We start from the raw sequence: 144179 nt of genomic DNA on the forward strand, positions 1-144179 counted from the left end.
AGAAGGTAGGCTAGCCTTTTAACATCAATGAAGTAGTATACATTGTGTGAGTCCATTGCCTCTCTAAATAATATCTAGGAGGAAAAAAAAGATTCTTAAGATATTCACAAAGTCTTTCTACCACGAATTATCCAATTAGTGCAAGGAAAACTGGTACATAGTACAAAAGATGAGGTAATTATGCCATGGCTTGCTTTGGATCTATGTATAACAAAATAGGTCAATTTAAATTTAATGCTTTTTCAGACAAAATACTCATACATAAAGAAAAAAAGCTAACTATATTATTCCATTATTTATGTACAGGGGCTTTACTTAGAAGCAATAAGACATACAAGATCAACCATGGAATTCCTCAAGGGAAATAGTGTTATATTTAGACAGCTCGCTCATGATATCCAAGGTTAAGTAGTCAACAGGGAGATTGGGGAATGTCTCCACCTAATACCCAAAGGGCATGAGATCTATAAGAAAATACAATTTGGTTTGGTTAGATGACCCGGAAAATCTTACTATAAACCCACTGCTCTCATGTCATAGCCTTACCCTCATGATACTTTATAGGATTTAGAGGACCATGGTAAAAAGTGAAGAGTTAGACAATATTAACCTGAGGTTGCCAATATGACCCATGCATATATAGTTGGTGGTGGAAGTCTTGTACCAACCCATGTACTATGTTCACTAGCGAGTGTGAAAGAAGTCGTTGTAGGGTGGAACACATATCTAGTCCATCAATCGAAAAACATGCTCCCACAAGGGTAGGTTACACTACAAACCTACCTGTTATACCAGGGGGAATGTCAAGAGAAATTCCTCCTGCGCAGAATATCAAAATGTAAGTGAAGGTATATATCTTTTTCTACATGTTTAAGTATCAAGTTCCTTTTGGGCTTAGAGACATTCAATAGTCCTTAGAATGTTTACAACTTTACAAAGATTATCCCCTTACAATCATACAAGAGTATCAGTCGTTAAAATTGAGCCTCGTATCTTATTCAATTTTTGGAAATTTTTCCTTTGCTTGCAAAGGATTGGTTGGCCTAAATTTTTACTTTGCTGGTAGACTGGGAGTGGTTTTCGTAGGCTCAACTATATACTTACTAGGAGGATTTTTATTTACATCAATGACCAAAAGGGGATAATCAAGGCGACTCGATATTTTTATATTGGGGATGAAAGAGTTGTGAGGTCGCATCCGAATGCACTTAGGATTTACAACTTTTGTAAGTGGCGAATATACATATTGATTTTGGTTTATTAGCTACTCATGCACAAAAATAAGGGTTTTCAAGTCTTTGGTTTCAAAGAATCAAAAGACTTTGACCAAGCTAAGCTCATCAAGGATCAGAGCTCTCAATATCTCATTCTCAATGTGCTTGACCTTATCGGCATCCACTAGGTAGTTTTCATTTCATAATTTCCAACTTTCCTCTTAGATTATAGATCAATCTAATGCAAGGATAGCCTTGAACGTAATTGAGGCAGCATTTTGTCTAAACTGGAAATTACTGGATTTATAAGTTGTAGTGTACATTGCTCTCAATACCTCATGGGTGAAAAGTTGGTATCAACCTATGGGATTGTAATGTGACAACTACGATTACTATCAAGAAATTAGCATTGAGCTACAACAATCACAATTCTGCAAATCCATCAGAGACTTAAGATGAGCAAGTACTACATTTGGTTCAATGAGAGAGAAACAACCCCGATAACTATCATGTGATATTTTCTCACGGTTTCATGAAGTTATTTCTATATCTCATGCTCATTTCTTGAAGTAGTGAGTTTGTTGTCCGCAATGCCTGCAACAATATGTTGTATTTCCTCATACATCAAAGTAACCATATTATGTTTTATGCATAGGCAAGGGGATGTAACAATGTAGAAATTCAAGCATGCGCTACATGAAGAAATCGAGGGCTTCAGTGAAGAAGAGGAAAGTTGCTAAAGTTGAATCCAAAGCAAGGGTGCTCAAGACCCTAGTGGCCTTCTCCTTATGAAGGATCAAGAATCGAAGGCAGATTTCTCAACATGCTAGTTCTTCCTGTTTTTCACGAGGAGGATACCAAGTGAGGACAAATTCACCTAATGGTTCCTACAAACATACGAAGCTCATGTACTGCTAGTACAATTCAAGTTTATGGGTATGGGTTTTTATATTGTGTTGGTTAACTCACAAGAGGAAAAGGATTGGATACTAGCATCTTTCATTTGCTTCAAGGGCAACTACGTCTACATGCTACTATAATCACCCAAATTCTCACCAAAGGTCACCCTTCTACACGATTGCTTATTTTGGATCATGTTTCCAAGGCTATTAGATTGGCTAGATGGATAGGTTGAGGTCTTAGATGAAGCCCTTGGCAACATTTTATATGTCCTTGCCCCTACAAATGGTACATTATGACCTAAGAAGAAGGTTTGAATGCTCTAGGATAAAAGGAAAGAAGCCCCAAAGTACCTCAAAGTGTTTGATCCACATGGCATCAAAAGGAAAGAAGCCTCAAAGTCACCAAATAGGATACCATGTGAGGAATTGTCAAGCAAATGCAACATAGAAGGAGAGGTAAGAAAGTAGCTAGAAGACTGCCATGTAGGTTAAGGAAAACAAGCCCATTAAGATTACTCGAGAATGCACAACCAACAAGCCCAAAAAGTAATAATACAAAAGAGACTTAGTAAAATAAGTTCTACTAAAAAATGAGATTAGTATAATCACAAAAGTATTCGTGGTGGTTAAGTAATTAATTAAATTACTTAGAATTGTTTTAAAAAATAAGGAACATGTATAATTTTACACTATAAATTACTTTTAAAATTTTCGAAATGATTAATTTTTTGGGTAGATTTCATTTAACTAAGCCATTAAATAGTTTTAAAAATGAATATTTTTTCATAGTAGCTTAAAAATTATCTCAAGGAAAGCAATATTTTTCGTAAGTGGTGTTTTTACTTTTGAATGCTAGTAAAAATGTGCAATTTATTCCTTTCATACTTCTTTTTTGAAAAGAGTTAATTAGGTCTTTTGTTATTCTATTTAAGTGCATTCACATGCATGGTATGTTAAAGCACGTTCACACGCATGATATTAAGCTCAATTTTATGAGTTGAAGTCTTAATGAATGTGTGAAAATTGTAGAAATTTTTAAATTAGAAGGTATTGAACTCACTAATTTTTTTTTGGAAGTTTAGCTTAATCCTTGCTTAGAAAGGAATGATTTTGAAAATCGGAAAATTGATTGTGATCGCATTAAACTATGGGAATAATATTCTCATAATGTCCATGCTTCCAACAATAGCTTGTCAGGATCGAGGCATGAAGCCATCCCTATGGCTGCCTTGGATACTCTTCACTCGGAGTTGTATATAGACTCCTAGAGTGGCCAACCACTGATACTGCTTAGGTATGTATGGTCCCCTGTATAGGAGAATTCTCACTTATGAGGATGAGAATTGGTATGAGATTGTAATCTTGATCCCGATCTTAAGATAGGGAAGAAAACCTATACGAGCCCGACAAGTTGAGCACTAGAAGGCCTGGAATGTTTCAAAAAGGATTGCTTTAGTGTTTATATTTAATGTCATGCTAAAGAACTAATGCAATATTAATTAAAGAACTTGTTTTTATGTGTTTTCACAATGTGAGTAGCATGCTTACTAAAATAATTAAAAATACGCTGCAAGAAGTGGGAGAATGGCCTTCTTGACCAAACTGTCCTAAGGTTGGGTTAGACCTAGTTAGCTGAGTGGCTTTCCTCAAAATAGAAAAAGAGTCAAGAAACGTGACTGTTCCTGGGGTTGAGTCTTGGAACTGACCAAGCACTATTTTATGGGATTGATGTGAGACTTACAACGACAAATAATAGAGAATATTACTAAAATATGATAGAGAGATAACATAGAAATCATGGCACAAACTCTCAGGATAGATTTGTATTGGCAAAATCCCATACTACAAGAGGGCATGATTAGCAAAATGATAAAAGAAAGTGCATATTTAGGCCACCTCTAATAATTACATGTCATATGATCTTTAAAGTCTACTCTCATAAATGCACTAAAATAGACTAAGGCAAAGACAAAGGGTAATACAAGAAAGATAAGTATAATGCTTAATGCCACGGCGAACACACATATCCACCTCTAAATGTTTAGTAGCAACCAAGTAATCCATATTTACGTTGTCCCCATTATGTGCGTACTTCATGCTTTGAGCGTCATCTTCTCCTTCTCCTACCTCATCTTGGCCTTGCTTGTTCCCTCCCTCAATCTACATGGGAGGTGGTGAAAGTGTCACCTTTCGTGGTGGCTGATGTGGTTGCCTCCCTAATAAAGACAGTTAATGCCCTGTAAGAGCAATAATGGCCACTTGGCAGGGGTTTCATTCCCCTTGCTCCACTTTATGGCTCTTCATCGATGCATACTATTGATCGATCTAGGCTCTCCTTAGTAGCTAAATGATAGTTTCACTTTGCTATTGCTTTGATGTTAGGTCAAGAAAAGCTCTCTTGAATAATTAGAATATGTAATCGGTGCATATATGTGCTAGCACAAGCTTGGCCTTAAGACTACAATACTATATGTTCACATAGGTTGGTTTTACTATATGTTCACATTCAAGGTAGAACCTCAACCTTAGAAATAGCATTGTGGTGGTTAATTACACGGATGATCCTATAATACCAACACCACCATCACCACCACCATGAGAAATGCTCATCTAGTAAAGTTATGTTGTGACACTACAAGTTTATGGTTGGGGGAGGTCTCTTCATGTCTAAAACAAAGTGCTTTGCAATTCACTCCAATGCTGTTTGGGGCACAAAGATTATTCATGACTATTTTCCACTAAAATAATGGATCCGAGAGAAGAATTATTCCTTTCAATTCACTTCAATGCTATCTGGGGGCACAGAGTTTATCGATGACTATACTCCAATAAAATAGTGCATGAGGGAGAATAATTATTCCTTTCAATTCATTTGGATGATCTTTGGGACTCGGACATAGTTTTTTCAGGACTGTTTTCCACTAAAATAATGCATGATGGAAAGGAAAGTTCACATCTGAGATAGAATATAAAAATAGCAACGTGGTGGTTGATGACATGGATTGGACCCAAACAACACCATCACGATCCATCATCGGCATCATGAGACACACACTCCATCAGTGAGTGGAACTGTGCTGAGACAGCGATGAGAGAGTATATGCTTTTAGGGGAGGTCCCTCCACGTGGAAAAACAACCAATTTCCAATTCACGTCGCAGCTTATTATTGGATTCGACCCCTCTCCTCTGTTTGTCTCTCTGGGGTCTACGTCCTCCTTCGTATGTTGTGGTGTATGTGAATTTGGCCTACCATGACATGCATGCTGCTCTTCTTTATCTGCTCGTTAAGCTCCTTTTTCCCGTCTGCATCTCTCCTTTCCTTTCCACCATCTCTCTCTCTCTCTCTCTCTCTCTTCTCTGTGGGACTCGCCTCAGATCTTCACAAATTGCGACCGACCATGCTTCTTAGAACATCAAAATTTCCGGCTTAGGCCAGGTACTTCTTGGACCGCGGGGATCATTTGGTTGAGCTCCATCTCTTTCGATAAATCGGGACGGAAATTAGGAAGGCATGTGTGTTCACAACACCTTTCGATACATTCTTCGTGCCAAATTTTTGAAAAGAAGACGCCGCAGACTCACTGAAAGAGGCATAAATGCTATTTGAGGGAGAATTAGGTCTGAACAAAAGAACCGTGGATGCATGTTCAGAAATTTAGCAGTGTCATACCGCATACGGTTCGAAGACTCAGTAAGGCTCGGCAGTCAGGCGGAACGTTTTGCCGGGAAATTAGCCAGAAAATCGATTTCTTTACAACGGACGTGAACCATCCCTACTTACCAATGCTGGATGCCTGATGCTTCGTACGAAAAGAGATTTGCTTAACAAGGGTATCTGAAAGGGCAACTTGAGTCTCTCTACAAGGTGGCTTGTGATCCCCTACGATAGGACATTCATCCGATCTCTGCTTGCTTTGGTCAAGCATTGTCAAAGCCGACGTACTTTATTACCCCATCAAATTTTGCTTCAACATACGCATACAGGTAACACAGCAGGCCCAAGTTCCAGTCTGTATTGCTAACTACAGGCATGGAAAATGAGGATGGAGACGGAGTTGAAGTCCACCAGGAAAGCTTATCTTCGTCTTCTTCATCATCATTGTCATCCTCCCCTTCTCATCCTGCATCATCTTCTTCGACCCCCTCCACTCCAAAGCAGCATTCTATACAGTCTTCATCAGCTTCATCTCCTTCCTCGTCGGTTCTGTTCTCTGGGGCATCATCTCCTGCGCACAGAATTGCCGACGAGGATGGAGTCGAGGCTGAAGGCACGTTACACCATGACAGCAGGCTTGATGGAGGTGCAAGCTCTTCAGCACAACAAGACTTTTCAACCGAGTTGAATCAGGATTACAACGATTCATCACAGGTGCTTGACGAGACTGGCAGCCAGACTGGAAATATTAATGCAGAGGAACCGTATACCTCTGGTGGAACTGAATTGGCTGGTGCAATGCTCGACACTTCTCCTGTGAATGACAGATCTCAACATTCAACGAGTGGATTGGAATCAAAGACAGATGATATAACTGTTGAGAAGTTTGAACCTAGTGAAGGCGAGCTGCATACCAGTGTTCAATTGGGTGAACCCGCCATCAGTAGTGCAAATCAAGGGACCCAGGAAAATGCAATAGAGGATCATAGCAAGGAAACAAGTGCAATAATACTTGGCCTGAATGGTAGCAGCATTTTGCCTTCACCAGAACGTGGTTCAAACTATGCAGGGGCCACTATGGACGCTGCTTCAATGGATGGTTCATATCAGCACTTGAGATCAAAAGACAACTTTCAGCTTAATGATGTGCCTGGAAACGCCTCCCAAGCTATGTGTGATCATGAAAGTGGAAACTCACAATTAAGACCTGTGCCTCTGGGGCCTCATGGATTGTCGAGGTGCAAAGAAGACTTTTCACAGGAGGACCCTGCAATCTCAGATCAGGTTCCGCTGGATGACTCTGAAAAAGTTCATAAAGGTATGAGTTAGCGATCTTTCATCCCTCAAGTGTAACTTTTTCTGCCTAGGTTGCGTACTCTCTGTGTGTAGTTTGGTCATTGTGTATGTGGACATGATTTTTGCTCAAAACCAATAATTAATCCTGAAATTTTGCTTTTAACTATGAATTTGAAGCAGTAGCTCAATTAGACCTGGTCATATTATAGTACTTGGTACAGTTGTCGATGCTCATGAGCTAGGAAGTGTTAGTGTTTATAGTTTGCAAGTTTACATTAAAATCCTTTTTAGGGTATATAATAAGCAACAAAACCAATGAAACTGGCCTTTAGTAATATCAAAGTGCAGTAGAACAAACTGTTGCACTCCTGCAACAGACATCAACACCAATTGGCACCAAAGGCTGCCATACTGTGCAGTATTTCTTTGAGTTATTCCTGAAAGATATAGATCAGCAACAAAGCTGTCTCAGAACTGAGATGAGTAGAGCGCATTAAACTGGTCAGGAATCCCAAATTTCAGCACAGGAATCTCAAACAGGCCTGCAATCTGTGTCTTCCAAGCGATTTCCAGTCGTGGAACCCAGCCATGAACAGCCCACAAAATCTTCAGGAAAACCTTCTCTGTTACCATTCTCAAACCACCAAATCCTTCTTCTCAGATCAGAATCCAATCTACTGCAGCTATGAGGCAATGAAGAAAGAGAGAGAGAATTAAATAGTTGACAAGCCAGGGAGACCAATCTTAAATCTTCCTCCACATGCAAGCTAGGAAGAGAAAGGATGATGTCTTGTTTCTCTGCTGCCACTGGGAAGTGGCATGCCAACTTCTGGTAGCAGCACACATTTTTAAGGCAGCAGTGTGAATTTTCTTGGCAGTAGCTGAAACCAGCCTTCCTTCTGTGGATGGGTGGTAAATCCCCAATCACAACAATTAATGCAAATCTGAAAATACAAATTTACCTACTGATCTTGGACAATGCACACCCGATTGGCCCCAAAATTGGCACCCCTTTCAGTATTTCTTTCGCTTTACTGAAGAAAAAGTTGATTTACGATGGGATTCTCCCGATCCCCTTTGCTATCCAAACTCCCCTTGCTGTCCAAAGTGACTAGCAAGTCTTCAATTTGATTTGCCTCTTGATTCGGGCACTTATTTGGCCTTCACCTACTTCATAGATGATGGAAATGCCCCAAATTCAATGGCTGGAAAGTCCTCCGCCTGAATTTAGTTGAAATTCACCTTTAGCCCTAAAAAATCCAAGTCTTGGAGCTTCCAATTTTTGGCACGCTTCTTGAGGTTGTTGCTAAACCTAATTTCTATCGTAGTTTAGGGTTTACTGTAGAGAAATTTGCGATTTCTCAGCCTCCAAGGGTTCAAATGCCGAGATCTTCAAAGCAAGGCTATGAAATGGCGGGGAGATGAGAGAGAAAACTGTAGAGAGAGAAAATTCAGAGTTTTGTCGCGAAGAATGACTGAAAATCAGTCAAATGCAGCTGCTTCCCTGCCACAACAGCTTGTAGATGCAAAGAACTGAATTTACTGCTGCTGCCCTGCCTCAACAGCCTGTAGATGCTTTCACCTACTGTTGATCAGTCTTCTCTTGTCCCTGGCTGCCTCAAAAGGTCCTCCAATGGCTGTAAATCAGACCAATAGCATCTCCTCCCTCTCTCTTGGAGATTGAATACACTAAAAATGTCTCTCTAGCCTATAAAGATGTTTTTCAGTCTTGCGTAGGCATTTTTGACAAGTGGCAGGCTTCCCAAATGATTTTTCTAGTATTATGAAAAACAATCTAACTGGCCAACAATTAAATTGGATGGACATCTTCCACACCCGAGTGTTTCTGTGCCATCTTTGACCATCAGATTGGCGTTAGGTACCATTTTGGCCAAATGAACGACCTAGGCCAACAACTAGCACCAGATACCACCAAGTACATGTGTGGCATAACTTATTGCAACTTTTGCCTTTGACATCTCGTGATTTCCTCGTGTCCCAGGCTCATAAATTTACTTTAACCCTAGTTGCACGTCACATGTGCAACATTTACTTAATCATGTGATTAAAAATAAATCCACATGTTATGTGAGGCTTCAAAAATACATGTCCTCATGATAGTAGCTTGATTAGCAAATGATAGCATGTTGATGATACCTTTTTTTTGGTACTTAAGTCCTTACTCCTATTGATTTACTTTAGAAAACTCATGGGTATCCCCTTTGGAGTTGTTGGAACTTGCCACTTTTCCACTTCCTCTTCTTTTTGTTACTCATCTTGGTTCGATGACTGTTTGTAGTTATGGCGATAAATTGGAGGAAGATGAGCTGATGTTGAATCAGCATGCCCCGTTATCTCTAGGTGATGCATGTGGCATATTGATTTGACTTTTGATAACCTTTTTATATAGCTCTGTTATTGAGCTAGATGTAGTAGGATTTTCTTGGGCAATATAGTTTTTATTGTCTTTATCTCTATCTCCCTAGTGACTTGTTTCTGTGTTTGTATGTTCTTTTAGTCTTACAATTCGCTTTACTGACCATTTGCTCTAGCAAGTGTTGTTTCATCTAGTCACTTCCTCTCTCACCCCGCTTACTGTCAGAGTACAGCGATGCGGAAGCGTGGGACCAAGACTGAGAGAGAGAGTGAACACAGAGAGAAGAGAGAGAGAAAGAGACAGTGGGATGAAGATCTGCTGTATAAGGTGTGCTGTATACAAAGATATGCAGATATATACACGGGCGCAGTGTGCAGGACTGCGTGTGAGCAAACAAGCTCCATAGAATGTGCTTGGTGCCTCCGTGACCGCCGCGGACCATCCTGCGGTCCCCACTCCTCAGGGACCCCCTCGATCCCTGAATCAGAGTGTGTCACGGGCCCAACGAGGAGGAGGCCGAACCTCTCCTCGTTGCTCTCCATCAGCTGAAGACTTTGGGATATCCATCGGTGGTAACTTCTCGGGGGTGACCGGTGGAACAGTAGACTCTGTATCGGAAACAGAATCGGAATCAAAAGGCGCTGGCTCCAAAGGAACTGTCTCGGGAGCCCAACTCTCCCCTGGATCTCCAAGAACGGGATGCTCCTCACCCGCTGCTATGGCCGGAACCTCCACGAACCGCACATCTCGACTGGTGTACACATCCCGCTTGACGGGATCATACAAGCTATAGCCTTGGGACTGAGAGCTGTAGCCAACAAACACCTGTCTTCGGGAAGCCGCTTCAAATTTATCACGACGAGTCTTGGAAATGTGAACATAGGCATCGCACCCAAAAATCCTAAAATAAGAAACATCGGGCTTAGTCCCAAAGCAAGCCTCAAAAGGTGTCATCCTATCAACAACCGAAGTGGGGGATTGGTTAAGGATGTGGATTGCAGTAGCCACAGCTCGGCCCATAGAAACTAAGGTGTCTGTCGGTGCTCCATCATGGTGTGCGCCATCTTGATCACACTTCGGTTCTTCCGTTCAAGAATGCCATTTTCTTGAGGAGTGTTGGTGTTAGCAAACTCCTGGTGAATGCCTCTATCTGCACAAAAACGAGCAAACTCATTAGAAACAAATTCACCACCCTTGTCGGATCGCAAGGTCTTCAATCGCCAGCCCGATTGGTTCTCCTCAAAGAGAAGCCAATCCTTGAAGTGGGAGAAAGCCTCCGACTTCAACGCCAAGAAGTAGGCCCAAGTCATCCCGCTGTAGTCATCTACGATCAACATGAAGTACGAGCTCCCTTTCAAGGGCTTGTTCCGCATAGGGCCACAAAGATCCGTAGATACAAGCTCCATCGGGGAAGTAGACCGCCGCGAAGCTTTGTTGGGAATCGCATCCCTATGCTGCTTCTCACGAATGCAGGAGACGCATGGCTGCTAGCTCACCACTATGTCCGGCAACCCTCGAACAAGCTGTCCACGTGACGCCCTCCGAAGATAATCATAGTTGAGGTGACCAAACCGAGCATGCCATAGCTCTGACTGTGTCTGAGAGGTAAGAAGAAGAGTAGGGAGAGCGGTAGAAGACGTCAATTTGTAGATGCCGTTCTCCTCATATCCTGATGAGAGAACCTTCCGGGATCCACGGTCAAGGACTCGTACCGAATCACTGTCAAACTCCACCAAAAGTCCAAGTGAACAAATCTTATGAACCGATAGTAGATGATACCCTAAACCTGGCACATGCAACACCTCTGAGGTATGGATACCACCACGTCCATTTGGAATAAGCTGCATCTCACCCTGTCCTGCAATAGACATCGAAGAGCTATCTCCGATGAGAGTCTGCCCACGCGAAGGTCGCAACTGGGCAACACCAACTGATGAAGGAGTCATGTGCCGGGAGGCACCACTGTCAACGATCCACTCCCGAGCCTGGGGGGCTGTCATCGCAGCATCAGAAGCCTTCGGTGTAGAGTCCTCAATGACTGCTAGATGAAGAAACGCAGCAGATGAGGGTGCAGCCACCGCTCCAGAATCCTTCGAGTCCTTCTTGTTGGTGTCCTTCTTGTCTTTGTCGGGGCAATCCTTCTTCCAATGGCCGGTCTTACCACAAATATGGCATGTGGATTCTTTGTCATTGTCCTTCTTTGACTTGTTGTCCTCCTTCTTCTTCTTTTGGTCCTTCCCCTTCTTCTGAGAGGCTTGACCTGTCAAAGCTTCGGACTTGGAAGCATGCTGTCCCTTCAGTTGTTCCTCTTGGTCCAAGCCCATAGGAACTAGCTCTTCCCACGAAGAGTAGACTCACGCCCCGAAGCAATAAGGGCGGAGTAAAAAGCACCGAATCGTGGCAGCAACTGGGACAAGAGTGTGATCGCCATGTCTTCGGAGGAAATCGGCTTCCCCGCATTCTGAACCTGCATTTGAAGCTGTCTAAGCTTGTTGATGTGCTCCCGCAACGAATAAGACTTGTTCACGGACAAGGTCCGCATCTGCACCTCCAAAGAAACCCTCTTCATAAGGGTCATCCGGTTATACATCTGGTCAAGCTCCAGGCATATCTCCCGAGCCACCGTCAAGTGCTCGATGTGGGCTATCACGGCTGTAGTACAAGACAGAAAAAGAAAAGAACGAATCCGGGCATTCAGTTTGTCCTAGTGAGACTTGGCCTTGGCCAACTCCGCACGAGCATTGGAAGAGAGTTTGGACTCATCTCTTACCGAGGGCCGGTCGATCTCTTGTACAAGCTCCGCCAAATTGTAAGACTCAAGGATGGCCAACATCATCACGCGCCAGATGCGGTAATTGTCGCTATCGAGCTTTTATCTGAGGGAAGAGCCGGTAAGACAGGCACCTTCCGATCCATGATCGTCTAGAACTCCAAGTTAATCTCTGTAGACATCTTCACCTGTAATGCCTGCACAAACGCAAAAGCAACCCCTCTTCAAACAGCAGCAAACGGCAGCAAATCCACCAACTGGACTCCTTTCCCGCGCGCCCACGCTCGCTTCAGCCTTGTTCCGATGCGCAGCCCTTCCGCTCGCCCTCGAACGTTGGAAACGCAGCCTTGTGTCGCGATGGAATCTCCTCTTCAGGTAGGTTCTTCACTCAGTCAGCCCTTCTTCACTGCTCTGATACCATGTCAAAGTGTAGTGATGCGGAAGCGTGGGACCAAGACTGAGAGAGTGAACACAGAGGGGAGAGAGAGAGAGAGAGAGAGAGAGAGAGAGAGAGAGAGAGAGAGAGAGAGAGAGAGAGAGAGAGAGAGGCAAGGTGACTCAGAAAATTGAGAGAGAGAGAGAGAGAGAGAGAGAGAGAGAGAGAGAGAGAGAGAGAGAGAGAGAGAGAGAGGCAAAGGAGAGAGAGAGAGAGAGAGCGATGCTGCTCCCGCTTCGTGCCGCCCTGCCATCGCTAGGTCTGGCGCGCCCTGCGGTTGCGTTTACCTGCGCCGCTGCCGCCTGACGCCCTACCTGTCGGCACCCCCCGTTCGCCTCAGCCTCGTCGTCGTTTCTGTTCGCTGGGCGTTTGCGTGTCGTCACCACAATCGAGGGCTGCATCTCTGCCTACTTCTGCCAGTCGCGTCTGTGCCCTGCGCTGCCAGCGGCATCCCTGGTGTCGTCTTCCGGATGTCTTGCTCCTAGAGCCGTCGGGAGCAGTCGCCCTGCTCCTGGAGCCGCCAACGTGTTCTTTTCCGGCCGCCCTGTCCACGCCCAGACGCCCTGTCACTGACGCCCTATCCATGGTAGCATACCCCTGACGCCCTGTTTCCGGACACTGCTGACGGACCCCTGCCCGGCACCCCAGCCTGTCCCGTCCTGCTGTGGAGACCGCCAGGCCTGTGTTTCGCCTGTCTGCCCCTGCACGGTGCCAAGTAAACCTCAGTTTTCAATAGCTCTCCTTGCAGAGTACACCCCTGGACAGCGCCTCTGTACAGAAAAAAGGGAAAGCGAGAGAGCCGGCAAAAGAGAGGGTCAGTCCTCCTTCGAGATCAAATCATCATATACGATGACTGGTTTGGATCTGGATTTCATAGATCAAACAGTGGCAGCATTGGGCCCGGATTCTGATGCGGAGGAACCTGAGGATATGGTTCCGTGCAACGAAGAGATGCCCCCTGGTCCCGACATCCAGCCTACGGGTAAACGTACCAAGCATGCTTCGGAAGAGATAGGCGTTTCTCAGGATCGGTCCTATGCTCAGGTTGCTTCGGATTCGGTGGACTCTCAGGAAGTGGACTGGGAACATTTGCTGGAATTTGCAAACACTTTGCTTGGCGATTATGTTCAACATAATCAGGAAGTCTTTTCTGACTTTGCACCTGACGATGTGTTGGACGCCACCGTGGACCCAAAAACTGTCCTACGCTCCTTTTCGGTATTTTATGATCGCGCTGTGATACTTTTCTTCACTGGTCGAATCCCGTTGCTTTCCCGTATTCGCCAGTGGTTGCAACATCTGCTACAAGGGGAATGTGTTGAAGAGATTTTTGTTGGCTCGCGGGGTTTTTTTGAGGTCCTGTTGAAATCAGAGACGCACCGTGCTGTTCTCCTGTCTAAACTGCCTTTGTTTTTTGAACGCCGGTTGGTTCATGTGGTTCCATGGCGTCCAATGGCAGATTTTCAGCGTCTGCTGCAATGTGAATGCCCGGTCTGGGTCGAGGTGGAAAACTGTCCGGCTGTTTATTGGCCACTATTGAAGGATGCTATGGCCGCTGTGGGCACTGTTCTGGCCCCTCCCAATCTCCGGGCTGTGAATCGCAACCGCTTGTGTATGCTATGGGACACTGCAAGAAAAAGCCTGCCTGGTTACGCCTCAATTGCTCTGGCATGCACCCATTACACTTTCGTTTGAAATGGGGCAATTTTGCAGGGCATTGCTTTTCCTGTGGACAGTTGGGGCATTTTATGGCCAAATGCCCGGAACAGCAACACACTTCCCATGATGGCCATGCTGTGCCGCCCATGGAAGATATGGTGTGTGATGCCCCATCGCTGGATGCTACCCATCAGCCCCAAGCTTTGGCCAAAGGTAAACAACAGGTTGCGGGTTTGGATTCCAGCGCCACTAATTGGGTGGAAGTACGTGCAAAAAAAGGCAACAGGGTTGTTGCGGCCATGGAGAACAATGTGCCTACTACCTCACAAGATTCCATGCGTACATATATGCGCAGGAAGGAAATGCAGTCTTCTGAGCGCTCGGCTCCGGCTATGGTTTCCTCTGCCCCCCTTCATCAGCCCGCCAGGAAAATGTCTTCGGATCGTTCAAAGGGTCCCTCTGCTAAGCTGGCATTTGATACCAGAGGTAATGTCATTACCCCGTGGGACCGTCGTTATCCCCGTTCCATCCCAAAGCCAGCAGATATGCCGTCTACTTCCAAATCTGGTCCGCTGAACTCTTTTGCAGTGTTGGCGGATTTCTTGGACGAGGGAGTCCTGGACATTCTCGCTGACAAAGTCAAATCGAGGCAAGCAGTGCCTCGTACCTGATTTTGTTTTGAATATACATGAAAATCGCCACGTGGAATGTGCGTGGAATTTGTTCTCGGCACAAGCAACATGCTATGTGGACTGTATTGCATGAAAATCAGTGGGATGTCCTGTGCGCTGTTGAGCACAAGAGTCACGATGAAGCCGGAAAAGTGGTAGATTGCCATGGCTTTAGATTGTTTTATGCAGGGTCACAGGCCATGCATTATTCGGGTGTGCTCATGATTGTCCATGACAAATATCAGCCTGTTCTAATTAAAAATGATGTTCATGGCCGTTTTTTGGTGATTGAAATTATATTCGAAGGGGAAATCTTATGGCTACTTGGCCTCTATGCTCCGAATGATTCCTTATCTCGTCGGGCGCTTTGGCAGACTTTGCAGACCTCCTTGTCACTTGGCAAACGGGGCTTCTTCATGGGGGATTTCAATATGTGTGTGGATTCCTCCCAGTCCACATCGGAGCATTCGGTGATGGATACGCCGGAAAGTCGTATGTGGCAGGCGTTGGCTCTTGCCGTTCTTAAGCAAGACCTCTGGTCCTGGCTACACCCGTCTTCTACAGGGTTTACTTTCCATTCTGCCCAGTATGCAACAACATGGTCGAGATTGGATCGTATATATATCATGCAGAATGATGATTTTCTTCCTGAGCTGCTCGAAATAAAAGTGTTGCAGCAATATGCCTTGTCGGACCATTTCCCTCTGCAGCTTGAGCTGCTTGCACAACCCATTGCCCCGTTCAAGCAATTTCTGGAGAGACTCCCTTTGCATTTTAATTCGTCTTACCTGAAGCATGCAATCTTTCAGGGCTATATGCAACAATTGATTGACAGATTTCTCTTCGACTTCTCTTCTCAAGGCACTGCGTCATTTGAACGATTGCTCTCTAATGTGCAGCGGGTTGCTCGGCAGTATGGGATCTACCATGCCTCTCTTTGTCGGCAGCGTCGCAAGGCAGCCGAGGACATGCTGGCTTTGGTTCGTTCTCTGCTGGTGGACATTCCGGATGATGCATTTCTGCTCGCACTGGCCATGCAAGTGGCGGATCTTATTAAAGAATTCCAATTGAAATCATATTAGCAGGCCAAACTGCAACATCTGACAGAGACATTGCAAGATAATGCATGTCAAACCCATAAGTTCTTTCGAGCTCTCCACGCCTCTCCTGCTAGGGAGAATATGACCAGACTCGAGGATGTAGAAGGTCACCTTATCATGGATCCGCAGACTATTGTGCATATGTGCAGGAATTATTTCCGTGACCTTCTCGGCACCACTTCTCCACCTTCAGATCAAATCACTCAGGCCCGTTCGGGTTTTTATGACCTGGTCTGCAATCAGCTACCGCAGGACATGCAAGCTACTATGGAGTCCGATATTTGTGAGGCAGAGGTTATGGACGTCTTGTTACATTTGCCCAAGGATAAAAGCCCGGGTTGGGATGGTCTCACCAATGAGTTCTTTGAAGCTTTTGCTACCCAACTGGCGAAACCATTGCAGGCTTTGTTTCAGCAGGTGTGGCAAACCGGGATCATGCCTTCCTCATGGAAAGAAGGCCTTATTAAACTACTTCCAAAAGTTCCTTCGCCATCTAGGTTGACACAGTGGCGCCCCATTTCCTTGATGGGTTCAATGTACAAAATCTTTTCCAAAATAATGGCGAATCGGCTTCATAAGCATCTCCCGGCCATTGTGCATCCTCTACAGTATGGTTTCATTAAGGGCCGAAATATTCTGCACAATGTATTGAATGCTCAACTAGCTATTGATTATGCAAGGCATTCTAACCAGGAGGTAGTACTGATTCAACTGGACCTGGAAAAGGCTTTTGACTATCTGGATTGGTCTTTCGTTGCTGAACTTATGTCGGCTATGGGCTTTGGTCCCCGGATGTCTCGTCTAATCTACACCATTAGCGCTGCAGCGTCTTCGCGAGTCATGCTGAACGGAGGTGTTACTGAGCCATTTGTACTTGCCCGCTCTGTCAGACAAGGATGCCCTTTGAGCCCGCTATTCTTTGCCCTCGCGACACATCCAGTTCTTTCCATGTTATCCCATATGGTAACCTCTTCTCAGTTGGCCGGTCTGTCGCTTCCTTCAGGACAGCACTTCATTAGCCAATCCCTGGCGGATGATACTTTTATGATTTTGCGTGCGGACAAGGACAACCTCAAGCGCGCATTGGATGTTTGGGGCATCTTTGGTCAAGCCTCCGGCCTTCGCATCAATGCGCTCAAATCAGCCATTCTCAGCTGCACGGAGTCGGATTTGCAGTCCTTGGACTGGCAAGGTCTGGTTGTTCCTCGTGGCTCCATTGTCAGGCACCTTGGGTACCCTTTGGGTGTCGACGTTCCACCAAAGCAGCTTCTGCAGTGGATTTCTCAGAAAATGGTGGCTAAGTTTATGTATTGGAAATCTCAAGCCTGGCCCTTCCATATTCGTCTCAAAGTGGCCCAGACAATTATGTTGCCAATGCTCACATATTTTTTGCCATTGTTGCCCTGGACTACTACGACTCTCAATGCTCTTACTCAGTCTATTCGCTTCATGCTATGGAAGGACTCATTGCATGCAGGTATTTCCTGGATTTCTTGGTCGCATGCCTGCACCCCCAAACGCATGGGTGGCGGAGCTATTTTAGATGCCCAAACTCACATGCAGGCTCTCCGTTGGTCTCTCTTCCGCGCCATGTGCGCGGATCATCATCCATGGGTCGATATAGCCCGTTATTTCCTTGAGAGCCATGGGCTTCTACATGGCAATACCCAAATCCGGACTTCTTGGTGGCATGTTCTTAATGCTGATTCGAGGTTCTCCAGTTCTTCTTCGTCGCTGCTTAATCATTTGGTATATTCCTGGAAACGGGTCCTTCTAAAGGCTCAGTGGCATCCAGCGGAGGATCGCTTGGCTACTAATTCTTTTCAATTGGAATTATTGGCAGTCTCGCGTTTACTTGCATGGGAAGGCAAAAATGAGCTTAGACCACAATTCAACCGGATGGCTCGCTTGGGCTTGTCTTCGGTCGCGGATGCCATCCTTGCTAGTCGCAATGTGCTTATATCTTTTCGTACAGCCAGGAGGCTTTACAGGATCCCGCGGGGATATAGGCCTTTATGGGAACAGCTTTTGCGGATGCTCTAGAGCAGACAACCCTTTCCTGCCCTTGCTTCAGATCATCCCTGGCAGGATTGGGACCTACAAGGCCGGCTGACTTTAAGCAAAGCTTCTGCTAATCAAGTTTATCATATTCTGATCAAAGATCAACAATGGTTAGTTACCAAAGCCAATGCTTTATGGGGCTTACGTAAATCCCGGTCATGGTGGAGGGCAACTGTGATGGAGGGCTGGTTGAACAAGACCCCCTTCAAATGTAAAGTCTTTCTTTGGAGAGTGATGATTGGTGGTCTTCTGCTTGCGTCGGCTCTTTCCAAGCGACGAATCTCCAATGGCAACTGTTTCTTTTGCACCACTGCTGTGGAATCAGCCCGCCACAGATTTATTTCTTGCCTCGTTGCAAAAAAAGTCTGGTTCTTTTTGTCGGCTATTTGGCAAGGAGTGGTTGGATTCACCCTGCGCCCCTTTGATTGGGTTTTCGGGCAGCCCAAATACCCCACTCCTGCACAGCCACATATGAAACTCATGTATCATTTTTTTCGATATTGGGGCTGTTGGCATAACTGGACCATTAGGAATGCTTTTCTTTTTGACTCCGCCTATAATGTTCAGCGACATATTGCGAGGCTTAAGGGCCTTTTGTATTGGCAGTTGGATCTTCTCCGGCATTCTGATTTGCTCTCTAGGGAGGACTTACGTCCCTGGCTTATGGCAATTTCATCTGCCCCCTTGCCATAACTTTGTAACTTGTAGCACTTAGCCCCTTTTCACATGATGGCCTGGATTGGCGTCATGTATCTTGTAATCAAGTCATCTTGTACTTTTTTTCGTAATTAATACAATTACCTTTTACGAAAAAAAGAGAGAGAGAGAGAGAGAGAGAGAGAGAGAGAGAGAGAGACAGTGGAAGATGAAGATTTGTTGTATAAGGTGTGCTGTATACAAAGATATGCAGATATATACACGGGCGCAGTGCGCGGGACTGCGTGTCTCCACCTCGACGATGCAACTTGCTGTCCACCTCGAAGTACGCTGCAGTCTGCACGAATCTCCAGCCTGTAATCTGCAAACAGAAGTGTGGAAGAATGTGCAGAATGTCGGCTATAAATAGCCAAAAAGAATGCGATCAAAAAGGCAGGTCGGCTGCATTAAATGCAGCCGACTGGTACAGTCCGACCAGACTGCCACGTGGCTGCCTGCGCCCCCAGGAACTGATCGCTAACACTTACTTCTAAATTTTCCCATCTCACATTCTCTGCTCACTTGCACATTTAGTTCTATCCCTTACTCTAGTTGTGATGGTAATGGTACCTTGCTGTAGCAACAACCCACTGCAACAATAATTGCCTCTCTAGCTGTTAGCCTTTGCTCTAGCAAGAGCTAAGAGCTTGCTGTAGTTGTGGCTTGTTTTGTAGCAACCTATCTAGCTGCACTAGCTCTAGTTGCAGATAGCCTTAGCAGCACCCCAACAAGGCTAGAAAAAGAGAGAGCATACCACTCTAACAGGACCTGCAATGAGATTCACTGTACAATATACACCTTTTGAAAGTAGTGTGCCAACAATTTGATCAAGATCTTAGATCCCTCAAAAACAAATAAGAATTGCTTCCAACTAAAAAACATTACTTTTTTAGGTGAACACATCATACTGCTTAAAAAATAGTTACCAAAGTATAAAGAGTCAAACATCATTTCAACACCTGTCTGCTAGTGGCAATGTTCATGCATGTCGCCTGGACAACTCCTTCATCCAATCCAAGAACTTGTTCCACGACATGTTGAAACCCACAACTTGCAATTTAAAATTTCTTTATGAAAGCATTTTGTTCCGATAATCTCAGCCACACTGTCCATGATGCCCAAAAAATACATTGGGCCATAACACTTAACCTTTTTTCTTCAAGTCTTTTGTATAAACACGGTAATTTCTAGTTCTAGCTTCACAATATTGTTTCTTTAGGTCCATTAAAACCAAAATCAAAATTCTGATTGGCAATCTAGGAAAATTGTTTATATTTTAGGATGTTTAGGGAAATTCTCTTAAGATTACTCAGTGTGGTTATATGATGACAAGGTTCAAATCTCTCTCATCTTTGAAAGAGAGCAAATTGGAACATTTGGGAATAGTTATGCAATGTTGGGAGAAGAGACATAATGGTGGAGTCATGACTAGTTGCAATTGTCATCGGTTCCTTAGTTGGAAAATCACTTTTTGCTAATTTAAGATCAAATGATCTAAAAATGTTAGAGTGAGTGTGAAGTGTGGTGACAAAGTTCAAATTTTTATTGCCTTTGAAAGAGAGCGATTTGGAACAATGGGAAATAGTTATGAAAATTTTTGGAGAAGACACAAAATGATGCAATCGCGACTATTTGCACCTGTCATTGGTTCCTTGCTTGGAAAATCACTTTTGGCTAATTTAAGACCGAAATAGAAAAGTGAGCATGAAGTGAGGTGCTTCTATTTGTATCATTGAATCAGATGGAGTATGCTTGTCAAAGCCATAATTTACTTAGGTTCTCTTTCAAGCCTCCAAAATGTACTCTTGTAGAAATTAAAAGTAATTGGTTAAAAGGTACTTACCATTTGCAAAGCTTAAAAAATAATTTTTTAGTTGTTAGTAAGGTTTATGCAGTGTTAGTCAAAAAGTTCAAGCAAGATCCATTCCTAAAAAAAAGAAAAAACCAAAAAACACTTAGACATTGAAACCAGCCTTCCTTCTCGGATAAGGTGGTAAATAACCTAATTAAGTACTAATTATAAGAAGCATAAGATTCACGTAAATTGAAAATGCACACTTTACTACTTTAATCTTGGACATTGGATACTTTGTTGGCCCTAGAATTGGTGTTCCTTGCGGTATTTCTTTATCTTATATTGCAAATGAAAGGAGCACAACTAAGATCCTTCGATCTCCTCTACTAATCCAAGTGCCTCTTGCTATCAAAATTGATGAGTAAGCTTCCAAATCAATTTGCCCCTTGGTTTGCTTGGGTATTGGTCTTCACCTTGCTCCTTGAAAGACAAATTCAGTCCCAAATCTGATATTGGCTGGCTAGCCTCTCGAATCTCCTTGAAATTACTCAATTTCAGTTGTTGGAATTCAAGTTGTAGGCCCTCAATTCTGAGCATGCATCTCGAGGCGGCTTTCAAAATCCTAATTTTTGTTGTAAATTAGGGTTTATAGCAAAGATTGACTAAAATCTCTTTCTCTGATGGCTCAAACTATTGGAAAATGCTGAGATAACTTGAGAGATGGCTGGGAATTATAGAGAATACTATAAAGAGAGAAATTTTCGAGTTTCATTGCAAGAAATGTTGAAAAACTGTCGCTACCTTGCTCAAACAACTATGGAAGTTGTCACCTATAATGTAGAACCACCAAAAAGACTACGGCCTCCTCCTGTATGCTGTCACTTGTACTAGAAGGACCTTGGGTTGTTGTCACCTGCTCTTGGAGGGCTCCAAATTGTTGTCGTTGTAGGACTGGTCCATGGTGGCTAAAAATCACATCAGCAATATCTCCTTGCTTTCTGACAGTCTCCTTCTCCCTCACATTAGCTAGAATAGACTTCCACTAGCCCCTAAAAACGTTTTCTCACTTGCCTGGATAAGTTTTGCCAAGTGACAACCTTCTAATCCAATTTTTCAACATTATGTAGCTTATTAAATTAATTTTTAAAATTAATTATTAAATTAATTTTTAGAATATTAATATGAAAAATTAATTTAATAATTATTCTAGTGCTTAAAAAATTAATTTCATGAGCCAATAATTAAATGGATTAAGGCAATTTGTCTTCCTTGAGTAATTATTGATTCTTAGACTGGCATTAATTAATTTATTAACACCTAGTCTCTAATGTCACCAATGATATTAGTGGCTAATAAATTGGTCTAGGCCCAAATCTGACATTGAGCACCACCTAGTACCTGTCACGCATAACTTATTACAACTTTTTTCTTTGACACCCATTGCATCTTGGGAGTCCTTGGCTTATTACCATGAAATAGCTACCATGTGCATCACGTGTGCTAAACAACCTTGCACATTTGATTAATATCTTAATTAAATGTTATCGGCAAGATTAGAGTATCTCAAAATTTCACTCTAGCCTTCCTTCTTGGAGAGGGTGGTAATTCCCTGATTAAGCACTTAATTACAGTAATCAACAAATAAACATAAATTGAAATGCAGTTTACCTTAATAATCTTGGACATTAGACACCCTGTTGGCCCCAAAACTAGTACCCCTTTTGGTATTTCTTTGCCTTTGATTGATAATGGAATGAGTACAAGCTGAGATTCCACAATCTCTTTTGTTATTCCGAAAGCCCCTTGCTGTAATAACAATAACAATCAGCAAGCAAATCGGGTCATTTGCTCCTTGAGTCTTGACTTTTCACCTAAGGACTCGTATAATTAGAACCACAAATTGGCCAAATGCTACCCGAATTTACAATGAATGGGCTGGCATCTGAATTCCTTGACAGTTACACAAATTTCAGGTGTTGAATTCAATGTACGATGCCTTCCTCTATTGGCTCAAGTCCTAAGGTGGTTGTCAAACCCTAATTTTTGCAGAAATTTAGGGTTTACAGCAGAAATCCTCTTGCTGTCCATCAAATTTGGCTGAGATCTGCTCAAAATGGCTAAGAAATGTTGAGATCTTTTGAGAAATTATTGGAGAAGGTGAGAGAGAGCAAGATGAGAGAGAAATTTGATTTTCTTCGCGAGAAAATCCTAAAATCTGCTTGTTGCCTGCTCCAGCCTGCATTTAATGTAGTCACCTATTGCTAGGCACCTCCAAAATACTGTCATCTGATCAACAATGCTGTTGCCAACCCTTGGAAGGTTTCCTTGTTGTGCCGTGCCTGATGAGGCCCCCAGATGGCAGTCTTCTGTAGCAAATTGCTATTCTCTGATCAGAAAATACACCAACAGCTCCCTCCCTCCCTCTCTCTCTTAGGTTGTAAACTGATTGAATGGTTGAGACCTAGCCCTCAAAAACGTTTTCTTAGTTCATATGGCATTTTTGCCAAGTGGCAGCCTTCTAAACCCATTTTTCAGCATTATCCAGTCATTTAATTAATTTTTAAAATTAAATAATCTTGAAAATTAATTTCAGTCCTTTTGACCCTGCCCAAAATTAAATGTGCCTATCCATGATTAAATTGGCTAGGCCATTTGTATCTTAGAGTGGTCCCTAGACCCTTAGAGTGACATTAATTAATTAATTAATGATAGTCCCTAGTATCACCATTGATATTTATTGGCCAAACAAGTGTCCTGGGGTCAAAATTGACACCCAAAGCCCAGTGGTATAACTGCCATGTGCATCACATGTGCTAAACAACCTTTGCACATTTCATTAATAACTTAATCAAATGTTATTGGCAAGATGAAAGCATTTTTAAATTTCATGTCCCCGTGACAAATATCATCATATGGATGCATTTATTGCAACCCTTTCATGTCTTGTATCATTTGAGTCCTAGGTATATTGTCATGTAAATTAATGTAACATTTGCTTAGTGACAGCTATGTAGAAACACTTCAGAGATTTGTGACCATATGCACATATAATATTCATGTACGAGGTTCATGGGGGACATGATTTTTAGCACACGCGAGGCACGTGTGAACACGGGCCAAGGCCGATTAAATAACAGGTTCAAGCCATTCAATATGTGTGAACAGGGGACAAAACCAAATAAGTTGATGACATGGCATACATTACTGAACTTACTGAGGAATTATCGGTAGACAAATCTGTAGCTCAAATCCCATGTTCACTCTCTTTGACTCTGCTAAACCTAATTCCCAAATCAGACCAGCATCAGTCATAGTCTACATAAAACAACAGCATTGCTGGCCGAAGTCCGCAGATATAGCACTGATAAATGCTGCAAAGTGCATTGTTTTGGTGCCACTTGGGGACTTCAAAATTGCTCATAACTTCTGTACAGGTTAAAATGACTGCATTTATTGACTATTTCAGCAGCCACGGCTGCAGCTCTTAATCTGAAATGTATCGGGTTAACTCAGGATAATCACGTGTACCTGCAATTAATGCCACTACAGCTGACAATAAATCAGCATCTACAACCTGTCTTCTTGCTGTGACAACTTTGATCTTTGGATTAAAGTCTGATATAGGCTGGCATGCTAACAATTGGTCAGCCATGACTGCAATATGTCAGAAGTGGATACAGCAACGGAAGCATATACTGAAATAGACTGCTGAACACAAGACAGAGAAAAAAGAAGAACATTGCAAAAAGAAGAGAACTTTGGAGAAGACTTGGGAAATGGAATCCATATACCAAGACATGAGGCAAATGCGTATGACAGTGAGTCACAGGCTATGTGGGCAATGGGACTGGCTCTTCTCTCCAATCAGGACATCCAAGTGATGAATTCTATGATTGAGGAGGAGGAGCACAATATATATGCAATACATATGCCATAAACAACAGCTGGTCAGCCAACATTAAATGTTGTCCGATTGGCATAAAATGCCAAAAATGCCACAAATAAAGAACAATAAAATGCCTAAAATATCTAACATTGTGCCTAGCCCAATCTTGCATGTACAAACTAACACATGAGCTGACATATAACACCTCTCTCAGATCATGGGTGATTTGATACAATACAATATACAATGATAATGTCCCATCATAGTACATATAACAATGTCCAGCAAAGCAGAACCATGGATACCCAAGTAGTTGGTACACAAGCCACTACCAAGGTGCCACGAAGAGAATCTGATATCGATGTTGATTGTACCACCTCCTGAAAATAGAAAAGAATCAAAGTAGCTCTCAATGTCTCTCAACAGTGTCTTGCAGCAACATACAAGACCATCATGTCAAAAATGCCTCTGAACATATGTGATCATGGATTCCGTATCTTTGGTCAGACTGCCAAAGTGTCCTCTCATGTGAGATTAGACTAGGAGCCAATCTTGCTCTCTGTCAAATACCAGCCCATCATGAACTTGGATGTCAATTCTAGCTCCACGATGTGAACCTGCCAGATGTTAGTTGATGCGTTAGGGACGTTCCTCTTTGGAACCTGTTCACCTGTATATCTACATAGATGAGGTTTGCCTACCCCAACTCACCACCCTCTCACTCTTCCTCTAGCATTGAAGAGTTGTGAGGGATGACAGGATCATCTATGCTAGAAAGCAATAGAGGAAGGGGCAACCAAGCCCTTCCCTTGATTTGAAGACGAGGATCCCTTTTGCTCCTTGGCCTTCGCCTGGGTCAAAGGATCTGAATCGAAGTTTGAGAAAGAGGATGACTCAGTAGAAAAGTGGAGATTCTGAAATTCTTCTTCTTCTCCTCCTTTTTTGAAGCTGCTAACTCTTTACAGTCCTTTCGCAAGTGTCCCTTCTTATCACAGTGATAACACTGGGCCTTCGACTTCTTCTTCCTGTCACCCCTCTCTGAAGCTGCAAGAGCCTCACCAGAACTTGTATGAGGCAAAAACTAGCCTTGTAGATGCAAATATATCCCATGCTCAAGTTGCATGGAGGAAATATGGGTAAAGCTCATAAGTATTAAGGATGTTTGCCCTCTCAAAGCATTGACCACTCCATTAAACTCTGGGGGGAGCTTGTAGAGGATTGTTCTCACAAGATGTGCCTTTGGAAGCGTAGAGTGCATGTGTTGAAGCTGGTCTTGTATCTGTGTAACATGGAGCAGAAATGATTGAATAGTGTTCTTAGGCTGGAACTTCATCTGATGGAGCTTTCCATAAAGTGTTATTGCATGCATGGTGGAAGGTGCCTTATACAACATGTACAGCTTCAACCATACTTCTGGAGATGTCTTGTAGGAGGTAACCACTAGTAGAACTTCTTTAGAAATACATCGAAGAAGAGAAGAATAGGCACGTGCATTATCCGTATCCCATGTAAGCACAGCTTCCTCATGATTGTCCTTGTCTGGTATTGGAAAAGGATGTTGAGGACATGGAATAGCTCCACACACAATGTACCATAACCACTTTTACATGAACGAGACTTTCATAACATGCCTCCAAGTTAGATAGCCAACTACTAATAATGTCAGAAAGCAATAGATGCTATCTTCCAGCCAGAGATATAACCCAAGTGGTACATATAAATGCAAAGGCAAGATACGTGGCATTGGTAAGTGCACATGGTTTAGCCATCCTTAATGGACTGCCACAGTCACGCGCTACTTAGTAACTATCAAACTATCATGATTGGGACACATGCTGGCCAAAATATATGGCTCTATGATGGAAGCAGCATTGAGTGAATGGACCGAGATGCATGGCGTGAGATCAAAAGGCTAGGCTAGCTTCGAGAGGGGATATACAACTCTAGACCATTGTAACCAGCCTTCCTCCTCGGATAGGGTAGTAAATAACATGATCAAGCACTATTTACAGCAATTAACAAATTCACAAAACTGAAATGCACACTTTACCATATAATCTTGGACATTGGACACCTATTGGCCCCAAAACTGGCACCCCTTTCGGTATTTATTTAACTTAATTGAAGAAGAAGTTGATGTACAATGGGATTCTCCTAATCCCTTTCAGTATTCCAACTCCCCTTGCTGTCCAAAATGACGAGCAAGTCTTCAATCTGATTTGCCCCTTGATTCGGGCAATCAATTGGCCTTCAGCCGCTTTGATGGAGATGGAAAATGCCCCAAATTCAACGATTTGTTGGTCCTTGCACTTGAATAGGTTAAAAACAGCTTCAGCCCTGTTGAATCCAAGTCTTGGAGCTTCCAATTTCTAGCACGTTTCTCGAGGGTGCTGTTAAACCCTAATTTCTGCTGCGGATTAGGGTTTACAGTAGAGAAATCTGAAAATTTTCAACCTCTGGTGATCTCAATGCTGTAATCTTCGGAGCAAGGTTGTAGAAAGATTGGGAGATGAGAGAGAATGCTGAGGAGAGAGCAAATTCAGACTTTCTTCACGAAGAACTAAAGAAAATGTCATTTACTGCTGCTACCTTGTCTCATCAGCTTGTAGAGGCAAAGAACTGAAGAAAATCAATCATTTACTGCTGCTGCCTTGTCTCAATAGCCTGTAGATGCTGTCACTTGCTGTTGATTGGTCTTCTCTCGCCCTTGGCTGCCTCAAAAGGTCTTCCAATGCCTGCAAATCAAACCAGCAGTATCTTCTCTCTCTCTCTTGCAAGCTGAATACACTAAAAGTGCCTCTCTCTAGCCTCTAAAGACGTTTTTCAGGCTTGCATGGGTATTTTTGACAAGTGGCAGCTTTTCCAAATGGTTTTTTCAGCATTATCCATAATTAGATATTAATTTTCAGTCTTTAAATACTGAAAATTAGTCTAATAATTATTTCGGTGCCCTAAAAAATAATATGACTGGCCAATAATTAAATTGGCTAGGCAACTTTCATTCCTGAGTGTCTCTGCACCATCTTTGATCATCAGATTGGCGTTAGGTACCATTAAATGCCACTTCCCTAGTGTCACCAAACTGACACTTCTGGCGAAATAAATGACCTAAGCCAACAAGTGGCACCAGATACTACCAAGTACATGTGTGGTGTAACTTATAGCAACTTTTGCCTTTGACATCATGTGATTTCCTTGGGTCCCGGGCTCGTAAATTTACTCTAACCCGAGTTACACCTCACATGTACAACATTTACTTAACCATGTGATTAAAAATTAATCCACATGTTAAGTGAGGTTTCAAAAATACATGTCCTCATGACAACCATATCTTTACATTGAGGGTAATCATTGAAGAAGGCAAGGCATTCAAGAAAAAGATCTATTGCTGTTTTGTGGAGTTTCACAAGGCCTTTGACAGAGGGCCACATGCTAGACTAATGATAAGAATGCAAGACATTGATGTTCCCATAGAGATATAGTGGAGTATCTATGCCTTGTATGAGATAGTCATCACAGGGAGAGTACGGACATCTAAGGGCATCGTAGATATAGTCAATAGCATCATTGGGGTGAAACAAGGCTGCCCACTTTCACCAACACTATTTGGGGTGTACATAGATGAAATTTCAGAATATGTGGATAGAACTTGTGGGGCCAGAGTAGCTGGAGTGTTGGACCATTACTATTTAATGCAGATGATATTGTACTTATATGTGACTCACTTGACAGACTAAATAGATACTTGGATGCATTATTAGCTTTTTGCAGAGGTAGAGACTTTAAGGTGAACGTTGGGAAAACTAAAGTTATGGTATTTAACACTTCAGCTGCTTTGGTGACGAGAGTTGAGCACTAGTTTACTTTCGATTGAGAGCCAATGAAAATGGTCAAGTAGTATGTTTATTTGGCGGTCACATTGAAGGGATCACAATTCTCTTGGAGAGAGATATTAGAGACTCGTTTAGCAAAAGCATAGGCAACATTAGGTGCATTGGAGAGGCAATGTGCTCATATATAGTTTCATGAACTGCACACGCACCAAATTGTGGCTTTTTGACACCTTGGTTACATCCACACTCCTATATGGGGCAGCCATTTGGGGTTCAAGTCTCTTCCACATGAGACAACATTTAGGAGACTAGGATGGACTAGAGAAGGAATACTATGATGGGTGGGAGCATATGGATAGACTAGTGGTCATGATGATCTCACGTATGATACAAGTGAAGAGCTCGACCCCACATGAGATTATCAAAGTTGAGTTGGTAGGAGCATCACCCATGGTGGTTGAGGCCTTGGTCTAGGTAGTGACTTTTATACATAGACTATGGGAGCTCCCCCAAGATAGATACCCACGGCTAGCCCTTGCCTCTTCTAGACAGCTAGCAGTAGATGGTGACAAACATTGTTGGTATACTCAGATGAGTACATGGATGAGTTTACATGGTTGCAGATTGATAGACTATCCCCCTTTAACTATAGCTTGCCCTACACTTGACCTAGGCTGATTAGAGATTGGATGAGCAGATTGATAGACTACCCCCCTTTGACTATAGCTTGGATTGCCTTATACTTGACCTAAGTTGATTAGAGGTGGACCATGTGATTAGAGTAGACATACTGAAGTTAGATATGGAGAAGACTTGGATCCAATCCCCCTTTCCCCATGGCAAGAGGATGGCACACTACTAGACCCACTTCCTTTTGATATTTGAGGATGGTTTCATTACCCGACCTAGCTACATGGATACACAGTTGCCTCATGGATGTCAAGGACATGCCATAATCAAGTGTAGAGATTAATTCTTACTCATGCCATATGAATCCATGCCCCATGCGAAAGCATCCTTAACAGGACATTCTCGAGCCAACCATGTGAACCTACCCTTGCCATGCCATCATAGAACCTTCTAGAAGATATGCAATGTCATTGCTTGCATCATTGATGATGTCATCATGGAACATTCTAGAAGGAGGGGCTTGCCATAGAGCTCCTCAGTCTTGCCAATGCGAGTCTTGGGAGCTTTAGGAGTCGAGACCTCCAAGTAAGTAACTTCGAGTTCCAGTTCTAGTTCTTGTCTACTCATGGTATCTAGTCTTGTCTCGTCTTCCATTATACTCTTGTTGTCTTGTTACCTTGTAATGTCGTAGTACGAGATCTTGTCTAGTACTGTCTTGTATCTTGTTCATCCCCATCGAGAGAGATCTTGTAATTGTGATATCTTGTATCCATACCTACGATCCCGGGATTTTTCGTATCTTGTTAAGTTATCATTGTACCTTGTGCCCCTACGTGGGATTATTTTGTAATGAGAATTCTTGTAACAAATCTTGCATCCAGTATAGTCTCTTGAGCATAATCTAGTGCTCCCATAACAATAGATTATGCACAGTTATTGGTCAGATCTGCACCTCATTCCACCACTTAAGGATTGAGACAGGCAGATGGGAGGGCATAACGATAGAGGAATGCATATGCCCACTATGTGATAGAGAGCTAGAGATAGTGGAACACTACATTTGGTGATACACGGTATATTATGATACATGGGGTAGATACCGTTGTCTGTTTCAAGAGGGTTTTGAACCCTTGAGACAAATCATGCAGTTTGAGGATTAGAGATGCTTGGGTTTCTTCCTCTTAGAGCTTCAAAGGCGCAGAGCAGCTATTCTACGGAGTAGGAGGCCCGCACAGCTCAGCTCACATAGACAGAGAGCAGTCATTGACTTTTTCACTGCTACACGACCGAGCATGGCACATACCACCACTAATGCCACAGGCTACAAGAGTACATCATCATTGGACCTCATATTTTGTAGGTGTCCCTTTGGATATAGTAGTGGCACTAAGCCGGTCTAGGCGCCCACGTCCACCCAGAAGAAGGCCTAGACATCCACACCATAGACAAATTAGAGCTATCATTGAGTGCCACAAGAGACAGATGCCAAGATGCCTCAGCCATGCAGAGATACATCTCCTTAGAGGAGAGACATCTCATTGATGGAGAGTTTCCTTTTTTAACTTTTACTTTTAGATCATCGACAGGTTTTCTTTTTATAGAACACTTTCATTTTTCAGTCTTATAGGCATTTTTTTCATCTTTTCTCATTCCAGATACACCATCATGGTATGTATTGCTTTGGTCTCATAGGCCACATTGGCCCTTTAGAGATGTTAATATACCCTTTCTCTCTCTCTCTCTCTCTCTCTCTCTCTCTTTCCCCCCCGCCCCCCCAAAACAATGCTCCTTTCTTTCTTTCACTGCTGTCATATGCTTCAGCAATCACTGCACTCTGGCAGGCTGGTAAGCTGTAGGCGGCCAAGAGTTTGTAGTAATTGGCCATAAATAAGGCCACCCATAAGTGGAAATGTCCATCCCAGCTGCCATTAAAAGGTACCCTAATAAATGCCCCACACAAGCCCAAATAACCAATGAAATGTGCACAACAAGCAGTTGCTAAGGCATGCTAATAATGGCTCTAATCATTCTTGTGTTTGCAACAAACATTTTACAAAGATGATCCATATTATTTCTCTTATGCAGGCTTGGCCTGAAAATTGTATGGCCCTTCATGCTAATTCCTTTTGCTATTGGTGGTTTTTATCTTTTTTGCTTGAATCACCGCATCTCTAGAAGGATTGAACAACGAAGTCAATAATGGAAACTGTAATGGATGGTGTTTAAATTGACCTGATATAATAGTGACTTGACATTTTAGATACAAGCAAATGATCAAGTGCTTATTCAAGAAGTTTGTGTTTTATTAATACATGCTAAAGGCAGTGGTTTCACTTGGATGATTGAATGAGCCTATTAAAAATTGCTGATTGCACATAAATGTGTTTCTTTCAAACAAGAAAGCTCTCAGAGATAGTCTTAAGCATTTTCTGCTTAAAATAGTTGTACTCTGGTTGCTATATGATGGCTGACATCATAAGCTTTCTGCTGATATTCAAGGCTTGCAACGAGCACAAACAATGCCCAATGGCTCGTTCAAGGATGATGATGTGACTGGAATTGCCAAAAGAAGACCCTCTTTTAGGAGATCAAGCACTGATAAGTCAAAAGGATCAGAGAAGGATAATGCTCGCACCCCTGGCGCCAAGTTGTCAAAACGACAACAGGTATTAGTGCCAATCTTTTCTTGATGATAATTTGTTCTTTTTCATAGTCTTGGTTTGAAGACTGGACCTTAAACATCCTAGTAGTATGGGAAGAATGAACAAAGAAGATATGACCTTCCTTGTAGACTAGGGAGGAAGAACCAAGAAAGAAAAGTTGAATCTTGTAAATGATTCATGGAAACCCATAATGTATCATGTATGACAGTTTGAGAGCGTACAAAGGTGAAAAGATTTTGGAAAATGATGGACATGTGGAAGGAGTTCTGCATGTGTGAAATGGAACTTTTTGTATGACAGATAATTGATTGCTTTGATTTATACTTAATCAGCTAAGAACATGATTGAAAGGAAAAGTTTTAGACCATAGAGAAACACCAGGATACCAGAATTGGGGCATTTTCTCTGTTTTGAGGCAAATTTTGACTCAAATTAGCTATTAGCCGGCTTTTAGGCCATAAGTTGTACATAATTGGTCACTGTATGAGACTGGAGTGATGTTGGACATTTTTGGTATCACTAGTTCAGTTTTCAGAATTCACTCATATTCAGAACCTTAATTTTCAGCCTGCAGTCTCTCTCCTTTCTCTTCTTTCTTCTCTCTTCCCTTTGTGCATATTTGAGGGTGCAAACTGAGAGCAGCAGCTGATGCCTTCACATGTGTGACATGTTGGTAGTGAAGCTTAGGATGAAAGAACTGGATTAAATTGTGTTCAGCATAGCATTTACCTTCTCTGGCTTAAATCTGTCCAAAGCATTTGCTATGGCCGAACCTTGATTTCTATTGTAGAAAGCATAGAAGAAGTCCATGTTTGCCCTACATGACAACATATTGTTGCCAAAAATAGCTGCCCAGACAACCACATGTTGCCACCTTCGGGGCTGCCCATTCCTCTGTGGGATCTCTCCTGTGGCATAGGACTTGAGACTGCTAATGTATTGGGCTACTGTAGAAGTAGGTTTCTATCCTTGTATAAAACGCTAAATGTTGGATGATCATAATATGTTCAGAGCTGCTGTTGTGATGGTTCTTTGTTGAGTAGGCTAGCCATGGCCCATTAGTAGGTTTCTAGCAATGGCTCTATGGTCTTAGCTGGGAACCAAAAAGCAGCTTCAAAGATTCTGCTCAAAGTTTGGGATTCGGCTCTAGAGCATAGTGTCTACTATGTAGACTCTAGTAGTTACTACTTATATGTAGGAAGTTATAACTTTGAAGTTTGAAGCGGGACACTAGTTATTACTTTTGCCACTGTTTTCCATGTTTGATCTATCATGTTTGCTCTTATGATGTTTTGAAGTTGTCTTTTGAGCATGGATTTTGAAGGTGTCTTATGAACATGAATCATGACTGTTTTTGAGACGTGGTTGTAATGTTTGTATTTTTCTATAGTATTGCTTACATTGTGGAAGTTGGTCATTACTTTTGCAGTTAATAATGGATGAACAGCGTTTTCTTTGCATGTTTAACGTGTGTCTAAATCTTAGGTTCATTGATTATTGCTACATCCTCAGTCAACATTTCTCTGATGTAAGTGACTTGAGAGTGCTACTTTGTAGTTTAGTCATGGTAAATGATTGATGTAATGAGGGTACCCCACATGTCTTAAGGGAAAACTTGATTATTATAGACTATGATTGCTGCTTACAGATTTGAAGGTGCAAACTTTAAGATGCCAAGAAGCATGGGACTAATGTGATGGAACTTTTGTTGAAACAGAAGAAGTTGATGAAGCGTTTGTGCACTGTGAAAAGGGATGGCACTGTAGAGTTTGATGTGGATGGAAGCACTCATCTCGCACCCGATATTTTTGGAACTGATACGGGAGAAGAGTTTGCTTTTGAAGGGGAGGAGGATGGTGAGAAGACCATTCAACCATTGCAGATTGCCATGCTCATAGTGGGAACACGGGGAGATGTTCAACCTTTTGTGGCCATCGGAAAGCATTTGCAGGTCTGTCTATGGTATGCAGATCGCAATATTTGAATTTTTGTCTATCATACATTTTAAAGAGTTCTGCCAGTTGATTAAAGGTGGAAATTTGCATTTTTCTTTGGTAACTCACCAGGAGTATGGACACCGTGTGAGGCTGGCAACGCATTCAAACTTTCGTGAATTTGTTTTAAAGGCAGGGCTGGAGTTCTTTCCATTGGGAGGTGACCCCAAAGTTCTTGCAGGATGTACGTGTATCTCCCCTTGATTGGAGTGCCTACTTCTTTTTTCCTCCATGTGTGTGTGTGTGTGGTCTGACCAAAGGGAGGCAAATTTTTGTGGAAACTTTATGAAGATCTGGTAGTCAGTATTCATGGCTAGGCTGTGATCTTTATGTTCAATAAATTACAATCTAGTCTCAAGGAGATTAATATTGGTATAAATGGTTTCTATAAGAATTGCCATGGTGTTTTGGACAGACATGGTAAAGAATAAGGGATTTCTTCCATCTGGGCCTTCAGAAATCAGAACTCAGAGGAAGCAGCTAAAATCCATTATTAACTCTTTGCTGCCTGCGTGTAAGGATCCTGACAAAACTGGGGTGCCCTTCAGAGCCCAAGCAATCATAGCAAATCCACCTGCATATGGTAAGGATCGTTTATGTTCTTTTGAAGCCTTACAGCTAGTGAATTGAACATTTGCTTAGTGAGGGACCAGCTATTTTAGTTTAGCAATCACTCTCTGTAAGATTAGCTATTTCATGTTTGGTAATTGTTATAAAATTTTCATGTTTTGGGTGGGGAATTTCACAATATATATGTATCCATTTGGAAGAAACTGCTTGCAATAAATAACTGTCAGGTAGTGTAAGCACATTTTAATCTTTTGTCGGTTGGCTCAAAAAAGTCTGAGCTAACTGTCTACTATAGATTTTGGCATTGTTGGCTACTAATGTCTCACACATCAGAATGTAAGGGATGTCAAGTCTCATCCTCACAACTTGTGATTTGAGTGAATAGCTTCAAAACCTTTGATTCAAATTGGTTTCTCTCCATTCTGCTTGGTTAAAAATATCTGATGTTGGACCTCGGGGCTAGTGAAGAATTGTATCCCAACTGTTGCATTAAAGAAAGAAGTGGTGATTACAGTCCATCTAGGGATGCATGCCACTGAAAACATGTTCATAACCACAAGCAGGGATTTTTGTCTTGTGAAAAATTTAGTGCTTCTTGAAAAAAGGTTTTTAAACTAGTCCCTAAAGCCTTTGGACTCAAAAAATGAAGGCTTTATGAACAAGCAAATTGCTGTTGTTGAGTCCCTGTGCCATTACTTCAGCATGTCAGTTTCCAGCCTTATCTCCAGTGAACCTTCCATGCATCAAGGTAGATCTTCAATTGTCCTGACTCAGCAGAAAAGAAGTTCCGGATCTTTGTTGCCATGTATTTTTCCCGCTTATGCAGTTTTCCATAAAACTATACTGCCATATAGCGTGTTTAAATTCAATTTGCTGTCATTATGTTTAATTTCACTGATATTGCGACTGACCCAGAAAAGATAAAGGTTATAGTCCCCATGAGCCCGCCACGTACTCCAAAAGAAGTGCACAACTTTTTGTCATTAGTGGGATATTATCTAAGATTTATCAATGCACTAGTAGAAAGAACGTTGCCATTGACAAACTTGTTATATTTTAACTGTTTGTATAATTGGAGCAAAGCTTGTCAAGTATCTTTTGAGGATGTGAAGCAAGAATTAGCGAAAGCGCTAATTCTAGAAGCACCTCAAAGAGTTGAGGTTTTCTATGTATTTTCAACAGCAACAATGTATAGTATTAGTTGCTGCTTAGCCCAAATTTGGGAAGAAAAATTATATCATCCAATAGTCCTTGCTAGTTGGAAGTTGGGGATATCTAAAGTCAACTATACTTACGTAGAGAAATTGTGCCTTGGAATGGTCTTTGCAACAAAGAAATTTAGGCACTATATTCTCTATGAGAAGGTGGTACTCTTTACGAAGGCGGAATGATTTAGACTGTTGATGAATAAATTGCAGCCGCTTAACTGCTTAGCAAAGTGGTTAATCACTTTGCAAGAGTTCAATTATGAGATTAGGAGTAAGCCACTGAAGTTGCAGGGTATTGTGGAATGTCTGGTGGATTTTGGGGAGCCAAGGAAATTCTGGCTAAATGAAGTGACATTGAAGGTCTATTCAAAATCGATACAGCTTCCATCCCTTCTTGGTATGCCAACTATAATGCATTATCTATCTACAAGGGGATTTGGGGCTGCTCTATTGAAGTCTGAGAAGAGAAAGATTAAGCAACAAGCATTACGTTTTTCGATTATAGTGGGTGTCTTGTATCGGAGAGGTGTGGACGAGATCTATGAGAAGAACTGTGTAGTAGAGTTGTCATAGTGAGCCCATAGGGGGTTGAAACGTAATATACTCTCTTACGTGTAGACTCAGTAGGTGCTTGTGGTTGTAACTCAAGACATGGGGGCACATGCCACACAGGAAGGATAAATTGTTTGATTGTCCACAGACATATAAATTGGGGCACATGCCACACAGGAAGGATCAATTATTTGACTGTGGTCTAGATCCACAGATAGATAAATCCAATCTATTGCTACAACTATTGCTAAGAGCTTTTGTAGGCAAGGGACTCATTGCCAACCTATAGCCAACCTATAGTACCATGTAATACTTCATACTTTTGCTAATCTATAACATCTCATATAACTCCATGCTTAAGCCATATACATTCAGATTACCCTCAAATTGAAGCCAATGGACAAAGTTGAAAAAGGTATTGGTGTGGTAAGACTGTTAGAACTCACAAACAAGGCAGTCGATCAGAGTTTATAGCTCACAACTAGGTTTGCCAATGTTGAGTACTGATCCTAGCTGTAAACCTACTTGATAACATGGTAGTTGACAGTCCTAGTTTAGCCAACATGTTTAGTAACAAGCATAGCTATCAATGTATTTAATAACATTGTGGTCGCGAATTGCAGTTTAAACCACTGTACATGTTGCAAGTTTGGCTGCAGGCAATCTAGATGCACCTTCATGGTAGTTGCATAATACGTTTTGTCTCTATACAGAGTCTATTTATTACTAATTCTTCATTACGAGTTTAGCTCTCATTAATTCTTTCATTCTTCCTTTGCTAATGCATAGTCTAGTTATCATATGTTCATTTTTCCTTTGCTAAAACCACCATTTCTAAAATTTTGCAGTGTATGATAAAGAAAAACAAGTTTAGATGGTATTGAAAAATAGACAGCATTTACCACTAGAAATATTTATGAATACACATTAAGAAAAGTGATCCCTTGCAAAACGTTTAGTCTTTGCAGAAAGTCCCCAACATCAAGACCAGCGCAGAGCAGATGGTTCATAGTTTCCTAGGCTGATATTGTACTATCTACCAATGTTTTCCCCACAAAATATCTTTAAAATGAAAATCTTGGTTTGAGAGGCAGTTTATTTGCTTATTGCTTGAGTTTTACTTCCACCATACCAGTAGCTTGTTCATATTTCAAACTTAGTTAGCATGTTCCACCATCCAATTATCAGTTAGCATGCTCCACTACCCATTATTGGAAATAATCAGCTTATGAAAAGTGTCAGCTGATCTACTAAGTGAATGAACTCCAGAAGTAACACTGGGATCATATCTAGAGAACATCCATCCTTCTGTCTAAATAATTTCAAACCATTGGGAAAGGTTTTACATGAACTCAAAGCAAGCATCATACTTGTAATGTGTAACTAGTACAGACCCAGACTTTATTGTCTGCGAGTTGGTCAAAATGCCAAAACACTCCCTGGTTAAATCAATGTTGTGCACTGTTTCCTTGCTGTCATGCACTGTAGAAGTTTCCTTGTCAGATAAGGCTGTAGAGCCAAAGGGAATTCCAAAGCTTGGGTCCAATGCTTGCTCCATTGTCTTGTGAAGTTGCGATATGTTGAGCTCGAGGAAAAGACATAACTTCACTATCATGTGGAAGTACATTGGCTACTTGGATATTCCTTTGCTAGGCAAAAAGTAAGCCTTATGTGGCTCAACAAGAGCTAATGGAGTGTTAAATTCCTCCTCCTAGTGTAGGCTCTCTTGACAAAGCGAATTTTCCATCGCAGCAAGAAGAAAGATCTGCACATACTTGAACAACAAATTGGGATTTGTCATAAAGCTTCAGGCCTCGAAGGTGATTTGAAGCTAGGAGATGATTGAGATAACACAAAAGTAGATGAGTTGCTATGACATACAACACATAGCTAGATGGACATCCTTGTCTCAATGGTTTCCCCAAAGATCATGAATCAGTCAAATCAGCCACAAGAATATAGGAGGCATTACATGTAGAGGCAACACATGTCACATTGCAAATTTTGTCCAAAACCTAATTCGGCCATTATTTAGGCAATGAAGTCCCAACACACAAAGTCAAAAGCTTTGTCAACATCTGTTTGCAGCAATAAGACATCTTGAACTGTGTGTTTGGAATACTAAATAGCAAAACATACAATCACACTATTGTCCAAAATTAGGTCGCATGGAATAAAACCACATATTGTGATTATTTGACACCTTTCACATGTTCAACAATTATTTAGTGATGATTTGCCATTTGTATCAAAGTAATCATGTGGCAATGAAAGTTGGCTGTAATTTCTGATAAGACTGCATAAAAATTAGGGTTTTATCAACAACAAACTTAAGAGTGCACAATTAGGAGAGAAGAGAGAGGTAGTGCAGTTGATCAAATTATAGAGAAGAGTTGAAGCAGAAAAGCATTTTTGCAAAGAGGGGAGAGCTGCTACGGTTCACCACCTAGCCAAATTGACTCTTTTGATTAATCAATGTGTTATATTGCAACTAAGGTTAATGCTTGCCACATCACCCTTAGTTTAGTGGCCTTAAGCCTTCTTCACACATTAACTGGTTTAAAACCGGTAATTAGTGGTCCAAGGCTGTGTCCACATAAGCACATGTGTGTGCATAAATAGTCATGTCCCGTGAACCCTATACATGCATTACGATTATACCCGGATGATCGTCACAACTGTTAATGTTTCTGGTAATGTCACATTAATTAACATGACATTTTCTCCCTCTTAAGGAATGTTTTCATCCTCGAAAACATTATTAGGAAGGTCTAACTGTAAAGTAGGAAACTTTCTTTGTAAGGTGCTCACCTGCTCCCATGTTGAACCCTCTTCTGGATAGTCCTTTAATTTTACATGGCACTCCTTTGAACTATTATTCCTTGTTCATCTATGATGAACATATAGAATTCTCTCTAGCTTATGAGGTATGAATAGTCTTTCTCAAAGAGTTTTGTAATCTCATTTTCTAAGACAAGATTACGAGCGTGTCCCAATTTCTTTGCAAGCTTGCTACATGAAATATTGGATAGTCTTTCTAAGAGTTCTCTAATCTCATTTTCTAAGACAAGATTATTAGTGTCCCCCAGTTTCTTTTTAAGCTTGGTTACATGAACTATTAGATGAACCTTACCACTGGCTGGAAGTTGGAGCTTGTAAGCCATAGTTCCTGTTTTTAAAGTATTGTGAATGGATCACAATACCTTGGTGATAACTTTGGACACGTTCCTTTTTTAAAATGGTTTTAGAATGCCTAGGCACCCTAAAGAGGACTTGTTCTTTTTCTTCAAGAGAAAGAGGCCTTCTATTTGGGTCAGCATAGGCTCTACTCTATCTTGTGCTGTTTTAATGCTGTTTTTAACTAATCTTAACATCTCATTTATGTCTACTGAGAAATTGTTAGCCATCTGAACCCTTTCTTTTTGCAGTCCCAAGTCATAAGGGCTTAAATCCATATGTCAACACGAATGGACTATATTGAGTGGAATACTGCTTGGCACTGTTATATGCAAACTCTACTATTGGTGAGTACTCTCCCAATTAGTTTGTCTTTTACTTACATACGCTTGAAGCAGATCCTCTAGGATTTGGTTAACCTTTTTTGTCTACCCGTTAGTTTGCTGATGATCTACCATGCTCAATTTAGTATCCAACTTCCTAAACACATTTCTTAAAAAATAAATATCAAATTTCCTATCCCGATCAGAAGCAATATTTGACAGCTTAACCATCTTGGTTAATCTATTCACAATTACCCAGCTAGAGTTGTATTGTAGTTGACAAGTATTTGAAAGACTCATGAAAAGATCTGCAGTAGATCTGACCCTTTAGTGGCAAGACTATCATAGAGAGTTTGGTGCAAAGACCTTCTAAAGTTAGGGTAGGCATCCAAAATGCATGGCAAATTGCCCAACTTACAAATAGTCCATAAAGGCCAAGAGTGAACCCAAAAGATAGGTAGCTGGAGCAATCTTTCAAGCTGCAAGCAATGAGCCTGAACAATAACTCAATGCACATCTTTAGAGAAAAGACACTCTTTAAGAGGCAATTTGCTCTTCCATATTTTTGACACTGCACCAAAGAATCCTGTATGATTCCAAAGTCCATTTGCATGCTTGAATATCCAAGGTGGAGGTTGCAATAGTAAATACGTCTGCTTTCATGAATAGGATAATATTTGCCATTGTATGGAATGTGCCAATCTTTTAGCTTGCCTTCAGAATTCAGATTAGGCACTGCTAAATAACACTGAAGCATATTGCGAATAACAGCCCATAAAGGTCAATGAGATGACCCAAATGACACATATGCTAAGCCTGAGGCCAAGTCATGATATTGCCCTTATATGTGAGTACAAGGAAATGGTTCAATAAGAACCAATGGAGGGTGAAATACTTCAGTCCAAACTTCTTGACAAAGGGAATTGACGGCTGCATCAGATGTGACAGTCCATCTAATATGAGAAAGAACTTCTGTTCAGGAAGCAGTCAATGCATTTGCAAATGGACATGCTAGAAGTGAGCCCTGAAAACACCCTAAAATCCAATGCTCAGCCATCATAATCCATTTCCAAATGCATTTGTACAAAGAGAAGTGGACAAAGCAGCTAACATTTTAGTCCATTGTTGTCTTCAGCAAACCTCTATAATAGGGCCAATTTATGAGCCAACACATGAAGATGGACATTCAGAACATTCAAACCACCACAAGACTCAGGAGAGTAGACTATTTACATGGCCAATAATCTAACATCGTTATTTGTGCCTCTTAGTTTTCCTTAAGAATTCAATTGACATCAACATGAAGGAATTAATTTCATATTTCAAACATACCACAACGGGCAAGCGAAATTAAATATAGGCCATAATGATAGACTGCACAATTAGTAAATGAACCTGTAGTGGCCAAGTAGATAACGCCCAAAATCACATTTAATCATCAATTTTTGTGAACCATGAAGCTGATTTGAAGTACACAAAAGTGGATCACTGCCACTGCTACTTCGCCAGCCCGCTGGTACACACATACCTGGAAGCAGACCAGCAGGCTGCTGCCAGCCTGCTGGTACACACATACTTGTAAGCAGAACTTATCCACAATGCACACACATACCTTTTGTTTCTTTTGAGTATGAGTTTGCTGTTTCACATTCTCAATTCCCACCCTTCTTGCCATTTGTTTAATCAATTAGGTTCCTTAAATTCGACCATCATTCAGAGCCACCATTGAGTATAAAGTTTTAGCACACATTATCTATGTACTTTAGGCCATCTTTAGCTTCCAAGGTGTGTAACACTCTGGCCAGAAATGCTACCAGTGATCTACGCACCTCTCATTGACATGCAAGTGAGGCACACTCTGTCCTTTGGTCTGCTGTGTGGGGCATCCCCTTCAACACGTTGTACCACTCTCCTTGGTGGTTCAAAAGCCATGACCCCCCTCTTGTGCTTATGAACTGCTAACCAGATTACATGGAATAGAGAGGTATAGCTTATACATTGTCCCACCCTCACTGGTTGATCCTAAACACAAATTATGCTCCTGAGCTGATGATTTGTCTCCTTTATTGAAGATAAAAGAGAGTGGTAAAGACGAATTGAAACAAAGACTTCTTATCACTTGGCTAAAAACAGTAAATATTGTTTTACCAGAAACCTACACACATAAAAAAACCAAAGATTCAATAGCTAAGGATATTTTGCCCATTCCATACTAAATCCATTACCTAAACCAACCTCACTCCCATTTGGGAGTGGTAGTGCCACTCTATGGTGGTCTTCTCAAGGCGCTAGTGTAGTTTCTCCATCCCATGGTATCTAGGTTCATCAGTGGTTGGCAAGTGGTGCAATGGATTCTGGATCTCCTCCTTTGTTAGTGCCTCATTGCTTATCTGGCTAGTTTGGTCATCATCCACCATTAGGCCAGATTCCTATAGGTTACCCCCAGGAACCTTAGACTGGTTAGACGACAAGCTAATATGGTTCATCTCTTTAGCATAGTCTAACTAGATCATTAGGCTACATCAGCTTCTATTTCTTATTGAGCAAATTGAAATCTAGGCACTTGTGCTTGCAGCAACCCTAGCCAATCTATTTGTCTGACTAAGGCTAAAAGCTTTATATGCACTCATAGGCTATATAGGCTACCTTAGGCCTCTTCGGCTACCATAGTCTAAGTCATAGGCTATATAGGCTACCTTAGGCCTCTTCGGCTACCATAGTCTAAGCCTTACTTTAGCATTTTTTTTCTGTCTTCCATTGCATACTTACTCAATTAGTTTTACTTTACTGCCACCAAAAACATCAGGAATGCAGGTTCTGGTTTCTCTCTCTTTTTTTTTTTGTGATAGGTAATTGTATTAATTATGAAAAAGTACTAGATTGCAAGATTACATTATGTAGGATGGTATGCAGGTTCTGGTGTCTGTCTGTCTGTCTGTCTCTCTCTCTCTCTCTCTCTCTCTCTCTCTCTCTCTCTCTCTCTCTCTTTTTTTCGTAAATCTCTCTCTCTCTCTCTCTCTCTCTCTCTCTCTCTCTCGCGCGCGCGCGCGCGTGCACGTGTGCGGTAGCAGGGAAGGAAGGTTGGGAAGCGTCTTTTTTCCCCCTTTTGAGGACGTGGGGTTTTGGGGGGTGGGGTGGGAGGAGAGAGAGAGGAAGGGAGATGTAACATGCTACTTTGTGGTTTTGTTGGATTGTAGGACATGTTCATGTTGCAGAGTATTTGAAGGTGCCACTGCACATCTTTTTCACCATGCCTTGGACGTGAGTGTATTCTAAACTTCTGAACCTCTTGGCAGCAACAAGACTTCCTTTTTATGTAGTACGCATGCAGTATGTGAAAGAGTGGCTTTAATGCATTTGCTCATGCTGCTCCAACTGTGGGTTGTGTGACTTGACATTGACCAGCCCATGGTTGCATACTCCAACATTAATCAGATAATCGAAGTGTAATACAAGTTTGAAAACTGTACTAGAATCAAATTGGATAAATTTTCTATCCTTAGTGTATTCTGTTGTGAACCCAGGCCAACAAGCGAGTTTCCTCACCCACTTTCTCGGGTCCACCATTTTGCTGCCAACAGAGTAAATTCTATTGCTCAATCTGGTGATGCCTGTGATGTCATTTTAAATCTGTCATTTATGCTACTGAGCAGAATTCGTGTTTCACTGTCTTCATGCTTTGTGTGGTGGCTGCAGCTTTCTTATCAAGTTGTGGATTCCCTTATTTGGTGGGGAATACGGGGGATAATTAATGATTTCAGGAAGAAGAAACTGAAGCTTCGGCCAATCACATATTTAAGTGGTTCCCAACTTTCAGTTTCAAAGCTACCTACGGGGTATATTTGGAGTCCACACCTTGTTCCAAAGCCTAAAGGTGTTTGTCATGCTTTTGAAAAGAACTCGAGCCATTCAGACTGGTGACTGTCATTTTTGGATCTTTGAATAGATAAGAAGTTAAGAAATCTTAGTGGGGCATGCGATTCACTTTGCTTGAAGTGTTCACTCTTTCTTCTATTAGTTATATGTGTTGGTATGTGGTGCCAAGGATTTCTCAAAAAAACCGTATTTGGAATTAGGAGAGGACAATTTGTGGACAATTAGGAGAGGACAATTTGTGGATTTCTGGGTGGCCTTTCTTTTGTTAATAGAGTCATAAAAGAGCCTGCCTCAATAAAATTTGTTAACAATTGAGGAGTTTCTGGTAAAAGGGGAGCTATGCAAAATGTTTGCTTGAAAGTATTTTCACTGTCTTCTTTCTTGGTGTGTGCAGACTGGGGTCCCAAAGTTGATGTTGTAGGATTTTGCTTTTTGAACTTATCCCAAGACTATGAACCCCCAGAGAAACTTGTAAGATGGCTTGCAGCTGGACGTGCTCCTATCTATGTTGGATTTGGCAGCTTGGTAAGTTTCTTCCTTAAGCTTTACATACCTATGCTCATCTAAGCGGTTCCTTCCTCCAACATGTTTTGACAAGATTTTGTGATTACTATAGATATCTAAGGGGTGTCCCACCACATTTTTATGGCAAAAGCTATTTGTCAATACAAGCCCTTGGGCTTAGCAAATCTGTGTAAAGCCTTTGACTATTTTAACCTTCATGTTCACGAAGTAAGAGTCTGGGTTGTTAGAACGATGGAAAAACACCTCAATTCACACAAGCCAGAGCTCAGTATGGATTGCAAAGCACCAGCATGACATGGTTTCAATGTTTGTGGCATTAATCACTTGAGAGTTGAATGCTTAAGTCAATTTTAGTATTTTCTTGGACTAGAATTACAAGCACATAGATTGGACACGAAATTTCCTACAATATTATAATGACGAATCATACATGCATTTCTATAGCAGTGCTGTATTGTGATATTGATCAGGAGCAAGGGGCTTTTAAGCCATTTTGATAATATTGATAAGCAACTATCCCTCTATGAATACCTTATAAAATACACAAGGTGTCCCTGCAGATTGCAGTTAGACTCAACCAGAGTTTAAGTTTATTATTGAATGGGTGAGGCATGTTAAAAAGAATGAATTTCTCTTTCGTCTATTAGGGGGGATTTCAATCAAGGGAATAGCTGCTGCAGTTGGTCTCAATCATGGTTTTTAAATGAAGCTTAGGCATGCCTAGAAGGTATAATAATAATGTCTATAATTGCATTGCAGAATGGGAGCAAAAGGCTTACTGGAGTCTGCATTTCAAGAAATAAATGATAAATCAACTTTTCTCTTTTTTGCTTGCTTGCTCTCTCACATAATGCAGGTACATGCTATTAGGGTCCTTTGATTGGATGTGGCTTATCTGCTGTATGACTAAGTGCGCATCAAGAGACCACATTTAGGACCTGACTTACTTCTCGGCACTATTGGCAAGTGGAACTGCTGGTTAGCTTTTATAAGACTTGCAGAATGTATGAAATGATAAATCTCAAATTGTGTGACCCATACAATCCTCCATAACTTTGTCTCCTGATGCCTAAATGTTCATTTGAGATCTAGGGCTACATTGATATCAGAGTGTCAAATTTATCTGTAGCATTTTGGAATGTCCACCTCAGGCTGCTTAAGGAAGCAATGAAGTTTCATTCAAGGTTTCTTTTAGGCATTGTCTGCAGCACCATGTCAGCAGGTTTCTTGATGCATGATGTGGATGGAAGATCAAAATAGTTTCCATTTGTGAGATTGCCAAATGTTGGTGCACATTTCGAATTATGATGAATCAATCAAAAAACGTGGTGTGTGGGCATAGCTGACAGTGGGCCATGGAAATGAAAACAAACATCTTGAGCCAGAGAAGATCTAATGGAGCAGCATATATGTCCCCTATTGAGGTTTTGTTTTGGGTGCGAATTGATACTCCTGTTCCAAAAAGGTGCCCATTGGGCTACAAATAAAAGGGCCTAGAATGCAATTAGAATTTCCCAATAATTGTAAAGTGATGAGTGTTAAAATCCCATACTCACTGCAGTAAGGCAAGCATTCTCAAAAAAAAAGAGTATCTTTTGTGTGTGTATGTGCTCATGTATTTGCTTGTTTCTTTTTTTTGGGGGGTGCCGGGGGGGGAGGGGGGGCACGGTTTGGGCTTTTGGATGGCCACACTAGTGGCTTGCACATCCACTGAACCCTTGTATTCCACAAAAGTGGTGCACCTTGGAGAGCATTGTCCTGCGTGGCCTACCTCTCATATACCACTCTGCCTTCAAAAAGCCGGAAGCCCACTTTGAGCTAGGGATAAGAGTTTGTGATTCAAAAGAGAGAGATACATATATGAATGCCTCTACTTAGTTACATTTACTCAAGAAGGAATTGACAGAAGATTATATACAAACAGCTCCATGTCTCCTGCAGTTCTTTCAAGTTTGATGCACCAATGCTAAGCTGAGACATTAGAGGCACGTCTTTGTAGAACGTGGCCCTACATGGCCAGATGTGGAGGAGTTTGCACTTCTATTGTTCCAAGCTTGTTGGCTTGTGTATGAGACCATGGGATGATTGTGGCAAGAAGGGTCCTATGGGTACTACTTAACTTGGGAGACTCTTATCTTGGGGTCCTCAACGTCTATGCTTTTATGGAGGTTTGCACACACACTAGCTTCTAGGTGGAGGTTGCTGCAGGTCTCCTTGTGGTTGCATCATCCATGACACATAGATAGGTTTTGTCTAGGATAGGAGCATCCTGGACGTCTTTACCTTCTTTGAGGCCATTGAGTGGGCTCAACACAGCGACCGGAGGATGGCTATGCTTTCGTTGGATTTTGAGAAGGCCTATGATAGGGTCGATTGGGATTTCTTGGAAGGTATTGTCTACACTGTATAGGAGATCTTGTGCAAAAATTTCTTTGGGCTAAGTTCGGATGGGTTTAGGGACTCCCGGGCCAAGGTGGCATGAGCAACTATCATCCGACATCGCTTTGGGGGGGGGGGTCGGGGATTATTGACCCGGAGTATCCAAGGTTGGCCCTCTTGGGCGAGCTAGTGGTTCATGGGTTCATGCAAGGTGGGCAGATATGGAAGGTCCTTCTGTAGGAGGGCCTTTAGGAGTGTAGACCATGGCTGGGCGGGGAGTGGAGGCCATCCTTGAGATGGATCTTCATGTCAGCACAGATCACCCCACCCATATCCTCCTCCTTGCGTAGTCTGCTACAGGTATTGCTGGGCGTATGTAAGGCTCGGATTTAGAGGCCTCTAGTTTTTTAGGGAGAGAGAGACTGCCAGTTGGTAGTTTGGAAGCCCCAGGTTAGAGATTGTGACACGATCTAGATTAGTGAGCAATCTCACATCTAGTGGGCCAGTTGGGAGATTGGCCCTACCTGTACTGTTAGAGTGTGGAGGGAGGTTTACAAGCTGGCTGATTGGGTGATCTTACAGCTAGCATTTGGCTTCCAGTGTGGTGTTGAGATCAAGAGAAGGGAGATTGAGGTAGTGATCCCGTAGGACTGGTTGGACCTACCCGTTCGAGAGTCGGTTTTGCCTGGTGAGGGTGGAGTGGCTAGGTTCTCACTAGTAGGCATCCCCTTGCATGTGGCATGTAGAGTGTGTTGAGCTAAAGCACACTTTAAAGTTGATTAGCATTTTTAAACAGCCCCAAAACACTCTTAATTAATGAAAAACACATATTTGATGCACGATTTGAGAGAGTTTCAGTGGTCCCCCAAAACACTAATTTTTTGGGGCACCCTTCAACATCTATAAATAGATAGGTTGCCCACCATGCCTTATCCTTTAGTGCAGGTTTCTCACTTTGTCATGTAGATTTCAGCCATTAGCCACATACCGTCTGCTGTCCAGCCATCATCAACTGCAGCCCATCACTATCCAGCCCTAGGTGGCCTGTTTTTAGCCATCGCCTTGTTGTTTGGAGGTCTCCATTTGCTGCGTTATCATAGCACCTAATCAGCTTCCGTTTTGTGGTGCCAAGCGACAGGTTGCTGCCATCTCTCCCACGAGGCGATTGCTGCAGTATCTGCGCTTTTGTTGTGCAACAAGCTGTCTACATCAGCAAACACCTCTTCTGTTGTCGCCTCAATTCCTTGAGATTGTGGTGATTAGAGTTTGGTGTTACTCTGACACTTCGACTGGTGGTCACAACACTTGGGATCTGTCTCCGATGGATGTCACTCTCCGACATTGCATTGCTTTGCCCTTGGGCATTCTGTACACTCTTACATTCATTTACAACATTCATTCACTTCAAATTTTCTTCTCTCACTGTGTTTGACTTTTGCATTTTCCATTTTGTGTTAGGGTTTGAGTTTTGCTTGTCTCTGTTTGAGTCTTTGTGTTTTAGTCTTGGTCGTACATTGCCATGTTTTCTTAGTGCAAGCCCTAGCATATCTTTACATGATATCAGAGCCGGTGCTCTTCTAAAGAGTATCTTGCGGTAGTTGTGGAGGCTAGTCTTTGTGCGAGACTTATACGCCACTTGATTTTGACTCATAATGTCTTAGACGCCTTCTTCTTTGCATCCTATGATGCCCTATCAGGCTTCTCCATCATTGGAGGCTTTGAGAAGGCATTTTGGTCTTGAGGAGGAGGTAGATACACCTTTACCTTTACCATCTTTTTCTTCTGGTTTTGGTCATTTCATAGATGAAGAGTTTGAGGATTACTTGCACATCACGTATAGTTCGGTTTACACTCTTCCAATGAGTGCTACTACTCCATCTAGACTGATTGGTGAGATTGACCGTCTCTCTCATCTTGGAGGGACCATGACATTCGATGCGTCTCGCAATCCATTTGCTTTATCTCAGCTAGGCCTTATGTTAGATTTGTATAATCCTTTGGAGTCGTATGAGCAAAACCTTCTTTTGTTTCTTCTTTTGGTGTGCAGGAGCTGGATGGTTTTCAATATGTTAACTTTAATAGAGGAGGTTCTCAAAGTAGATACCCTTCATCAGGTATGTCTCTACCGTCTGTTTCATTCGAGTAAGTAAACTGCACTTCTCAACTCCCTCCCATTCCACCATTATCTTCTCCACATTCTGATCTACTCACATCTTCATTCCAAAATCTTGGATTACATTCCACTTCCACTCAAAGCACACTAGGGGTTGGATCTTCCATCTTCGCTCCTAACACTTTCTCTTCTCCATCCCATCATCTATCTATCCTCCATTCACTCCACCTCTTGGTTCAATGTAGGGGGAATGGCACCCCTTTAACATTGTACCTTCCACCTACCCCCACTTTACCACATCATTACACTTTTGGACGGTTGTGATGGGAATCCCCCTCACTACCCTCAGACACTCACAAACCCCCCCACATGACCTTTCAGATGCAAGGATATCCATCCTATGCTTATGGATTTTCGTCACACATCCCTTGGGTCATTCTTATGTAGGGATTTCCATCCATTGCTCCCCGTGTCCCTATCCGTCCACCTTGGGCTGCTCCACAGGTGGTTACCATGCCCATACCCAATCCGTCCTTATCTACATTTGGATCCTCTATACACACTTCTCGTATATATGGTGGGCACTTTGGGATTACTTCCCAACTGTACTTCACTCCATCTCCTTATCCTCCCTATCCACCCTACCCCCATTACACACCTTCTCCTTCTCCTAGCACTACCACTCCTGTTGCAATGACCAAGAATGCCTTTACGGATCGTTTTAACGGATCGAATTTTACCACTTGGTCGAACTTCATACAACAAGTGCTCGAATCTCAAGGACTTTGGGACCTCATCAATGATACCAAGCCTATGCCGGTCGGATCCTTGATTAGCTCACCCTGATCACATCTGTCAATGGAAAGCCTGCAACGCCACAGCCAATGTTGAGTTAATGCAAGGGTTGCTTCATGAGTTCCACTTTGAATTACAACATTTTTCCCTCATACTTGAGCGTTGGAGTCATCTCAGTGACCGCTATATGGCTCAACTTCACACTCGACGTATCAATCTCGATTTTGAGCTTTAGGATTTTTTCATTAAGGAAGGGGATAATTGAAAGTCAAGTTGGCCGAATATCGGCAGTTGCTTGTCGAGTTTGCTACTACTGGATCCCCAAAGTCAGATGATGATTAGGTCATGTTCTTCTCGAACAAGTTGCCCGATAAATACTTCCATTTTATCCAGTACATTATCTCACTATCTAGATTGTTGACCTTCTACGAGTTTGAGTGTTAGTTTTTGCGTTATGCGAGGCTCCATGATCAAGTCCACAAGAAGTCCTCCTTACACATCCATTTAGAGGGGTGAGGGTTGATTGCCTCTTCTTCAGGAGGTAAAACCAATAGTGGCAAGAACTTGCAAGATGCAAAGGCAAGCCAAAACAAGGGTGACACCACTTTCTTTGATGGAAACAAAGCAACACGACCCCTTTGGTAGCAAATTCCTAAGAAAAATGTTTTTGCACACATTGCTAGAGGTTGGGCCATGTGGATGATGAGTGTCGTACCAAGTGTGAAGAAATGCTTTAAACGCAAGAAGTCTGAAACCAATCGTACGACAAAGCATAGATTGATAAACTCAAAACATAGTTAGGGTTAGGGTTAGGGTAACTCAGAGACTGTTAACTCAATGAATAATAAAGTGAATGAATAATGAATATATAGTGCTCATGCAACAAACATGTAGAGAATACTAAACCTCGAACTCTTGTATCTCTAGGATCAAGGCAGAAGTTATGAGCTGTAGAGTGTGTCGTACTCCGAACAGATTCCGAATCACAGCAAGGATAGCCTCCGAGTGTTGAATGCCAACAAATGCGGCGAAGAAAGACCGATTCATACGGTAGTGCATGAGAAAGACTAAAAACGCAGGTACTTGAGGAGAGAAAATCTCTACAACTATTAGATGCAAATGCAAATGATAGAGGTATGAGCTGTAGAGTGTGTCGTACTCCAAATAGATCTCGAATCACAACAAAGATAGCCTTCGAGTGTTGAATGCCAACAAATGCAGCCAAGGAAGGTTGATTCAGACGGCAGTGCACGAGAGTCTAGAGAGAAAGACTAAAAACGCAGGTACTTGAGGAGAGAAAATCTGCACAACTGTTAGATGCAAATGCAAATGATAGAGGTGAGAGAATGTTAGGCGGTAGCCAGAAATTGTAAACACATCATTCAGAGGATAGAAAATCCTAGCAACAATAGACAAAAGGTGGCAACAACATCCAATAGTGGGCGACAACACCCAATTATAGGCAACAACTCCACAGGCCTGGCGGTAGCAACATACACGTGATGAAGACTAGAATAATACACCAGATGGTAGCAAGTGGCCGGTGGAAGCTATGACTGCGATATTCTTCGCAAACAGGGTGTGGGCAGCAGAGTTATGGGTCTTGAAACTTGCTAAAACGAGATTGAGGGAGAGTGGTGGGTTGCATGCATATTTATAGAAAGTTTGGGGCACCCAAATTAGGGTTTTGTATGTGGGACACAATCACTCTCTAGGATCGTGTTTCTTTTTAAAATAAAAGGTTTAATTCATTAATTAAGTGAGTTTTGGGGCTACTTAAGTCATGCTAATGCATTTTTAGCTCAATACCCCCTCTTAGGCCCAAAACTGAGCGAGGAGAAATAATCCCTTGATTTATATTTTCTTTTAACCCAAGGGATCCCACTCCAAAGTAGCTAGGATATCGGGCAAAGGGCGCACGTTGGTTGCCCAGTGACCTACCAAGACTATAGAGGCGATGGTTATCTTACCAAGGGAGCCCAAGGTGATTACCCGAGAGAGGCCAGGGCATCGGACCAAGGGTGCTCGTTGGCTGCCCAGGGGCCTACTAAGTCCTGCAAAGGCAGATGGAATCAGCAATAGAATTTTGTTTGTTTTTTTGGAGGACTGTTGGTGTAAGTAAGCAAGACAATCAAAGCCAGCATGCAAGTATAGGGAAAGAATGCCTTTGGAAACTCCCATGTGCAATGCCACGATTATGGTGGATCTAGAGTTGACCACTCCAAGGGTAACTGAAAAGGGGTAAATGCGCACAGATGCATGCTTACATGAACAGAATGGTGATGCATGGAGAATGCCAATATTCATGCTCATGCAAAATGTGATGCAAGAGTGCCACTTGGACAGTGCCCTCGCAAGGAAATTGTTCAATCATGTCATCTTGACAGTGCAAATGAAGTTACAAATGTCCATAATATACAATTCATAATATACAATACATAATAAATAAATGTTTAAAAGTAAAAAGTGGTAAACATCATCATTGTCACCATCAAGAGAAGGAAAGTGTCCCCTCTCAAATTGGAAGGAGAAGTAAGAGGGAAGCACCCTCTCCTTGCCAATCTGAAGTAGAGGAGGGTATACCCAAGCTGATCCATGGTAGAAGATATTGTAGAACCGGCCGGTTGACCGCCTTTGTCAAAATATTTGCAAAATTGTTGTTGGACGGCACAAAATCTGGGCGAATGGTGCCTAGCTCAACGTGCTCTCTAGTGAAATAGTAATAAACTGTCACGTGCCATAATGGCACTTTGGTTGTCCAATAGATAACTATAGGCGACTCGCAAGGGAACTGAAGCGCAACCAACAAGTTTCTCAGATAGATGGCCTCCGTAGTGTCATCAAAGAGAGCCGGATACTCTACTTCGCACGTGGAAGCTGCTACTGTCTCCTACTTACGGTTGGCCCAAGAGGTGGGTGGCGTGCCCAAGGTGTAGAGGTAGTTAGGTGTGAGGATCTCCCGTCGAGTCCAGAATCGGTGTACCCTTGCAAGCATAAACCATGTCCATGAGTTAGTCCAAAATTATAGGTATACCTTAAATATCTTAACACCTGAAGTCAAGTAGTCCAATGAGACATTCTAGGTGCATTAAAATACCGACTAAGCAAACTAACTAAGAATGCAAGATCTGGCTGAGTATGAATCAATCAAAGTAATTTCCTTACAATATAACGATAGGTATAAGCATCAAAAGGTGGACCCGAGGTATCCTTGTGTAGATAGACAGTGGGATCTAGAGAATAGTCCACAAAAATCAAGAGATAGCTTGAGAGGTAAGCTTTTCTATCTTGTCATCGGGAGTATGCGTATAGCACTACTATCAAAAACTTTGAAGTGAAAAATAACAGGCTGAGAGCCAAATAATGTCTCGTATGGAGTCCTTTTAAGGATTGCCGCAGTCGGGCATCGGTTGAGGATGTACACTGAAGTGTTAACAACATTGATCAACATGCCTGCCATAATTAGAACGGTCCTATTCCTAAGCTCTATGACTCCATTCTGTATAGGGGAGTTGGTAGAGGCTAGCTGGCATACAATGCCCTGTTCATGTATAAACTCAGAAAACTTATGGGAGAGGTAAACTCACAACCAAAATCAGTCCTTATACTATCCACATGGCGACCGGTCTAATTATGGACTAGCAGCACCTAAGCATTGAAATAAGTAAAGGCATTGGACTTGTGCTTGAGGAAGTACACCCACATGTATCTAGAGAAATCATCCACTATCAAAGAGAAGTAAAGTGCGCCATTTAAGGCGGTAGTGGATGTGGGACCACAAAGATCTACATGAATAAGCCTAAGGGGTTTAACATCTCGAGTGATAGACTGCCAAGGAAGGAGTGTACAATGTTGCTTACCTACCTGATATGCTTTATAGACCTCTAAAGATAATTTTAGGCGTGGAAGGCCCTCAATCATCCCCTAACGTGACAACTCATAAAGAGAGTCATAGCCAAGATGTCTTAAGCGAAAATGCCACAAATGCTTAGAGTCCATGGGTTTCCGTGTAGTGGCCAAAGCTTGGAAGCGATTGAACTTCGAATCATCGGCAGTCAACTCGGTAAGAAAGTGGGTCTTGTAGTAAAGGCCATTAGGTTGAGCCTTGCCATGAGCAATCACGAAACCAGTCTGAGAGTATGGGACCTTGATTGTGGTCACTGTGAAAAAAAGTGCTTGTCCCAACTAGCAAAGCTGCTAAATAGACAAGTTCACCCCAAGTTGGGGGACATGATAGACATCATCCAATGAAGGGAGATCTAGACCCAGGTTAGTGGAAAAATTGACGCGACCTTGGGCTTGAATCTTGAGTGAGGAGTTGTTTCGTACGTAGACACTCCCGGCTGTAGAGGATCGAGAAATAAAAATGTCGGCTCTAGGAGTCATGTTATGGGTAGCTCCACTGTCCACAAGACAAACAGGCTCTAACGTGCTTGCTTGTGATAAGTGGGCCTTTGTAAGCATCATCTCATTAGAAGGCAACTCGTAGATGTGAATGAGACTCGCATCCAATGTCTCTAAGGAGATGATGTGGGCTTGTGCTGACCAGTCAGACAAACCATCTGGAATTGAGTAGTTTATCGATTGTGATGACGGACCGGTGTTAGTGTGGGTCTGGCCTCTCCACTGGCCCTGTTGAGGGTTGCCACCACCTTGCTTTCCTTGTTGGGGGTTACCTGACTAGGGTGCGCGGTCTTGATTCTTGGATTTGGACTGTGTGCCTTTTTCCCTAGATTGACACTCATTGTCATAATGGCCAGCCCTATGACAATGTTGATAATACCGATTCTTTTTAGGTACATTCTGCCATCCTGGTTTTAGTGTGGATTGATTGTTTCCTTGGGATTGAATAGCTCTATTTTGATTTTGATTTGAGGTTTGTGTGCCCTTGCCCTGTTGCCCCCTCTGAGAAGATGCAACTAGAGCCCTCTCTAGCGAGGACATGTTATGAAATTGATTGAACAACCATGTGTAACACAACAGCTGATACTCAAACTCATAAAATGTGGGCGTCTAAGTTTGCGAAATCACTTGCTACTCAAAATGAAAATATTTTCTTGGCAGCTTGTTAAGGAATAGAGTAACCTGATTGTTAGAGGACTTGGGAGCCCTAGTGGTTGAGAACACAGTGAGGAGACGTCGATACTTAGCCAACTTGACTTTCAAGTCATTCTTGTTGGTGATTTTGAAATTTTGGGGCTCATGATCCAAATTGATGTGATGGGTCCTATTCCGAGTGAGCGGCATAGCGGTTAATCAAGTGTGCCCAACGATCAAATGCTAAGTCAAAATGTTGAAGTTGAGAGTGAAATTTAGGCAACAAGCCCTACATAAGGTCGACAATAACAGAGGTGTTACGAGCCTTCCATGAACAGATGACCTCGTATGGAATAAGTATAGCTATCAGGTATGAAAGGTATGATACGGTACGGTACGATAAAATATGGTACTAATTGGTACCTTATGCTTTTATAAGGTACAGTACGATATTAGTACAAAAAAAAATTAAGATGATTTTTTAAATAACAAAAACCATAAATCATTAAATGATAGATCATAGAATACATGTTTAAAGTGGAAATAGCCATTTCATTACAGAATAAGATAAATACATGAGGGTGATCATTGCGGTCGCATGGGCTACGCAAAACATGTGATACAACTACAGTCTAGTATATCTGATACAAAAAAAAGAGAGACCTATGTCATATGAATGATGAATCTATGTTGAGGCATCACTATCATCATCATCATCATCAGAACCATCTGAGTGCTCATCAAGAGAGTCTGAAGATGACTTCTCGGCATCTGATGATGAGTCAGACTCATACTCATCCTCACTGATGAGGTTATACATATGTCTGCTAGCCACTTGAACCACCCCTCCTCGATGATGGAGGGTGTCGAATGACCATGCCCCTGCTACTACCTACTCGAATTCCTCGCCCATGAGTATGCTGACTATGAGTGTCACGAGTATCTGTTGTTATAAGCTCTCTATAGAGCTTTGCAAAAATCATCTCCTCCTCCTCGTCCACCTCCTTATGTACACTCGGAAGAGTGTTGCTCGTCAACTTGAATGTATCAACATTCACCTACACAATGCAGTGATGCACGTAAGATTGATCATTGTAAATGCTAAAGTCTAAATTGTAAAGTCTAAATTGTAAAGTATGAAGTTTAAACTTCAAAGTTCAAAGTTTAAAAGTTAAAACAACAAATTTTAAATGTTATGGTTAAGTGTTTAAACTTTACCTGCTTCGAACTACCCACGCTCATCATAGCCCTCATTATGCGTAAGTTAGTGCGGCAATAGACTAGCTGCTCTAACTGTCGTGTGCTAAGCCTATTGCAAATCTTTGTGTGAATGAGAGAATAGGCACTCTAGTTTCTCTCACATGCACCCGAAGAGCAATCCTGGGCAAGGACTCTCATGGCTAAGGGCCGAAGGGTCTTGAGTGTGTATCCAAAGTTTTACCACCAAAATAAAGGCTTCACAAGTGACTCTCCTTCAACAAGTGGGAGAAGCAAAAGCCACATGCCCTCTTTGATCTGCATAGCATCCTAGCTCCTCTAGCACTGCATTGTGGTCATCAACAGGGACCATACGAGTCAAATAAGCAAGTTGGTCCGAACGGAACTCTCTATCATCCATGACCGCTGGTGACTTGGAGGCTAGATGTACCAATGCGGCAAAACCATGGATGGGCTTATGCATCCATGGCCATCTCCTCTTTGCTATCTCTAAAACATGTGCATGCTGTGTCTCTGTGATCACTGTACAAGCACGTACCTCCGCCAATGTCGCTCTAAAGAAGTGAACGAGAAGGCCTATGGTGGACCCCTTGCAATCACTCATACATAACACCCTATAAAAGGGAGTCACGACAATGACGACGGCACGGACTTTTTGCCAAAACTGCTCATTAAGGCATAAGCGCTGCATGGCTTTGGCCTCCTCTGTCTCATGCTCATCCCACTCATTTCATAGAGTGGGCACCACTGTCTGGTGCAAGGCGGACCGCACCTCATAAAGGCGCTTCAGCAATAACCACATGTAAGCAAAGTGAGTTGAAAAAGGCTTCTTCAACTTTAGTGTGCTATGCTCATGATACATCGCAAGCACCTTTACCTTTACCGTGAAGGATGTGACAATTGATGTAGCTTTGCGTACCACCCTCTTCACCCACTTGAGCTTCCCAATGTCTTCCATGAGCAAGTCCAAACAATGACTTGCACATGGAGTCCACACAGTCGTAGGGAACTCGGCCTCAAGCAAACGGCCCATGCGCTGACAATTTGATGCATTGTCGGTAACAACTTGCACCACATTTGAGGGGCCCACCTACAACCATAATTTACAAATTACAAGTTATGTATAAATCAAATTTCAGTTATGAATCATGATATTATCATAATGAAAGAAAGTGAAACAAATTTAAAACGAAAATTGCAATGTATACCTCAATGATAGTTTGTCGAATGTGGCGGTAGATGAATGCGCCCGTCGTTTTTTTCCCTCTCTTGCCGTTATCTACGGCCCGCAAAAAGTAAGTGCCGAGTGGACATGAGACAAGTATGTTGATGATGTCCCGTTTCTTACGATCACTCCATCCATCGGTGAGAATGGAGCAACCATATTTTATCCATGCGGCTCGAATAGGATCAAGGGCTCTATCAATCCTCTCCTTGTCTTCATCAATCTTTCTTGTCCTCATGTCGTTGTATGTGACATCGGTCCATCCTTCACATGGACCCACATTGGCAATGGCTTTTACCATCTTCTTCCATTGCTCTTGCTTTAGGACATTGAATGCAAGATTGCAGGCAATCACCGTGCGTGCAATTTCAATGTTTGCAAGTCGTTGCCTTTCTCTAGGAAAGGCAACCGATCCACGCACATGACCGGGAGCTTGAGAGAGAGACGATTGTCTCTCCGGCACCGCATGAGCCTCCACTCTTTGTCTTTTACCGGAGCCGGATGCGGATGTGGAGCCCCCACCACCAATGGTTGAGGCCTCTCCCGCATCGGTTGAAGATATGCCCACATTGGATACTTCCTCGTTAGTAGGCATAGGAGTTGGTGCTGATAAGCCACTTCCTCCTCCTCTTGTGGATCCCCCTCTCATCTTGGCAAGAATCTCCTCCGCAATGTTTTGAGGGATCTCCTTGCATGGAGCAACTTGCCTCCCCCGTCTTGGAAAGATGTTGGAGAAGCCAAGTTGCACTACTTGTATAGCGCTTCCCGAAATACTTGCGTGTCCAATGGTGGGAGGACTTCTTTGTGTCCCTCTCCACATGGATCGCATCAAATTAAAGGCCTCGTGCTTCTCACGAGTCATGGTGCTAATGACAAATAAAGAGGCCAGAGAGAGAGAGAGAGAGAGAGAGAGAGAGAGAGAGAGAGAGAGAGAGAGAGAGATGCTTACGAAAAAAAAAAGAGAGAGAGAGATGCTTGAGTCTTGACTCTTGAAACTTGAGTCTTGAAAGTTGAAAGGGAGGGAGACTCCAGAGGCCTGAGGGTCAGGGTAAAGTTGAAAGAGCAAGAGTGAGAGAGAGGGAATGGGAGATGAAAATGGCAAATGCTTTGATAGGGTGCGAGATAGAGGGGATGGGAGATGAGATTTGAGAATGGCAAATGCTTCAATAGGGTGCGGGAAAGAGGAAGATGAGAGTGGTAACTTGTAAGTGCTTGCTGAATTGGTGTGGAAGCATGGAGGAGAGGAGCACCTTTTGTAGATGAGAGAAGGGTCAAAGTTTAAAGTTCAAACAGTCAAAGAGAGAAGGAATCCAAAGAGAGGGTTGCAAGCTAGAAGGAATCCAAAGAGGAGCACCTTTTGCATGGCTGGATTTTGGAAAAGGGGGTGGGGTGAGGTATCCAAGGCTTCCCACCCCCCCAAAATTGATTATTGAAAAAGTGCAAGTGCAAGGAATGTGGGAAACGCGGGATGCGGGGCGTATGAAAATGCAGAACAAGGACGCGCAGGCCAGGTGGCTGAAAAAGGTCTGTTTTAATGTACGAATTTGTACCGTACGGATCGTACTGTATGGACTGTTTCGTATCACGTACGGAGGCAACTATGGAAACAAGAGTGGGATCAAGTTGGGATTCCAACCTTTGCACTAAATCCCATAGGTTCTTAGAGTCTAAGACATGCCTCATCAAATTTGACCAAGTAGTGTAGTTCGATGTGTTGAAAGGAGACTTGCCATTAAATGCGTACTTGGCAGATGAGGAACTAGAACCATAAGGTGTTTGTGAAGATGGATAGATGGAATAAGATGGTGGTAGTGGTGGTAGATAAAAAGCAGGAAGGGTTAAAGGTGGATAGGCAGAAATAGGCTGTTGATATCCAATGAGTGCCGATTGTTGTAGAGGTACTGAAATGAAGATAGGTCCATATGATACCACAGGTGTAGGTGGAGGCACTGGGACATGATAGCCATGTCCAAATGTCGGCTAGGGCACTATAGAATGATTGGATGGTCCACTAGGTAATGCCATAGAGACAAACTGTGATACCAAATGATTCACACTCGAATAATGCTCTGGAGGGGGGAAACTCAAAAGTGTGTGTGTAGGAGGTCGAGCCTCCATCAGAGGTACACCACTCGAAAATGGGTATGTAGAGGTCCTAAAGGTTGGGCCTAAATGTGTAGAACCCCTTGGTGTGGTGTTTAGTGGATATTGTGGCACACTTAATGGAGGCTGAAAGGAATGTGTACCGGAAGATGAGGGAGGGATGGGTGGGAGCCAAAATGGATTTGTGATAAATGTTGTTGTGGGAAACATCCTTGGTTTCTTTTGTCCATTAAATGCACTAGATGAAGATGGACCTACTCCATATTGACCATGAGAAATATAATCATTTGAAGGAAAAGGAAGGGTAGAAATACTTATAAGTTATTTTTTTAGCTTCTTACCTAGTTTTGAGTTCATGAAGAAATACATATCTTCCTCATTACTCACAAACCAAAGCTTGTTTCAAAGAGTCCCTTCTTGATGAGCATCTCTCAATCCAACAGAAAGTACAGAATAAGTTGGCATAGAATCTGAAATAGTAAGGTTCGTACCTTGCATTGGAGAATAGTAGCATTGTGGAAGTGATGTGTAATTCGAGCTAGGTTCCACTTGCGGGTGGCGGGTCCATAGTGGAGGTTTTGAAGGTTTTGCAAGATCATTAGTTTTGTGCACTAAATCTAAAGGAGAAAACTCAGGCTTACCTTCAACCTCTCGTTGAGCCCTATGCTTAAGGATGAGATCATAATCAGCAGCAGAAATTCGATATGGTCTGTGGACTCCATGGTAGTCTGATGGTTCTCCGCCCATGTCAAATCGGGTAGTAGCAAGCTGGGAAGCCCACTTCTAATTGTTTTTGTCCATGTTTGGCTGTGGAGATTGGAGCAGTGTTGTGAATGTGTTCGAAGTCATCTGACCCTTCTGTTGTTCTTGCTTTCACGAATGAGCTTTCTGATCAAAGACCAAGGTTTCTCAGATAGTACCTAGCTTAGATACCATGTGAAGAAATGCTCTGAATGCAAAAATCATGAAACCAATCCTATGACAAAGCACAGATTGATAAACTTAGAACACAGCTAGGGTTAGTGTTAGGGTAATTCAGAGACAATGAACACAATGAATAATAAAGTGAATGAATAATGAATATACAATGCTCATGCAGCAAACACACTATGTAGTGAATATTGAACCTCGAAGTCTCGTATCTTTGGATCAAGGCAAAGGTTATGAGCTGCAGAGTGTGATGTTCTCCGAATGGATCCCAAATCGCAGCAAAGGTAGCCTTTGATTGTCGAACACCAACAAATGCAGCCAAGGAAGACTGGATTTGATTTAGATGGGAGTGGATGAAAGAGAAAGACTAAAAACGTAGGTACTTAAGGAGAGAGAATCTACATACTAGCTGTTAGATGCAAATATAGATGACAGAGGTGAGAGAATGTCAGATGGCAGCTAGAAATTGCAAACATAGCATTTAGAGGAGAGAAAATCCTGGCAACAATAGACAACAGGTGGCAACAACATCCAACAGTGGGCGATAGCCCCCAATTATAGGCGATAGCTCCATAGGCATGGCGCCAATAGCATACACTTGAGGAGGACTGGAATTAGGCGCTACATTGTAGTAGGTGGCTGGTGGAAGCTATGACTGCGATGTCCTCTGTGAATGGGGTGTGGATATCATCTGCTCCATTTGCCCCAGCGGCTACTTGATAGGTGGTACGCCGACAACCTCAATAGTCTATCTCCTTCACTACTATTGAAGGATTGGTTGATTGGTCTGCTAGTGACTCGTCTATTGCACTTAATGCATCCATTCCTAGGATCTCCATTGCACCTTCTAGGTCCACTTCCCCACCTCGCTGTATGCGATGGTGGCTACACACTTAGCCTTTCTCTTTTTAGACTTTCGTTGCATACTTATATACTCACTGCATTGCACCTACCTTTGCTTTCGTTTATTTTATTTTCACTTTTGTTTTCTATAGCATCTCACTACTTACATGTGTGCTCGTAGATTTTGATCTCTTTTGCAAAATTTTGTATTACAGTGTAGGGCTAACATGCAGGCTTGCACGAGTCCTTTTTTGAGTCGGAGATAGGAGATGCGTGTTGTTCCTTTCATGGTTCCATCTACTTGCAGTTTTCCTCTTCTCCCAACATTGAGGCTTCCCCTACCACGGGAGACCATGCAACATCTCTCTTGATGCTATAATGGCGGTGTCTTCTATCCTTGCTCTTCCAATAGGGATGCTTCATCATTTTATCCACATGGTTCTTGGCACCACATGAAGATTGATATTGTCAGGCTCCTCTTTCTTCTTCGGCATCGACATCCAAGTTGAGAGGGGGTTCCTACCCTTCTTGGTATTCTATAGGTTGCGGCTTCTCTTCGACATCGGCCTCCCCCCTTGTTGTACCTTACCCTATGCATTTCATGATTTCATCATCTTTGTACTAGGGCTCTTGGGCAAGTGAAGAATTTCCCCATAAGGGACACTGTCTAAGCGGCACTTGCTGCATGAGCATTCTTTAGCATGTAGCACACTATGCATCCCATCGTGTAGAGCACCATTGGATGGATCCTAAGCTATTTTCATCGGTGGATTACACCCCAATTCTTCTTTAACATGATACTTCATCACCTTTCTCTCGTCATCGACATCCTCGAGTGGTTGGGTAAGCATGTACTTTTTTGTGATGTGTTGGGTGTACCATTCCTACTCTTGTCTTTTGGGTCACTATTACTTAATTAGTCGCTGCCCCTCAAATTCACTTTCCACAAAAAAAACACATTCAATGTGGTTCCATCTGCCTTTGTAGGGCTTGGCAGGCCACTGGGCAGCCGACAAGCACCCTTTGTTTGATGCCCTGTTCTCTTTGGAGTGACTACTTGGACTCCCTTGGTAAAATAACCATTGCCTCTGTAGTCTTGGTAGGCCATTGGGCAGTCGACGTGTGCCCTTTGTCCAATGCCCTAGCTACTTTGGGGTGGGATGTCTTAGGGTAAACATTGCAAGCCTTCCCTTTTAGGCTCAGTTTTGGGCCTGAGAGGGGGTGTTGAGCTAAAACATGCTTTACAACTGATTAGCATTTTGAAACAGCCCCAAAACACGCTTAATTAATGAAAAGTGCAAATTTGGTACATGGTTCTAGAGAGTTTCAGTGATCCCCCAAAACCCTAATTTTTTGGGACACCCTTCAATATCTATAAATATATAGGTTGCCCACCATCTCGCCTTATCCTTTTGTGCAGGTTTCTCACTGTACCGTGTAGATTTCAGCTATAAGCCACCTACTATCTACTGTCCAGCCATCACCGACTGCAGCCAATCACTATCCAGCCCTAGGCGGCCTATTTTCAGCCATTGCCTTGCTGTTTAGAGGTCTCCATTTGCTGTGCCATCATAGCACTTGATCAACCTACGTTTTCAGCATCCGTGCTAGGCGACAAGCTGCTTCCATCTCCCCCACTAGATGACTGCTGCAGTACCCTCGTTTTTGCTGTACAGCAGGCCACCTATGTCAGCAAACACCTCTCCTATTGTGGCATGAGTTCCCTGACACTTAGGTGATCAATGTTTGGTGTTTCCCGCACTTTGATACTCTAATTGGTGGTCATAGCACTCGGGGTCTGTCTCCAGTGAATGTTAGTCTCCGATAGTGCATTGCTCTGCCCTTGGGCATTCTGTACACTCGTTACATTTTTTTGCAGCATTCATTCACTTTTGAGTTTTTGCTCTTTGTGTTTGTCTCTGTGTTTGAGTTTTGAGTTTTGTGTTTTGTGTTTTGCCTTTAGGGTTTGAGTTTTGCTTGTCTCTGTTTTAGTCTTTGTGATTCAGTCTTTGTCGTACATGCTGTGCTTTCTTAGTGCAAACCCTAGTGTATCTTCATAGAGTGGGCGGTACCCCCCACGAGGTTTTGTTCATAGTCCAGGCTAGCAAAAGGCTAGCCCTTGACAAAGTTTGGTAGGAGGAGCTACTCGATATATTCTAGAGGAGGATTCATGTCATCAAACTTCAAGGAAAGATTTGGGTGTTTGACGCCTACATGCCTTGGGGTGAGTTTTGGGAATGGTGCCGCCTGCTGATTTGTGACAGCCGGCCTCTTGATTAGGTGGCGTGGGACCTTGGAGAGTGGCTTTGGCTGCCCACAACGGCTGTCAAGAAGTCCCAGGGCTTGTTGGCCTACACAACATGGATTGGAATTTGGCATGCATGTTTTGATGTAGGAGGACATGGATTGGGCAGCTTCATGCAGTAGTAGGCATTGGGCGGAACATAGCATCACCGAGGCCTTCCAAGGGACCTTTTGGTGACGCTTGTGGGATAGCTGGAGGGCACAAAGGGTGTCATACTTCTAATGGATAGTGACACATGGAGGCTCGGCTGGTTCAGCTGTAGCAGGATGGAGTTTGCAAGTGCTGTCTACTGCAGCATTTGGAAACTCCAAAGCATTTGCCTTTGGTCGTGTGAGGCAGCATAGCCGGTGTGGATAGGAGCATGCCATATTCTCTGTTGAGTGGCACCTAGCCTGGGATATATATCTTGTGGGGACCATCTGCTGGGAGGCAGTTAGCCAGGGTTGCCACTTACTGTATGAGGCTGAGATGCATGATACTATTTTTCTTATTGAGCCAAGTTCTTGTACTATGGTCAATTTGGAGGCACTACCCATCTGTTGGGTATTGGAGCCGACAGCAGAGTGTTCAGAGGTGTTGGAGCTTATTGGAGTCTCACAGTATGGCACATTTGGAAGGCGTGCTGTCAGTTGGTTCTGGATGGTGAGTGCCTGTCACATGTGCGACTTTGGTAGATCTCTGGACCTGGATCTTCCACTCCCTCTGTGGCTGCTGTGGGATCAGGTGCAGGATGACTCTCGAGCTTGTGAGGAGCTCCAACACCACTTCTTACATACCTGGGGTGGTCATGATCTGTTCTTCACAATGCAGGCAGGTGGTTAGAGAGGCTCAGTTTTCTGTTTTGCTTGAAAAGTCATCTGGCCAATAGTTCTCCACTGTTGTAGCACTTGAAAAAGTCATGTGGTAGATCCTTGCATATATATTCTGTATCTTTGTCTACGAAGTCGTATCTTCTGAACAAAAGCTCTGAATTTCACAATATATGAATGGAGTATGGAGCAAAGGGAGGTTAGTGATAGCATATTTTTTCTTCTTTCCTGTAAAAATACCCATATCACCCAGTGGTATAGTACAAATCTGATAGTTGATGACAGCAAATGTGGATCTTATGTGAGGAATGTGGGGACATTGCCGTATCACTTTATGTAAAAGATCCATACATCACTGATTGCAATGCATCAACAACTGTGCTTTCTCCCATACGTGATTTACTGGTAAAAGCTTGAGCCTATTAGCCAAGAAGCTTTTGGGTTCAAGTCTCATCAATTGTAGGAAACTTCCTTAAGAAGGACAGGCTGTTCTCAGAAGGGGTTACTAACTCAACTCATCCCCTGGCTCTTACCTGTGGGCCAAGGGTCTTGTATGTGGAAATATGGTTTGGCAATACAGGTCACTGTGAGATTAAAACACTGTTTGAGAGATTTATTGCTTCTATGTTCTTTAGAGTTTTTTTAATTCTTGCAGTATTGGGTTTATTGATAGATCATATCAGGTATAAATGACTAGGCATTTTTGTGTGCAGCCTGTTGAAGACCCTCAAGGGATGACAAAAATTATTATTGAAGCATTAGCTCAAACTTATCAAAGAGGAATTATTGACAAAGGGTGGGGTGGGATTGGAAACAGTAAGTGTATCATGTGATTTGTCTGGCAGTAATTGTAGGATGTTCTTTGTTGTGATATTCAAATTTAAGGTGTAATTGCAGTTGTTTCTCTGTCAATGCTTACTATTTGTTGCCATATTGTCCTTATCCTTGTGTCAAGGTACAGTGCCAGTCAAGTATTCCCAAGGTTAATTTAGGGCCAAATTTCATGTATGTAATGCCCGTGTACACGAAGAATCATAGTCACAAGGAACTCTGTTCCATGGCTTAAGGAACTTGGGAACGTGTTCCATAAGCATCACTGTTCCCGTTCGAGTTCTAGAAATATGCATAGTGCGATGAAGCTATCTTAAGGTGTATATAGGTGAAATCCTAAACTCAAATCACCTTTTAGGCAATGCCTACATAGAGATAGTTTTATATTTTAGTCCTTGTATGATCTTGCGCTGTATATCATATTGATATGGGGTTCCCAAAGATAATTAGTGCCCTTGTTCCTGTCCCGAAAAGGATTCTTGTTCCATTTATATGTTCCTGTTCCATGTGACTATGCTAAGCATGCATGATGACAATCCCAAAGGCTGCAAAATAGTTGCTGAGAAGTAATTTCCTTTCAGTGTAGTCCTTTGCTGCTGTGGTTTGGAGCTTCAGAAGGAGAGCATTTGTCAGAAATATTTGTGGTGCCATGTGTATGGGTGCATTTATAGTGGGATAGATGACCTTGAATTGGCTGTTACCTTTGTGGGAGCTCGTAGGTACACTCTGTACACCTTGAATGTGGGCAACATGCATGATCTCAAGTGTACAGTCTCCATATATTGTGTGTAACAAATTATGTGCATACTGGTTATGTAATGGAAGGGTCATTGACCATCATCAGAATTCGTTTCTGAGTTCTGTTCTCTTCTGTATGTAAGCAGAATCACATGGTCTGCTTTGATTATGAAGCTGAGAGGCATCCTATTGCATGGTTACAGAATAACCGGCTGATGATGATGTTATAGAACTAAATCATGAACTGTGTATGTTGTCCTCTTGATTTGGTGCATGTCTGTAAAGCAAAATGGTTGTTGAAGACATATCCATAAGTGTTGTGCTAGCTTTCAGCAACAATAAACCAAGGTACTAGTAAGAAAGCATGGGCCTTAATAGTCCAGGTGCAGAGCATGGTCCTTGTTTCATCTGAGGCAAACACATTACTGTAAAAGTGAATGCTCATGAGTCATAGTAGATCTTTTGGCTTGCTATGTTTGAATAGCCTGAAATCTTGTGGCTGACATATGTACATTTTGTAAACAATGTAAAGTTGATATTGCTGAATGCTGCAAGTAGGGGGTTGGCAGTCTTGTTTTGTAACCCACTCTGCCCACACATGCACACATGCACACACGCACACACGCACACATGTGCCCATGCACACGCACACATGAGCATGTACGTGTGTGGACACACCTGCATCCACACGTGCGCACGTACACATGCACGTATGTAAGCGTGTGCTCACACATGAGATCTTGTGGCTAGTATATGTGCATTTTGCAAACAATATAAAGCTGATATCAGTGAATGCTAGAGGGAGGGGATCGGCAGTCTTGTCTTGTAACCAGATCTACCATTTCAACAATTAATGAACCTGAAAAACAGAGGTCTCCTCCCTCTTCCTCACCCTTTGCCCCTCTTTTCCCGCTCAGCTCCGTAGCATACACACATGCATACACCCACACTCCGAAAAAACAACAAAAAAAAAAACCACCAAAATAGATACCTCCTCCACATGCCCCTTTGCATCACTCTCTAGCTTTCCTCCTCCTCCTCCACCTCTTTCTCCTCCCTATCACTCTCCTACCCCTTCACCCCCTGGGCCCCTTAGGTGTTACATTGCTTGCTTCATCTAGACTGCATTGGTGCACATCTTGCCTCAGTTGTCTAGCTAGTAGAACTTCTTCAGCATTTCTAGCCCTTGCCTCGAGAGTTCTTCCATGATGTGCCTTATATATCCCTAAGTCTTGTGGGCAATGCCGAGTTTCCGCTTCGCTTGGAAGTTAGGATCTTTGTAACTTGCATGGTAAGCTTTGTCTCCTAGCCCCCCCTAGTGGTCTAGATTAATCTGTTTTTTTTTGGGGACCAAGCATTGCGAAGCTCGCGACCTTTTATCCTAGGGGAGTACCTTAGAAGATGAAGCTGCGCTACTCCTTGGTGGGGAGGTTAGCAGGGTGTGTTTACCCAACTGGGTGAGCACTCATCTGCACTCGGGAAATGTTGTTCCAGGGCACCACCTTGTAGCATCATTCCTTGGCGAGGTGATACTGAGGTACTTGGGAGCATTGTATGCGTGATCCTTATCATAAAAAAGGATAGGGAAATGACGATATCCTCCCTTTGCGAACTTATGCACAAGCTCCTATTTGTACCAATGATGGCACTGCCTCGCCCAAGCAAGCGAATGCTGTCCGGAAGCAGCGTTTACTTGGGTGCAAGGGGACACCACCTTCAAACCGACGCCCAACCTTGGGGTATGACATCCCTTTAAGGGAATTCGCCGGGATTGGTGGTTTTAGTTGGTGAGAGTCCAATACTACTTGGACCCTTGAACCGTGGTGCTAGGTGCCTACCCACGCTTTGTCATTCGGGTGGTAAGCGGAGTCTTCCAAGGATCTTGTTCTTGAAGGAAGTAGCGAAATCATAAGCTAGTGGCATAGGGTTCCGCCTTTGAGCTTGATTAGGCACCCGGATCAAAAAACAAAAACAAAAAACGAGACACCAAAAGCCAACTAGAAGAACATATGTGCCAATGATTGGGGAAGGATGGGCTCCTCTTCAAGCAGTTTTCGTCTATGTGATGGACATCTAGTGCTATCATGAGGCATAGTACTCCTGCATCAGCATCGTCCTCCATACTACTTGGAAGTGCTGCCTTACCACAAGCACGATCAAGGTGCTGGCTCCTCTTCAAGCAGTTTTCGTCTATGTGATGGACATCTAGTGCTATCATGAGGCATAGTACTCCTGCATCAGCATCGTCCTCCATACTACTTGGAAGTGCTGCCTTACCACAAGCACGATCAAGGGGCTGATGCCACATGCGTCCAAGTTTAGCACGTGTTGAGTTAAAACATGCTTTACAGGTGATTAGCATCTTTAAAACAGCCCCAAAACATGCTTATTAAATGAAAAATGCAAATTTGGGCGGCGGTTCCTCGAGAGAGTTTCAGTGGTCCCCCGAACCCATTAGACAAGTTTAGTGCTCTTAGTGGTCCACAAAGAAAGTTGCCCATGAAGGAACTTATACATAGGGTTAATTTAGAAATTCAAGGTGAAAACCTCCTGAAAACCTTGGTTTTCACCTTGAGTTGACATTTAGTATCTATTTTCATGTGGAAAAACTCCCAAACTACCACCTAATACATTGTAGTACTTTTGTTAATCACCCATACAAGTCTTAAACTTTTCATGCTTGTGAATATTTGAAAAGAGATTCAATCGAATCCCTAGTTTAAATTTACATTAAGGGTTCTTGAACCTCTAGACTTGAGCATGAAGGACTAGAACCCTAAAAATCTAAACAAACCATGCTCAATAATGTACTGGATGCGGCGCCTCTCTGGAGCTCCAGGAGGAAAAGACCTAGGCATCTTTGGTCCTCATGTTTGCTGCCCTCTTGTATCCTGCGTATAAATCCCCATCTCTTTTCATGGATCAGGAGTTGGCATCCAATAGAGATGCCTACCTCTTGAAGGCGTTGGATGAGGACCAACATGCAACATTTCTAAAAGAAATCATGAACTATAGTGACCAAAGAGAAACTAGTTTTGCCAATGCTCTATGCTGGAAGAGGTTCTCTTTGGTCAAGCCTCTATTTTGGTGGGAATCTTTGGATATTAAGTACCCATGGTCTAAAAAATTACCCTTAGAGTGCTTGCTTATGTGAGTTAAACTTTTGAAGTTTGAAGTTTGCAATTTAAACTTGTAAGTTGTTGCCTAGAGGCTAGAACCTTCATAGTTTATAATCTTTGATTGCTATGTGAAATTTGAACATTGAAGGTTATTTTAATCTTTTGCCTAATGTAGGATTACTCAGCTGGTGCATGTGAGGGAAATGGGTCACAAAGCTAAAACATCTATATTAAGCCTAACCCTAAACCTTGTGTTAGGAACTCTCTAAGTCAATGCCTTCTGATAAGGAATGGAAATACATGTAGTCTTCCCAATTGTAGCATTGTATGTCACAACCAAGAAAAAAAAGGATGATGTTCATTGATGATCTTAAATTATATCTAATGTCTATAAGATTAACCCAATTATCAAAACATACTTTCTTCGCTTACTTCCACACCTTGGATGTGAGCTATAATATTAACCCAATCGTCTAAATATGTTCACAATTTTGTACTTACAACCCTAAAAATTTACAAGTGTTGCAAGTATGTTTACACTCATGTGTAAAGTCTGAAAAGTAGCTCCTTTTTTGAAGGGGAATGCATTGCACTGGTGGTCAACACTTTTGATGCAAGGTAGAGCACTATCAACTTGGGTTCAATTTAAGAAATTGTTTACTTCTGCTTTGGGTGACGAGTACCTTTGAAGTTGATACAATGATGGTGTGACATAAGTTGGATGTGTCATAATGCAAGAACTTAGAACAAGATAATAAGAAGCTTTGGGAGGTGTTGCTGCCTGCTACTTCTTATTGTATTGTCGTGCTTTTTGAAGAGATCGAAAAGAATTGTTGCCAGCTGCCCAAAGTGATTTGTGATTTTTGCATTAACACCACTGTCACCAGCATGTTAGAACTCATACAGATAGCATATATTGCTGATGCTCAGCTGTGTGGGAAGTCTCGAGGCTTCAAGGGTGATGAGGATAAGTCACCGAGGCAAACTTCTAAGGTTCATAAAAAGGGAAGATTTGTAGATAGGCGTGAAAACAGCCTAAAACAGCAAGGAAGGAGATGGAAGAGTACTGCCCAATGTAAAGAATTAATGGCTGCAAATAAATGTTTCACTTGTGGAGGAGGGGCATGTGGCAAGGAGTTGTCCTAATAGACAACAAGCTGAAAAGGGTGAAAGCATAGACGATGCAAGTGAAAGACGCAAGACATCAGCTGGATTAGTCTTGAATGTGCTTAATGATTAGCCTAATGTGGATGTTATTGAGTTTTGGAGAGTATGGAAGAAAGTCAGAGATCAGTATGTGAGAAGGGAGATGATAGCTCTCAGCTTTTCGAAAGTACATAGTAGATAGTGTTAAGAAGACTGCTAGGGTTTGCATTGAGGACACAAAGACACAGACACAGACACAGAGGGCAAAACTCAAACCCTAAATGCAAAACTCAAAACTCAAACACAAAAAATCAAACACAAACAGAAGAAGGGAGAGAGAGAACACAACTTTGAAGTGAATGAATGCTGTAAATGAATGTAAGAGTGTATAGTGTGCTCAAGGGTAGAGCAATGTTGGAGTGTGACGTCTATCGAAGACGGATCCCAAGTCTGTGACCACCAGTCGGAGTGTAGGAGTGTTGAATTGTGAATGGCAGTAGGCTGGTCACCAAAACACAGCAGTCTGGAGGCTGGAAACTGGTAAACGCAGCAGTGTACCACCGATCGGGGGCCGGAAGCTGTGCACAGTCGGTTGTAAACAGCAGGCTGAAACAGTGTCTGAGAGTGTCAGGGCGTGCAATGCTGAAAACGCAGGCTGGCTGACCTTGGAGATGATGGACAACAGGCTGAACAACAGTCATAGACAGTTTGGAGGAGTCGCCAGCAGTTGAGAGCTGTCGCCTACAGCAATGGACAGGCTGAAGATGATGTGGCTGCAGTCGATGATGGCTGGACAGGAGATGGAAGCGGGCTGCAGGCTGGAAACTGGGCGCCAACAGCAGTAGAGGGTGTGTGGGCTAGTGTAACCTGCGAACAAGGATGATGGTTGAATGGGGGCAACTTGTCTATTTATAGATGTGGAAGGGCGCCCCACCCCAAAAATTAGGGTTTCCTCTAAACTTTCTCGAACCACTCCTCGTTTTAGGGTTTCCACTGAACTCTCTCGAACCGCTTCCCGTTTTAGGGTTTCACTCTAAAAGAGCATTTTTAGTGTGTTTTGGGGCTGTTTAAGAGGCTAATTAGCAAGTAATGCATATTTTTGAGCCGAAAGGTTAGGCCAGCCATGGTGATGTTTATGTACCCCAAGGCGTCCCACCCCAAAGCAGCCAAGGCATCGGACAAAGAGTACAAAGGCGATGGTTATCTTACCAAGGGAATCCAAGTAATCACCCTCGAGAGGACAAGGCATCGGACAAAGGGTGCACATTGGTTGCCCAGTGGCCTACCATGTCCTACAAAGGCGGATGGAACCACATTGAACTTTGTGTGTTGTTGTTGTTGGTTTTTTTTTTTTTTTTTGAATAAGTGTGGTAAATTTGATGGGATGCGGCCGATCGAGTAATAGTGACCAAAAGATGGGAGTAGGAGCTAACCCGTCCACTCAGGGTTTCGATGACGAGGAAAAATAGGTGATGAGGTATCCATGTGATGAAGAAGGATGGTGGTAGGGTAACAATAGCCGCCGTTGAAAACAACTTAGGATCCGTTCAAGTGGTGCTCTGCACGATGAGATGCAAAGTATGCTACATGCTGAAGAATGCTCATGCAGCAAGTGCCACTTGGACAGTGTCCCTCATGGGAAAATTGTTCACTTGCCCAAGCGCCCTAGTGCAAAGATGATGAAATTATGCAATGCAAAGGGCAAGATACAACAAGGGGGGAGAAGCCGATGTCGAAGACAAAGTAAAAAAAACCTGTAGAATACAAAAAAGGGTAGGAACCCCCTCTCAACTTGGATGTAGATGCCGAAGAAGGAAGAGGAGCCTGATGTCGGTCTTTGTGTGGTGCCGAGAACCATAAGGAATGAAGAGAAAGAGGAAGCATCCCAGTTGGAAGAGCTAGGTAGAAGTCAGTGCCATTATAGCATCAAGAGAGATGCTGCACGATCCGCCTCGGGAGGGGAAGCCTCCATGCTGGTACAAGAGCCAAACTCCAAGGATGATGAAACCATGAAGGAACGGCACGCATCCCAAGTCTTCAGCCCAGGTAGGACTGGGCAAACTTGCATGTTAGCCCTACACTGAAAACAAAACCTGTAAAGGAGATCAAAGTCTGCAATCACAAAGGTTAGTAGTGAGATGCTCCAAAAACAAAACAAAACTAAAATGAAAAGCTAACCAAAGGAACAAGTGTAAAGATGCAAATGTGGATGTGTGTGTGAGTAAATGCAGCGGAAGACTTAAAATGTAGAGATGAAAACCCTATGGGCCTGACTCTAAGAGTGCAAAAAATGAATGCTAGACTGACCTAGGGTATCCGAAAGGACCTAGAGACATGCTAGTCTAAGAAGGTGGCTACCATCGTGTATGTCTAGTAGCAGGGCTCTACCAAGGGAACGCCTGACAAGGTGGGGAGGAAGCTAAGATAGATATATGAAGTGCAACAGGATCAGAACGTGCAGACCAATCAATCGGTCCCTTAGGAGTAGTGAAAGAGATGGGTTGCAGAGACTGTACTCGAGCCACATGTCCAGCAGCAACAACGGGTGCTGAAGGAGCAGATGAAGCAGGAGCGGAAGGCGTAGCCCCATTGGATTGTGGAGTCGCAGCAGTCTGTCAAGGATTTTTAGGTGGAAGACCTTGGGCCTTGGAGCGACACTCCTCGTCCACATGGCGTGCTTTCTGGCAGTGTGTGCAAAACCGGTTTTTCGTAGGGAATTGCTGCCAGATAGGTCTTGATTCTTTGGTTCCATCTGAGGAAGAGGAGTCACCCTTTGATTGGCTTGCCTTCGCATCTAGCGAGTTCTTGCCACTGGTGGTTTTCCCTCCCGAAGAAGAGGCAACCAACCCCCTTTGCTCTGAATAAGGATGTGATGAGGATTTCTTGTGGACTTGATCATGCAACCTTGCATAACTCAAGAACTGGCACTCAAACTCGTAGAAGGTTGGCAATCGAGGTTGGGAGATGATGTGTTGAATGAAATCGAAGTATTTTGTGGGCAACTTATTCAAGAAGAATGTAACGTTATCATCATCTGACTTTGGAGAGCTAGTAGTGGCGAACTTAGCAAGTAACCGCCTATAGTCAACCAGCTTGACTTTCAGATCATCCCCTTCCTTAAGAGAGAACTCTTGAAGCCCAAAGTCGAGATTGATGTGCCGAGTACGATCACGAGCCGGAAAGCAATCGAGAAGGTGGCTTCAACACTCTGACACGAGCGGGAAGTGCTACAACTGAGAGTGAAACTCAGGAAGCAATCCCTGCATCAGCTCAACATTGGCTGTAGCATTGTGGACTCTCCATTGACGGATGTAGTCAGGGTGAGCTAGTCGAGGGTCCGACATAGACTCTAGACCAATGACGAGGTCCCAAAGACCCTGAGACTCAAGCACTTGTTGCATGAAATTCGACCAAGTAGTGAAATTTGACCGGTTAAAATGTGTCTTATTCGTGAAGGCATTCTTGGCCGTTGCAACTGGAGTGGTAGTGGTCGGAGATGGATAGTGTGAAAAAGTGTAGTGGGGGTAGGATGGGGGAGTGGAGTACAGTTGGGAATGGGCCCGAGTGCTTACCAGGCATGCGGGTAGTGTGCAAGGTGGATCCATATTGTAGGGATGGGCTGACTAGGCATGGGCATGGTAGCCACATGAGGAACCCAAGGAGATGGGATGGGAACACTGGGAGCAGAAGATGGGAATCCTTGCGTAGGTGTAACCCAAGGAGAGTGTGAAGACACACCATAAGCTGAGGATGGAAACCCTTGCGTATGAGTGGTCATGGTAGATGTGAAGCTGGGGATAGTGAGGGGGATGCCCATCACAGTCGACCCAGGAGTTATGGGTGTGCTCATTTGCTGAAAGGTGAGAGGCACTGTGTTAAGTCGACCCAAGAGTTATGGGTGTGCTGAAAGGTGAGAGGCACTGTGTTAAAGGGTTGCATTCCCCCTAACGAAGTACCATGGTGCAAAGAGGTAGTGAATGGGGTGGAGAAGGAAAAGATGCTAGGAGCAGAGATGGGATCCAAACCCTAGGGTGTGTGAAGCAGATGTGGAATGTAATCCAAGATTTTGGAAAGATGATGAGAGATGATCAAGTTGTGATAGAGAAGAGGGTGGGATGGGAGGGAAGTGAGAAGTGTGTGTGATATGCTAAAATGAAACAGAAGCTGTAGATGTACCTAAGATCCGTCTGCTTCGTGAGCCCGCTCTATTGAAGTTCACATACGCAAAGCCATCTGGATCGTGTACCTCAAAAGAAGAAACAGGCGAGGGTTTTGATTCATGCAACACAAAAGAATTGTACAAACCTGACATTGGACGTGGCTGAGATGATGAAGATGGATCGCCAAACGTTCCAAATGCCGTATGTCCTCCATGATCGGAGAGGTGGCCAGCCTCACCAACCGGTCCGGATGTGGTAGCAAAACTGGTAGGAGGGGTGTAAACATCACCGTACTTGTTGCGATAGTACTCCTCAAAGTCCTCCTCTGTCATGTTCGTGAAATTTGGTGGAGTGTCGTTCTCCTCATTGAGTCCATAATGCCGTCTCAGGGCCTCCAATGATGGAGAAGCCTGATAAGACATCATAGGAATTGGAGAAGGTGTCTGAGACATTGTGATTCGGTTACGAGTCATATTGTGTGCCTCGCACAAAGACTAGCTCTCAGTAATATCCGCAGGATACTCTTTACAAGAGCACTGGCTCTGATACCATGTTAAGAAGACTGCTAGGGTTTGCATTGAGGACACACAAGAGTGTACGGCCACAACATAAACACAAAGACACAGACATAGATAGAGAGTGCAAAACTCAAACCCTAAATGCAAAACTCAAAACTCGAACACAAAAACTCAAACACAAATAGAAGAAGGGAGAGAGAGAACACAACTCTGAAGTGAATGAATGCTGTAAATGGATGTAAGAGTGTATAGTGTGCTCAAGGGCAGAGCAATGTCGGAGTGTGACGTCCACCGAAGACGGATCCCAAGTCTGTGACCACCAGTCGGAGTGTAGGAGTGCTGAATAGTGAATGGCAGCAGGCTGGTCACCAAAATGCAGCAGTTTGGAGGCTGGAAATTGGTAAACGCAGTAGTGTACCACCGATCGGGGGCTGCAAAACTGTGCACAGTCTGCTGTAAATAGCAGGCTGAAACAGTGTCTGAGAGTGTCAGGGCCTGCAATGCTGAAAATGTAGGCTGGCTGACCTTGGAGATGATGGACAGTAGGCTGAACAGCAGTTTGGGACAATTTGGAGCAATCGCCAGCAGCTGAGAGCTGTCGCCTATAGCAATGGATAGGCTGAAGATGATGTGGTTGCAATCGATGATGACTGGACAGCAGATGGAGGTGGGCTGTAGGCTAGAAATTGGGCGCCAACAGCAGCAGAGGGTGTGTGGGCTGGTGTAACCTGCGAACAAGGATGATGGCTGAATGGGGGCAGCCTGTCTATTTATAGATGTGGAAGGGCACCCCAAAAATTAGGGTTTTCATTAAACTTTCTCGAACCGCTCCCCGTTTTAGGGTTTCCACTGAACTCTCTCGAACCGCTCCCCGTTTTAGGGTTTTACTCTAAAAGAGCATTTTTAGTATGTTTTGAGGCTATTTAAGAGGCTAATCAGCAAGTAATGTATATTTTAGCTCAACAGATAGTAGAGAGAGTGAGAGTGAAGACATAGCTCGACACGCGATGCAATTCCAAAGTGTGTAAGTGAAAGTACAAAGTGCAACCCTTAGACCTTAGGGTTGTTAAGGTGTGTTCACACCCGAAAGGTGTAAAGTACCGTAAGTGATCGAACTATGTAACATAAACACACAAAATAGAGAATAACGTAACCGGGGGGGGGGAGAGGGACCCTCTCGTAAGGAGAGTAAAAAGTGCCTAGTATCGTACTGTGGATCACCGACACTTCTTTGTGAGCGTAGGCGTGAGTTAAACCCAACAAACCCCCCTAGAGTGAAAAGTGATCAGCATACAAGGATCATCTACTAAAGGAGATCAAATTTAAAGCATTGCAAAATGCTTCAAATTTGTGGTGTGAAAGAGCTTTGGTGAAGATGTTTACCACATTGTTGGTGGTAGGATAGTAGACAAGGTTGATATCTTCAGCATGTAGCCTCTCTCTGACAAAGTGATAGTGGATTTCTATGTGTTTTGTGTGCGCTTGAAACATTGGGTTTCGTGCCACTGCAAGGGCGCTTCGATTGTCAATAAACAAAGGAGTAGGTGTCAAAAGACGACGTACTAGCAAGATAGTAGGATTTGCAGGGAGGAATACAGAGTGAACTTGGCAAACACCGAGAAGAGAGAAGAAACTTTGATGAATGGAATGATGAAGATCTAAATCATGGAGTGAATGTGATACAAGGGAACAAGGGTGCCATAACACAAGGAAGATGATGAAGACAGCCACGAACCATGGGCCACAATGTCCTCCTGAAGGGGTGTGAGGGCAGTGGAGAGGCTGGAGAGAATGTTGAGAATCTGTCAATCACACCTTGTGTATGCCCCTTTGTATGGAACAACTAGGCTAGGAAGATGCAGTTTATTCTAGGAAGAGAGACAGAATCCCATATGCACAATGGATGTAAAGTGCTACCAAGCTACTCTATAAAATGATGTACTTGACTATCACATGCACACAATAAATGACAATGCAATAGTGCTTGTCGCTTTCTATCAAGTATCTGTGTCATTGTCTCCTTACACAAGAATGCCTTTATGAGTCCAAGCTTCCATCTTGGAACCTAATTCACTTGTGTAATAGTTGGTCTTCAGTCCTTGGTCAATGGCATCATGAGTTCAATCTATGCCTACAAGCTGCCATAGCCATGCTCTAGATCCGCATCTTTGACATGGTATCAGAGCCCAGTTGGGCATGGCCCTGCCTCTACAGTCTCTCTTGGTTCCTCTCAATCTCTGCCCAATTTCTCATTATTATCACCATCATCATCTAAGCATTCCTTACTCAATAAGGACTTCGGAGCCACTGAGAAAGACCTCTGCTACTTCCTTCTATAAGCTCCTCCCATGGAGGACGACACAGGAAACCCTCCCCAGGACTTCCACAAGGCCCCCCTATCCATATTCTTACTCCTTAAGGCTGCCTGCATCCTCTTCATCCTCATCTCCTTGGCCTTCTCCATGCTCCTGTTTCTGGCCCCCCTTCACCTCTTCCTCCTTAGCCTTTACAGCATCCACCACAGCCGTCTGTTTCTTCTTCGATCACTGGCTTGCCATCTGGCCCTTCTTCTTCGAGAAGGTTAACAGTGCCAAGGTCATTGTCTCTGGTCAACGTGTGCCCTCTGGCGAACGCGTCATTGTACTCTGCAATCACGGCACCGAGGTCGATTGGATGTACATTTGGAGCCTCGTGTTGCACAAGGGTCGGATTGGTTAACAACCACTCTCAGCATTTGGCAACTGGTCAGTCCGTATCTGCCAGCAATTTAATGGATGGTTCTGGTTATGTTGGTCAGCCTTGCAATGTGCGCTCCATGCCCTCAGAGTCATACCTTGGCACAACAGATGTGATGGTCCCTCCTAGCTATGCCAGCAATACTACCAGAGGATCAGATCATGGAAACCCTCAGGCTGCTGTAGTTGATGGCATTCAGTTAGGCTTTGGCAGATTCCCTCAAGTTGTGGTTAAGAGTAGTGTGCGCAATGCTCCTATCTTTGGATGGGCATTCTATATGCTTGAGTTTCTGCTCATTGACAGGAAATTGCAGATGGATGAAGTGGTATTTCAGAACTCCCTTCAGGTGTTTAAGGGTCCCGAGGATCTTTTGTGGCTGGTCATCTTCCCGGAAGGCACAGATTACACGGAGGAGAAATGCTTATCAAGTTAGAAATTTGCAGAGGATAATGGCTTGCCCAAGTTAAATCATGTTCTTTTACGTCGAACAAAGGGCTGCTATGCATGTTTATGTCATCTCCGCAACTTCATTCATGCAGGGAAAAATTCTATGTACACTTAGTGCTTTTCACAGCTGTGATTAAGGAGGGGTGTTGAGAATTTTTCAATCACACCCTATGTATGCCCCTTTGTACACTTAGTACACTTAGTGCTTTTCACAGCTGTGATTAAGGAGGGGTGTTGAGAATTTGTCAATCACACCCTATGTATGCCCCTTTGTACGGAACAGCTAGGCTAGGAAGATGCAATTTATTCTAGGAAGAGAGACAGAATCCCATATGCACAATGGATGTAAAGTGCTACCAAGCTGCTTTATAAAATGATGTACTTGACTATCACTTACACAGAATATATGACAATGCAATAGTGCTTGTCTCTTTCTGTCAATTATCTGTGTCATTGTCTCCTTACAAAAAAATGTCTTTATGAGTCCAAGCTTCCATCTTGGAACCTAATTCACTTGTGTAACAGTTGGTCTTCAGTCCTTGGTCACTGGCATCATGAGCTCAGTCTATGCCTACAAGCCGCCATAGCCATGCTCTAGATTCGCATCTTTGACAGAGAAGAGGTGACGGATTGAATGAATCAGTCGTAAAGAAGGCATTCCATAAATAGACGAGAGATTGTCTAGGGTGGCCCTCAGAGGGAGAGCGTTGGCTGTCTAGGGTGGTGCCCCATTGTGGATGCCCAGTCCCTTTTTGGGGCTGTCCACTGTAAAAGCCTAAACACAAAACGCGAAATGCTATCCACCACTGTAAAACCCCAAACGCAAAACACAAATTGCAGGTGAAGGGTTTTTCAATAGTAGGCTTCATGACAGATACATCAAGATCAGCCAACAAACGTCTCAACCATACACATTCAACTGTAGTAGTGAAAGCTGCCTTGTATTTAGCCTCATGAGACGATATGGCAACAGTGGATTGTTTCTTGCTAAGCCAAGATATGCACAATGAGCCAAGAAAGAAATAGTTTCCACTTGTAGAGTGATGTGAATCAAAATCGCGAGCCCAATTTGAATCATTGTAAGCATGTAATTGTAGTGGTCCCCCCTTGGCATAAAGGAGTCCAAGAGTCCTAGTACCTTGCAAGCAATGAAAAACACGCTTCACAGCTTGCCAATGTGACATGTGTGGGTTGTGCATATATCTACTCAGGGCTGAAATTGCAAATTGAATATCTAGTCTTGTGTTGCATAAATTAATGAGACATCTAACTGTTGGAGTATATATATGAATATCAAACAAATCACTGTCATCATGCAAAGATAGTTTAAGTCCAGTCTCCATTAGTGTGCTAATTGGCTTGCAATCCTGGAAGTAAAATCTCTCAAGGAGTTTACCAATATATCTGGACTATGACAATTCAATACCTCTAGCATCATGAATAAACTGAATGTCCAAATAGTAATGCAAAGGCCCTAAATTCGACATTTCAAAAGTTTGCTACAAATTTTTCTTGAATGCTGAAATTTGATCAGCATGTGTCCCTGTGAGCAAAAGATCATCTACATTAAGACAAATGATCAACAAGGATCCCCCCTCTTTGCATACGTAACGAGTAGACTCTGATGGGCTGTTAATGAACCCTTGCCTGAGTTTGCGTGTTGCATTATCTAATTGCCTTGGAGAGTGGGAATCTCATACTAATCACTTGCGTAAGTTAGTTAAACTTGACAAAGTCGTATGTTTGCCTTACAACGAATAGAAGCATGTTATAAACAATGGAAAGCTTCACATGATAAATGCTTATGGTTAGGTCCATTTCAAGTTAAAGTAGTTCATGATAATGGTTTAGTGGATATTCAAGACTTAAAGGTAGTACATGAATCCTTTGGAGTTAATGGTCTTGTAATGAAAAATCCTATTGGAGTGTACTTTGCTTTTGGGAAGGATCAAGATGATAGTGAGATTGATAGGAACATGTCTAGGTTGGATAAAGATCGTATGCCGTTTCTGAAAATGAATGTTGATTGCTTCTCACAATTACTTCCAATACAGTGAGTGCCCAAGAGGCTAGAGAATCATACCATAGATTTGATCCCTAGTAGTAACCCTCCTATTAATCTACCATCTAGGTGAGTATGGCTGAACAAGAAGAGATTATGAGCTAGGTAAATGAGTTGTTAGAAAAATGGTTGATTCAGCCCAGATCATCTCCATTTTGCTCATCCGTGCTTTTGGTGTAGAAGAAGAATAGTTCATGGCATATTGTGCCTTAAATAATATACATTGACATAAAAAGTGGGTACCATCAAATATGCATAAGCCTAGATTTCAATGGTATGATGGATATGATCTTTAGACCGTGTGAAGTATTTGCGGGAACATTCTTTGATGACATGATTATGCATTCAAAGAATGAACAGGAGCATAGAAGGCACTTGTACATTGTGCTCAATGAGCTCCATAATCATGGTTTGGTAACTAATGATAGGAAAAGTGACGACTTCTTGTATGAAATCCACTTTTTGGGCCATATAGTGTCAATTGATAGTGTCAGATGGATCGTGTAAAGGTTGAGTCAATACATTCATGGCCACATTTGAGATATGTACATGAGATTCTCATCCTTATGGGCTTGTGTTTTTATTACAAGAGAGACATCCAAAACTTTGCTCAAATAGCATGTCCATTGCATGTTTTGCAAGAGAAAGGTGTGCCATTTAAGTGGATAGCAATGTAAGTTTCAGCCTTTGAAAAGTTAAAAGAAAACGTGAATGTAGATTTAATGCTTGTGTTGCCAAATCTAAGAAAATCATTCGTAGCATAGTGTGATGCTCATGGAACAACATTGGGGCCATTTTAATGCAGGATGGTCGTGTAGTGGCCTATGAGAGCTATGTTCTTCATGGTATAGAGAAGAGTTTGCAGGTCTATGAGAAGGAATTGTTGGCAACAATTCATGCGCTTTTGATATGGAAACACTATCTCTTGGGGGCTGATCTCACTATATAGATAGATCATCAACCATTGCGCTACTTTCTGACTTTCATTAAGTTATTTGAGAAACATATGGGATGGGGAAACTCTCTCTCTCTATGTTTCATTTTCAAATTGGGCACAACAAACAGAATATGGTGGCTGATGCAGTGTCTCGTAGGCCCTAGATTGTAGGCAACCAGCTTTTGAGCTGAAGGCAACAGGCGTGAGCATCATCTAGGTTGTAAACAGTAGGTAGTTGTTGTTTGATGTGGGTCTTCACAAAGAAATTCTGAAATTTCTCTCCCCTCAGCATTCTCTATCAATCTTCATCCCATTCTCAGCCATTCTCAGCAGATTTCAGACACTCAGTAGTAGAATTCAGCCATCAAATGTGGATGATAGGATCATTTGTTGCTGTAAACTCTAATTTGTAGAGTAGAAATTAGGATTTATTAGCCTCCTTCGATGACATGCCATAGAATTTAAGGCCTAGTACATGAAATCAATAGTTGATCTTTTAGAGATTTAAGGAGGCTAGCCAATCCCAATTAAATTTGGGGCTAGATTTGACCAGCTAGGGGTGAATCGAAGGTCAAAACCCTATCAAATCAAGGGGTAATGAAACCAGGCTTCCTCCTTGGATAGGGTGGTGCGAACCTGAATTAATAGTAGTTACAAGAAGCATAAAATTCACATAAACTAAAAATGCAAATGTTACCACTTTAATCTTGGACAATGGATATCTTGTTGGCCCCAAAACTGGCGCCCCTTGCGGTATTTCTTTAGCTTTTATTACAAAAGAATGAAGTACATTTGAGATCCGCTGATCTCCTCCAGTAATCCAAGTGTCCCTAGTTGTCAAAACTGACCAACAAGCCTTTAAACTAAATTTCCCCTTTGTTTGCTTTGGAATTGGCATTTAATCTGCTCCTTAAAAGGTAAAATCAGCCCCAAATCTGATATTGGTTGGTTGGCCTCTTGAATCTCCCTTAAAATACTCAATTTCAGTTGTTGGAATCCAAGTCCTAGGCCCTCATTTTGAGCATGTATCTCAAGATGACTGTCAAATCCTTATTTTTGCTATGTATATTAGGATTTACAGTAGAGATTTTCCAATATCTCCACCTTTAATGACTCAAATGGTTGGATTTTGTTGAGATAACTTGAGAGATGGCTGTAGGATGTGAGAGAATGTTATAGAGAGAGAAATTTCAGAGTTTCATTGCGAGAAATGTTGAAAAACTACTGTTGTCTTGCTCAAACAACCATGGAAATTGTTACCTAACCACGAGAAAGATTGTTGCCCCCTCTTGTTTGCTATTACTTGTACTAGGAGCTTGGGATGTTGTTACCTGCATCTCGAGGGCTTCAAATTTCAGTTACTTATTGTAGTAGGACTGACCACTAGTGGTTGCAAATCGCATTAGTAGCTCTCTAACTGCCCCCTTTTCTCTAACAATGGCTAGAATAGACTTTCACTCGCGCCTAAAAATGTTTTTCCCACTTGCATGGGCAAGTTTTGTTAAGTGGTAGTCTTTTAATTCCATTTTTTAGCATTATCCAGCTTATTAAACTAATCTTTAGAAGATTAATTTTGAAAATTAATTCAATAATTATTGTAGTGTTAAAAAAAAAACTTCACTTACCAATAATTAAATTGGCTAGGCCTTGTCTTCCAAGTATCCCGGAGCAATTATTAGCCCTTAGACTGTTAATGCCTAGTCTCTAACGTCACCACAAACATTGTTGGCTAATAAATTGGTCTAGGCCGAAATTCGACACCAGGTATCACCTAGTACTTGTAGGCATAACTTATTACAACTTTTTCCTTTGGCATTGATTGATATTTTGGAGTCGTGGGTTCCACATTGTGAAATAATTAACTTGCACCACGTTTTATATGCAAGTCACATTTGCTCATTTGATTAACTTCTAATCAAATACTAAGTGAAGCAATAAAATTTCACATCTTGGTGAGAGACAACCCCCTTGAAATCCTTGCAATCATCCTCGAATGCAGTGCAATGTACCAAAGCATGTGTTGCTACTATTGGAAATACATGCAAGCATCGTAATCAAATAAGATGTGCACCTATCGCTTGATCATGCTCAGCCCTCTACATGTCTGAAATTGGTGTCACTTAGAGTTATGATCCACACACATGAATCATAACCATTGTTAGAACCATAAGGGATGCATCCACATGTTAAAATCCAACGTTGTTTTAACCATCAAGGCATTGTAACACATGATAAACAACATCTCATAGCAATGATGTACCACACGATAGTCATATAAAGTATACATAACCTGAACATGTAACTTATGCACTTGTACTTCTCTTGTATCTTGTAAATGTACATTGCATACTATCCATGTATCCTATACATGCCTTGGAAATGTATCTCACATCCAAATGTATATTCCATGTATTCCATACATGGCGATAACCTTGCAAATCCATAGTTTCAGAGCCTAGGTACGAACCATACACATCTATATACCAAGTCACAATCACCAGTACAATGACTAGTGATCCCAATGGTAGAAATTTATCAACATACCTTGAGCATTAGACAATAATTTGAATCTTTTATGCTTTGTTAAGCGTGAAAGAGTCCTATCCAAAATTGACTCTAACTAAAACACATCGAGATAAAGTGCATAATTGAGGATAATCTGCGAGGTCACTCTTCTCCATCCAAATGAATTCTCTCATAGGTGAAACAATATTGAAACTTCACCAAGGACATGGAAACTTTACCTCTTTACTTTACTTATCTCAAAACCTCCACTAGGTTCTAGGCCTTTTTCCCTTTTGAGCATTGTTAACCCCAGCGCAAAGAAAGCAAAAAGAAAAATTAAAAAGATGCAAGGCAAGTGGAAAAAGGTGGCCCAACTCAAGGAATAGGAGGAAAAAAGGCCAAAAGCGCAAGGGGATCCTTAAAAGTTCAGAGTAAGTGCAAAAGAGGGAAGGCACATTTTAAATATAAAAGCACACTCTAAATCTTTGTAAGAGAGTGCCAGGCTCCCTCCTGTGCAATTTGTAAATGTAGATGGGCATGGGTGAAGGCACAATGTAAATAGAAAGAGAATAGGAAAAGAGAACCTAGGCTAAAATGGCCGTTCATGTAAAAAAAGGAATGGGTGTCCAAAAGGAATTAGGGCTTGTATAAAGGCAAAAAGTAAATGAAGAAGCTCATTCTTGTGTGTGGCTAAAACTAGCTCTCTTCTTATCTTCTTCTTCTTGTTCTTGCTTGCTTGAGCTTGTGCTTGAGAGAGGGAGTGTGAGGGAGTGAGTGTGTGAGAGTGAGGGACAGTGGTGGAGAAGCTCTCCATCTTCCCCTCTCTTCTTCTTCTCTTCGCCTCTTCTCTCGTGCGCAGCGATAGAGCATGGAGCTTGGAGCTTGAGGATCGAGCTTGCTTGAGCTTGCACCTTAGATCGTGGAGCTATTGGAGTGCTTGAGAGAGGAGGCAACTTGATCTAGCATGGAGGTAAGCTCACTACACTTGTAGATGTGAGAGTGCACACGACTATGTGAAAGGTAGCCACAAGCATTGTGATGCTTTATACTTTCACATTGCTGCAATTCCAACTTATCTAATGTGCAACATTGCATCTAGTTGACTAATCCCTTGTGTACGTGACATGCTAGGAGCACCAGATGCATTAGGCAATATTCTTATTTGTTTACTTTAGACCATTGCAATGCGACTTTGTATGGGAATTTGCATACTACCAGCCATATCAAGATACACTTTCCCATACATTTCATGCAATAATAGCTGTATTTTTCTCATGGCCAATACTATACGCAGCATTTGCATGACTAGTATTAATATCATGAGTCCTAAACAAAGTGGGCTGCATATATGCATTGCCAAACTTGCCACTTTGTGCCCCAACATCATGCACATTGGATTTGGTGATTCTACCATTGACATCCTCAATGTCTATACATTGACAAAGATCTCTAGAGCATGAGCTGCCTTTTGGCTTGAGGTGGTGATAGGAGTACCCAAGTAGACTATTGGTTTATTGGATGCTATTTCAACAAGCTTGAGATGCTAGAGGATCAACAAGGTAGATGAAACCAGCCAATTCTTCTTAGATAGGCTGGTAGTGATCTGATTGAGGACTAAGTACAACAAGCATAATATTCACATCAATGAAAGATGGAAATGTTACCACTTAATCTTGGACACTCGACATGTGACTAGCTCCAAAAATTGGTGCCCTTTGTGGTATTTCTTTATCACTTAATCTTGGACACTCCACATGTGATTGGCCCCAAAAATTGGCGCCCCTTGCGATATTTCTTTATCTTGAATTACAAGTAGAAGAAGTACATTGAGATTGCTTCAATCTCCCTCACTTTCCAATGCCTCTTGCTGCCATAAATGATCAGCAAGCCTTCTTATGAGTTTTCCCCTCGATTCACCCAAGGATTAGTCTCCAATTGACCCTTGGTTGGTCAAATCTAGCCCCAAATCAATTGGGAATGGGCTGACCTCTTGGAAACATTGAAATTACACATTTTTGAGCAAGTTTTCAAGCACCAAGTCTTCATTCTTTGAGCACAGGACCTGAGATGGTTATTAAACCCTAACTACTGCTGTAAATTAGGGGTTACAACAGTAAATCCTCTTGCTGTCCACCAAATATGTCTGATTTGTATTGCAAATGGCTTAGATTTTCTGAGATACTTCGAGGAAAGGCTTGAGAATGAGAGAAAATGCTGAGAAGAGAGAGAATTCAGAGATCTATTGCCAAAATGGGCTGGAATCTGCTGTAACCCTGCTGTGTATGGCTGATTTACTGCAGCCCAACTCCCTACAAGGACTCAAAATGCTCTCACTTGCCCCCAGGGCATGCAAATCTTGCTGGCACTTGATCTTCCTAGCTGTCGACAGCTCCTATAGGCCACAGATATGCTGTTGCCTAGAGTCTTTCAACTCCCAAGTGGCCATAATAGCTCCCAAGACTGGCGTCAATAGTTGATCAACCTCTCCTCCCTCCCCCATAGCCTCCAGTAAGTTGAAATGAGCTCCCACCAGCCTCCAACAGCAATCTCCCCACTTGCATAGAAAAGTTTTGCAAAGTGGAAACCTTCCTAATTCATTTTCCAGCAATTTTTGGCCCTTTTATTAATTTTTAGAGTTAATAATTCTGAATATTAATTTCAGCCCTTGTTCCCATTGACAAATTAATTGTGCCCATCCATAATTGAATTGGCTAGGCTAGTTTGAACACTAGCTCCTAGTTCCTAGTGTCACTATTGACACTTATTCCCTTGTGTTCTAAACTCACACATGGCACTCACTAGTACCTGTCAAGTACAACTTATTACAACTTTTACCTTTGACACCCACTGCATTTTGGGGGTCCTAGGCCTATCATTGTGACAACTAACTTAAACATCACATGTGCACCTCACATTTGCACATTCGATCAACAACTTAATCAAATGCTAAGCAAAGCATTAAAACTTCATGTCTCTAGAGACATCCCCCTTGAAATCCTTTCAATCTTCCTCGATTGATTGCCATGTGCCAAAAACAAACTATATGGCACTAGCATTTCCATAAGGTATCATATGAAAACAACATCAGCCGTGATTGCTTGGCCATGCTAGTATAAGCAAAACATAAGACAAAGAAAGAATCCAAAACTATTGTCCAAAACCAATAAGATGCATCCATTACTAACATATCTCAATTGTTACGGCTAGCAACCATAGTAATTGGTGAAAACTAATGGTCATCCATTGCAAACCAACAAATGGTAATGAACCTTTGATGATCATAACTTAATGCAAATATAAAGTTTTAGAGCTGTAGGTGAAAAACCATACCAAATGCATACCAACTATCAAACTGCAAGGACTAGTATACCAAATAGTGATTCCATGGCAGCCATATTGTGAACAAACAATAGCTTGGATGCATGGTGAATACATCCGAGACCCATTATACACTAGAGTTGTCCATGGTTGGAGGAGTGGAAGTGCTAACTTTTCCTTGAGCATCGGGCAATGCTCAAGACCCTTGCTTTGTTGAACTTGAGTGAGTCCGACTCCAATTGGAAAGCACTGAGATAAAGCTACAACAATTGAGAGTGGTCTACCAAGTCACTCTCTTCCATCCATTTAGCATTTGTTGAATAATTTTGAAATTTCACTAAGTATCTCCTAAAACCGTTGATCTTTTTCTCTTTATGTGCCAATATTTGCTTAAGTATCAAGATCTCATCTTGCTCCTTAACCTCTAGCTGAATTTCAGTGGATACATCCTCTAGCACATCACAATGAAAAGGCTTCAACAAGCTCACATAAAAGGCATTATGTATCTCTCTCAGTGTGGAGGCAATTTCAGCCTATATGCAAGATAATTGATCTTTTTCAATGTTTGGAAGGGCCCATAATAACTGTTATTCAGATTTTGATACAATCTCTCTCTCTTTCTCTCTTATATAGTAACAAGAAACAATTGCCGCGGGCCCTAGTAATGCGGAAATACTGTCTTGGACTGATATGTCAAAGGGACGCCAAAATGGGATAGGTGTTGGGTGTAAACTCGCATTCATCCCGTATGTATAAACTTATAGGTGGGAGCACACCCTTTACTTGTATCCTAACTTATAAATACATTTTTATTCTTCATGTACCGTGCAACACACTGGTACACTCACATTCGATTCTCTTTGCTCTCAGCTCTATCCTTGCTCATTCCAGTCTCGCACTCCATAGCACTCGTGCTCAACAAACTAGTATTAGAGTGTTGATTACAATGTTTGTGCTTTCCAAGAGTGTTTCTCTCCCTTCTCTATCGGGTGTTCGTGTGCACAAGCACACAACACCATTTTGGTTGAAAATTTTGGGGGTTTTCTCGGATTCAGGAATTGTGATCTAGAACAAGACAATCTGACCAGGAAATTGCAGAAATTGCGCACATTGGCTCCCAAAATTTTGGGGCTTTTCTCATATTAGTGAAATTTTGCTTAGTTGACTTAAATTTGGTGACATTGGTGCACATTTTGACCTGAGAATCTTGGGCTTTTGCAAGATTTTGGCAAATTTTACTAATTTTGCCTGTTTTATGCTCTTGGGTTCATGTATTAATGCAATTGGTGCAGATTAGTCAGTAAAATTTTGGGGCTTTTGCTGAAATTTGAGAATTTTGGCAAAAATGATGTCTGAAATGTACATTGAGAACATTGCTGATGCAATCTTGGTGCTGTAAGCAGTGAGATTTACCTCCCACTTGTGAGATTTTGAAGAAATTGCAGAGAATCTTGTTTTCTTTTGTGTATCAGAAGTACTTGGTTACATATGTATGCAGTACATATGTTGGGCAGCTCCCATTGAGTTGATGTATTGCTGAATAGTCATGTTGCAGCAGTCTTAGTGATCACTTGCAGATTTGGGATTGCTGCAGATGTACTTTTGGTGATACTGTTGAAGTGGGAGTCACCTAGCAGTGATATATGCTTTGAGTATATGCTGAAATTTCAGTTATACTGCTGAATGTCATCCGTTCTACTACTGTACATGTACTTGGACTGAACCTTGCTCTCATTGACTGAAAATTTGGGCTGAAATTAGCTGAATATTCACCTTATTGTTTGCTGCCATAAATTATAGTATTGATCTTTGGGCACATTGCTGAAAAATGACTGCAAATGCTTCAAGCAATAGTGACACTAAATCCCTTCTTGAAATCAAGAGGTTTGATGGCACTGGTTTTAACTTGTAGAAGGATAGGATGCAAGGCATTTTGTTTCTCAAGGATTGTGATGATGCTCTTTTGAAAGTCAAGCTTGCAGCTATGATAGATGAGGATTGGGCTAGACTCAACAAGAAGGCCATTGCATACATTAAAATGGTTGTATCTGATGATGTACTTATAGACATTAAGCATCTTGATACAGCTTATGCCATATGGAAAAAGTTGATCGACACTTATGAAAATACAATTCCAAGTAAATCAAGTGCATCTTATGCGCAAGCTTGTAAACATGGAGTTGGATGACTCTAAGCCAACATCGGAGCATTTGAGTGCTTTCACAAGGATTTTGAGCCAGTTGCAAGACTCTGGTTTGCAGATCTTCAATGATAAATGGAAGGCCATTTTCTTGTTGATGACTTTGTGTGATAGTTGGGAGTCTTTGGTTGTTTCATTTAGCAACAACCCTGCTTTAACCTTTGATGGTGTTAGGGGCTCTATTCTCAATGAGGAGATTAGAAGAAAGTCCAGTGGAGAAAGCAGTGGTTCGGTCTATCATCTTAGAGGCAGGTCAAAAAAGAGGGGTAATGCAAGAAACAAAGGAAAAAGAAGGAGTAAAAGCAAGGGCAAATAGCAAGTTGTCACTTGCTATCAATATGGATGTAAAGGGCATAAAAAGGCCGACTGTGGCTACTTCAAGAAAGAGCAAGAAAGAAAGAAATAGGAAGGAAAGGAAAAGAAGGATGACAAGAAAGATGATGACAACTCTCCCTCAAAAGAAGTTGCAAAGGCAAATGTTGTATCTAGTGTGGTCATTGAAGAGCTCTCTGACACTTGAGAGATACTTGTTGCAACCTCATGTAATGATGTAGATGTTATGGTAGCAAAAGGTGATATGCACATCACTAAAAAGGAGGTAATTGATGCCTTGCTTTTAGCTCATGATGGGTTGTCTCAATCATGGATAGTGGACAACAGTGCCTCTTTTCATGTTACTCCCTCTTTGGAGTCATTTTCTGAATACACTACAGGTTGCCTAGGCAAGGTTTACTTAGGTAACAATTATGCTTGCGAAATAGAGGGTGTAGATACCATTCACTTAGTCCTTGAAAATGACCAAGAGTTGATTTTGCATGATGTTAGATATGTACCTGGTATTAAGAAGAGTCTACTATCAGTTGGGCAACTTGATGCAAGAGGGTATTTTACTACCTTTGGTGGTGGATCATGGAAGGTCCATAAAGGCTCTATGCTGATTGTTAAAGACAGCAAAAAGGGGACTTTGTATTATTTGCATTGTAAAGCATTACTTGTTGGCTGTGGCTGAAGTGCATTCATAGATGGAACTTTGGCACAAAAGACTTGGCCATATGAGCCAAAAAGGCCATCAAGTTCTCTCATCTTCAAGGAGATCTAATGTAAAAGGCTCTGGTCTCGACTTTTGTAATGATTGCATATATGAAAAACATTTGAAGTCTCCTTATTACTTTGGTGTCGTTAAGAAGTCCAATGCTCTTGACTTAGTACATCCTGATGTGTGCACTATGCCTGTTAATTCACATAGGGGTGCACGGTACTTTGTCACTTTTATTGATTATTTCAATAGAAAGTCATGAGTGCATGTATTAAAGAGCAACAAGGAAGTGTTGAGTGCTTTTAAAAAGTTTCATGCTTTTATTACCACACAAAAAGGGCTTAAGTTAAAAGCTATAAGAACAGATAATAGGGATGAGTATGTTTCTAATGAGTTTAAAAAGTTTAATGAGATACATGGCGTTAAGAGGGAGTTGACAACCCTTGACAATCCTGCATCAAATGGTGTGGTTGAAAGATATAATCACACACTTTGTGAGAGAGTCAAATGTATGCTGTTCACAGCTAATCTCTCATAGCAGTTTTGGGGAGGCTCTTAAAACTGTAGTTCATGTGTGCAATCGCTCTCCCAATCGTGCATTGGAAAATGGCATTCCTGAAGAGGTTTGGTCTGGCAAACTTGCTTCATATGACCATTTGCGTGTCTTTGGTTGTGATGCTTTTGTGTATATTCGTGTAAATGAAAAGACTAAACTAGACATGAAATCCAACAAGGGCATCTTTATGGGCTATGGAGATGAGGGAGAGATGGGATATAGAGTTTGGCCCTCTTAGGATAGGAAAATAGTATGTAGCCGAGACATAGTATTTAATGAGGCAAAGTTGCTGAAAAATGCCACACATGGTGACCTTGACAAGAAGGTCAAATCTCATCATGAACAGCCAGCCATTTCAACAACCATTAGCTGAAGATTCTGTCCCTTTTGATGCTGAAAATGAGCAGTAACCTATTGTGCTACAGGCTATAGATCATTGGGTAAGGTCTACACGTGTCAGAAGGCAGCCACAGAGGTTTCAACCATCTTTGGATTGCATTTTATTGATTGATGAAGGTGAGCCTTTGACATTTAAAGAGGCACAGTCATGTGAAAACAAGAGAAAGTGGGAGCTTGCTATGCAAGAAGAGATAAAGTCTCTGTATGTGCTACAGGCTATAGATCATTGGGTAAGGTCTACACGTGTCAGAAGGCAGCCACAGAGGTTTCAACCATCTTTGGATTGTATTTTATTGATTGATGAAGGTGAGCCTTTGACATTTAAAGAGGCACAGTCATGTGAAAACAAGAGAAAGTGGGAGCTTGCTATGCAAGAAGAGATGAAGTCTCTATATGCGAATAACACATGGGAGCTTGCACTTTTGCCCAAGGATAGGAAAGATACTCCTAATAAATGGGTTTATAAGGTGAAATGTATTGATGGAAAGCCCAAATACAAGGCATGTTTGGTTGCTAAGGGTTATACACAAAAGGAAGGCATAGACTTCCAAGAGGTTTTTTCACCGGTGGTGAAGATGAATATGCTCCGTGTTCTGTGTGCTCTCACTGCATCCTTGAATTTAGAGTTGGATCAGATGGATGTGAAGATTGCTTTTCTTTATGGTGACTTGGATGAAGAGGCGTACATGAAACAATCCGAAGGTTTTACTATTCCAGGGAAAGAGCATTTAGTTTGCAAGCTGAAGTGGAGCTTATATTGACTGAAAAAAGCCCTTAGACAGTGGTTTAAAAAGTTTGGTACTTTTATGCCTAGCCATGGATTCAAACATAGCCATGCAAATCACTGCTTATACACAAAAGACTGATGATGGAAGTCTTATCGTGCTGGTTTTATAGGTGGATGACATGCTGATTGCAAGAAAGCATAAGAGTACTTTACATACTCTTAAAGGCAGTTGAGTTCAGCCTTCTCAATGAAAGATTTGGAGGTAGTTGAACACATTTTGGGCTATTTCTTAGTGTTCAAGGTTGTAGAAAATGGTAGCATTGAGTACTACTACGGAGGCTGAATATATTTCAGTCACAGAAGCTTCTAAGGAAGCTATTTGGCTTGGTCGTTTGGTCAAGGATTTTGGTCTTTCTTCGCGTACTCCAGTGCTTGGTTGTGACAGCTAGAGTATAGTATGTTTGGCTAAAAATGCCATGTTTCATGCATGTACCAAGCACATAGATGTTCGGTATCACTTCATTCGACAGGTCTTGGATGATGGCCTTGCCACACTGACTAAGGCCAAAACCCAAGATAAACTTGTAGATGTTCTCACTAAAAGCCTTGCAAAGGCTTAGCATGAGCATTGCATTCGACTAGTGGGAGTTGGATAGTTTAAAGGCACCACTTTGGGCCTTTAAGTGGGAGGTTGTTAGGTGTAAAGTCCCTTTGGGTGTAAACTCCCATTCATCCCATGTGTATAAACTTATGGGTGTGAACACATCCTTTACTTGTACCCTAACATATAAATACATTTTTATTCTTTGTGTACCGTGCAATGCACTGGTACACTCATATTCAATTCTCTCAGCTCCCAGCTCTATCCCTACTCATTCCAGTCTCGCACTCCATAGCACTCGTGCTCAACTTTAGGGGATGTTGCCTATCTTGTCTATGATAGCCGTCCCCCCCTCCTAGCCATCTTGTTGTTAGGGGTGGTTGATAGGGGATGTTTTGATTGGGGACTTTTTTTTTTCTTTTCGTTTTGGTCTTTTGGGATCTTTTAGCTTTTTTCCAAGGATTTCCTCCCTATATTGTCACACATGACAAACATACAAAATTAGCATACTCTTGTATGAAGTTTTAGAAAATCAGTCCACATTGCAATTTTCTACAATGGAAAATACATGTCTGCGTGCATTCACATGCATATGGTCTTTGGTGATACAAATTCACACACATCCATCCACCACATCACATACATACATTCGGTAACTATGAAATTTAAAATGTTATTTATATATGTTGTCACCTCCCACATCGCACCCTTGGTCCATGTCCCCTACTTTTGGCTGTCCCCTGTCCCCATTCTAGTTCTTGATCCCATACCTGAGTACCTCATCCTATGTTAGTATGCTCTCTCTACTCTTCACTTTTTCGAGTCTTGCCTTTTCAAAACACAATCTCCTTTGCAAAGTGCAAAGCATGTCCATTTCAATGTGTTGGCCTAGTTTGTTTTTCCTTGTGATCTCGGAAGAGCATACTCAATCTTCTCATAGATTGCATCGATGTTCTCCACATAGCAAACCTTAAAGATCTTATCCTTCATGTTTAAAATAGAAGGCCTTTTCTTGCTTGCCTCCATAACCTCAAGTGGAGCCTTACTTGTGAAACTATGCATTGTATTATTATATGCAATCTCTATCAAAGGCAAGTACTTTTGCCTTTGTGTAATATGCTCTTAACACAACGCCTCAAGGAATCTAAAAATATGGAGTTTGCTTATTCAGATTGACCATTTGTCTGTAGATGGAAGGACAAAGAAAATTTGAGCATGGTACTCATATTCTCAAAAAACGCCTTTCAAAACGGTCTCATCATCTACGGATCACAATCACTAGTGATTGACTGTGTCATGCCATGATACTTAAAAATGTGCTACAAAATAATTGTGCCATATGATCAACCTTTATCTTCTTCCTCGGCGGAATGAAATGGGCATGCTTATTGAACTTGCTAATAATAGCCCATATTCCATCATTCCCCGTAAGGTGTCCTAAGAAGATCAAGGATAAAAATCCATTGCAATGCTTTGCCAAGACCTATTAGATATAGGCAAGGAATGCAATAAACTTGGCACCTCTAGCCTATCCTACTTGACTTTTTGACACACAATGCATGTACATACAAACATCTCTATATCGTGTCTCAAAGCTAACCAATAGAAAGAGTGTTCCATTGCCTTGGCTGTAGCATGCCTTGCATAAGGAGCATGAGCCCCAGTCATCACCTTTGGCCTCAATTGCTTTGTAACATACAGTCGTTTATGCATCATCGGAAAGCCATTCCTTAGTACATAGGGCTTATTCCTTTGGCTACTACAAAGTTGATCATATACCTTAGCAAACTCGGAATCAACAATTTATTGATTCTTCATTGCATCCAACTTAGTGTGAGAAACAAAACTTATTTGATTAGCTAGCAAAAGATCTGAAGTTATCTTTTCCTTTAACTTATCGAAAGCTGAAATTTCTACTATTGTCCACTTAAATGACACACCCTTCTTTTGCAAAGAATCAATGGAGATGCTAAATCAACAAAGTGACAAAGATATTTCCTATAATAGAAAGACAAGCCAAAAGAAGTGCAAATCTTATGCACATTCTTTCAATGTGGCCATGAACATATTGCTTCGATCTTTGTAAGATCCATATGTACACCATCAACTGGTACTATGTGTCCCAAATAGTGGATTTCATGCAAAAAGAACTTGCTTTTCTTGTTATTGATCACGCACTAAACGATTCAGAATGTTTCCACAAATGCTCTATGTGGTCTAAAAATCCTATCCATCATCTGATTGAACTTGGATGGAGCATTTGTAAGTCCAATTGGCATGACAAGAAACTCGTACAACACAAAATATGTCTTGAAAACCATCTTAGTACATCCTTTGGTCTAATGCATATTTAAAGATGCCCACTTTTCAAATCAATACGGTCGAATATGGTTGATCCTTGCAATCTACCCATGATCTCATTGATTGATAGAATCGGACATCGATTCTTGATTGTTATTCTATTCAGAGCATGATAGTCAATGCACATATGCCATGAACCGTCCTTTTTGTGCACCAAAAGCATAGGTGAGTAAGAAGGAGATGAGGTAGGATGAATCAACCTCTTTTTTACTAGCTCATTAGCATGGCATATTATCTTTGCCTATTGGGCTGCACTCCTCTGGTATGATGGTTTATTAAGAGGGCTACATCCATGGCATGATTCTCTAGCCTTTTAGGCAATAGCTGTCCTAGAAGTGCTTGTGAGAAACAATTGGCCGCATTTGCAGAAATGACATGCAATCTTGATCAAAACTAGACATGTTCCCATCAATCACACTACCATCTTTATCCTTAACAAAAACCAAGTACATTGAAAGATGAATTTTCATTACTCTTGAAATGATTGAAGCGGATACAATTGGGATTGATTCCCCTTTTAATTTTTTAGCAAAAGTATGGATCTTGCCCTTATGAAGAATGATAATAACTTTGTCATGGGAGTCAATCACTGCAGGCAAATGATGACACCAAGGTATACCAAACAATACATCACAACCCACTAAAGATCTCTTCGTTATCCAGATAACTCTAAATGTGTAAATGATGCTTCCCAATCACAAGTATGACAAGCTCTACATGGCCCGGCATGCCATAGCAATTTCTCCCATGTGTAAGATAGTGAGGAGGTCAATTAGTAGCAGCCCACCTCTCTTTTGTTAGGGGCTTACAAGGGCTTGGGAAATATATTAACAATTGATTATGCTGTGGGCTCCTAGATGTTTTGTATGGGATTAGAGTACCTTGGACAATATTTTCACATTCTTTGGGGCCACAAAGTGGTGCAAGCCACAATGGCTAAGGCATGTGGTAATGCCTATGGCAACGTTGACTGTGGGTTTTTGGAGGGGACCATGGCGCGACTAGGTTTTCATCAATAGTGGATAGAAGTTTCATCAATTTATAACCCACAAGCAGGATTAAGATCAATCTATAACCCCCAAGGTTGATTGCGAATTTTTGGAGGGCAGAAGGGAGAGGAGTTCTACGTCCTTACCATTTCTTGTCCTTATAGCAGTGATGCCTTACTTCCTTTGACTTGGTAGTGGAGGGCCTTAGATTGCCAGTTAGGGTAGAGCCAAACTACACAAATGACATGTACATAGAGGCTAACTCAGTGATATCGGAATGTGACTAGCTATGGAAATGTTCTACACAATGGCAAGAGAAAAAATCAATTGGCAGAGATGAGTTGGCTACCGTATGAATGTCAACTCATAGAATCCCATCTGTGCTTTGGGTGGATGGATACAGGTCCCAGGGTAGATCATCATGTGCCTAGGCTTCCAAGTGGAGCTAACAGTTGACTTTCTTTAGTAGGTAGGGTCCTCAATAAGTGCCATCAGCAATTGTTTGGTGTGTGGCTTCTCGCTGGTGCTTCTCAGTAGCTTGATTGGTTACCTATGTTGCCTACTTTGGAATTTTCTGTGGTTCAGTTTCGAATGGATTCAAGGAATGATCAAACCAAGCTGGCATGGAAGACCATTATCAGAGAGTTGGTCCAGGGATTGTTGACCCAAAACGTCAGAGTGAGGCCCTGCCAGGCAAGTTGGTGGTCAGAGTGCTTACTTGATGTGGGTAGACTTGGAAACTCCTCCTCCAGGAGGCCTTTCCAGAACGTGTGCATTCCTTGGAAGGGATTGGAGAAGTTCCTTCTGTTGGATTTTTGAAAAGAGTCCCCACCAGCCTCTCCAATCCTCTTTTCTGCATAGCCTTTTGAGGGTTTGGCAGTGCTTACAACATGTGCTAAAGAAGAGATCACTGAGCTGCCAAAAGGTGATTGCTAGGTAGTAGTTATTGGGAATGGGCAGGTCAGGACAGGGATTGCTTGCAGCTCAGGGAGCACATTCAGTGGGCAGTTTGGGATGCTAGCCCAGCTCGTTCCATCAAGTTTCCTACAAGGTGACTGTTGAGCCTAAGTACTTTGATTTTGAGTGATGGAATTAGACACACTTAGCACAATAAATGAAAAGAAAATAGGCTAATTGGCAGATTCTCATGTGGATAGGTGTAATGTAAACTGTCTATATCTTTATTTGCAAAAGACTTAAGCATGAATATTTGAAAATTTAATGTTATATCTGAATCTGAAGTGTATGGAGTTTCAGAGGGTAAATTTGTTTTTCTCCAGTGGAAAATTTACCTGCTTCAGTATATCTCTTGGACAACTGCCCTCATGACTGGTTATTCCCTCAATGTACAGCAGTGGTGAGTACCTTGTATTGACTGTGCCTTCAGTATAATGAATTTCTCACGGCTGGTTTGATTAACCCACATTCTTCTTAAAGATCTTTCTCCTTTGATGGTTACCTTTCTTTACAACAGTCTAAATTGTTTGAAAAGATTCTCTGTACTATATTGGGCTGCAGTTTTGGAATTGCTAAATTGGACGATTTATGCACACAAAATTAGCTGCATGTTTGTATTTGTCTTATTTCAAAAGAGGGTGTTGTTTCTCATCAATGCAAAGCTCAAGAATTCAGCCTTTACTTACCAATTCTCATATACTCATAAATAAGGTTGTGAAGATTTGAGAACTGGAAATTTAGGTAAGTAATATGACATAAAAGCTAAAACCTTGGATGTTACTTCTTTCTAGTCTCTGTCAAACCAGCAACAAGGTATTATCCTGGCTACCAAAATCAAAATAGCTTGCTCTCATCATAATTCCTTACTGGACAGGTAGTCAATGCCCAATGCTATTCTCTATGAAGCTGACTAAAAGCTTTTTGTCTTTTATATACTGCTGTGCTGCAAGGTTAATTATCCTTGCAAGGTGATACAGTGCCTACACCAGTACAACTTCGTACATTAGCGACACAACTTGCAGGCTTGCCTTGGTTTCACCAAGGTTCCAGCCAACTCTGCAAATTACCTGACTGCAGTCAGATACTTCCAAATTGGCACCCTCTTTTGAAAGAGAGAACAGAAGCACTAGAAGTCACCTTGGCTTTGGACAGCCAGCCACATGCCATGGTTGCATACCAGCTGCACTTCCAAACGCTCCTTTGCCAGCTCCTCTGGTTTGGTCACCAAAAACTCATGGATCACCTTCCACACAATAGTTGTAGTGGAGGTCGCCACTTCAATGTCCCCACATATGGGGGACTCATGTGGGGCTTTACAAGGTTGGGGTGGGAGCTTTTGTTCGGACTTTGGAAAAACTTTTCCTCCTAGTTTTTTATTGAATGCACAGAATAGGCTTTCCCTCTTCTTGAAGAGAAACCTGTGCCTGAGCTAGTCTTTGTTTGGGAATGGCAAGACTTAAGAAGCTCACTTCAAGTGGGTAATCTCTCTTAGAAGGATTTCTGTGTCAAGGTCCCAATAACTCTATGCAATGCAACTTTCATATTTGATGAGTATGAATGAAAATTAGAGAAGAAGATCACTTGCTATCCAAATCTTTGTGCATTTTTTAAATCATCCATGTTATACAATAATTTAGTGTCTTGTCAACATTGATGGGTTGAATTCAGTCTTGATAATTGCGAAATGTTTGATCAAGCATAGGACACTGTGTAAGTGTGCTCCTAGTATATTGAAGACTAAAATCTTGAGTGCAAGTTTGGGGTTGAGGCTGTGCAAAAAGCCGTGTATCTTCTAAATAGGTTTCCAATCAAATATGTCTGACTTCCTAGTGATTGGAAGTATTGCATATGTGAATATACCAAAGAGTAAGAGAACAAAGCTGGATTTTAAGTCCAAGAAGTTGTGACATTATGTTTGATGAACAAAAGGCTGTAGATTTTTAGTAAGATGCTCAAAGTAGATAAAGTGCTCATAGGGTTTGATGATGAACAAAAAGGATTGTGAAAGTATTCAGCATGACATGGCTACTCCTTTCGTGAAACATGAAGAGGACTAAGCTTCTGTGTTTGAACCTAGATTAGTGGAAATCAATCTTGAATTTATAGGAGCAGATATTCAATTAGTGTCACCTTCAAAGGAGGGAAGGTTTCCAACATGATATTTCAAGACTATTGAAGAAAACAAAGCCGAGCAACAAGCTGAAAATGATGGCAATATGTACAAAGAGTGTTGTGTGAAAGGAAGTCAAAGAGGCATATCAATTTTCCTTCAACGGCTCAAGTTGTATCTAATTTAGAGCCTGAGTCTTTTGGAGAAGCAGTTGGAAATGCTAAATGGTAGTTGGCCATGGAGGAAAGTGTCTAAAGTCCACAAAGAAAACTAAAATGTGGGAGCTAGTACCTCTACTACCAAACGGCAAGCATGCAATATGCACTAAGTGGATATACAAGCTGAAGTTCAAAGCACATGGAAGTCTTGAAAAGACAAGGCTAGGCTGGTTGCAAAAAAATACATCCACATGAAGGTATTGACTTCGAGGATATGTTTGCTCTTGTTGTTGTAGCCTTGTCTCTTGTCTAGGCTGGTTGCAAAAAAATACAGGTATTGACTTTGAGGACATGTTTGCTCTTGTTGTCAAAATGAATACTACTCAAGCTGTTGTAGCAATCGTACACTATTATGAATGGGTTATTTTTCATATTGATGCAAAAAGTACTTTTTTTTTAGTGTTTATGTTGATGATGAAGTATATGTGACTCACCTAGAAGGATATGTTTCGAAAGGCAAGGAGTCTTTGGTATGCAAGGCGACAAAGGTTTTGTAGAGATTCTAAGAAGCTCTAGAGCTTGGCACTCAAGAATTGATGCTTATCTTCACAAAAAAGGCTTTTCTTGAAGTGTTTCTAATCTAGATATTTATATTTTACGTAGGGGAGATAATATCATATTTGTTCTTGTCTATGTGGATGATTTGGTAATTGTAGGAAGTAATGGACAATATACTTGATAAACTAAAGCAGCCTTGTCAAAGGAATTTGACACGAATTGTCTAGATTCATTGCCTTATTTGTTGTATCCTTAGGTTTGGAGAAATGGTACTAGTATGTTTCTAATACAAAGAAAGTATATTAAAGAAATGCCAGAAAAGTTCTCAATGGCTGATACAAAACCTATGTCTACTTCTCTTTAACTTAATCAAAAGTAGTTGGTCTTTATAGACGACATGTGTGCTCTTTGGCCCGAAGGATCCAGCTTCTAACACAACCAAACTTATAGATTTTATGTGTGCTGTTTGACATGAAAGTTGTCATAGCAAACGTATTGAGATACGCTATCATTTTGTGTGAGAGAAAGTCTAGGCAAAGGAAGTTGAGCTTGTGTATTTCTCAAGAAATGATTGGGTTGCGGATATTCTCACCAAACCACTTGGCAAAGGATAGTTAAGAGTTTTTCAAATCCATAATGGGCATTAAAGAAAACAAGCTTATTATTAAGGGGAAGAATTGAAAAGGATCATATGTTTTTTGCATCCAGAAGAAGATGTCCTGATATTTTGGATGTGTTATGTGTAGTGAATTGTTGTACTTCTCAAGAGGGTTTACACATATTTTTACAAATCCTTCTTAGATATGGATCTCTCTCTTCTCTAGAGGGGACATCCTTGGGGGTGATTGCGACTAGTAGAGACATGATCTTCAGCTTGATGGTGGAGAATGACTGCCGGCTCTTCAGAGAGGACTTATATCAACTAGAGTTTGCAAATTACTCTTGATAGAGGATCAATATGGTGATACATTTTGATAGATGATGATACATAGAGTGAGATGTAGGTATGTACTTGATGGAGAGATGGAGACATTGGGCATACCAGAGGAGGTCCCCACAAAGGTTATAGTAGGACCGGGGAGAGTGGGTTTTGAGAAACCCATTTACTTGATAAACACAACAATGTAGCTTTCTTTCATAGTGAGACCTAGGAACAAGAATTCAAATGATCAAAGATTAGAGCAGAGTCACTAGACACTCAGCGTTGGTATGGAAGGACGGCCTACTTTCTTGATAGATTTTTGGAGAATATTAGATGATAGCTTCAAACCCATGAGGAAATCTCTTTTTTTGTGGCTGATTGCCCTTTAGAGTTTGGCAGATTGGCCCAGTTATCGCAAGGATCTCATTTGGCATAGCATGCGTAAGATGTGGAGAGGTAGAGGAGACTAGAGGCACTGTTTATGGGATTATCTCAGACCCAAAAGGTGTGTAGGAGAGCCCTTATGATGGTCTTTCATGATGGCACATAGAGGCCTAACATGTGGTTATGAGGATTTTCACAGGAGCCACTCCTTTCCCAACTTTGGTGAGCATTTTAATAGGATTCAAACTCTAGATTAGTTATAGACTTAGTGGAATCAAGGGCACTATCTGTTGGAGGTTACTCATATGTAATTCTTAGTCACGTGGCTATGCTCCAAGGCCCAATGTTGCACACCTGACTCAAAAAATGAAAAGAAAAAGGGGGCCCCCAAATCAGGAGAAGCCATAATGGGCATTGGGCCTTGGTAGGGTTCCTAGTTTAGACATAGGGAGGTGTCTAACCTTGAAGACACAATAGGTTTGAGATGGCCTATGAAGACACAATAGGTTTGAGATGGCCTATGTGGACTTGACTCTTGGGTCAAGTGGAAAAGATTAATGAAGATGGTGGTATACACGAGGTGACGAGTTGTCAGATGCATCCACTTAACGGGGTTGTGGGCTAGGGTCAGTTGGTGGCAGGGATCGGAGGGGGGAGCCCATGGCCCGATGGTATAGGGAATAGACTGTGGTATGCCATATATGAGGGCAAAAACTGGTGGGTCGGTTGGACGGCATATATATATATATATATATATATATATATATATAGTCAATGATACCCTCTATGCACAACATCAGGGTTGTCTCCGTACATAGTACAGACTGATTCGGACGGTACAATGTGTACGATATGGTACCGTACGTATTCATACGATTTAGTACGGAAAAACTGGCACTTTTTGGCCACCTCTTCCCCAAGGCTATAACTTTCTTTCTTCTTTCTCTCTTCCCCAAGCCTTTCTCAAGCCTCTCACACCCTCTTTTTCTCTCAAGCCTCTCTCTCTCTCTCTCTCTCCCCCCAAACCCACCCCCCCCCCCCCCCCCCCCCCCCCCCCCCCCCCCCAACCTGCATCTCTCTCTCTCTCTCTCTCTCTCTCTCTCTCTCAACCTTCTATCTCTCAAGCCTACTCTTATTTGTATAATCCTTCATGTATGATATATCCACTCCCATCTATGTACTGTACCGTATGTATTTGTATGATTTAGTATGAAAGAATTGGCCCTTTTTGGCCACTCTCCCCCAAACCTACATATTTCTCTCTCTCTCTCTCTCTTTGAAGCTTCTGACACCCTCTTTCTCTCTCAAGCCTCTCTCTCTCTCTCTCTCTCTCTAGCCTTTCTCTTTCTCAATCTTCTCTCTCAAGCCTACTCCTATTTGTATGATCCTTCGTGTATGATGTATGCACTCTCATCTATGTACTTGTAACTTATAGATAACAATAGTGCACGTTGAGCATGCGGCATGAGGTTTTGGCATGTTACCCTTAAATATTCATCTTATATACTCTCATAGCATTGCTATTTAGACTTTAAACATCCATTCTATTATCTTTAGTCCAAAATAATCAAGTTATTATCTTTATTACTTTTTGCGTACTAATATGGTACTGTACCTTATAAAATCTTAAGGTACCATTTAGTACCGTATTTTATTGTACTGTACCGTATCGTACCTTTCGTACTTGACAACTATGCATAACATAGGTATTGAGCACTCATACCATCTACACTCACCATCCTCCATCTAGGAGTTATCTAGGTCAGAAATTTCAGACATTGACTGTATCAGTTTGACAAAGGAGAATTTTCCCTCCCTCCTATTCTCTCTTATATTCGTGTTCACAGTTATCTTCTGCTATGCTGTGGTTTCTTTCACTATCATCACAAGTGGAGGTTGATTGCTAGCATCATTGCTTGTTTGATCTAGACTATGGGGTGTGGTCATACCATTGACCTTCAAGATGTCTTCAATGTGAGCCGCTCTCTGGGATCTCGAGAGAAATTATTCATACTCTCTTTGGGAAATGGGATAGACTATAAAGTGACTTTGAGAGGATGAGAAGGAGAAGAGATGCTTTTAGATGGACATGGGGCTGAGGTACCTTCTTTCTTTTACTGCCTCAAATGGTCTGGCATCACGGCCCATCAGATTGGTTGTTCCCTCAACCATTGTATTTATGATATGCTTAGCAGTCCTTCACATGAATTTTTGGGCTTTGTATTTTATGTTAGGTTTTCTGAGGGGTTTTGAATAGGAGTTTCTTTACCTACCTTTCTTGCTTCCCTTTTTTTCTTTTTTTGGCATAGGGGGGTTTACTGGCTTCCAGTGTAAAAGTGCCAGTGAGAGATTCAGGGGTTTTGACATGAACATGGGTACACCAAATTTATGATCTCTCAATAGATATTATAGTGTTGCCTTTGGATTGCTCTCTTCTTTTGGTTGCCTTTTGGATTACTCCTGTCTCTGAGCTCTCATGCAACTTAATGGAGTTTTCAGTTCTTAAACTTGCATGGATGCATTTGACAGGCTTTGTTTTTTTTTTTTTTTTTGGCCAGACATTGCATTATATGTCTTGTGGATTCTAAGCTTCACTGATTTTTTCCATTTTTGAAAAGCAGTCAACATTAAAGATCTTGAACCACATCTTGCAAATGGGTTGAATGCCTACAGTCCTTCACCTAGTGGGAAAATGCCTCAATGTCAAAACTAGAATGCCTAGACACTATGTGTAAAGCCAATCAGGAGATAAATTTTGATGGTGACAATGATGCCACCTTAGCATACATTCTTCATATAAAATATTAGATTTGTAAGTATGGGTTAAGTCTTTAGCATCGTCCAAATATAGTCAGAAGATGCATAATGGATATGTTACCTTTTATATGCAAGAAACAAGAAATGCTCTATTGACATTGCAAGAGGAGGTTTTACCTTTCACGAGAAAGCTTTGTTCTCAATCTATCCCCACACAAAGTGAAATCGGAATTTTTGTAAGGAAATTGTTGCTTAGTAAGCAAATTTGCCGTCTTTAAATATCCTGATGTATATAACATTGTAAGACCAATATTTCTTTGCAGAAACACTTGAAATTTTTGCTTGGTTTTTACTTTGACTGGTGATAGTTTGTAACACCACCACTACTAGCAGATAGGAAATTGTTTTGATCAAACATTGGCCTATATGAGAGGTATAACCATGTTGCACATGTCATGACAAAACCAGTTCAACAGCTTCATAAAGGACATTTGCAGTTGGATGCAATTAACTCTTTCGGGTGTTCTTAAATTCTGTCAGCTTGCATCTCACTTGAAAGTTTGCTACTTGTATTGCTACGTTTGTTGGAAACTTTCTGCTTTCTAAAAGTAAATTTTTTGCTTGCAACCTGGAGTTGGATTCTTCCTGCTTGTTTTTCTTAATATCCAATTTGAGGACTCCAGCTCAATTTTCATGTTTTTCTTGAAACAGGTTCATCATGGAGGGGCAGGAACAACAGCTGCTGGTTTAAAAGCAGCAGTAAGAAGTCTACTTGAACATGTTTCTTCTTCAAAAGCTCTACATGTTTCTGTTGTTGAATCATCGAGTGGCAATTCAGGTTGGAGCTTGTAGGTTTATACTTCACAGGTTAGAAGCAAAAGTTGATCGCAGGCAAGGTTTTACAAGGCTTGGGAAGCCTAATGCATGGCACAATAGGCCAAGCAGAAGTTTCCGCGTTTAGAGGCATAAATGCAGATTTAAAAGTATACACTGCTTTTTCCTAATGAATAATTATGTATATGTAAATGCTATAAAGATGTGTAGGCTATAATCTGCAGTTGCAGATGTTACTTGCTACATAAGAACATTCATTGCAAGGGGCAGTTTGTGCTTGCAATCTAGATGGGACTGTACAGCACCTACATGGCAGACAAACAGGAAGTTCTTCAGGATCAAGCTTTGCTGATTGCTATTTTAGTTTTGGTACCGAGCCTCGTGGGGTTTCATATGAACTTGAATGTCAGCTGTAGCGGTGCATGAAAGAGCTATCACAATGTCTTATATTTAATGTTCACTATGGTAAGGAAGACGAGGCAAAATGGTGATGGTTGAGGCCTTGCCAAGCAGAAATGTTATCTTCAAGCAAGAAATCATCCAGTGAAACAACCAAAGCTGGAACCTAGCTGGGCATCCTGCTGCAAGAAGCTGGACGTCTCTGCCATTGCATGAGACTCCAGACATTGGTTTTTCCATACTACATCTTGTTAAAATGTTTTGCTCTCCAAGGCAGGATTTGGACTGTGTATAGCAACACTACATGTAACAAATATGAATATATGTTACATATTACATATTGAACTTGCAAAGGGAACTATAACTTGCAAGCACTTCATCCTAATGACTGAAATTCAGCAATAGAAAAGAAAAGGGAACAGTAAAGTTAAAATCCTCCCACACGATACAAAGAAAGGTCAGCCCCAAGGTGTAGTGCCTCCTGCGGCTTCCATTTATTAGTTTGAGAGGATGCATCTTGGAGATTTTGGGTTTAGAAGAGGTGGAGTCCATTGGGTTGGTGGAGTTAGATGCCAAGATGTCACTCTATTGGCATTAGAAGAGATGGGGGAATGTTTCCCTGCCTCTTTTAAATATGTTCACACAAGATATGGGGCATGTAAAGGCTTAGAAAGGTAGTCCTTTTCATTTAGTAGATGGTCCATAGAGCTTTATTAATGGTCTTATTACTACTCTCAACTTGCTGCAGATCTTGCCGATTATATAAAGCTTCATAGATGTTGCTCATGGAATGACATCCTGTCTCAAGGGATGAGATAACGAGGTCTCAGGATGAATAGTGACTACTCCCTAGAAGTTGTAGCCCAAAGCCAGATCTAAGGTCATACTAAATGCCACTATTGCCTGACTGGCTTTCCTTAACCATCTACTCTTAAGAGGACCCCAGATGGAAGCATCATGTTAGGCTGATTCCTCAGGTATCCCTGAGACCAAAGTAGGAAGATTGCTTTGTATGGGAAAAAGTATTGATCCTCCTTCCTGGTCAATTTTACTTTTGGAACACACTTTTATGGAGTTTAGCCTGTCATTGCAGCACAAATCCTGTCTTGATGTATAGTGATAGCCTCTCGATATTCAAAAGATGGAGGAGGCTTCACTTGCTCACAATAGGGGGAAATCACTTTGAAATTAATCAGAAAGGAAGCAAGGCTGACAATAGTTTTTAGGTTGTGCAGGATGAAGATTGGGCAGCAATGATCAAACCAAAAAGGGCTGAAATTAAGGCAATAATATAGGCTTGTAGCAAGGAAGAGTGAGCAGAACATGTCATTCAGCCATGACATGAAGGTTAGAAGCAGCCATACGTATTTGAACAAGCAGCATGTGTGCACATCTTTTATGGTAATACATGGTATATCTGTGTGGTTAACCCCAAAAGGATGAAAGCCCACCATCCCTTGCCCTAAATTGGGGGAGAATTCGGAAAACGGAAGGTTTAATGCCTCAAAAAGTTGAGATGCCAGGGTATCAAAGGCATCCTTGAAATAAAGTTGAGATGATTTGCAATCAGAGGCTATCCCCCTGTCATTGGCTTAGCTTTTTGGTAGTAAGTTTTAAAACAATCAAAGTTGTACTCTTATTGGCTTAAAAAAACATCCATGCTAAGCAAGTCAGGTCTTATTGCGAGACATGAAGTTATGACAGGCTCATAGGTAATAGAAGTGCTGGAAGGCTCCTTCACTGGGACCTGAGAAGTATTCTGCTATTGAAGGGTCTCCATGCCTGCATCCCACCTCATTCATGATGAACCACTTATTTCAGAAGGCTCCTTCACTGGGACCTGAGAAGTATTCTGCTATTGAAGGATGTTTCAGAAGGATATTGATGTGCACACAAACACTTGTGGGAATATAACCTTTCCGCACTCTGCTTGGGTCTACTCTGTTTACCACATTAGGCTAGCTTTTGACTGTTGTGGTCAAGACTGGAGAAAAAATCTAGACCCTTTCGTCCTTTGAGAATTCAAAGGCATAGCCAGATGGGTTTGTAACCAATAAACTTTATCATATGCTGGCTGAGGATAACACATGGGCCAAGGAAAAGCAAGCACGTAGTCTTGATGGTTTAATCATTCATTACAATCTGTGAGATTACTACAGCCATTATATACGGGTTTCCTTGTTAAGGAAGGTGTTTATTTGGAGACTTATTGTTGGTGGCCTTCCTAAAGGAGATAAGTTGAGGTGTTGCAGAGCAGCTCATGTGGATTGTGTTTTTTGTGGCAGATATTTCGAATCTCTTGCTTATTCCCCAAACCGATAGGGGACATCCTCTTTAGGGCTTGGATAGCCATTACAAGAAAAGGATAACTATTTTTAGCTGGGTTTCAAGACACTTGCTCTTTGTGCTTTACAAGTTCAATTTAAGAAACCAACTTGGTTTTGCTCTTTCTATTCATCTCTGTCTCTAGCAGTCATGGGCATATTGCTCAATTAGATGATGTGGTGATTAAGGACATAGAAAGACATTTGTTTCAGGTTAAAGTGCAACAGAGGTTTTCATACACATGCTATTGGACAGCATAAAAAAAGGTAGTAATGGAGAGTGGGACTGCATACGGGATGGGGCCTTCTGAAACATCCTCGTGTGACCACTGTGCAGTGACATTGTACAACTCACATTCATCAATTTCTGCACGAGAGTACAAGAGGGAGGGTTGTTTTCCTTCCTTTTTTGGGTTTTTCTTTTTTCTTTTGGGGAGGGCTGTGGGATGGATGTGGGCAGGGGATTGATTTTGCTATTATAGAATACAATGTGATAGAATATCTAATGCTGCAGTGCCCAACTACCATTGTACCCTTTTTTGGCGACCAACCTTTTTGGGGTGATCGTGTTCATGCAAGAGGTGTGGGTCCATCTCCGATTCCGGTGGCGGAATTTTCTCTTGACAAACTGGTCAATGCTATCAAATTTATGTTGGAACCTCAGGTACAACACCTTTCCCACTCTTTGCAAACCTGTTGTTGTACGCTCAGGTTGGAAATTGTGGCTCTGGTTCTGATTCCTGAAGTGCTGCGAAGCTGAGCGTGACAACTTCCTTTGAGTTTTCTAGCTAGTACAGTGTGAAATCATTTCAGGAGGGTGAAGTAATAAAATGTTCCATGTTCTTGTGTTATGATCCTTCTGGTGTATGCTGTTTTCAAAGTACATCAACATAGAGGCTTTGCTTCTGAAGGTAGAAAAAGTTACTTAACGAAAACTGTGAGATAATAAGTAAAAGGTGAGCCTGTCTACTTCTCTGTTTATCTCAGGAAAGTGAAATAATGAAATGTTTTGCTGCTTGTGTATCTACTCCTAGTGTGACTGTAGCTGCTTCGCCAGTCTCCTTGATGCTCCTCAGACTCAACCTCCTGGTGGAATGACCGGCAAACATGTGCATCCACAGACATGTGCGTATACAGTTTATCTCAAGGTGCGGATCCTCAGACATGTGCATATACAGTTCTATCTTTTAACCTTGAGGTGGTGTGGCGATGTCCACATTTGCCCAATAGGTTACCCCATGATAGAGGTATACATATAGAAGAAGTGGCGTTGATATTGTGCTGTCTTGGTGTGGAGCGGTTCTAGAGAGCACATCCATATATGATCTATGTCAATTTTGACCATGTCTGACCTGATAGCTTGATTCCTCTCTGTACGAGTGAGATCTAAGTATGGGTGATTCAAACAATATTGTGGCAGTGGAAGTGCATCCGTCTTGGCAGCTACTGCATCTCCCAATGAAAGTGTAGCTCCCATGAATGTGACATGCAAGTATATAGAGGATCTAGCATATTCAAGCACATCCCCTTCAAGGGTAATCACATGTCTGGGCTTGTGTCACCCAAGCTCGTGTGGCATTGAACACAATCACGTTTGTCTTGTTGAGGTTCATTGTCAATCCTCTCCATGTGCATAAAGGCAATTGGATGTATGTGTTTGTGTGTCTCTGCAAGATCTTAAGAAAGTTTGCAATCGGTACCACATCATCTGTGTACAACAAGATGGCCTGTCAATATGCCAACTGAGTTGTACCTTGTTTCAGAATCTATCCACCTAATGCAACTGCTTATTGATGTGGAATAGGTGAAAGTGGGCACCCTTGCTCTATTGCCCATCCTATTAAAAAACCTTCCTAGAGCTCAAACTTGCAGCAACCTTGAGTCATACAACACCCACCCCCCCCCAACACCCACCACCCCACTCCCGCCCACCCATTTTGTGGTCCCTCAATGAGCCTAGCTCAGGGCAGCATGTCAAATGCTTTGTGGAAATCCTTAAAGCAACAAGAAATCCTCCTCCATTAGCCTTGCCCTCATTTCAATATATGATGAAGCATAGCAAGCCCTCTCGTGAAGCCTACATTCCCCTGCGCTCAATGCCCCTTGGTTGAGCTCATGCTCGAGAATCAAGCCATATATGATGGTCTTATAGTTTCCCACTACCATAGGATCCCCACTCTCAAAGAGTGGTATAATGGTGTGGATCGTCCAACTTGCTAGAAAAATCTCATACATGGCTTGATTAAAAATCTTGTTTTCTCCTTCAAGAAAAGAAAATTTCTATTAATAAAACCCTGGAGAAACACCACCCAATCTGGTGGGCTATAGTGAGGGGCCATATGAAAGAAAGTGCCCAAGTTCCAGGTTGAAGAAGGCCTCTTTCCTCCTCCTCATCCTCTCAATGCCACTTTGGATCCTCTCCCATCTCTTGCAGAGAGTGCGAATGAGCTCTATCCAAATTCTCGAAAGAGTCTCTGTTATGGATAAATCTTGAAGGTCTATAGCAAGGGTGCACCTTGCCATCCAGATATACTAGGCTATAATACTAGCAACTAGCCCTCTCATAAAAAATCTTTGTCAGAAAAGGAGCAAGTATCTCACATGCATGCGTAAAGTTTTCTCAAAGGTCATAATGAGCTTGTGCATTACGATGCTACAATCTACCAATTGCATTTGTCATTATCCCTGGATAAAACTATGAAGTACAAGATGAGGAAGGCCAGATTCTCTGCATAGCTATGCCACACCTTTGGTGCTATGCTTGGTGTACCCAGCTATTTCTCCTAAAACATCTTCCATGCTGTGCCCAAAGGCTTTCCTGCGCAAAGAACAATTGATATATGAGACTAACCTATGGAAATAATCTGAAGGGCTGTGAAAATAAACCAACTTGCACATATTAAATTAGGAATTAGGAAATAAACAAAAGATACACTGAACAGGAGAGCTAGAATAGTTTGGAAAAGGAAGTATCCAGACACAAATGTGACCTGATGTGACACTTGCATGGTTTCAACTGTGTAGAATAGGGTTTTGACTATCAAGAATTGGGGCTTTCTGCAGTTTTGGCCCTAGAAGAACTAGACATATTTGTATTAGGAGTGTCAAGTGGAAAGTTATCCTCAGGAGAACTATACATGGAGAGAGTAAGGACTATTGAAAGATGATGTCCCAACTTTACTTTAAATCTTCGTAGTGAGCTATGGTGGACAAAAACTTTTCTTGAGGGGAAAGAAATGTTATGCTATCGATAAACAACTATGGAGAAACACTTAAGAGAGAAGGACCATGGTGCATGGGGTTCAAGGGAGCTTTACGAATTAAAGAGGTGTTATTATGAGCATGTGTAACATTAATTATTTGTATGTGTGATTAGGGACTTGTATGTACACCCACATTAAGCCATTAGTAAATGATGATGGCTGTGAAAAAGGAAGGTCCAATACTGGCATAAGTAGGAGAGAAGAAATTTGAATTATGCACACCAGCCATAGACTTTAAAAAAGGCCTTGGGAACTCCAATGCAAGTAGATTTTGAGATATGAAGATCGCACAGGCAATGCTAGTGATGTTTTCTCCTAATTTCAACAATACAGATGTAGTGTATTGCCTTTGAAGGCGATTGGGATGTTATTTGTGCGGTTGTGTGTAAAAAACATAAATTTTGGCATGAATGACTAAGGTTCAAAAGGATTACATCTTTTTTTTTGTTTTTAAGTGCAATGTTCTTATATTTTTCAAGGGTTTTGGGGATGAGATACTATGGGTGGTGGGTGTCTATGCTCCCAAATCAGCAATGGAGCAAGAGTGTGTATTGTTTCTTAGGGTTTGAGAATGAGATACTATGGTTGGTGGGGGTGCATGCTCGCAATTCAGCAATAACTTGGCAATGGAGCACTGTTAATTGTATGCTGATTTGAAATGTCTCCGTGTGGCTTCTGTGGGTTTAGTTTTAGAAAGTGTATGTATAGATTATTTGTCATTTCTTTTGAGTGGAATAAAGATTGTTCTAGATTCTGTCATTATGCCGCAGAGATACACATTAGATTGGTTTTGTGAGATCGATTGACACAGGAGTGGGAAGCCATCTTGGATGCATGCCTTTCAAAGGATGAAGGCAAGTATGTTGGAAGATGAAAGGCCAGCCGATATCTTCGGAAGATGAAAGACCCATGAGTATGTTGACAAATTAGATTGGACACAGGAATGTGGAGCCACCTTGCATGCAGGCATTTCAAAGGTTGAAGTCAAGTATGTTGGGGAGATGAAAGACTGGCCAGTATCTTGGAAGATGAAAGACCAGCAAGTATGTTGGAAGATGAAAGACCTCTGAGTATGTTGGTGATCTTTAGGCTAGAGGCTACTTGAAATGTCAATTACATGAGCAGAGAGAACTATGCCTATTACGAACAAAAAAAGAGACCTATGCCTAGATGCTTGCAAGGCTCAGAGTATGTGCATAGATTATTTGCCATTCCCTTTGGGTGGGATGAAGATTGTTCTAGGTTCTGTCATTATGCCCCTGAGATACAAATGAGATTGGGCCTGTGATATCAGGTGATACAAGAGTGGGAAGCCACCTTGGATGCAGGCATTTCAAAGGATGAAGTCAAGCCTGTTTTGTTGCATCTCCATAAAGAAAAAAGGCATCAGATGCAAGACATGCCAAATAAATTGCTCAATGCTGATGTGAAGGATCTGAAGCTCCGCTTTCTCTCACATGTCAATAGGAGTGGACTACTGACTGAAATTCGGACTGATATGAAGGATCTGAAGCTTTTTAGGATCCAAGATTCCTATGAGCCTCTTTCTAATTAGGACCACCGAAATTTTAGGAACCCCTAAGATTGAGGTTGAACGTCTATTTGAGGCTTCATTGACAAGTCTTTTGCAAGTTTGGTACCAGAAGCCAAACCTGTGAAACAAAGGCCATACCCTATGACTCCTAGGTATATGTGCAAGCCATGAGGGATGAATTGGACAAAGTAGTAAAGTAGGATTCACCTATGAGATTAAGCACATGGAATGGCAACCATTGTCGTGGTACTAAAGAAGGAAGGGTAAAATCAAATTGTGTTTCAACTACAAGAAGATCAATGCAGCACTATGAAGATGGGTAACTCTCCATTGCCTTGCATTAAGCACATGTGAGAGCATGTTGCAGGCAAGGAGACTTAGAACTTTCTGAATGATTTCTCTAGATACAATCAGGTGCAAGTCTATTAAGACAACATCACAAACACATTTGCAATACAATTGGGGGTGTTTACATGCACAATTAAGGGCCAAGGTTATGAATAGAAATGCAAGCACCTTCATATGTAAGACATTGTGGCATTGATGCTTCCTTGAGATCAGTTGAAACTCCCTATTATTAGCTAGCTTTGAGACATGATGTAAATCTCTTTGTATCCCCAAAAAAAAAAAAAAAAAAAAAAAAAACACATTGGGTTTGTTGTGACCCTTGCCTCTTCATGATAGACAATCTGTGATCTTTCTAGGACACCTATAGGAAATGATGGCATATGGCTATTATTTTGCAGGTTTAACAAGCAGGCTCATTTCATTTGGGTGAGGAAGAAGATAATTATAGATCACATGGTAAGATTGGCCATGTTGAAAATCTCTAAATATCATGATATGTAGACTTTCTAAGGTTCCAGCCATGAAGAATGCAAGTTGCTTTGCAACACATAAGTGACCATGCATCATAAGAATTTCCTCTTTGAGAGTATAGTGCTTATTATGTGGCCATCTAATAACAAATCCTAGGCTCTAGGAAAGTCCTCATTCTCTACATATTGTGTCTTCATTTAGCTTATGATGATATGCAATATTGTTGATGCCTTTGGTTTTCTAGGCAATGCATTAGGTGCAACAATCTTTTTGCCTTGCACACTACTATTTGAAAGTGAAACATGGATAAGAAGTCTACCCATTGCAAATGCTTCTTAGACAACTTAGTCTAAGTAAGAAAATATTGCACAGTTGATGATTCATATGCATAGCAAAATGAGCTTCAAGTAGGTAACGTTTCCAAGTGGAAAGAGCACAAGTTACAACAAAGTGACTCTTTCACATGAACCAACACCTTGTAAAATTGTAGTCATTTGTTACAACTTTCCTTTTCACATAAAAACTATACCAATATTGCTCTCACATGCGTCACACTAGATTATAAAATCTTTTTGGAGATATTGGCAACACCATCACTACATCCAAGGTAAGCTTTTCTTTCAAATTCTCTAAATTTATAATTTTTTTTGGCTTGCCCCTTGCTTCAGTCCTCTCGCGTTGAAATATCTCTAATGGCTCTTGCTTCTTCTGTGTAAGTGTGGAGGCTTCTCACCACAAGTTTGTCTCTCATTCGGTGACATTGAAGATTTGGTCTCTTTTATGAGAGATTTGGCGATGGGTGGTTGGACCTATTGTGCCCTTGTAGTTGGATATTTGGCAAAGCCAAAATATTGAGATTGTGGGCAGCCGCACATGAAGATAGTGTTCCATTTTCCTTGCTTCCGGGGTTGTCCCCATAACTAGGTCTTCTAGAATACTTTTATTTTGACTCCCATTCATGTGCTCAAAGTCATATTGCTTGCTTGAAAGGCCTTACTCACTGGCAGCTTGATACTATGCAGCATGGAAGGCTTCTTTGTCGATAGGATTTGGTCTCGTGGCATAGGATTGTGCGTTGCACACATGCGAGAGAGAGAGAGAGAGAGAGAGAGAGAGAGAGAGAGAGAGAGAGTATAATAACATCTCTAAAAGGCCAATGTGGCCTATGAGACCAAAGCAATACATACAATGATGGTGTGTTTCTCATCTGGAACGAGAAAAGATGAAAAACATGCCTATAAGACTGAAAAAATGAGATAGTGTCCTATAAAAGGGAAATTATGTCAATGATCTAAAAGTGAGAGTAGAAAAAGGAAAAGTCTCCATCAATGATATGTCTGTCCTCTAAGGAGGTGTATCTCTGCATGGCTGAGGCGTCTCGGCATCTGTCTCCTGTGGCGCTCAATGATGGCTTTAATTTGTCTGTGGTGTGGATGTCTAGACCTTCGTCCGGGTGGACGTGGGCGCCTAGACCGGCTTAGTGCCACTGCTCTATCCAAAGGGACACCTACAGAAGATGAGGTCCAATGATGATGTACTCTTGTAGGCTGTGTGGCAGTAGTAGTGGTATCTGCCATACTCTGTCGTGTATCAGTGAAAAAGTCAGTGACTGCTCTCTGTCTATGTGAGCTGAGCTGTGGGGGCCTCCTACTCCGTAGAATTGTTGCTCTGCGCCTTTGGAGCTCCAAGAGGAAGAATCCCAAGCATCTCTGATCCTCAATCTGCATGATCCGTCTCAGGGGTCCAAAACCCTCTCGAAACAGACAGTGGTATCTACCTCGTATATCATAATATACAATGCATTGGCAGATGTAGTGTTCCTTTATCTCTGGCTCTCTGTTGCATAGTGGGCATATGCGTTCTTCTGTCTGTATACCCTCCCATCTGCCTGTCTCGATCCTCAGGTGGTGGGATGAGGTGCGGATCTGACCAATAACTGTGCGTAGTCCATGAGGCAGCTGTGTGTCCATGTAATTGGGTCGGGTGATGAAACCATCCTCAGATACCTAAAGGAAGTGGGTTTGGTAGTGTGCCATCCTCATGCCATGGGGGGAGGGGGGTCGGATCCAGGTCTTCTTTGTATCTAACTTCAGTATGTCTGCTCTGATCACATGGTTTAGCTTTGATCGGCTTAGGTCAAGTGTAGGGCAATCCAGGCTATAGTCAAAGGGGGGTAGTCTGTCAATCTGCAGCCCATGTAGACTCATCCATGTACTCATCTTAGCATACCAACAATGTTTGTAACCATCTGCTGCTAGTTGTCTAGAAGAGGCCAGGGCTAGCCGTTGGTATCTATCTTTGGGGAGCTCCCATAGTCTATGTATGAAAGTCACTGCTTGGACCAAGGCCTTAGCCACCATGGGTGATGCTCCCAACTCAGCTCTGATAGGTATAATGCTATCGATCACATAAGACATGTTGGCCAGATGGCCAAATGTATACTTCACTTGTTTGCAATATATTGAATATTACACACATGTACACACACATGCACACGTATGTGCGCATACAGAAAGAAAGAAAGAGTATATTAACATCTCTAAAAGGCCAATGTGGCCTTTGAGACTACACCAAAACATACAAAGAAATGGATCTCTCATCTTAAAACACAAAAGATATGCCTATGCGACTAGATGCTAGGTGATATACTCTATAAGAATATATTTGTGGTGTAGATGTAAGTGATATGACTAAGAAAGAAATGTTCTTTTCCTCAGTGAAGAATCTCCTTGAAGTGGAGATGTAGCTCTCTATGGTTCATAGCCACAAGTAACGGCCATTTTTGGACTTCAAGATTGGAGGGACGGTAGCTTCTTTCCATCCCCGGTCCCATTTCCATGTGACTATATAGTCACAAGTGACGGATATTCCTCCCTATCCTCGGTTCCTCGTCCCCGTCCTATTTGTGTCACTTGTGACTATGTTGTGGTTGAGGTGCCTCAACATCTATCTCCTATGGTGCTCAATGAGAGCTCCAATCTATCTATGACAAGGGTGCTTGGCCTTCTTCGAGGTGGGCATTGGCATCTTGCTCGATTGAGTGCCATTGCTCTATCCAAGAAAATATCCCTTGAAGGTGAAGCTCCTCTATAACTTGGTCTTATTGTTTGTCTATCAGCTGGTAGCTTAACTGTGTGGTAGTGAAAAAGTCAGTGACATCCCTCTGTCTAATTGCGCCTAGCTATTTGTTTTGGGGGGGGGGCACTTTTCCATAGAATAACAACTCTAAGGCTCCAAAAAGAAAAAATCCTAAATATCTCTGATCCATAAGAGTATGTGTTTTGGCATATGGCAATTTCTACTGCTGCTTCGCAGTGACTTTTGTACTCTTTCAGTCATCTGAGTCCTGACTTTTTGTACTCTTGTAGTCATTTGATATAATATAAATTACTCATTATGAGAGATTACCACCTTTGGTTTCTGTGTACAGGTGAAACAAAACGCCATTGAGTTAGCTGAAGCTATGAAAGAAGAAAATGGAGTAGTAGGTGCCGTAAAAGCTTTTCATAAGCATCTACCTTCTGTCATGCCCGAGAGCATCCCTCAGATGCTTGACAAGTCTTTTTATAACCGTATTGTGAACCACAAAATGTGGCCATGTTTTGGAGGGGGTGATGCTTGACAATCCTGATAATCACATAGTCCATTTTTGTACTCTGGAAGAATTATTCATTTTGTTTGCCAGGGTTCAAGGTCAGTTGTTTTCTCATGCATACATGTAACACTATGGGGGTTGCAACCTTTCAACAAGACATGAAAATTGATGCCAGGCATGCTTGTAAATATTACTAGAAGACAGGTACAATGAGCACGAGATGTAATTGTTTGTCCAAATATCCCCTAAATTCCATGGGCTTACAAAGGCCTTACAACGTACAAATTCATCTGAAAGATCAATTCTCTGTCTGAGATCTGTGTGATAGTTTCTCTAAAGTGAGTAAATCTCCATAACTTGCTGAGTTGCCCACCCTTTCTAACTTCACTAGTTGAGTTCCTTATTCAAGCGAATATGCACTTCTATTGAAATTCGATAAATGGTCTAAGGTTCACAAAATGCACGTTTTGACAGAGTTATCTGGACATGGTATCAAATCAAATATTATTAAGACATGGTTTGCCATGATTATACGGGCCAATATTTACTTCGCTCCTCTGCATCAGATTGTAGGTACTCAAATCACTCGGCTATGTGTGTTGCCTGGCAGAAAGACAGCTTAGAGCCCCTCGACATCCAGGTCAATGATCTGCACAGGGGGCTACAGTTAACTGTTCCAGCATCCACACGTAAGTTTGCACAGTTTTGGGAGCCCACTCAATGAAGCATCAGATAGCCCTGAAAAAACCAAGATTTCTGAGTCAACAAACCTGCACATGGCACGTGTCAAAACTTTGTGGAGTACATGGAGTACACTCAGTGTTGAGGGTACTCTAGTAACTCTGCCTGAGTCATATCAAACATGGGTGCTCGATCATTGTGACCTGGTATCACCCCTCCGCATATGTCCTTGCTCTTAAGGAAGATCGTGTTGTGAAAGAACTGAAATGGCTGTCTACAATTGTCCATCAATAGGGCGAATACACGGGGCTTGTTGCGGAGATTAAGATCAAAGCCTGTGTGAATAAAGCTGATCATAAGTACATGCAAAACCTGCACATTGTAACAGAGTCTCAGTGTCTCACTTGTGATTTAGCTGCTGTGTTGTTCCGAAGTCTTGAATTTCTCTCTATTCCTGTTCATCTGTTTATATCCAATGTTCAAAAAACCGAGGTTCAGCCTTGGATAGAACAGGAGGATAAGTTTTGAAACCTGGGATTCTCGATATTATATGTAGAACTGTTCAAACTACACAATCACATAAATTGTCAAGAGAAAAGATTCTTGGACGGTTTGCACTAATAGTTCATCTAAGTCGCTTGAAAAAAGTGTATGGACAAGGTACGGTGCATGGTGCACAGGCATATCTTTTGGATGCCGAATCTGACTGGCTGAAAAATTTTAAGGAAATGGTCTGACCAAAAATAGACCTGCCTACAAAGAACAAAAGCTATAGAGCAAAACTTATAGACACGTGTGTGTGGTATGGACTTGGACACACACTTCACAAAAGTTTCCATGAGAGAGAGCCTTCATGAGTAGATATGCCAAGCTCTTATCTGGTCCAAGTTGGTCACACTCGTTGAGAGCTCGTCCTGTACAAAACAATAGTATTCCTCAATATGCTTTGTGTGTGCATAAGAGGCTCGACTCTTTGCTTTTACCAATGCACCATAACTGTTTATGATCTCAGCTAGTAAATGTAGTTATGGACATTGTCATATACTCAACTTGTGGAAGTAGCTGAAGCAGGTTGCCTTTTTTGTTTTTCAACCAAGACCTGCAAAAGCACCAAGGGGAAAGCCAAACCTACTAGAGGACAAGCCATCTCAACAACACTGAATTGCAATTATGAACATTGCCTTATACTAAAACTCCATAGGAAGTAGCCAAACTAGGCTATGTTTTCTCTTAGCCAAAACATTCATGAGGGATCTAGGCAAAAGCAAAACCTACTAGTAAACATTGTTGTCATAACAATCAACCATTGGAATGAAAAGAAGCATGTGGTTGTGGATCAGCCCCACATCCATAGAATCAAGCATAATCATGTGCCCTACAAATAGTGAAATATTTGTTGCTAATGCTTGAACTTTAGCTATGTATAAATCTACTCACATTTGGCAATGCAAATTCCACATCCATAAGAAAGACACCCAACAAAGTTATGAAATAGAGTTTTTTCATTTGGTTTACTTGGGTCTGGAAGACTAATATGTAGAACCACTACCCCATGTACATCAAAATCAAATCTATTTTGCAAGTTTAGAAAGTATCCCATTAGTTGCATAGCAACATATCCTTTTGTTGTGCGAACTTATTGCTTTAATCCCAAGTCTTAACATTTCAAAGAAGTACAAATTATCATTTAAAGGTTGAAACTTTAGCCTCCTTAGGCCCTATGAGCAAGAAAGGCTATAGATTGATGAACGATAGAGAGCCTTTATGTTTCTTGACATAGAGTATGTTCTTATTGTTGAACAAACCACATGCCACTAAGCATTGACCTTCTAATACTAAGCTTGAGGGTCATTTTTAAGAACATAGAACCTTCTTCCATTTACATATGTTTGTCTAATATTCCTTAAGTTCAATACTTGGAGGCTTCCTTATGAAAGTTGCTATTGAGGAAAATAGTATTAATTTCCAATTGATATACATTGTAGCCATAGTGTGTAGCCAATATGGACAAACATTGAATGACATTTGTACATATGCAAGAGCCATAGTGTATAGCAAATGCAACAAGACATGGAATGACATTTGTATATGAAGTTGTTACAAAGATTTCAATGTAGCCAATCCCCTTATGATAAGCACAATCCTTGCAAAAAGCCAAGCCTTGAAGCCATTGATATTACCAGTTGTTTTCATCCAATTTATACATTTACCTTATACGAATGGTCTTTTGGGCTTCGAATTAACCTAATCCCATCTACCATTCGTCAATATAGAATCATACCCATCCTACATGGCATGCATCTAATCAACATTGAATTTTTTCTTCTTCAAATGATATTAGTTCCTCTCCATCAAAAATGAAAGTAATAAGATTATAGTCATCAACAAATGAAGAAGAGAAGTTACAAAACTTCCTCCTAGGTATAGTGATCAATGAGTTATGCTTAAAGTTTTGTAAGGCCCATTTTGGGCACTTATTTTGACTCAAGTACTATCTCATTGGTAGCCATTTTGTCAACCAATTGATTTGCATGCAATACACATGAATATATTTGTATAGATGACAAAACATTTAGCTGAGCATTGAAAAATGCACTCCATCAAGGAATAAATTGAGAACGAAGTTTGCCCAAGATATAAGGAGTGGATAAATTTTCCTTCTTCATGAGAGAGATGATTCTATTGCATACAACATTCTTAATAATGATTAGTTTATTTGTAGTAAGAAAGGATTGTAAAATTTATAACATTTACTTCCATTATACTCCATTTTAGATACTCCACAAAATGCATCTTATGGCCGTGTCATTGAGCTTTGTGAGTTGATCTTTAAGTCAAAGCAAACACATCTTCTAAAAACACAAAAAATGTACAATGTAAGGTTTCCTATATGCCAAAGCTCGTAAGGTGCCATTGTTTTCAAAGACATGTTAGGTATCTATTCGATGTGTATTCACCACACATTATAACTTTCAACAAATAACTATTAGGCAAAGTTTGTCTTTCACCATGTGTCATGCCTGCCTGTCTCCATAAGAGTCCTATTTTCCTTCCCAGACATTGCATTTTGATGTATATTATAAGATAAGACTTTGTACATTGATGTTTGATGCATGCCATCAATATAAAGTATATTATGGCAAGGGCCCACTTAATGTGGTAAATTTGGCACCATATTACCTTACAAAATGCAATAAGGATTGATAATTCAAGTGTCCAAAATATGCATTCTAAACTTAGTATTATGTTTAGAAATGGTAATATAACAATTTACACCATGCACAACCCTCTCATAGGTACCATCCTATAAATTCAATGGCATAAGGTCTTAGAAGTAGTACTAATATCACTATCACTTGTAATGATGAATCACACATTTTTCATCCACAATGGCTTGATAATTGTAAAAATTGAGAATATACTATGTCTAGTACATACAATACTAATGAGAGTAAATTTAATGTCATGTGCTACTATGAGTCTTATACACTTTGCCAATATCTTGAAAAATATGTGAGTTGGTGTTGGAAACTAAACCAAGCCTAACACAAGCATGCTAAGGAGCAACATAACTCCTTATGAGGAATAACATGGTTTTTAACACCATTGTCAAAATACCAAACATTAGATTTAAAAATGATCATAGACGTATTTGCAAAAAGAGAATGCATAGTCTTCTTGAATATAATAAGTGGAGTATATAATATTTGGTATTTTGATCATTTTTAAATCTAATGTTTGGTATTTTGACAATGGAGTAAAAATGATCATATGCACATATCTGCAGTGCCCTTCAGGTACCTCATGATACCCTTCACGGCATCCCAATGCTTATTGCCAGGTGTAGCCATATAGCGTGCCACAACACCAACTGCAAAGGAAATATCTGGACGAGTGGCTATCATGGCATACATAAGACTGCCCACTGCGGATGCCTAGGGAATCTTGGCCATCTCGGCCTTCTGCTCTTTTGTCTGCGAACAATCAGCTTATGATACCTTCACATAAGAAGGCAATGGACAGTCAATAGGCTTTACGTCCTGCATGCGAAAGTGCTCAAGGACTTTATGAATATACTCCCTCTGTGACAAGTAGAGGAGTCCCTAATGCCTGTCGCGTCTAATGCGCATACCAAGTATGTGAGCGGCATGTCCCAGATCTTTCATCTCAAAGCTCTTCTTGAGCTGAGCCTTAAGAGCATCTAGCTCATCATGAGTTTTCCCTACTATCAGCATATCATCCACATAGAGTACCAAAATCAATAAAGAACCATCATGGGCTTTCTTCGTGTAAAGACACGGATCCATAGCACTCCGGCTGTAGCCCTGTGACTGCATAAAGGCATCAAACTTATGATACCACTCCCTAGGTGCCTGGTTCAAGCCATAAAGACTTTTCTTCAATTTGCACACTAGGTGCTGCCTGCCAGGTTCTGCAAAGGCCTTAGCTGCTCCATATAAATCTCATCATGCAAGTCCCCATGTAAGAAAGCCGTCTTGACATCCATCTGGTATAAATCCAAGTCAAGCTGAGCAATCAAAACCAAGACTAAGCGCAGGGTGGTCATCTTAACCACAGGAGAAAAGACCTCATCAAAGTCCACACCACGCTCTTGCTTAAAACCCTTTGCTACCAATCTAGCCTTGTATGCCGGCTTGGGGTGTCCAGGGGTACTTTTTAGCTTGTACACCCACTTGCATGGCAAAGCCTTCTTGCCCATAGGCAAGAAAACCAAATCCCAAGTGTCATTCTTATGCAGGGAGTCTATCTCAGACTGCATAGCCCTCTCCCAGGAGTGACTGTCACCCCTACGCATAGCCTCATCATAGGTGAAAGGCTCTCCTGCATCTGTAACCAAGACATAATGCATCGAGGGCTGAAATCTATCAGGTGGACGTTTGACTCTAGTAGACCGTCTCACGGCAGGCTCTGCTACCTGCCCAGCTGCCTATCCAACACCTTGACCATGAGCATCTGCTGCAGCTGTAGGCTATCCAACTGGCTGTGCGGGAGCTCTCGGCTCCTCCTGAAATATGACCCTGCAGATCTCAACAACTCTCTCAGGCTGCCTATGCATCTTGTCTTCATGGAAGACTACATCATGACTGCGGATGACTTTTTGCACATGCGGATCCCAGAGACGGTAACCCATCTCGCTTGCATCCCCATAACCAAGGAAAATGCATTTGACACTCTTGGGATCCAGCTTACTTCTCTTGTCCTTGGGCACATGGCAAAATGCCTCACATCCAAAGGCACGGAGATGCGCATAAGAGGGGGGTTTTCAAGTCCATACCTCCTCTGCAACCAGGAAATCCAAACCACTAGAAGGTGATCTGTTTATGATATGCACAGCTATACTAACTGCCTCAGTCCAAAAGCTCTGTGGTAGGCCTGCATGGCTAAGCATACTGCGTACACGCTCCTAGATGGTTCTATTCATCCTCTCAGCCAAACCATTCTGGAGGGGGGGGGGGGTGTAGGGGGCGGTCAACTAACACTTAATACCCCTCTCATCACATAACTGCTCAAAAGCACGTGAGACATACTCACCCCCATTATCTGTCCTTAGGAATTTTAGCCTATACCCAGACTGGTTCTCAACCAATGCAAGCCATCTCTGAAACACAGCCAAGACATCGGATTTCAGCTTAATGGGATAAGCCCAAACTTTCCGTGAAAAATCATCTATGAACGTAACAAAATACTTTGCACCACCCATAGATTGACAAGGTATGGGCCCACAGACATCCGAATGTACCAATGCCAAGGGCTCACTTATGCGTAGCCTATCTGACTTCTTATGCGTAGACCTAGTTTGCCTGCTATAAAGACAATGCTCACATGAATCAAAACATGCATAATCAAGGGGCGGTAAGTACTGCAAATCAGAAAGCATTTTCATTCCCTTCAAAGATATATGGCCCAAACGGGCATGCCAAAGAGATACATATGGGATAGAACCCACAGACAAAACATGATCAAGGGAAGAAGTTGATACAATCAAGGGATAGAGACTGCCAGCCTTGGCACCTCTCGCAATCACAAGTCTGCCACGAGTGATCTTCCATGCAGAGTCTCCAAAAGATATATGATAACCTGTGTCATCAAGCTGTCCAGCTGACATGAGACTGCATGTCAAAGCAAGTACATGACGTACATCCTGCATAACAAAACTGCTGCCAAAAGGAAATTGCAGCCTAACATCACCAATGCCCACAATATCAAGAGAGCTGTCATCACCCAAGCGCACAGTACACGAAACAGTACGATATGAATGAAGCCACTCTCAGCAAGGTGTCACATGAAAGGATGCACCTGAGTCCAAGAGCCAACATTGTGCATACATAGAGTGTATCTTTGTCATCTGCGAAGCACTAGAAGAAGTTGCAAGGATATAATCATCATCATCAACATCCTCAGGTTGCATAACATTTATCTCTTCAATTTTAACACTGGACTTTGCAGGCACTATGCTGCGATCAGAAGACTTATCATGCACTTTGTCTTTCCCCTTATCTTCGCGCCTTTCATTGCGCAATTCATGGCATTGTGGCCTAATATGGCCCTTTTTCCCACAATGGTAACAAGTAAAATCTACATTCCTGCCACGAGATTTGTTATGTGACTTCCCACGAGACTTGGACCGAGATTTCTGAGAATCTCGTCCATGGCCACTACCACTGCCATGCTTTCCATATCCATCATTCCTACCTCTAACTGTCATGGCATGCGACACACGAGAGGCATTCAAATTCTTACGGTTAACCTCTTCTTGCAGAAAAGCACTCTCAACATCAGATAATTTCAAGGTAGCAGTAGAGGCATAAAATGCAGTGCGGAATACATCCCATGACTCATTAAGAGTACCAAGCAAGAAAAGAGGAGTGACATCTTCTGCAAAAGTGATGTCCTCCGAAGTCAAGTTCTTGAGTATAGCATGGAACTGGCTCAAGTGAGCAGATATATAGTCACATTCTCCTTCATACGCAGATCCATAAGCTGCTTCAACCAATACATTTGACTTGCTGGACTTTTTTTGTCATAGAGATTTTTGATTTTATCCCACAACTACCATGCACTCTGTTCTTCCTCAAATACATTGTAGTGAACCTGTTCTATGAGAGACAATACAATGGTGGACTTGTATAACTCATCAAGCTCAAGCCATTCCTCATCTGGCATAGTTGTAGGCGGATGCCCACTTAACCTCAAAGGTTTGATCTACGATTTTTGCACCAACACCTGCCAAATCTGGCTCTTCCAATAAGAGTAATTCGTACCATCAAGCTTAGTGATATTGAAAATAGCATGATCAGTGGATGAACTCGCCATAGTGCAGGCTGGAAGACTGTAGACAGTTCAAAACTGCTTGCTGTTTACTGTAGAAAATAACCAAAAAATCACCAAAATCGAGGAAAAATAGCGAAGAAAGTGGAACCAAAGCTATTTCCCACCAAGTACTAGTGAAAGTACATCATTTCAGAGTGTTTCAACATGAAAAATCCATGTCAGTCCATACATATATGCTTGCTGTAATAAATTTCAGATTTCAGTAAAAGAGAGCTAACAGTGCCAAAATCGGATCCCAAGGCAATCAGATATTGCCAAGACCAAAGCCAACATCATGCAGGCATAGCATAAGCATATGATAGTCGATAAGCATGAATCCAACACCCAAGTATGTCATACAAACATCTGCTAGTGAGTAGGCACACCTCCCAGTCAATGGGGCAAAGTGTTCGTGCCACTACCAAAACTTGATACAAGTAGGTGTCAGTTCACAAAGATACGGATCCAAAACTGAGACTTAGCTCATAAGCATACAGTGAACCAAGATATATAATGTATCATCCCAAAAGATAAGAAGTCCCAAAGTCTCAAGTGTCTGTAACTGCTCAATGGCATGTAACGGCTCAATGCATAAAAGTACCGCCTGCTCAATGTAGAATGCTCCCACTGGCACAAAAGTCATATGTACGAGCTCAAGAGCTCAAGCCAAGGCAAGAAACAGTGCCAATGACATAAGTCCAAGACAATACATCAATAGTATATCCCGAACATGTAGGCGGTAGAGCATTCGTATATAGCATTCGTAAGTATGTAAGACATCAAATACATCCCAATCCAAACTCTGACAAGCCAAGTAATATCCAAGACTACTCCAGATAATCCAAAATGCATCCAAGGTGGAGCTTCAATGAGCACTCAAGCTCAATGTATGCATAGGGTAATCAACCGTGACATGAGCATCAAGCCATACGCAATGGGTATGCATAAACCCAAGAAGCATCACTGTCAAAGCATATACCAACGTCAATAAGTGCGGACTGAAATAAGCTCAGGCTTCCAAAAGCATCCGGATTCAATGACAAGCTCAAAGTCGTCCCTCGATTATCAATACATCATAGCATAACCCAAGATATACATCCGAAACCAATATGCATATGTCAAAGCATGAAAGATATCTTCAGCCCAAGAGTATTCGGCATGCATTTAGTACCCAACCCCAAAATCAGGCCAAAATCATAGCATTACATGTAGCTTAAATCCCCCAATCAATCGGGATGCAATAGGCATCAAACCGGTTATGTAGTCATGCTCAAGGCATACAAATACATGTTGTCTCAGACCTGAAATCTGTTGCAAAAGATTCTGTCATCGGAATTTGGCAAATCCAACATCACCATTACGTCCGAAGCATGGCAAAACCCCAACTTAGACTCTTACCTTGCCTAAAAGAATTGGGTTCCGAATGCCCGAGATATGACAAAAAGAGTGATTTTTTTGGGCCAGATTTTGAAACAGGCGCAAAAAAAAACGTGAACTAGCTGGGAGGGTCTGCTGTCCCACGTGTCAACAATGGGGCACAAATGAGAGCCAAAGAAGGCCTACACCAAGCCTCGGCAAGCCTTGATAAGCTGGAAGTAAGATCTAGGTGAAGGAAGCTCCAAGAGGTGTGAGCTATGGCTGCTCACAACTTGTTTACGGCCTGTGAGACCTGAGAACTGAAGTAAACCCTGAAGAAAATGATCAAATACCTTTGATGTAATGCCCTGAAGGTGCCCAACAGTGCCGAGAAGGTGCTCGGGAAGCTGGGGAGTGACGGGAGCTCGAAGGAGTCGGATATGGCTGCCAGAAAGGAGACCCAATGCAAGTAGGGAGTCGATGGGATACTGAGAATGCCACGAACCAAGCTCAAGAGTCAGAAAGCAAAGCTCTAATACCAGTTGAAAGGGAGCGACGGATCGAAGGTTGGACTCGAGAGCTATGGCGGGAGAGAAAGAGCAAGAAAGGAAGAGACTAGAAATGGGAACTCCAACAGTCACAATGTGTGACTGGGCCTTCCTTTATTCAAATTGTCACTAAAAGAATAAAGAATAAAGTGACGGTGATGGGCGCCCGCCACCTGCAGTGTGCAGTGGTGGTGACTGTCAATGTAGTAATACACAGGCAGCTAGGCAGAGGCGCCTTTACCCCCAACACTATGCTCTTTTTTCTTCGCCATGGTATAACAACTTCTAACAATCCTAAAGAATGTGATCGTGTTTCAGATATAGCAACCAAAAGTTTCATTGTCTCATCACCCTTTTCATTGTGTTTATAATCATTTCATGTTTGGGGTATGGCAACCAAAATTTTCCTTATCTCATCACCCTTGTCCTTGTTTTAACAAACATTTCATGTAGAATCAAACTTAGGCTTTTATTCATTGACAAAAATGACACTTGTTTTACCCATTTGATGACCTACAACAAACATATGATCACATGAATAGTTGATAATTTTTTGGATAATATCTTGTTCAAGATGTACTAAGATCATCTCATTAAACTCCATGCTTTTGGGTTGCTCTTCATCATGACCAAAGTGCAAAAGCAAAGCTTGGATAACAATTGGGCAAAGCACTCAAGTGTGAGTAACTAAGGTGCTACCTAGGACTCTCTCATCCAAAATACCAAGCCAATCCTTGAGATCTGTAATTTTATTGAGAAATGGATCCATGGACTCATATTTATGCATATATGCAAAATCCAAATTATTTATGCACATATAAGGAGTTAGTGCTCTATCATAAATACATGAACATGTAGAGTGCATGTGAGAAGTGAGCTTTTGAGCGAGCTTTTTTGGGCAACCTCCATTTCTTTTTCCACATAGTCCACTTATTCCACCCATTGATTTTTTTGATCTCCACCACCACTACCACAACAACTTCCTCCCCGACCACCACCACCGTCGTTGCCGCCACTGCCGCCACCACCACCAGGCTACCTCCACCACCACTACCACCATCTTTGCTGCTGCTACCGCCAATATTGTTGCCACCTCCACCACCACTGCTATTATCCCCACACACCTCCACGATTGCCACTGCTACCTTCACTCACTCACTCACTCACTCACTCACTCACTCACTCACTCACAAACACACACACACACACTCTCTCTCTCTCAATTTCTCCCTCTACGTGTATATTCTCTTTTTCTCTTTCTAGCACACTCGATCAAATAGCACTCCATCTCATGTAAACGATTTCTCTCTCTAGCATGTAACATGGATTCATTCATGCGATCACCCTAGAAGAATGGAACACCACAGCCCACACACCTCTCTCTCACTCCACGAATTACTCCATATCTTTACTCTCTCTCAGTTTAGGGTTGTACATGCAATTTCTCCCTCTCGCTCTACATTCTCTCTCTCTCTCTCTCTCTCTCTCTCTCTCTATATATATATATATATATATATATATATATATATATATATATATATATATATATATATATATATATATATATATATATAGGTGGTGTTGGAAAAGTTCTGCTTCCAAATACAATGCGCAAGTTTTCTTCAGTGAGTGTGGGTTGGTGTATAAACATGTTGGCATTTGTATCCATCCCAAACCCTCGGAGGTACACATAGTATAGTGCTTGCATGCCAAATATACTTTTCCTTTTATGGCACGGTCCATGAAATCCTGACAATTACATGTTGGATTCTTTGCAATGTGCACATCATAACACTCATGTATGACACTTGAGTTAGCTGTCTCTAGTTTGAAAACCTCATGCTTCAAGGCCTTCACCACTGTGTGGCTCTTCACAGTTGTATCTAGAGCCACCGCTAAGTCTATCCTTTTCCCTATAGCCTGTGAAACACCTCTTCGATATCTACACGATCCCTCCTTAACATCTGCCTCTTATGCTGCCTTTTGTAAAACCAACCCACCACTCTCCAACATGTGGATTTCTTCTATGGTCAAATTAGTGCATCATGCCATTGGCCATACTTGTGGAACCTTGGGCGGTGCATGTTGAATGGAAGAATAAATGTTCCATGTGTGGTCCACACTATCAATATAAAACCACATGAACTAGTGCCATATTCCATGTTGATTGCTAGCTTCTCCTCTTGAGCTAGATCACTCCATGATACCCCAAAATGAAGGTGCAGGCACCCCATGTGATGTATTTTTTATAGGTTTTTTGCATTTTCCCTCTCTAGCTCCCAACCATCCTTGACATTGCCAACATGGCAGCGAGCTCGAATCCTTCTTATAGCCCAAACGGTGTCATGAAGGACTGTCTTCACCACCATTTCCTCCAAACAATTTGGTGATACTGCCCTTGATTGGTCAAAAGGCAAAGGGTCCTCAAAGTTTAGTTTTCTTGTACCCTTTCTTCTAGGTATGTTTTTGGTCACATACTCAAGCTTGTGAGAGGCGTTGGCTTCCTTGAACCCCACTTTCCCATCAACCTTGCGTTTTCTTACTACAATCACATTGTCCCCTCAAAAATCGGGACGTTTATGCAATTCAATTCCTCTTGCCACCTCCTCAACCATCCTTACCGTTGCTCGAGATGTAGACCTAATTCCTTGTTGTAGTCGACTCAAAAGCTTCTCTGCACTGGGTCCTTCACCATGGAACTTTGCGCCAATGAATGCATGTCATTTTGTGCTATGTAGTAGAGCGTTGGCCAAATCATCGACACATGCATCGTACAAGCTGATAGACCCCTTGAATCTCTCCCCTGCCAACCACCTTTCATGCATTGTCTTTGCCAAGTTTGTCATCGGCATATGAGCAATGTTCTCCACCACCTGGACAAAAATACAGCACGAGAAGGTATGGAGTGTGAGAAAACAAATGCACCACACGTCACATTCTACTATTACGAACTAGTCTTACCCTGACAAAGTGCTGGTATATTGCAATTCACAAATTTCCCTGAGGCCCACCAAGCCTGAATGAATCGATATTGCATTGCTGCATCATCTTCCTTGATTGCACACCTCCATATGTGGCACAAGCACTTATGCTCATCTTGAAAACTCTTATGCACATACGATGATGTGTGTATTTGGAGACTTTGTTCTCAATGAAATAAGCAAGATCTCTCCCTTCCTTGCATTATGTTGTTCAGACCACCATTGAACATTGTGTGGATGGTCCTCTAATTGGCAACTACCTCGTCTACCATGAATCCTCGAAAATCAGCACGGGTGTCCACACTTCTCCATCACCTCATTCATCTTTGTCCAAAAAAGAGCTTGTGCGTCTATATCCTCTTCCTTCATCTCACATATTGCAAGAGTCATCAACTCTTGTACACTATAGAAACACAAGAAAGGAATGGGAGAGTAAGGAGAACTATATTACTTAAGCTTGTGTTGTGATGGTAGAATCAGGTAAGAGAAACTACCTTGGGTCATACACATGTGCTGCCATGATAGTCCAATCATTAATGCGATTCACATGGTCAAAGCATACCCAACTATTGTGTAGGTCCCTAGTGCCATTCCTTCACATACAATTCACTAAGTCAAACCTTGAAGTTGGCCCAAGTGCTAACATTTTGAATACAAAGCACCTACTATCATTGTCAATGACTTGCCCAGGAAATAGGCTACCATGGAAAAATTTGTATGCACAACATTGCTTTAACTTTAGAAGGTGAGATTCCATTCCTTGATCACTCTCATTGTGTGCTACACAGACCATGTGTTTGAACTTGCATGCACAAAATATTGATATTCATATGCATGGCCTTTTAAAGATATTTTGAAATGTATTGTGAATGGAATAATATGTTACATGTTCCTTTGAATGAGTGGTTGGAGTTCCTCAAGCATTGTCTCAAGAGTTTAGTGTCGAACATGGGGACACCTTGCTCACAAACCAAGGCACCCATCACTAGCATTCTAGCCATAGTCATTTGCAAGTGTCGAGGTCCAGGTGCACTAAAGTCTCTTACCATTTCCTCTACAATCTTTCGCACCTCTTTGCACCTCATGGTTATGTGTGCATTGATGAATAAATAGTCTTGACATTGGCCTTGCTGGCATCACAAAATACACTACACACTCGCACTTGGAGAGCAAGATGGGGGTTTTTTACAATAGAAGCATCCAAGGCTTTCGAGACCAACAGTTGACATTCCAATAGTCAATATGGTGGTACTGAGTTTACCTACATGGCATGTATTTGGACTTGATTAGTGTGATTTACTTGCAATAGGGTACTAGAACCATGTCATGCGACTTTGCAATCACTTTAATGATAGTGGAGTGAATGAAGAATCTTGCACCTGTCCATGCCACCTTGTTTGGGGAGCTAAAAATCAACATGCCAGTACAATGTCTATTGGGACACTCTAGCTCTCCGATACATTTTCTTCGACGAACAGTACCGAGGAATGCCGTCAATGTTGATGTGGACTTTGTCCAGCAATGGCCATCGTACTTTTGCTCCATACCCTCCATTGGGCGCATATTGTGTGCTATTGGTGGAAGCTCGTATGCCACATTGCCATCATAGAAAACTGGGATCTCCTCCACTCTCTCTATAGTGCTCATATTCTGAAGCAAATGACGTAAGGCTCGGTGTTGACCCCCCAAAGACATTATGTACTCAACCACACTTACAACATAAGAGGATTTTCACATATCCTCCTCTTCCACATCAAGCGTGACAGGGATGATTTTTTTTTTCTCGATGTCCAAGGGGGTGGTGAGGCTTCCATGGTGATTGTTGTTTTCTCAACGCTACAAGGGCTCTAGGTGAGGTCTATGGTGAGGGAAGGCTGCAATGTAGGCCCATTTCCTTGTTTGACAAGATAGTCTTGTGAAACCAAGGTATCTAGAATATATACCTGGACGACCAAATGGTCATTGTTACGATGGACTGGTGTGCTTTTGTATTCGGCCATTTGCATGGGTGATATCAAGAATACGGTAGCCATTACCATTGCAAATGTCTTCCTTCTTCAACATTAGGAACCAACTCCTTGTGTAGTGCATAATAGGTTTGGCAGAGAGGGACAATACATATATGCGGACCTCGGTATTTGGTGTAGCATTGGATGTTGGATCCATTTCCAAAGCTATCTGCACATGTACGAATACTCATGTCAGATATGAGTGTCATTGAAAGACAGTGTGTGGGGCTGTATGCCATATACGAGAGAGAGAGAGAGAGAGAGAGAGAGAGAGAGAGAGAGAGAGAGAGAGAGAGAGAGAGAGAGAGAGAGAGAGAGAGAGAGAGAGAGAGAGAGGAGGATATATAGTGTGTGCATGAGAGAGAGAGAGAGAGAGAGGAGGATATATAGTGTGTGCATGAGAGAGAGAGAGAGGGAGATAGAGTGTACATGCATGTGTGTGCGTGCGAGTGCTATATATATAAAGTATTTGGCATGAGAGAGAGAGAGTGTGTGTGTGTGTGTGTGTGCATCTATGTATGGATACGGATGCCAGATATGAGAGAGAGAGAGAGAGGATATAAAGATTTGTGTGGGAGGGAGAGAGCAAAAGAGGAAGATAGAGAGAGAGTGTGTGTGTGAGTGGATATGGGTGCCACAGAGAGAGAGAGAGAGAGAGAGGGGGGTTGGAGAGCACCAAGAGGGAGCCAGGGAGAGAGACTGAGGGTGATGGAGAGAGAGAGAGAGAGAGAAAGAGAGAGAGAGAGAGAGGGAGGGAGGGAGGGAGGGAGATGTGTACGTACCTATGAGATTAAGAAAATGATCCATAACTTGAGGGAGGGGGAGACGTTGTGTCATAAGGGATGCGTGGCCTTATAATAACCACTTTGACATAGTGGGGCATTAAATGCATGTCAGAGAAAGAGAGAGATGGAGAAAGGGAGACTGGGAGACATCTGCCCCATAAGAAGAGAGTGATGTGAGAAGGGGGGGTGCTAGTCATATTTTTCTACACCAAATATTGGGCCGTTGGCGACTCCTTTGGTAAAAAAATAATCCCAATCCACATGCCCTCTCTCTCATCAGCCATCGTGGCCCACTCGCACACACTCTCATACCCTGGACCTTAAACCCAAATAACTACGATAGATGCACGCGTGTTGGTGACCCTTCTCGGGCAGAATGATCCTAATCCACATGCACTTGCACTCTCTCTTCATTCCCAAAAAAAAAAATCCCATACAACTAATGTATTAATGTACAATCATATTAATTGATTAATTAGTATTGATATTATAATACATTGATTTATATTAAATTATTAATAGTAATATATAAATTAATAAACAAGTTAAGTAATATTAATATACAAATGGTTCACTTCATACTAATTGATTACTATAATAACTAAGTAATCAATAAGCTAGTTGATATACATGAATTAAAAAATAAGCTAACCATTATCAATTAAGAAATTAATTGAAATAATTCAATCAATACACTAATTTTCTAATCAATGAACTAATGGATACAATCTTGTTAAATATTATTTTATTGATATTAAATCAATAAAAATTTAATTAATAGATTAATATTAATTAATTGAGTAATAAATAGACTTAATTACTAAATAACTATGTGATAAAATTATTTAATATTTTTAAACAAAATAAATACATAATATTACCATGAGTAATAACTACTTGAATAACAACTAATTTATAACTTATTAAAGAAATTATTAGTTATTAGTTTTAATGAATTATTTATTAATTTTAAGTAACTAGTTAATGGTTATTACTAATTGTTTTTTAGTTCATAGTTATTAATTTTAAGCAATTAGTTATTAATTTCAACTAATCAATCAATATATAGTTTTATTAACTAAGTAGTTAATTAATAGTTAATATAAAAAGTATTTATTTATTTATAATTAATTTTAAGTAATTTACTATTTACTTAAGTAATTAGTATAAAATATAATGTTATTTGTTAATTAATACTTAGATTATTAATTAGTTAAATGGTTACTTAATTACTTACTTGGTTTTTAATTGGATAATTAATTATTAAATTAGTTATTAATTTATTGGTTAATTAGTTTCTTAATTGACTACTTATTTTTTAAATAATTAAATTTAAAAATTTGTTACTTACTTAGTTGTTTAAAAAAGCTATTACTTAATTCTATTAGTTACTTAATTAATCAATAGATAGATTAGTAAGTGAATTTGGTTAATAATAATTTAAACACTTAATAGTTAGTTGTTGATTTAGTTAATAATTAATTTATTCGCTTATTTTTAACTCAATAATTTTTTACCTAATTAGTTATTAAGTATAAGTAATTAATTAATTAGTAAGATTAATTAGTAAGGGTAATCATTAATTAGTTAATTAACTAATTTATTACCTTATTGCTATCAAATAGTAATTAACTCATAAATTAATTAGCTTGCTAAAATTAGAAATTAACCAATTTGTAGTTACTATTAGTTAATTAACTAATCAATAATTTACTAATTTTAATTACTATTAGTAAAATTCTAGTTACTAAATAACTAATTACTAATTAATTAGGTGATTAATTGATTACAAACTAATTACTAATTAATGTAATACTTAATAATTAATTTGTTAATAATTATTTAATTAGTTCATAATTAGTTTTATTCACTTATTATTTGACTCAATAGTTATTATACTAATTAGTTATTTAGTATAATTAGTAAAATAATTATACAGCTAATTAATTAGTATGTTAATTTACTAATCAAGTTAATTAATTAGATTAATTAGTATTTAATTAAAGATACTTAATAATAATTACTAATTAATAGTAATTACTATTACTTAATTACTAATGAATAGTAATACTATTAATTAGTAATTAAATAATTAACTAGTTACTAAATAATTATTTTAATTAGTTACTTTGTTAATTAATTAAGTAAATAATAACTATTGATTAATTAGTTAAATAACTTCTCAATTTAGGAGAAATTAAATAACATTTTTTACTTCTTTAATCTTTATATGAGAGAGAGAGAGAGAGAGAGAGAGAGAGAGAGAGAGAGAGCATTATTAATTAGTGCCCCCTTTCCCCTCCCCTCCCGCCACAAATCCTCTTTGCCCCCGCCCCCCCACTCCCCCTTTTCACGTCGTCGAGGATGGGCATTACTCCAAGGCCGCGCCGTCCGCGGTGCAGCAGGCGGGCAAACAGACGCAATGTAGGTAAGCGCTAGGTAAGTTCCCACTAGCTTGTAGGAAAATCTTCCCGACAGGTCACCCATCCCGATAGTATGGTCACCCAAGTGTACTTTACTGCCAAGTGACTATCCACCACCATGCTAGTTCTTTTTGTTGTTCTATACTACAAACATAGTTTTAATAAGCTAATTTTGGGAGGGTTTTCCAAGTCTTTCTTCCATGAATTGGCATATAATACCTCATTAGTAATAACAATTATCTTCATAAGTAGAGTCAGCTTCATAATTAAGCTAGTTTTTAAAAATGTGCAACATAATTCAATTATCTTTGGAATGTATATGCACATTGTTTATTAAAATAAATTATATCTCTTTCGCTCGTAAAGTTAATTAAGTAAATATTTTTTAATTAGTTGAGATAATGAGGGGAGAGAGAGAAAGGGTGATGAGAGAGAGAGAGCATATGATGTGTGCATTTTTTTCTCGCCAAAAAGGGGTCGCTAGCAGTCCCTTATCGAACAAAAAATTTGCTGGCAACCCATTCCTTGTGAGAGTAACTTTTCACCCGACTAGATTTGTGGGTTTTCTTCACCTAATAAGGAGTTGTCAGTGAACCCTTTTTGGCAAGAGCGGAGAAAAAACCCATACCCTATTGGTCTCTATTCTCCCCATGGTGTATATTCTCGGATCTGTGGTTTGTTTTTTCACCAAAAAGGGGTTGCCGGCAGCCCCTTAATGAGCAAAAAAACAAATGCAAATCTAGTTGGTGAGGAAAGAGAGAGTAAGAAAGTGATGGGAGAGGGATAAGAGAGAGAGAGAGACAACACGAATAAAGCAATGTTTGAATGAGTGTGTATAAGCTTCTACTTTGTATGACTATCTCATATTATACTTCTAGGAGTGTAAATATCTATTATTTAGAAAATTATATCTCTCTTTCACTCATAAAGTTAATTAAGTAAATATTTGTCAATTAGTTAAGATAATGGGGAAAGAGAGAGAAAGGGTGATGAGAGAGAGGGCGTGTGATGTGTGTAAATTTTTCTCACCAAAAAGGGGTCGCTGGCAACCCCTTACCGGACGAAAAAATTTTTTTTGCGACTGATTTCTTGTAAGAGTAACTTTTCACCCAACTAGATTTGTGGGTTTTCTTCGCCTAATAAGGGGCTATTAGCGACCCCTTTTTGGCAAAAAACAAACCACAGATCCAAGAATATACAGTATGGGGAGAATAGGGACCAATAGAGTATGGGTTTTTTTTCCACCCCATTCTCCCCATGGTGTATATTCTCAGATTTGTGGTTTAGTTTTTCGCCAAAAAGGGGTTGCTGGGCAACCCCTTAATGGACAAAAAAACAACCATAAATCTAGTTGGGCGAGGGAAGAGAGAGTAACAAAGTGATGGGAGAGGGTTGAGAGAGAGAGACAATATGAATAAAGGAATGTTTGCACAAAGTGTGTTTTTAAAGCAATAAAGTAATGGAAGAGGGTTGAGAGAGAGAGACAACATGAATAAAGTAATGTTTGAATGAGTGTGTATAAGCTTCTACTTTGTATGACTATCTCATATTATGCTTCTAGGAGTGTAAAGATCTACTATTTAGAAAATTGTATCTCTTTTTCGCTTGTAAAGTTAATGAAGTAAATATTTGTTAATTAGTTGAGAAAATGGGAGGAGAGAGAGAAAGGGTGATGAGAGAGAGGGCATGTAATGTGTATAATTTTTTCTCACCAAAAAGGGGTCGCCGACGGCCCTAGGTGACCCATTCCTTGCAAGAGTAACTTTTCACCCAACTGTATTTGTGGGTTTTCTTCACCTAATAAGGGGCTATTGGTGATCCCTTTTTGGTGAAAAAACAAACCATAGATTCGAGAATATACAGCATGGAGAGAATAGGAACCAATAGGGTATGTGTTTTTTTTTTCACCCAAAAGCAGAAAAAAACCTATACCCTATTGGTCCATATTCTCCCCATGTTGTATATTCTCGAATTTGTGGTTTGTTTTTTCCCCAAAAAAGGGTCACTAGCAACCCTTAATGGGAAAAAAAAAACCACAAATCTAGTTGGGCCAAAAATTACTATCCAAGAATGGGTCATTGAAAAAAAACATTGTTCGACCCAATGTCCCCTTTCTAGTGAGAAAAAATTACACATATGACATGCTCTTCCTTTTCCCCCTCTCTTTCATCACTCTTTCTCTCTCCCCCTATTTTCTCTCTCCTTCATCTATAAAAGAACCCATCCCTCCCCCTTTTCACATTGCAAATCGTTCCACTCTCGATATATGACTCTCTCTCTCTCTCTATCCCTCCCTCACTCTCTCTCCTTTGTCTTTAAAAGGATCCCCCTCCCCTTGCAATTCAACTTCTTGTTTTCTATCCCCTACCCTCAGTGCGGTTCCGTCTCTCTCTCCCTCCTCTCTCTCTCTCTCTCTCTCTCTCTCTCTCTCTCTCTCTCTCTCTCTCTCTCTCTCTCTCTCCACACCTCTCTCTTTAACACAACCACACATACTCTATCTCAACCCCGTTCTATCCCAGGCTTTTCCCCTCTCTCTCTCTCTCGCTCTCTCCCTCCCTCCCTCCCTCCCTCCCTCCCTCTCTCAATCTATCCCTACCTTCCTCCTCTCTATCTCCACCTTCCTCCCCCCTCTCTCTGTCTCTCTTCCTCTCCCTCACTCTCGCTCTCACTCTCTCTCCCAGTATTTGCCTCTTAGTCTCACTCTCTTATCCCAATGTCATCTCTTCCTTTCCTCCTCTCTCTCTCTCTCTCTCTCTCTCTCTCTCTCTCTCTCTCTCTCTCTCTCTCTCTCTCTCTCTCAATTGGTATTTCATTGGCAAGAAATTGAGGAAGCAATATATATGTAGGAAGTAACCCTAAGCCCCTCTATCATGACCAAATTTGATTTCAAAAGACAAGATCATGTCACCCTTACAAGGGCGATGAAAGGATTGTAAAAAGTTTAATCCGACAAATGTTCCCCTCACTGAGCTTACACCCTAGATGAGTGGGAGTTCTTATCACCATCATGTATCAGAGGGGTGTGAAGACTCATGGAAAAGGCAATACTAAGATTGACATTGAGGAAAACACAATTGTGTAATGGCCAATTGAACAAACGGTAAGCAACTCCTCTCTTGATTTTTGTTACGATTGCTCTATCTCCCCCTCTTATCCTATTTCAGATCATTGTTTGCACAAAAGAGAGCGACGACCAGACGAGTCTCTCGAGGACTCTGACTTGCCTCCACGATCTACAGTAGGACGATAGGCTATTATCACCGGCAATATGCAATCACAAGGGGAGACTTGCCCTCCAAGAGCGAGAGGAAAAGTAACACAAATGCGATCATTGACTTCCACCGAGCTACAAGCAACCGTTGCAATTGCATGTGGGGAATGAGTAACATCAGGAGAAGGTGGGCAAGCTTCGATGACACAAGCAAAGAAGGGAAAGAGAAATCTCATACTATCGAAGAGTGATACTGATGAGGAAAGCAACGACCATCAAAGAATTGAGTCCGTTAGTGCACAGCAAAGGCTTGTCTGTACGCAACCCAAGAAGAATCGAACACAAAGAACTGAAAAGAAGCACATGATAGATGCTAGTGAAACAACTAGCGAGACCACTCTCATAGTCACTTGCGATAAATGTATTGTGCAAGCATGCATAGAAGACCAATTGGAAACATTGGCGGTGAGTGCTTGTAAGAGATGGCATCATGATTTAGATTATGGTTTTTATTTCTTTATGTTGATTGGACATTAATTACTTCATCGTCTCATTCAGATGTGGACATCCACCCCTTTGCCAACCCATCCCATTATATTTGGTTTCCATACCTACAATTAAACAAGTCAGATAGAGGTACAAATAACTCTTGGAAACCTTTTTTAGCAACAGGTACGTTAGAGGGATGGGTATATTCATAGTGTCATTAGAGACTCCAAGAAACTAGTGCAAGGAGGTTGATGATATTATTAAAATTGAGTGGGACTCCCATAGGCTAAAGAAGCATGAGGACTTCGAGACAGAAATCAACGGCACCGATTGGGCCTTTTTATCAAATTTCATGTTTTATGTTTGGGATGATAACCATCGGCTCATAGCATGAATGAAAGAGATACGCACATGTGAGTGTCCCTAAACCGTAGGACCTTAACATTCTGCAATGTGTTTGTTTCTTACATCATCCTAAACATAATTGATTGTTTACAACAACCTTTTCAGATAATGTGAGGCAACATGTGCGCGTTGATTGTAGCCTTGTGAAAGTGACAAGTGTGGTAGAGGGGGAGATTTTGTCAACTATTTCTTGTACAAATAGGTATGCAATGGACCATATTCATGAGATCCTAATATGCATGAGATCCTTATATAGAATGTACTCATGTTGGCACAAAAGGGGGTTGTCCACACCTCATATCCCAACCTTGTTTGTGAAGCAAGGATGCTAGGGCAGGCTGACCACACAACTATTTTTGACAAGCTAACGGATGAGGCAAAGACATGGGTGCAAGTGCATAGAAAGCCGACGTCCATTCCCACATAGTACAAGGCACCACTGATTGCACTGGCCTATGTTATGTAGAAGGTAGGTAGTTCTTCAAGCTATCTTAACAATGTTTTTCCTGAAGCATTTTTTCTTAATGCAATGATGTTGTCTCTAATTACCAAGTGCAAGACGAGTATGATATGGCAGTGGGACTGATGGAATAGAAATGGACACAGCTCTTTACTCTGAGTTTAGAACCAAGTGGGGCGAGGCATACTATAGTGTCAATGAAAAGCTCATCAAGAAAACTCAACGTTTGCTAAGAGTTGTAGACCCCAGCCTCGGAGAGAAGTGGTATCACAGTAAGTTGCTACCTCTTTGTACCTACCATCTATATGTTCTCATACTACATTGGTCCAAAGTAACAATGTTTTTGTCAATGCAGAACTGTCTCATGCTTGAAGTGGGGCTCCAAGGTGGGGGTGTATTGAACGAGGAGAGAGTATACACATTGGCATCTGCAAAGCTAAATGAGGTAGATCCCATAAGGATATTGAAGGGCATGGAGAGTTATGGCAAGAAAATTTGAATGTTGATGGGCATGCCTGAACATAGGTTATTCTTGTTCATCTAAATTATGTGCATCATAAGTTTGACGAATTGGTATTAAATGATATATCTCTGATTCCAGTAGATGGAAATGCACTATTTCGAAGTTGGGTAAGACAAGAGACCTTTTGAGCCATGTTGCGAGACGGTGGAAAGAGATTGCTTTTGAGTTGGAAGCACTACTATAACATTCAAGTGGAACACAATTTGTTCTTCCAATACACCCAAGAGATGAAGTGAAAACATAGAGAGCAAATGTTTCACACTGTCTTCCATGATTTCAAGCCAGATGAAGATATAGAGTCACAGAAGTCAACGAAGTCGGTAGCATGGAGGCTTCTGTATAGGTAGTTCACAATATCCTTCTTTAGTAGCATGTATGCAGTGCTATCTTACCAATCCATTCAAGATTTGTAATAGTGACTTTGCAAGTCAGGTTCATGTATGGGCAGATGGAGAGGAGGGCTATACAAACTCTGCCAGGAGAGTGTGAGGACTGGGCAAACGTGTAGGAGGATCAGTGCATGTATGAGGATTACCAGATAGAGCAAGAGTGGGACGATGAGGTATATCAAAGATGCCCTATTTTCCTCGACTATCCAGAAGGTGAATACCCCTCCAGTGAGAAAAGTTAGTACAAAAAATACTCAAGGAAAAAACAAAAACAAGAGACATAAGGATCCAGAGACATGGTAAGTAAAATGAGTTGCATTCTCAGGAGTATATTGCACTTTTTTGTCTCCTAATAAAGAGACTATGATGGGTTCATAGGAAACTGATACTAATAGTGCGGTTACTATTAAAAAAAAATAGAAGAGCAAGCACACATCCAATTTCATTGAAGAGAAGCTGCCCTCATCACTAATTAATTTGGTTTTTTCACACCTAAAAGGTTTGATGTTTTGAAGTACTATACATCTTTTTAGGATAATATCTAAAATATACTAGTTTTATTGCCCAAAATCCTAATATTTTTGGACCATCCAAACTATACACATTAATACTAGTGATTAATATAGCTTATAAGTCTCGTTCACGTTGTAACTTTCGTGAAGGGTGGCTATGGTCCTTGTCAATCCGAGAAAAATATCGGATTTATGACTCTTGGTTTTTTAATATAATTTTAATTAAATAAAAATTATTAGCTATTAACGTTAGTTATTTTTTATCTTAGTTAGTCTTTAGTTAGTAATCTTACTAACTTATTAGCTAACTAACTAACTTTCAAACTAACCAACTAACTTTTGTTGCGTGGAAATATTACATAGTTACAGGCCTAGGAATCATGGTCGAACAGCCATGAATCATGCACGAGCACATTTCCACAAACTTGATGTGCCTAGTGCTATAGGCTGATTGTAAGGCCCCAAATTGACCCTGAACAAGCTAAACGACATAGTGCAGCAAAAAACCCTATAAGCCGGGAGGACAGCCAGAAACCGAACATGCAAGCCTATCAGGCCAAACCATAAACGAGAGTGCTAGAGCTGCTTAGACACTTTGTTTTCTCACTCACTCTGATTTTCAGCACTCGAAACACACTTAAGAAGAGCTAAAAGCATGGTTGCACACTGTGCACGGAAAAGAATACACATGCACACACATGTACACAGTGAGGGTAGGTTGAGGACTGGTTGTAATTAACAAGGAACTCACTTAAACATAAAGACTTGAAGGAACCCACCAGTAAGAGAAGATCCCAAGATATAGATAGGTGATTGAATCCCCAAAAGTGGGACCAAGTAAAGAACACAACTGAAAAGCCAGATGCAACAAGGGCCAACACTATCGAGAAAGTGAATCTACCCGACCTCATCAACCTAATTGACAACTTGGCTAAACAAGAAGTCTTAGACATGGAAGAGGGTAGCTCATGTCATAGAAGCAACGAAGAACTTGACCTGGGAGACTTTCCTGAAGCAATCCAATAATTAGTGAGCAAATATGATGCTCAAACCCGGCTAGAACACCATGGTAGACCTGCAGAGGACATCATAGTAGATCTTGAGGAGGAGAGGAAGCTAGCACACAAGGCTCTGCAAGGCATAGTCGCATACAACTAGGATCAGCAAACTAGGAGCTTACACCAGAGCATGGAAATGCGAGAGATCTAGAGAGTATTAGCCCTAGCAGGTAGAAATCGCAAACAAAGAGTGAGAGAGTGCTAGAAGGAGACCTCACGCTAAGTGAGCTTCGGACAAAGCGGTTGCTAGATAACATAGCAACAGAGCAAAGTGCTGCACCATTAGTAACATCGCTACTGGCAGGGTTAGGAGTCAACCAAGGTTCTAAGAGCCAATAAAAAATTCCTGTGGTAGTGAAGCAGATGTGGACAAATACCAAGCAAACAACGACCTGTACAGCTTTGTGGAGTAGTTTGAGTAGGTCTGCGAGGCCAAGGGCCTCACTAATTCCACTCAACACTCATAAGATTTTGGTTTATGCTTGGGTGATAAGGGTCGGACCTAGTACACGAGCCTGGATGCTGCGAGCATGCCAATTTCAATGGCTTGAAAAGTCTTTTCATTAAGAGATTTTTTGAACCAGGATACTCTGATAACCTGCTAGTGCAACTTATGAACATCAAGTAGAGAGAGAAAGAGAACATCTGAGATTACGTGACCCATGTGAGGAGCCTCTTCAAGAGGATCCCTATGGGTGAGAGACCAATCGAAAGGGCAGTGTCCATGATATTCATTAAGAGAATACAAAGTGAAGAGCTCTACAAAGCCTTAGCCGGCAACTTAAGCTTGCAGCAAGACTCACTGACAAGGGTCTTTGAAGAAGCTATTAGAGTGGAGGATCAGCTCAAGGAGAGAAGCTCCAAGTGCTCGAATCAAGAAGAGTCCAGTGCCAGGAATTCCTAGAGGGTCTCAATGCCGAGTGAGAGATTAGGCCCAAGCGCTCAGGATAAAGGGAAGGGCATTGATTTAGGACAAGAGCTAGCAGAGATGAAGATAAAAATAGCCAAATTGCAGGAGATGATGAGACGACCAACTGCCTCAAAGACTCCCATACTCGCAGCCTTATGGTTAACCCTACCTTGCGAACAAGCCGCCAAACTTCTTTAGAAGGGGAGCCCCATTGGCCCTCCCAACACCTAATGATGCTAAGCCAACCATCCCTCGGATGGAGATAAATCCTACATGTATCCCTAGACCACTTGGACCCCACGTAACCCATCCACCGAGTGATACTCGAGTCTACTACGTGGAGGATCTGAATGGCAATGAGCCTTATGTAAACCCTTATGTATCGTATGATGAAGAAGGAAATTCAGTCCTTATGTACTACCGACCAGTATCGGTGATGGCGTTAGGTAGAGGGAGAGACAGAGGCCTAAGAGGGCAGATACAAGAGCCAATTGTGTGTTGGACTTGCGATCACCTAGGACACATTTCTTTTTTATGCCCCGAGAGGGAGCATGCAAATAGAGATAAGACTGACCTAAGATGCACAGAGTCTGGAATCACTCATCTCTTTGTCAATTTCCCTAAATGGAAGCCATCATCTAGTTCACGGCAAAGGAGCCATCGGTTCCATTGGGTTTGTTCTGTGTCAAGATGCTCGATGGGGAGGCCACACCTATCCCACTGCATGTCATGACCCGTGAACAAACAAAGTAGGCCGGCATATCATTGCCAGGGCCTAGCAACCTTGACACAAACTCAATCAGAAAGAAGAGTTAGAGATAGAGGAAGAAGAGACCAGATGCTAAGGTCACGCTCAAAATTGAAAGTGCCACGACATTGCCTGCTGGACAAAAGGTCACTGATGCAGAGGTAGAAATGTCAGCTCCAAAGACGGATGAAAAGATAAGTGCAAAGGTCAAGTAGTACCCTGACCCAAAGTGCCAACTCGAAGCCATCGAGAAAGTGAAGGAGTGGGTGAAGGAAGCCCAAGAGCACCTAAAAGATGTTGAGCCCATACTAGAAGACGAGATTGATGATCTCTTAAGCATGAGCATGCCAATCTCACCCCCATGACCAAAATCGAGGAATGCAATGGCACTACAAGCAATGCCGCTTAGAAAAAGTCTAAATGCTACGGGCTAGCAAACCAATCAAGGCCATTGGCCAAGAACTATAGAGTTAGGAGAGAGGCAAGTAGTTAGCAACCTCCTTAATACATTAGTAACCACCCCTATGAAATAGTCAAGCGTAGGGAGAAGAGTTGGTTCTAACAGGGTAACCTCCTCAAGTCCTCTTCTCATCACACATTAACTCTGTCAAACCTCAACCACCTTTGCCGACCTTAGACCTTCTTATAAGCAGCAATCAATTCTAACCTTGGCCGCAAACTTAGCTGAAAATACAAGTGATGACTTGGTTGCTTGCCTTAGACACTTGGACACTACTTTCATGACACTGGCAAAAAACTATGACCGACTAGACATAGGTTCATTGGAAGAGCCTATAGCAACGGAAGTGCATACACTCCCTTGCTCTTGGGAGGAGTTGGAATTTGTATTTGTTAAGGCTTTTGAAGTAGCTGAGGAGTTAACTGCAATTGAGATATCCAGAGAACAGGCAATCAAATGGCGTCTCATTACATCATATACAAGAACATGATCATAGCCATAGACCAAGAAATTGAGAAGTTAAATCAGTTTGCTGGCAACGACTCCTCTTTCTTGCGAAAATGGTACACTCTTTGATTGCAATGGGAGCTACAGGGATGCCAAATAATGACCAATGCTGTGCAGCAATGTGCAATCAAGGCATTGGAGTATGACCTAACCTATGTAGCTCCAACTTCCTATAGGGTGTTGAATACCATCTGTGATTGACCTCTAGAAGAACACATTACGGGACATCCCTATTTAGATCACCTCCTCACCGAGGAGAAGCTTCACATTGCTAGCAGAATGGTCTCTGGTGACTTCTTTCTTGATGTCCTCACTTACATTACACATGTAGGCATCAACCCTTTTTTATAGCTATGCTAATTTAGAATATAATCCAAATTTCCATGCTTGGCTCAAAGTAAAATACTCAGATTATGTGCTGAAGGCCCTCCATCCTCTAATCCTTTAATCCTAGGAAGGATTTCCTCTTTTTAGAAGGGGGAGGGGGTAAGGTGAATCAAACGAAACAAGAGAATGAAACCAAACACATAAGGAAAGCAATAAAGGCAAACCACACATTGGAAACCTCAATAGTAGGATGAAACAACTTGTGATTGAGAAAAATGTCAATAAAATTTGAAATCAATAGACTACTTGGAGGAAAAGTCTACTTTTGTACTCAAGCATTTCAGTTCAGTAAGTATGTAGTCATTCCCTTTTGCTTGTAATTATTCTGAAAAACACTAATGGTGAATACATGATAGGCACCCATCATGGCAGGTCAAG

The 144179-nt window shown here is 41.6% G+C and overlaps 2 protein-coding genes across 3 annotated transcripts; one reads left to right on the plus strand and one right to left on the minus strand.

Moving 5' to 3' along the window:
• Window positions 1-5275: 5275 nt before the first annotated feature.
• LOC148038067 (sterol 3-beta-glucosyltransferase UGT80A2-like) lies at window positions 5276-115912 on the plus strand. Of its 2 annotated transcripts, XM_087668531.1 has the most exons (15): window positions 5276-7090; window positions 31482-31648; window positions 33363-33596; window positions 33712-33823; window positions 34055-34222; window positions 42667-42730; window positions 42994-43051; window positions 43166-43343; window positions 43740-43870; window positions 64341-64443; window positions 96294-96370; window positions 103571-103618; window positions 106931-107080; window positions 107451-107564; window positions 115463-115912. In XM_087668531.1, exons 1-15 carry the CDS (start codon window positions 6148-6150, stop codon window positions 115652-115654), a joined length of 2739 nt encoding a protein of 912 aa, XP_087524657.1. In that variant the 5' UTR covers window positions 5276-6147; the 3' UTR covers window positions 115655-115912. The 2 variants fall into 2 exon arrangements, with proteins under 2 accessions (XP_087524657.1, XP_087524665.1); XM_087668539.1 differs by lacking the exon at window positions 107451-107564 and having other exon boundaries at window positions 5291-7090.
• On the minus strand, window positions 44581-57232 carry LOC148038068 (uncharacterized). The gene is made up of 3 exons (XM_087675552.1): window positions 56621-57232; window positions 47238-47426; window positions 44581-44655 (listed from the first exon to the last, which is right to left on the minus strand). Exons 1-3 carry the CDS (start codon window positions 57230-57232, stop codon window positions 44581-44583), a joined length of 876 nt encoding a protein of 291 aa, XP_087531678.1.
• Window positions 115913-144179: the final 28267 nt, after the last annotated feature.

Source organism: Lygodium microphyllum, chromosome 3 (assembly GCF_053477565.2).
Source record: "Lygodium microphyllum isolate KBCC chromosome 3, Lygodium_microphyllum_v1.1.10, whole genome shotgun sequence".
Classification (NCBI taxonomy): domain Eukaryota; kingdom Viridiplantae; phylum Streptophyta; class Polypodiopsida; order Schizaeales; family Lygodiaceae; genus Lygodium; species Lygodium microphyllum.

Coding starts and splice junctions, on each gene's coding strand:
- LOC148038067 (XM_087668531.1), top strand. CDS start 6,148: ATGGAAAATGAGGATGGAGACGGAGTTGAAGTCCACCAGGAAAGCTTA. Junction 7,091..31,481: donor CTCTGAAAAAGTTCATAAAG/GTATGAGTTAGC, acceptor CTGATATTCAAG/GCTTGCAACGAGCACAAACA. Junction 96,371..103,570: donor TCCCTCAATGTACAGCAGTG/GTGAGTACCTTG, acceptor TTCTTGAAACAG/GTTCATCATGGAGGGGCAGG.
- LOC148038068 (XM_087675552.1), bottom strand. CDS start 57,232: ATGCCTACTAACGAGGAAGTATCCAATGTGGGCATATCTTCAACCGAT. Junction 47,427..56,620: donor TTCGACAAACTATCATTGAG/GTATACATTGCA, acceptor ACAAAAGCGCAG/ATACTGCAGCAATCGCCTCG. Junction 44,656..47,237: donor TGATGGCTGGACAGCAGACG/GTATGTGGCTAA, acceptor CTTGAAATGCAG/ACTCCAGTAAGCCTTTTGCT.